This window comes from Teleopsis dalmanni, chromosome X, assembly GCF_002237135.1.
Source record: "Teleopsis dalmanni isolate 2A chromosome X, ASM223713v2, whole genome shotgun sequence".
Lineage (NCBI taxonomy): Eukaryota > Metazoa > Arthropoda > Insecta > Diptera > Diopsidae > Teleopsis > Teleopsis dalmanni.
The window spans coordinates 4,822,614-4,966,792 of record NC_051848.1 but is presented as its reverse complement, the minus strand read 5'-3'; the positions used below and the strand labels follow the sequence as shown (position 1 = coordinate 4,966,792).

At 30.4% G+C, this 144,179-nt stretch overlaps 1 protein-coding gene and 1 long non-coding RNA gene across 2 annotated transcripts; both read left to right on the top strand.

Moving 5' to 3' along the window:
- Window positions 1-22,763: 22,763 nt before the first annotated feature.
- Window positions 22,764-116,306, top strand: LOC119689016 (putative neural-cadherin 2). The gene is made up of 13 exons (XM_038103748.1): window positions 22,764-23,130; window positions 55,563-55,706; window positions 65,123-65,238; window positions 67,789-67,953; window positions 71,230-71,367; window positions 84,257-84,677; window positions 84,860-85,762; window positions 90,609-92,922; window positions 93,630-93,800; window positions 99,168-99,409; window positions 112,608-112,829; window positions 113,134-113,304; window positions 115,791-116,306. Exons 1-13 carry the CDS (start codon window positions 23,079-23,081, stop codon window positions 115,931-115,933), a joined length of 5,202 nt encoding a protein of 1,733 aa, XP_037959676.1. The 5' UTR covers window positions 22,764-23,078; the 3' UTR covers window positions 115,934-116,306.
- Window positions 116,307-142,134: 25,828 nt separating this feature from the next.
- LOC119662305 lies at window positions 142,135-143,544 on the top strand. The gene is made up of 3 exons (XR_005250753.1): window positions 142,135-142,182; window positions 142,924-143,143; window positions 143,211-143,544. It is a non-coding gene; the product is annotated as an uncharacterized LOC119662305 (long non-coding RNA).
- The last annotated feature ends 635 nt before the right edge of the window (window positions 143,545-144,179 follow it).

Sequence of the window (144,179 nt, the reverse complement as noted above, 5' to 3'; positions counted from 1 at the left end):
TTGAGAGACAGTCTGCAAAAACACATCATAGACAAAACGTTGAAATTGTTTGATTTTGCGGATTCTCACACTAATGCAGAATTCTACTCTCTTAAAAGAAATGCATTACGGTTGCATTCCATTAGAAAAATATATAACTGCATGCCAAACTATACTTATATGAAATCAGCTGAACAACTCATTACCATATATCAATAAAATACTTGTTAGTCATACAGTGGTTCACCCGAAAAATCACAGACGCTGTTGATTAAATATGATTTAGAATCTAACTTGAGTTTCATCGATCAAAGAAGAAGACGTCTTATATAGTTTTCTATATACTAATATGATTGCATTAAGGTAACAAAAAGCTCTGACACGACTTTCTGAATATTTAACCACATAGCGTACTTCTTTCTCAAAAAGATTCATTGCAACTCGAAAGTTAGCTAGAGAAAGATTTTGAGAGCTTCAAATTGCAATCAAGTTATATCGAATAGTTATAGGGAGACAAAAATTATGTAGGTAAAATGTTACTGGCTGCAGTTGGAACCAAGAATATGCTTGAAGAATAATAACGCTTTATACATATATTCATGTTTTGAAATTGTTGGAACCTTTCTTCTGACCTTTAAATTTCTTCTTAGGATTTGTGCTAATTTCACCAAGTATAAGAGTCAGAGTTGATTAATAACTTTCTGAAATTTATAAATAAAACCTGATTAAGAGATTTAAAGGGCAGTGATATACTTAGTGTGCTTGCTGCTCATATAATTTCTTTTTACTGAGAGTCTGAAATTTGTTCAAATAAAACTTTTCGGTAAGTCAATATCGAAGTAAATTTCTAGCTATCCGCCTGGCAACTACAGCCTGGTTTTCATTTCTAAATTATAATAAGATATTCTCCATAAATCGTAGAAATTTGCAATTTCTGTTTTTTGTACATTTTTAGCGTTAATAAGAAATAACATCCTTTCAATAAATATTCAATTTTAGTTATGTTACTTTCAGAAATAATTTCTTGATTTAAAAAAGACTCAAAATAATTTAATAATTGAAGTTAATTACATATTGAGAAATAATTGAATGAATCTTTCTTCTAACATTAACTGGATATATTCCAGAGTCAAAGAAAACGTTACCACATTCCATCATCGAAACCACTATATCTCAAACATGATTCTTTGAATTATTTACTCATGTAACAATGACTGCTTTAGTTTTACTTGTACTAAGTTTTTATATATAAATTTTTTTAACAGTATATTAAATTTAAAGCACCTGAAACAAAATGAATATCAGATTTTTAAGAGTATTGTGTTCAATTAAGTTTTACAAACTCTGCTATAATTCTACTATAAAAAAACAAAAAAAAAAAGAATTAAATATAAAGACGAGGATGACATTACAATTATATAAAAGTCTTAAATTAAAAATGAATTAACTACAAATTTAATATTCGTAACCAAGCATCTGCAAAATATCTTAACATTTCCTAAAGCAATTTTGGGCAAGAAAAATAATCATAAATTTATTTGTACATATCCCTTAATAACTAAAATATTGACCAAGCCATTAAAATTCTGTCAACTTCTAAAACAATCTTTCTATTCGCAGTAATAATAACGAACAATCTATAAAATCTGACAAATAGGCTTATAAATAAAATCAAACCTTCCCGTTACCAGAGAGAAGAGCAATAAATAAATTATAATCGCCAAAGTACAATAAAAAAACCGATAAAAAAAAACAAAAAAAAGGCTAAATAAGCAATCTTTTTTGGTTATTTTTATTGTTTTTTCTAATTCTTTTCATTCTCTTCTATTTGCCTTTTTTTCTTTTATTTTATTTTATTTTATTTATTTTTGGGTTTTTCTTTTTTTTCAAGGGTGGGAGTGATATCATAAAAATATTGAAAATCATTTATGACACTTTTAATCTCTTCAACATTGTCTCGGACCATTCGCACCATTTTCAAACTGTCAATTTTGACAGTTAACTTGGTAGATAAAATGTTCCACTGAACTGACGATGTATGCTGTAAACTTCCGTTACAAATACTGACGGCTTCCGTTTACAAAATGACAGCTAAAATAATGAAAATCAATTAATTCAATGCAATAAGAGAAGCAACTATAAAATTTTTCTTCAATCCAAATACAGGGTACTTCATTTTACAAATTATTCACTTCAGCAAGTGATTTCTTGAACTAAAAACTATTAATGAACTATTAAAACTATTAACTTTAAATTTAATTGCAATCTCGTTCTAAAGTATTTCTAAATCCTTCAAATGAGTTCAAATCAACTACAAACTCTACGATCTGGCAACAATTACATTAAATTAAGATCAATATTTTAGATCGCAATTGCTCTGCTTTTTATTGGAACTTCTATGAAAATAAATGAGAATTATATATCATATAATTGTAAAAATATTTATATACCAACGCGCTGCAATGCACTTTGATCGGAATAGGTACGGTGAAGGGAAAGTACCGGCGAAGGGAATGAAAGTTAAAGGAAACTGTTTGCGAAACAAAATCAATTGAGCTCATGTAAGTACAGGGTAAACGTAACAATACAGGGTGTGAAAGAGTTGAACATATAAAAAAACAATCAGCTCAAAAAAACTCTTAATCACGTTGGATGATGCAAAAATTTGTATGAGAAACAAAAAGAGTTTAACGAGTTTAGGATTAAAAACTCAATTTCCATAATAACAGCAATACAGGGTCTCGAAGTGTTGAAAACAGAAAAAACAATTAGGTCAAAAACCTATTGATGTCTCAAAAATGGTTCAACTTAGTTAAGTTGTGTGTAAAATGTTGGTATTTGATTTATTCTTTAATATAGTTTAGTACTTAATAAAATTAAAATTTATTCTGGTATTGTTTAATTAATTAAAAAAACCAAATTTTTGTTGTGATTATTTACCATTTTTCTCAATTTTATTTAAAACATTTCTCCCGCTGTATTTGATAATTTTCTCATCCTTTTGGATTTCGAAAGAAATTTATATAGTTTTATATATTTACAGTTTTTAAATGTTTTTATATGTTTTTTTAAATTTTTAATTTATTGTTTAATTAAATAAAATTTTACAATGAATAAAAAAATTTGTAATCGATTGAAAATTTAAATAAATTTTAAATTGTTAATAATAAAATATCTTTTAGATTTTGTACTACGTTTATTAAATTTTATTGGACGTTTTTGTATAATAAGTATATAAATAAATTTTTTTTAGTAGTACTATTTTAGCTTTTTTTACTTCATTTTAAATTTGTTGTATTAGATAGAAATTTATAACAATTATATTATATATATACAAGGTGAGATGAAAAAACTGCAACAAAGTAAAACGCCATAATTTTTTCATTTTTTTTAAATTTTATTGAATGAAAGCAAAAAATGTCGGAAATAACATCAAATTTGAGAATCGGTTTAGATTTGTTCGAATTGGCCACCTTTGGCACAAACTATGGCCTTCAAACGGCCAATGAAACCATCACACGCTGCCCGAAAGTGGCTCTGCGGTATTTTGTCCCATTCTCGGCGAAGCGCTTGCTTGAGATGATCGACACTTTGGTATTTTTTAGTGCCAACCTTGCTTTCCAAAATACCCCAGGCACAATAGTCCAACGGATTGGCATCCGGAGATTTTGGTGGCCATTGTGCGGTGGAAATGAAGCGAGGAACCTCATTTCTTAACCATTCTTGGATGGCGCGTGCTGAGTGCGATGGTGCTGAGTCCTGTTGGAATGTCCAAGGTCTGCGGCCGAAATGTTTGCGTGCCCAGGGCTTCAGAACTCCCTCCAAAATATTTTCGCGATAGATTTGCGCATTTAATTTGACACCACGGTCGATGAATACGAGCGGCGAGCGACCATCGGCTGTTATGGCGGCCCACACCATCACCATGGCCGGCTTTTGAGTTGTGATGGCCAACCGAAGTTGCAAATTTTCAGCTGACCTCTCTGGCAAGTAAACACGATCATTTTGTTTGTTTACAAACTGCTGGATAACGAATGGTTTCTCATCGGAGAAAACCAAATTCGGCAGTTCACCACTTTCGGCCAAGCGAAACAACTCTTTAGCTTTTTCGAGTCTAACTTTTTTTTGCGCATCAGTAAGATCTTGCACTTTTTGGAACTTGAATGGCTTTAGTCCAAGCTCATTTTTCAATATTTGCCGAATGGCATATTGCGATATGTTCAGCTCACGAGCCATTTTTCGTCCACTGCGACGCGGATTTCGTTCAATTCGCTTTTTCACTTTTCGAACCATTTCTGCCGATGTTGCTGTTTTTTTTCGTCCACTTCCTTGACGTCGGGCTACGCTACCAGTATCATGGTAACGAGCGATGGTACGAGACACAAAACATTTATTCACTTCTAAATGCTGGAGGGCTCTAACGATAGCCACTTGTGGTTTTCCAGCCAAATGCAAAGCAATCACACTATCACGCTTGAATTCCATCACAAATAACTTTTTTTTTGAAAAATTCCCACCAAAATGCTTTTGTGCGCTTGTAAACAATATAATGAGCTGTCACTAGAATAAATCTGACAGCTGTGGGACGAGCGGTTTAGAAATGACAGCAGTCTGAAGTTGGTTGCAGTTTTTTCATCTCACCTTGTAAAGCTTACAGCTACGGCATTTTAGCCATCTGCAGGTATATAATATAATATTTTCAGTTTCAATGTTTTTATACATTTTAATAATAATTTAATAATAATAATAATTTTAATAATAATTTTTACTTTACTGTTTAATAAAGAGGTTTTCGAACAGAAGTAAAACAACAACAAAAACTTATTTTTTAAATTATTTTAATTAATGGAATTTTTGGCTGACCATACAGCTCTTTCGAGTATTACCAAATACCCTTCATCAGTGGTCTTGGAAATAATTCTTATATTTAATTATTCGTAAATAATTATTTTTGAGACTACAGTTACAAAAATAATTGTACTTGCATAAATAAATAATTACATAAATTACTGTTTAATTAAATAAAAATTTATGAAAAATAAATAAATTTTTAATTTATTTAAAATTATATAAAGTTTAGGTTGCTAATAATTTTCTTTTAGATTTTGTACTGCGTTTATTGAATTTTTTTGAAATTTATATTTTCAGTTTAAATACCTTCTGCTCAAAAAGTACTCGGTTTTTCTAAATAAAACACACACAATTTATATTTTATTCCAAATTTATTTTATCTCCTTCAAAATATGCTCCTTCTGAAGCGATACACATATGCCAACGCGTAACTCAATCTTTCATACACTTTTCGTAGGCCCGTGCAGGTATGGCTTTTAGTTCCTTCAACGAATTCTCTTTTACCGATTCAATCGACTCAGAACGCATACCACAAAGGGGCAACTTGAGTTTCGGGAACAGGAAAAAGTCGCACAGATCCATATCTGGCGAAGCGATGACAGTGGTGCCGTGTTTGGTCAATAAATCGCGTACAACAAGAATTTTCCATAGTAAAAATCGCTAAATGTACTTGAGGTCGTCTCACATTAACAGCTGCTGTAAACAAACTAATTGACAAATGGCGCTCAAACTTTTTCCATATGTCAAGAAAAGGTGTACCAACATAACAAAAAAATTATTGGATTGAATTAACTACAAAGTCCGAATACTTTTTGAGCAGAAGGTATTTTTATGTATTTTGCTAAATTTTTAATATATTGTTTAAATAAATAAGAATTTGTAAGGAATAAATAAATTTTCAATTTATTCGCATTTGTTAATAATTTTTCTTTTTGTAGATCTTGTACTGGGTTTATTAAAATTTTTCTTTAACAGAAGTAAATATATTATACTGATATGTTTGTCAACTGTATGAGTGACTAATACAACAAATGACTCCTCAGACATGTTTCCATTCATTTTTCAATACTTTTCTCATCTTCCCAATCAAACCATTTGGCTGTCACTAAATTTCAAGTGTTGTCACACATTACTAAATTAAAGTAACACTTAACATTGAACCTTGTGATCATTTATAAAGCCAAAACATACGCAATATTAAATACACAAAAAAAAGGAAAATCTTGTAAACATAAAGATTGTCTAGGGGAAATTCATTGAACCCAAGCAATTGGTTTGTTGTTCTACATTTTCAATTATTAAATTTCAGGCAATTCATCAAAAGTTAGGCTATGGGACTGCCAAAAAGTCACAGCTGAAATTATCTGACTTTGATAGCGTCACAATATTATTTCAAAAGCAGCTTCGCCATCGCCATCGCCATCGCCAGAAACGGAAACGCAAAAAACTCCATCAGATACACGACTACAGGGAAGAAGCAGAGTGTGTAATACAATAAAAAACGATACCAATAAGCATATAAATAAATTAAACCCAAGAATGTGACAAAACCATAAAGTAGCAAATTAAGTTAGTAGGGTCCTTGCTCTTTCTGATTTATGTATGTGAATTTATTTGGGTTCATTTGAGTTTATTTGTGTGCTTCATATTGTATTATTTACATACAAATATACTCGCATATGAGTTTTGTTCATCACATATAATATCCACAGCAATATGGACATGTTTATAAATTGCATATGTAAAGAAATTTAAGTATAAATGATTGTAACTCACCTCTTACCGCTCCTTAAAATATGTATGTATGTATAGAATTTTCTAATATATTTCGTTGTCTACTTACTGGGTTTGTGTAATGGTACTATAGCTGCTGATGAAGTTCTTCTGGCTTCCATAAGAAATGATAGTGAATAGCTTACCCAAAACCGTATTGGCCAAGTTAATACAACTCATGTCATTATGCGTGAATGAATATGTTTGAATGTTTCTAGTGGTATACATTACTCTCTCTCTCTCTCTCTCTCGCTCTCTCTCTTTCTCTATTTCCCTCTCTCACTCCATGGGATTTTCACACAAAAGCACAAAGTGTCCGCTTATTTATGTGTTATTCGTAATTGGATACTTTCAACAAAATTGAACGCATAAGGGACTGCTGCTCACCTTAAAACATACCAACTACAACAGGAACGCGCTAGACCGAACAACATTCATTTCATTACATTTTAAGTACTAACAGTTTTATCATCGTCATTGCAATGTCAACAGCAGCAGCACTAGAACCAACATCCAACAGGACGCCAATACAACTTCCGAGTCACACAAGCGAAATCTGTACATGTCAACAATTTCTCAGTGTCATCCTCCACGTGTTTCGTCTTTACGGTTGGTACAGCAGTGGCTTTTGTGCTTTTGATGTATATTTGCGCTTTCAGTTTTGTGGATTTCACTACTGGTCTTCTAATTTCATTTGCAGTGTAAGTAATAAATGCGAGGGTAGTAATTAAAATTTTGTAATATGAATTTTTTAATCATATTTTGTGACGTATTATAATTATAATTATTTAGAGCGATGGCGCACTGCAAGCTATAGGACTTGTTATGCTAGTCTTGGGAAGTATGGTATCGTTAAAATGAGAGATATTGATAAACATAGCAATGTTCGTTTGTTTCATATCCCAAAATTTATACGATTAAACGTGATGTATCTACCGGATTCATTTCATGACAATTGGAGAGAACAAGCAGTTAATTTACGCGATAGTGTCACTATGGATTTCACAGAATCTGTAGGTGCCAATGTCCTTTAATCTCATTTTTAAAATGTGGTAGTTAAGTTAAAAAATATTGATCAAACTAACCACAATCCCACTTAGATTAATGAACCTGTCATGTTTGTCGTGGACTCAAATGTACCATTTGTACAGCCTTAAATATTTAAAGCACACCTTGTATCAGATTGGAAAATTAAAGAAGATTCGAATAAGAATATGAGCCATCCATATGCAGTTATAAGAAAATTACAGCTCTTAGCTTCATAGATTTGATAGTTAAATAGAGTTAATAAAAATTGTTATGCACTTTGCGGTTTGGAAACCAGTTTCTTCATTAAGCAGAGGGAACACAACATATCTCTGTGTTGCAATCCTAGGTCTTCGAATATAATAATACAATAGAGAGTACTTTCACGAATAAAGAATTTTTATTAAATGGGGTGGACTTGAGAAAGTCACAGTTTTATATGACACTGCAATCTGAGTTATTGTGCAAATATATTGAAGTGTTCATTGTTAGTTATCTGTGGTTTTTGCGAAATATACAATAGATATCAAAAGCTATCTTTTAATAACAATGTGAATGCCATGGTTGTGACATAAATATTTACAATCGTAGACATGTATTCCCCATTGTAATGACATTAAAATTATGAAGAGCAACCAAGCTTTATTAACAATTTTGTACACTTGGTAGACGAATTCTTCATTACTTAGAAGTTATTGTTATATGTCGCCTGATACCAACCATAAACTGTACTCAAACTTATCAATAGCCCAAATATACAGCAGAGCAACGCAGTAAATTCTTGTAGCAGTCGGTCTTGTGTTCTCTAAAAACGATATTCTTACACCCTGACGTGTGATTCATAGCGTTATAAGTAGTTGATTTAATTTAATATACCTCGTAATTGGCAATAGGTTGAGATGTATATATACAAAACGAAATGCATTACAGTTTAATATAAAAGAAATAGTAATATTTTATAAATTTCCTTTAATCAAATTTATATAATTTGATTTCATTCACAATTGATATATTTTATACTTTCCTCAACAAACCTTAGTAGTCGCCCCCGTTTGTTTTGTGGATCAATTGAAGACATCATTTTGAGTATTTCGTTTGAGTTCAATATTTTCTTTATTTTATTTTATTTTATTTTATTTTTGCCATGATTTCATTTATTTTCCATTTCATTTAAACGTTAAAAAGAAAAGAATTTCAAATGATTTATTTACGAGCCTTTGATTTATTTGATATCGAACTTCTCTGTTCAATTTTACTTTTATTGAGTCTTCCTTCGTTTCCCCCATTACTTTTCAACAGTTGTGTTACAGATCTCTTCACTGCTTATTTTTATCTAATTTCTTTAATTTTATTTGCTTTCTACGTGGCTTTTATTACGGCTTTGTATTATTTATAAAGCAGTTCATCTTACACACCTGAGTAACTTCCCTGCTCAAATATTCAAATTTAAATACATTTGGGACTTTCCGTTTCCTTCAGCTTTCCGCATTCAGCTCCTGTTCAGCTGTTGTGGAAGCAGAAGTTGGTGTTTGTGTTGAAAGTGTCATGAAAAGTTCATGAAATCCTATTTGAGATGACACTTAGTATTAAGTTCCAGCAATTCTGTTTAAATAATGTGGAATTTGATGAGGGTTTTCAGTGCTAATGAACTGTGTTGTTAGTTAATTATGATTTCACAAAGATTGATTGTTTTCATGAGATACTGGGAGATTAAAGAGACTCACAACACTTCTAAATAGACAAGTGCCATAAGATATTGTTTTGATTCGAAAAAATTCTAGTTCAGAAAGTTACAAAAGTAACTTTATCTATAATTTCTAAGAGGTATAATATGCCACAAACATTTTTATATACCTAAGCGCACCTTGGAGTGCGTTTAACGGTTTATAAAATAAATTAAAAAATACATTAGTTTTTGTTTCCTAGTAAACTTTTCATAAGTTTACAATTATGTGTATATTATGAAATCCATAATGAACGTGAAGTAAATTTCAAAATAAATTTAAGTACAAAAAATCTTATCCTATTTTAGAATCATGTTTAATTGGAAAGCTAAATATGTAAGGAATTTCATTTCAAGTTGTAAGAACTCAATTAAAGAAAAATAAATACAGTTTTAGTTGCTTAGTATTGTCCCTAATCATCCCCAAAATCTAAGCAACTGATAATATTAGAGATAAATTATAATTTCTTGGTATACCCATAAGGATTTTATGTTGTGCCCCACTACATCTCTACACAAAAGAGATGATTTCTTTTTTTATTCACTTTTATGTTTTTATAAATTTGTTTTTCTCAGAGTTATTTTTTAAATTTTTCCTTGATTCTTATTTTTCTATTTTTATTTTTGATATCTTATACAATTTCTATTTATTTTCATTTTTTTTTTTATTAATACTATTCAAACCGTGGTAACCGACGATGATAGCAACAATGATTGCAAATTTATTCACCATATTCACACCAAAACCTTGTATTGACAATGAAATTATTATTTATTTAGTAGCAATTTTTTTCCTTGCTTTATTTATGGATGTCAATGGAGTAGTTTCGTAGTTTTCAGAAGTACATTTCTCACTCTAACTGATGACTGTAGTACCGTTTAAGAATTTTTTCGTACATTATTTTCTTCAAAATTGTTGACTTTAGTTTTGCCAACGATGCCTGCCTGACTTCAACACATAAAATGATGCCACAAGTGCTTAAATAATAGCAAACTCTTCTTCTTTTTAGATACATCATATGTATCTTTTTATGGTATAGATACATCACACCACCTCACCATATCACATTTTTGACATTTAAACTCGTCGAAAGGAAATTAACAAGTCATTGTTATTACTTGAGACATAGACTCTCAGTATGACTGAGACAGCTCTATCAGTATTTCACGCAATACTGTTGATCTAATTAGTTTTTGCAAAAATTCTGTTTAATAAAAATTTCCAGAAATTAAATAAAAAATTATTCAAAATACCTTTTTTAAAAAAAATTAGCAAATATAGTGTTTTCAGATGCTTTTAAAAGTAATTGAGATTAACAATATAAGTTACATTAAGCTTTGAAGTTATTTTTAAAATTAAAAGTTAACAGTCACATTATCAAAAAGTTAACACTCTAAATATAATTTTTAAAAAATTATTTATAAATAAAAAAATAAAAATAAAATTACAAGATTATACTCCATCACTTTGATACTCTCCATATATAGCTACAATAGTACGTATATGTACACATTCGGTTATGACATATATATTCCAAGGCTCTGCTAGAATACCTTTAGACTTGTGAACAATTTTTGCCATTAACTATCTCCATCTTTGGATCAATGGTTTTCTGAATACTATCCATAAAAACAATAATCCAAATAGCAGAAATTTGCAATATGAAGATTTGTTCTAATAACACCTACTTTTAGGTAGGTTTTATTCACAAAAGAAGTTAGATAGAAGAAGAATAGAAACTTGCAAAATGACATAAAATTACGCTGAAATGAGTTTAATGTCAACTCACAAAATTTTTGGAGTAATTAAAAGACCCCTATAATCTGGGCATAACCGAAAAGGGTGGAGAGACGTATGGAATGATCGCACCTCTCTGTGATGTGACCGAAGTTTTATTCATATTGTAAAGTAGACCCATGAGGTTTGGGTCTCATGATGAAGGCATGAGGTTTTGTATCACAAGTACATATACTTTTTATAGCCTTGAGAAAAGAATCAGTGTTAATTACTTGAATTCAATAATTGTTTTGTTACTCGTCCCTTTATATTGAAAAAAGTGAATTTTCTTTATATGTGATCACCCTGGCCCACTTGCTGAGTTCGCACAAGTTCAATGTATGAAACTGTTTAATGTAGATGAACACAATGGGGTCACAATGGATATCAGAACCGACATGTTAGTCTAGAATATATATCTTTCAAGAATATGGACAACATAGAGGAATTCGTCTTTTAATGTTCATCATATATATTAACTGGATTCAAACTGTTGGATTGTGTTGATTAACAATGTTTATGTTTATGTTTAATGTTTAATGAAGTTAAAAATATTAATGTCAATAAGAAACTCTTCTAAAAAAGTCATTTCATATATCTTCTTTAATTTTCTTTCTTATTTCTGCTTTTAGGCTTTGGATTTGAATAAAAAAAGTAAAATTTATTGTTTAATGTAAATTTTTTTATGTTGAAAGTGTCGCGTCTTATGACAAAAATAAACTATTTAATAGTTAAAAGGGTTCGAATTGAAATGAAAAGACAACAACAAAAATTTTAGTTAATTTATTGAAATTTGTTTTTAGAAAGGCAAAGTTGATGCGACTTAAGTGCAGTTTATCACCAAGTATTTTTGTTATTATATTTAAGAGTGTTCTGCGATTGCTCAGAGGTATCAATGTGGAAACAGTTAATATAATTGAAGTAATTTAAAAACTATTAAAATTGATGATAAGAAATTTTTTTTAACCTAAATATAAGCCACTTAAAGTTATTTCAACATTGAAAAATACGAAGTCATAACAATTTCTTAGATTTTCATAAAAATTCTAAAATAAATAATGGTAAACATCTTTGAAATTTTCTATACTTCTATACTTAAATGAAGCACCACGTCAAACTCATGTGAAAGTTGAGGGAAAATCTCCAAAGTAATTGAATTTTCACGTTTGCCTGCAGTGTTGAGGAATATCGAGTTCAGCAGGATATGCTACATTACACTTGAATAAAAATCAAATAAAATAAATTGAATCCTGTTTGTTGTCTTCTGTTCTGCAATTTCAACAAGTAAAAGATTTTATTTGAGTTTGGCAGCTGAATAAATCTGAAAGTGTTCTTGCAATTGCTGTGGAAGACGGGAAGACGGGGAGAGTGGGAAGGTGGGAAGACGAGAAGACGGCAAGGCACAAAGGCGCACACAGTGTAGAAAGTGCAAGTAAGCGGAAGATAGCAGTTGTCCGCCTATATGCGATTACACAAAATGGCACAATTTCGGTTTATTTGCATAAAGTGTCTAAATATGAAAATGTACGCTGTTATCATAAGCTGAGCAAATATTTGAATGCAAGTGGCATGTAAACGAAGCACGAAGCACGGAGCACGGAGTACGGAGCACTGCCTCCATTCCTTCCACACTTCTTTAGCATTTGCATTTTGTGTAATTGTTGTAGCCACTCCATTTATTGCATCCTTTGTAGCCACTTCAGCCATTGCAACCATTGGTACTATTGTAGCCTTTGTTTGCGTTCTAGTAATATTTAGTTGCATTCGAATTCGTTACTGTATCTACGAATTGTGGAAGAACATTTATTTATGAACATATTTGTAATGCCATCATAAAATTTGTGAAGTAGGTCACTCGCTAAGGCTCATTTAAAATGCACACAAAACATTTTCTAATTTGTTGTGCTTTTGTTTTTGCTTTTATTTTTGTTTTTTTCTTTTCTTTCTTTTTTTTGCCATTTAAACATAAATTTTCCCCATTCTATTTCCTTTATCTACCGTAAAGTTGAACTTTTTTGCTTAACAATAACTTAAAGTTCTGCATGAAAAAGAAAAATGGTTGAAACAACAGAGCAACTGGCAACTGGCAACTGGAAACTGGTAACTAGCAACTGGCAACTGGCAACTGGCAACTTACTGCCCTTTTTCGAGCCTTGTGTACAAACTTTTTTTCTTGCCCTGCTCTCAAGTGACTATTTTCTATTGTTTTCCCGTTTTTAAAACATTTCCAAAAGCGTTCATTAATGTTGCCCAAGTTGCACTGAAAATTCACTTTCTGTAATTAGATGCGAAATGTTGCGAATCATGCTGGCTGTGGGAATTCGCATTGTTTCTAAATGAGTTCAGATTATGCAAACAATTTGCATCCATCTTTCTCTTTTCAAAATTTATACTTCTCTGAACATATGTGTCAAATATTGAATTTAGTGATATGGAATTTGTATTTATTTTAATGGTTATGCGTAATTTTTATTACTTCATGTACTCCCAACAAATATTACAGATAATTGCTTTTTTATTGTACGTAGTTTTGGTTTTGAGTGCGGAATAGTGCATTATACATTTTTCCATGATATTAAAATGTTGAGTGATTGCGGAGAGACTCTTAGGGACTCAATAAAACCTACATGTTTACCCCATTTCATTACTTTTCATTACTATATTACCTTTCTTAATACTTACTTCCTATTAGTAGTGTACTTTCTTCATATATTACCGTCCTATAAGGAGTCACATCGTTGCACTGTTATGCGCATCTATAGTACTTGTGCTTACCTCTTAAAGAATTATAAACAATATTCAAAATCTGTTATTTACTGTATTGTTATAGTTAGAACTACATTACTGGGGTAGTAAGGGCCATAAGATATAATTTCGTTGATTTAATTTTTAACTATATTACCTCACTTATCAGATTATTCCTTTAAGTAATTTAGAATAGAATATATTTTGTAACTATCGTTTTTTATGATACGTATAAAATCGTATCATATACTACTTGTATAAAATGTTGTGATTCCTAGAGATGACTACACAATGTTCGAAAGGTATTCAATAGGTTTCACTAGTATGTATGTTGATCCTTTTTTTCGAGTCAGCACAACTGGGCACTTTTACTCTTTGATAGCTGGGGGTACTACAGGGTCCCACCCATCTCATTGACTAATTTATGTATTCCTTATAAGCTATATAATTATTCAGTGATTGATCTAAGATCTGCATACCTCCCCGTGCGAAAAGTGATTACTCTAAGATTAGATAGTGGTAAGTAGGATAGCCTGTCAATTTTCGTATATAACTTCAGAGCTCTGTCCCTTATATATTTTTTGATCGAGTCTATTTTAAGGTCTCTTAGCATGTCGTTTGTGCGGATGTACCAAGGCACTTCAAAGTAACATACTTTGAAGGTATGATAGTAAGAGCCAAAAGGCACAATTTCTATTAAAACTGATTAATAAAAAATGAAAGTTATAGAATAATATCGCAGTTAACAATGAATAACTTAAAATAGCATTAAAATCAAGACAGTTACATATACTTGAAAATTTCTTTCTCATTTATACACTAGATAAATGTAGAAAACCTAACAAGTTTAAAACAAACACAAGTCTATAACAGCTTTAAATCTATTAAATTCTCAAAAGCGTCATTATCTCATGAGCTCGCCATCATTATATTACAAGAATAACACTTGCATACGAAGCCACAGAATAGATAACTCTATATGAAACTATATACAAACTTATACGTTTCAGGATCAAAGTATTTATTATCTTTAACTAATCTGGAGTAGGAGTAAATTATCGTCGAACATCTGTCAGATGTAGAATATTGTCAGCAGCTGATATTTAAGCTTTGCATTCAAGGAACTGAGTGCGTTCTGTTGTGGTTGGGTCGGTTAGTGGCACAAAAGTACCATTATAGTGCTCAATGCTCAGCTCCACTATTCATTTTCTATTCGAGTCTCTATTCTACTTCACTCTTATTAATTAGTTTAAAGGACTAAATTTTAAATTTAATTATCAACTGCGGAGGTTTATTGACATCCCTGTTGCGTATGTTCAAATTTTACCACATAAAAGTGTTGTAGTTTTTTATTTTGTTAACGCTGTGTTCATATGTTAACTCGTTTTGTCATTCAATATTCATCATTTCAATACGATGACTATTAGTATTACACTACTACCTTAGTATTGTTACTGGTTGTTCTTGTAAATGTTTTCTATTCGTAAGTCATACACAATGTACAACCGTATATGCGTGTATATATTCTCCTGCAGAGAGTCGTCCCTAGAACCTGCAAATGTAGGGAAACAGAACTTGTTGAAAATAAATTTAATTATCGAAAAAGTTTTTGTACTCGTCGTGCAAACATGCACATACCCACTCACTCATCGAGCACAGATAACAAAGCTGAAATTTTTCCTCTTCCGCATTTAATTAATTTTGCTTAAAATGTATACCCAAACTGCAACTTATAATGACAATGATTCGAAGTGAAACTGCTTCACTTGTAATTTGATAAACATTTATTAGCAATCAAGGGGAAATATATTGTTCAAAGCTGTTAAGTTATGTTGGCATCGGGAACACCAGAACAACAGAACAACAATACAACAAACAATGGGGAACAGAGAGCGGAGAGCGGAGAGGGGACATTTAACAAGGACGAAAGGATTTTTGCTACAATTGCATTAAACTGATTAAAATTGTGTTTAAGTTGTTGTTGAAGATTTTGTGTTTTCTGGTTACTAATCATTTAAAGTTTTCACCCCAATCCAAGCCAAACTCACAAAAACAATGTGTGAGATACTCGGTTGGGGTTAGGATGTTACTTTTCCAACTTTTAAATTAATTTGTGTAAATTCCATCACACAAATTCTAAATAACTAAATAACTTCGTTCTTAATTCATTTATTGCTTATGCATTATGAAAATTAATTATTATAAAAATAAAGTGTTAGGAATTTGAATTATTAAGACATTTCAGACTCGTTCTCAAAATTGAACTTTTTATTGACTTTGTCGGTTGCTTGAGGTTATTTAACCTGCACTGAATTCCTAGACTTATTAAAATTGAATTTTAATTAACGACTAAGCATAACAAAATTAATTTATTAATAATTGCAGTAAATGAAATTATTGGTGCATGCAATTTTTGGTATTTTAGTTATGCTATGTGCGCAACAAGGACTAAATAAGTGCAACGCACAGCAATAAAGTTCTTATCCTGCAACTTGAAATGTACTTCATGCACGTACCCACATATTTCTGACTTAGTAACTTAAATTATTCATAAATACAGGATGTTTCGTATTGTTGTGTTGTGACTTCAGGCATTGATACTATGTACGTACGTATGAAACGTACGTAATCGATTATAAGAGAAGGGTGTTTGTTCCATTCTGAATATTTATTAAAGGTGACACTTAGTAACAAAAAAAAAAGTACAGTGATTTTAATGATTGGTTTCTTAACAAGAAAAGCTAAATTTTTCTAAAGGATATGAGTAATAATAGTAAATTTTAAAAATCCTTTGTGAAAAAGTAATGGGATGCTTACTTTAAAAACGATTGCAGGAAAACTATGTACATTAGAAAGAAAACTCATAAATAGAAAATTAAATTAAACTAGTTATCAAATTAAAGGATATTTAATGAACTTACAACTGCAAAACAAATTAAAAACCTCTTCTGAGATATTAAGGATTTTTCCTTACCATGTCTTTTTTAACAGAGTTTTATTTGACATTCTCTATTTTCGTAAATACAGATTATGGCATCTTATTCTTCTATTTTTCTGTAGTAATAGAATTTTTTTAAATTTTTAGTTCAAGGTAACCCCGTCTATAGTTGTATACGAAACACCCTATATACACGTAACTAATATCAATTTTATTAGCAAACAGAATTAGTAGAAAAATTAGTTTGAGTATGAAAATAACGAGTATAAAAAGAAAAGAAACTTAATTAGGCCTTTGCAAGTAATCAAAGTGAAATGATTAAACTATTAAAGAACTTTTAAATTGTTTTTTTATGCAACTTAACTAATGCATTTAATTTTCACTGATTCCAATCAGTTAAAACGCATGCATCCTTTCGTCCTTGTAACGAATGCTACTGCAACCCACGAAAATGCAAAAATATCCACAACTTTGTGTATTTTAACTACAAAATGCTTTGAAGTTAAGTTAAGTTAACTTAAGTTTGTTTTCTACTAGTTTTAGGGTTAAAGTAGTTTATGCGCCGTTTTTAACAGTAAACAAATTTTCTGAAAATTATAAACTTTCAACAAAAACTACAACTGCGAAAGCAAAAGCAACGGCAACGGCAACAATAGTTCAGATACTTTACAGTTTACAGTTTACTTAAAGTTCATAATGAAAATTGTTCTTTATGTCGGCATTAAAATTGAAAAGTGAACAACAAACTAAACTGAACAAAACTGTTAGAAAAAAATCAATCTATAAACTTAAAAGTAAAAACGTAAAGGAAAATTTATTAAATCAGGGCTTAATGAGTGCGATTAAAAGGAAACTTAAAACATCTAAACATCGTTTTCAATAATAAATTTAACAGAGCGATTAAGTGTTGCTAAATTTGTTCTTTACGTGAAAAAAAAAATAATTCCAAAGATTTTCTTATTAACTTTATCGAGAGTTTAAATAGAAAAGTTAAGATGATCTCAATAGAATAATGAAAAAATACAAGAAATATATTTGCAGTTCATTTATGTTAAATAGGTATGTTTGACAATCACTGCAGCTTTAAAAAATCAAAGAAGTGACAGACGACATTAACTAATTGCTCAATGATATCCGAGAGAGAGAGAGAGAGAGAGTGATCTACTTATAAGCTTACGGAAATCAAAACAGAGCAAAAGCATTCAGTGTACATATGGATCAAGTTATCATTTAGACCTAGAGTTTATATACTATTCGCACAGGTTTCATTAACTGCTAATCTAGTTTAAGTTGTTGCAGTTATTGATGTATTTATGCTATAGTCTCAAATCAGTTCACGGATTACAAATTCTTTTCTCTTTGTGCTTATTCCAACAATTTTAGAATTCAATACTTATAAAGAGCTGTATGGTCAGTCAAAAATTCAATTAATTAAAAGAATATAAAAAATAGTTCACTATTTATAGTTCACTACTACAAAAAACCTCTATAGCAAATATACTAGTTTCTATTAAGTTAAATAGCCACTTCCGTCATAACAGACATTAAATTACAATTTATACCAAGACAGTTGTGACATTTTTAAATGTCATCTTACAACCTAGCACACTTTTATTCAACTATTTTGATTATAATGAGGTTCTTAGTTCGTGTTTTTTCAAAAATATATTAAAGATTAAGCTAAAAGTAATATTTTCAGATTATTAGAAAGCAAAGATGTGGAAATGTTGACTTGAAACTATTCCATATTAAGGCAATGGAATATTTAAGTTTGTCTCGTTGTAAGGCAAACAAAATCCAGATATATATGTATGGCGTGGAAATAGTATATCTTTAGCTACAAAAGCTTTTAAAACCACTGGAAGGATATTATCTTCCAGAGGCGGAAACCCTCTTTTAGTTTGAGAGTCTTATTTTGGGAGTCGAATTCACAGTCACAACTTATTATGAGTCATTAACACTGTGATCACTTGCAATACTGATTTAAGCCATCAATTTGGTTGATTTATTAAACTTCGCGTCAATTCGATTCTTAGTATTTGATAATCTGTTACAAAGCGTCGTATGAGGAATCAACCACAAAAGCACAGCCAATTATATAAATGAGTACCTACACTCAAAAAAATAATTTGGTTGATTTAATCAGATTTTAATTAAATCTCAGTTCAAAATGTTGTTACTTGACGCATTATGTTGGTTCAACCATACCATATGTTGGCTTACATATCTTCTTTACTACATGAGCTGTAGTAAAGAAGATATCAATGATCAGGTCAATTTAACTAGTATGTGTTCAAAGCATATTTATTTGAGTGTAAACAAGTAAGTACTTAGACTTCACCAAAAGTGTATATATATGCATCCATATATATTACTAAATCATTTAATTTTTTTTTTTTTTTGCCTTTTTCTAATTAAAAACCAAAATGTGTCTGTATTGAAGAAGAATAACAAAGTGGTTTCAGAGAACTGAAACAAATATACTACAATCACAATTACAGAGTTCCTCTGCAAGTGATTTATTCTGCAAGTCACTGATTTTCTTATTCCAAGCAATTGTCATATTTATAATTTTCAAGCATCATCGAACACATTTCAACTTGAAAATAAGTTGAATCAATAAGCAAATCGACTCGACAAACAAAATAATTCAATTTATTGTAATGTTTCTGCTTATTTTTGTAAATGTCTTGATAGTTACGTTATTGTATTGTTTGTTGTATTAATTTTTTGTTTTCTTTGTTGTTTTGGTTTTGCTTATATATATATTTGGAGAATATTTCAATACATTTCATAAATTTGCATTTACTTCCGCTCGTAAAATAACTTACATACAGCTCGACTTCGAGATCTCGCACAGGCAACCTCAATTATTTGGCAACAATATATGCTAATGGCCCAAACAAGCTTAACCAAGTGTAATGCCAAAAAATATATAGAAAAGAAAATTTATGAAATACACAAAGTACAAGTTGTATAAAATATAGATGTTGCCAAAATCAGGTCAAGTAAATTAACGTCAATTTGAAATTTATATCCTTACAAACTGAAGGAATTGCTTCGCAGTATAAAGTATTGAGTATTGAGTTCCACTTGTCGTTTTTGATATTTTTAAATATTTATTTAGTTCGCAAAATACCAAAAATTGGATAAAATTGAATGAATCTGAATAAATTGAAACATTTCAAAGAAAAACGTGGTGAAGTGCCTCGCATTATGTCTCGAGTTTATTCAAGTGTTTTGGGTGTACATTTGTGTGGTGGGATGTCGGAGTGAACAGTGACAAAACAATTACTTTAAATAAATTCTTAGTTGACATTATAGCTCAGCAGACCTCAATGCAAAAATATACAAATTTTAGCAATTATTTTAATTCGAAACTGTACCGGGAAACTACAACTGCTGTCGAGAAAACCTATTAAATTTTACTTAGATGAATAGGAAGGTGAAGTGAAGAAAGGTTGAGTGTTACTCAATTAGCTAAAGAGTGCCACTCATTTAGATAAAGAGCCTTTACAATACCACAATCTACGTAATTTTTGGTAAGAAGTTAGGTCTAATAACTTACCAGACAATTTGACGAACACAGATATTTGGTTGACTTCTACGTTGGCTATATTGTGAAGTAAGGAGATGGATGGGGTGGTCATATGCTTAACCTGGAATCTGGATAAAACAAAGCAATAATCAAAATCTACATAACTTTTGTTGATAAGGTTAGGTCTTATAACTTACCAGAGGCATTGACGAACACATATATTTGGTTGAATTCTTCATTGACGATATTGTGGAGTGAGGAGATGGTCATATGCTTAGGCTAGGATCTGGATAAACCAGAGCAATAATCAAAATCAACATAACTTTTGATGTAAACGTGCCAGTGTATCTCACTTCGACAGCACTGAATCACGATCTGCAAAAGTTTTGTTCGGGAAGCCCCAGCTTGGTTGTATGCCATCCTTCAATTCAGTGTATAGTGAGAACTAATATTAAAAGTATTTTAAATATTTCCACATTATTCTTCTATATTAAGCTAAAAATTCTGAATCAGGTGTATATATCAATTATCAGCAATTTTTATTTTTATTTATAATTATTTATATATATAATACTATTGTAAATTATATGTATAGTCAGAATCGTGTTATTTGCAGAATTCCATTTTGAAGATAAGTTTTATAATTCGCATTTAAGTTGAGTACTCTTTAAGTGTTCAATAAGGGACACTATGGTGTCACTTAAAACTCAATTATGTGACACTTAGTGTAAAATCGGCACTTAAGTGTACTTTGTAAAATTGAACATAAAAACAAAAATCAAATCTATTTTCATTTTTGGCACAATTTTTGTTTACTCTGTACATATGTCATTATTTTAATTGAAACTTCTTGAATTAATTGAAACCATATAAAATGTTTTGTGTCATTTTATTTATGGCAATAACAATTTATGTAATAAAATTTAAAATTATGAAAATTATTTTTAGATATATTAAATATTTCCATTAAAAAATAAACAATAAGAAAATATTGCAGTCTGTAAATAACAGCAGAACGTCAACATAAACAGCAAACAGTCTAAAGAAAAACAAAAACAAAAACAAAAATTGTGATAAATGCAAATAACTTTTTCCTAGAGAAATGAATTAACAATGTTTTTTCTAACAACTTCATATGCCAAACAATATCGACAAATGTGGTTAAATAAATACATGTACACGTGTTGTATACAAATACAATTAAATTAATGAACAGGTATTCAAAACAAAAACAAAGCAACTACATGTAACAAACAACAACGAGTAACAGCGAGCACTACAGTGAATATAAGGTCGTCTAAATATACAAAATGTAACATATAATAAAAACAACAAAAAACACAAGCCCATCTTATCAATTAAAAACCAAAACAAAGCAAATAAAATAGAACAAATGCTAGCGTTCACCACAGAAACGCTACTGCAATGCTGCTTACTACGCTACTGCTTAACATGCCATACTGCTATGTGTCATAAATAACACCAACTTTAAGTGGTAATTACATTGAAAAGAAAAAAAGAAAAAAAGGAAAAAAACAAAAACAATTAAATGAAATGATTTTGTAACAACAAAAACAAAGTAAGCTTAAAGCTGCTTTTGATTGTGTCCTACACAAACAAATCTATTGATTTGTTGTTGTGTTTGTGTGTGTGTTGTTGTGTTATGTGTGTATTAAAAGTGTTCAAGTGTTAGAAAAATAAACATTTTACTATGAAAATCTTGTATTGCATCGATTTGTGCTTAACTTGTACATTTAAACAACAACAACAACAACAAAAACTTATAGAATTTAATCTTACTAAGCCAAAGGATTTGAACTTACCAATACAACGGCACGAACAAAAACAAAAACAAAAACAACTACAACAACAACGAATAATTAATAATAAATTTGAAAATGAATGTAAATGCCAACGTCAACGACAATTTGAACAACAACAACAACAAAAACAAAAATTGCTACAACACAATATAAATTGTATAAACAATCAGTGGATTACAAATTTAACTTTAAATTTAACTCCAAACACAAATACAAAAACAAAAAGCATAAGAACAATAAGAAAAATAAAAAACTCATTATTCATTAAAAGCATTTACAAATTAAGTGCTTTTTTACATTTATTGCAATTGTTGTTGTTTTCCGTAATTTATTTACAAAGTACGTGTCGTCACAGTTTAGAAGAAACTGTTATATTTAGAAATTACAAGCATCCACAAAAGCAACAACAACAACAACAACAGCAACATCGTTTATTATTCTATAAACCAACTCAAAATAAACTACAAGTACTACATAATCAACAACAACAAATACAACATACTTTTTATAGTGCAAAATACTTATACATTAAAAGGAATTTAAACTTAAACAATTTTTGTTGTTGTGCTTTTAACAGCCACAGCCACAACAATAACAATAACAATAACAACAGCAATACTAAAAATAATTGTAAGCCAGAAACGTACAATAATAGCACGTATTTTACTTGCTATTGACTAGCAGAAATTTTAACTGCATTCCCTTATAATATTTGTGCTACTGTTGTAGTCGCTGCTGTTGCTTTTACTGTCACCGTCGCCATCAGCGTCGCTGTTACTGTTGCCAGTGCAGCTGCTGCTGCTACTACTACTACTACTACTACTTGTACTGCTATTGCTTATTTGTTAAGTTATAAGCAACAATTGAAGCAAATCTGTTTCCACCACACTGCTGTCAGCGTAGTTATGGTGGATCCATTAAAAATCTTTTGGGTTTTGACAAATAGCACCTATTTGGGTAAGTACAACAAACACTAAGTAAGCATTACTTACTTACTTACTTAATTGCAAATACTCGTAAATAATATATTAATAAAAATAATTATATATTTTCTCTTAACATTTTATGATTATTGGTATAATAAATATAAACTACCGTAAATAGAAAGATTATATTAATTTAAATAATTATTTTGGAATACAGTTTCACCTCTCATTTCATTATTAATAAACATAAATAAACTATATTATATGCCGAAATAAGCAATGCCGGAAGGAAGCCATAGCTAAATAAACCGAATCCAGTCATTTAACTTCATTACCAATTCTAATCGGGCAACACTAACTCCGCTCGTTAGAACATGATTTGAAGTTATTGCATGGAGCAGAGTCTGTTAAAGGAACATTACGATAGACAAACACTTACCTACCGCTCGTCTATCCTTTCTGCATTAATTTTAACATATTTATGTTAATGTCTTTAATGCTTTACGCATTACTAATGAGTACAAATACGCGTAGTACTAGTATTTTGATTTATGCATACGAAATTGAATTGCGAACTCAAGTGTATGTAATTCGATATTAAATATTTACCAAACTGAATTCAACTGAACTCAACTCTCAACAATTCGAGTAGTCGGGTAGTTGGTAGGTAATGTTCTCTAACATTCTCCAGCATTTTCCGGCATATTCCAACAATGAACAAACGTTTGCATAAACCACGCTTAATTTAGTTTTAATTAAAGTAATAATAATTGTGAGAAGTTAACAAATGTTTAATTATGTTTGCATATAACAAAATGCCAGTGAGAGGAATAATTAAAATTATACAACTTCAAGTAATTTTGAAATACAGTGAAACCTTTAATAAGCGAACACCAATGGGAACAGAAAGTCAGGCCATTTAAAAGCATGTACCTTCCATATATCGTAAAAATTGACTATAAGCAACATTGTACATTTAAGAGATAGCAAAATGGCAATGAAAACTATAATTAAGTAAAACAATATACAATTTTAAATTATTTTGAAATACAGTGAAAGCTTTAATAAACAGATGACTTACTTATTAACACAATTAAAATGAAATTTTCGGGGCTAATTGGTCAATAGTTAAAAAATAGATTATTTAAAAAATATTTATTTGTTTTTAAACGATTTTATTATAACCGATATTTCCACTATAATCTATTGTCATCATCAGGGTACTAACTGATTGACTTTATTTCACAATGATGCGGTTTCTCTTCGCCATTTTCTTTAAAATCTTTAAATTATTCATTATTTGCGAAGAGAACATCCAAGTTCCATTCATTCATTATTTTCTTTTTACAGTCCTGAAAATATTCATTAATTGCAGAAAAAACTTTTTAATTTTTTCAAGGTCTTCTTCAAGGTCTTCTAATCATTCATTAGTTACAAAGATAACCTCAAAGTTCAATTGATATATTTTCAAATCGATGCACTTTCTCTATATCTTCTTCATTAAAATCTTCAAAGAATTCATAAGTTTTAAAGATTACCATCAAGTTTGATTGATATTTTTCCACACCGAACTAGTTTTTTTATGTCTTCTTCTTTAAGGTCCTAAAAATTCCTAATTGCAGAGATTACCTTTAATTTCGAATGTGTAACCTTTAAACCGAATGTGTATGATCATGCAGCATAATGTGATTCGACGAATTTTACTATTGCATTAAAAATACTAAATAAATTTACAATCACTCTCAGAGTTTTTTCAAGTAGTAACTAATCTCTTTTATGAATTATTTGAGGAGAAAATAATCCATATATTTAAAGTAACTTTTAATTAATTTAATTTAAATATTGTATTCCCCAAAATCACTTTAATTTTTGTTTCAATACATTTTCAAAACTAAAAATTAATTGTTCCAGTTTCTTATCCCATATGATTTTCCTAAAATCTAATAAATTAATTGAGCGCTTTAAAGTCAACCTTCGGCTCCACAAATTTGATTAAGACACAAATATGTTAAACCAATTGATAGCATTTAATTTCTAAACTATTTTAGACCTCCTCAATTTTTGTCTAAATAATTAAACGGTTTAGGATCTGTTACACCCACAGGGAACCTCCTCTTGGTACTAGTCGGCTTAATTGAACGTTTAATTTGCTGACCCATTATTTGCATGTACAAGTAATTTATCTCCACATATGTTTATGGCCAGACCCAGACACGTACGAACTTCATCAATAACTCAGACCATATCATATTTCTATTTGCCAATTTCCCTACACTCAGCAAACACACACATGCATACACAAACACAAATACAAACACAAATCCAAACAGTAGCATGAATACAAATATAAGAAGAGTTATTAAAGGTTTTAAGGGATTTTCTGCTTAAGGATCACACACAAATTGTTAGTTTGTCTTACACAACTTTTATAATCTCATAAATTTACAATAACGCATAAGTTCGCTTGTAAGACGTTGTCTAATACTAAGACGGCAGCTCAATATTTGTGCTTAAATATTTGCCGGCTTTTATGTCTGCAGTGTCTTTAGTGTCTATGGCATCCATCGCATTCATCGTATCCATGGTGTCTGGGGTGTCTATGGTGCCTATGGTGTCTTTGGTGTTTATGAAAAGATTGATACACACATTCCGTATATAGGTATAGGCTGGTAAGTAGCACTTTCGGTATGCATGTAAGGTTGACTTCTATTTACATAAATCCATCATTTATTGTAAGCAAACAAGCTCTGTAGTTTATTTGTTTTGTTTGTGTTTACCGTAAATTTTGTTTATTTTAGTTATGGTATATAACGCGTAACATTGGCATTTCTAAATACAAAAATTCTTATTTATAACAAATATATTTAATAACATAAATTTTAATGAAAAGACTTCACATTCATGGCTTTGAAAATTAACGAAGATTTGTGGCATATATCATTCGCATCCTTCTAATGCGCATCCAACTACCAGATGATTTTTTACATTCACATAAAAAATAGCAAAACAGAACTTAAATTTCAAGAAACTAAAAGCTATATATGTATCTATACGGTTCTGTCCTTGTGAATGTGACATAACGTCTTTGTTATCAATTTAAATCGAACTCTTTATGGAAATAGACAACAATGACATTCATCGATTAAATCGCGTTATACTATTCTTCTCGAAGTCATGGCCGGCATGCTAGGGTGCCTTAAACCTTATGTTTCTAGTGAAATGTCTGTTCGGAAATATTGTTGTTTTCTAAGAGTGTGCCCATTTATATTTACGTATTTCATTTGTAGGCCGTGTGCAAGTTCGAGTAAATCAGTGACGACGCGTGCCCTATCTGGAAGGGTGTGCGGCCCTTCTACAATGTTATTTTTACATGTACCACTTAAATTAAAAAAGATAAATTGAAATATATAAGATGTTTTATTAATAATAACTATATTATATTAGGCAACAATATATTCCCAATACAATATTTAATAATTCATTAACAAAATAACATATTAAACAAATTAAATTAATAATTTATATATAAGTTTAATATTATATCAATATGGAATAAATACAACTTTTCACTTATGTCTTTTAACATCAAACCAACTTTTTTCAAACAAAAGAGTTTGTATTTAGAACCATACATGTTTATGCAGTGATCAAACAAAATCAAACCCACCTGCAACGTATAAATGTGCGGACAAGTACCCCGCACAGTAAGCGACAGAAATTCGTGGGTGCTACTGTTAAAAGGGGAGAGACGAAATGTGATAGAAATGTATGGTGAGATGAGCTGCAAACTTCAGCCGCTCATGTAACCACTTTGGCAAATCATCATGTTGGATTCGTATGCATGCAGTTGATATTCGAATAGAACAGAAAATTACTCACATACAATTCCCACTATATAAATCTCTATTTCTGATATTACGAACGGGAGCACACGTACATTATTTTGTTCATATGCAACGTATGTATGTGCGGACAACTTCTTTGCACACAAAGGGAAGAGACGAAATATAATAGAAATGTTCTGTGATTTGAGCTGCAAATATATGAGCACAACTAACAAGTATAGCAGCTAACAGAAGCAAATTGATTGAGTTTTCATAGACAATTATGTATATTTAATTGTTTTTGCTAAAACTTTAAAAATATATATATGGAAATGTAATAAATAATAATAATTGTTGATGTGAAGATACTTAATAAATTTATATACCTATGTTATATGACATTTTGCAAATTATGTTAGGGTGTTCACCGCACACCTCCGCACCTTAGAGCAGTCGTCACTGGAGTAAATTAAGGTAAAGTAAATTGAAATTTTCTAGGAATTTTTTGCACTGCACTTAAGTTAATATTTTTTTATTTATTTATTGCAATTATTTATTATTTTTGATTTAACGTTTCCAAAATTATTTAGTTATTTATTAAACATCTTGTAAAATTATTACAATGGTAACACCTAATTTACCAAATTTTTATCTAACTTACCCTACTCAAAATTCTGGTAAATACCAACATTCGCTGCCATACCGACATAATTTACTATTTCTTTTCACAAGTTTTACACAGTTTTTAATTAAAAATACTTCGTTGATGCTCTAATTATTATTTACTAAATGATTAAACAATATTAAATCGATTTTTAACCTTCCTTTTTAACTAAACTAAATTCTTGATATACACTAATATTTTCCATAGAAAGGTTTTTTTAGATAACTCTAGTTTGAGTTTCCGGGCATTCTAATACAGGAGGAAATGAGCATGCAGCTTGCTAGACTGGGCGCCTATTTTACCGATACCATAATTTCAATTTCTGCCCCTGTCAGCTACAGTCGGTAGTTGGTTTATGACCATTTTTTGCTACCAACAAGTAGTGAATGACTTGATACCATACACATCGGTATCAAGATTAATATATGTCTTTACAGCGCACTAGGCCATAGGACGGCGTGGAACTAGGCTCAGTCTACGCTGTATTGTCTTCCGTAACACGTGCCTACCTTGAAGAAAGGACATCATGAAGAAGGAACATCAAAATACCTTTTGTGTGTATGTCCGTGCTTCACTAGCACTAAGCTTAACTTTTTGGGGGCCTCCTTCTTTAACACACTTAACGATATTTCCAGCAATAGCGTTGACCAGACTCTCGCTTTTATAAATGCTTAAGGCCGGTTCTAGATTAATCTTCTTCTACCAATTTTTACGAGGATCTCTGGATTCAAAACAGCTTTCTTAACTAATTAGGGAGGATTCGTTCGTCCTTCCACTTCAACTAACTAACTACATTACTAGGATTGTTTGAGAAAATTGAAACATTTTTGAAAGTATCAAATATGGGGCATTATAATTTTCATACCCTTTTAAGTATAAGAAAGTATTTGATACTTACGGGTATTTATTACACTAAAGTATCTATTTCAGTTATTTGCATAAACCGTTTCTAAAATATTAAAACCTATAAGTTCTTTTAGTATAGTTTTGTATACTATCCAGTAAATATTTAAAATACACCTTCGATATGTTCTCGTTTTTCGGAGAAAGAAGTCATCCCCTGTACTTAACACACATTGGTGCGGTGTGGTATATATTATATGTAACCCAACTCGAGCGAGTAGATACATTCCGGCATAAATGTTTATTTATAATTAATTTTAATCAGTTTTTGTGTCTCAGTTACATTTATAAACAATATTATATATATTTTATAAATTTTTTTCCCGTTATATTTTAGTGCAGTAACAATATTATTATTTTTCGGGCCAAAGTGCACTGCTATAAATTTATGTGAAAGTCGAAAATTGTATTCTCATCTTGTTGGGTTCATAAAATTTACGTACAAATTAATTTTTTGCTGTGTAGTGAAATGAAATTTATTATCATTAAATATGCAAAAAGTTAATAGGTTTATGTGTGGATAGATTTTTAATGTCATACATAATTTGTTTTTATGCCACTGAAATGCCGAATATTTGCACAAATATTTATAAATTCCATTGAAAAAATTCTACATTTACGGATTCATTCAGAGTATTTTGAATAAATTAAATTGACACTAAAAACAAATTGTATTTGCACATTTGAAACACTTTTCGAATATTTTCACTAAATGGTATTTTATTTTTTTTTCTGGAATTAATTAAATTGCTTTTGTTTATCGTATTATCATAAATTAAATAATCAATCTCAATATGATTATTAAAACAATATGATTTCATATTTTGTGAGAAATCAATTATTTGATATTATGAACTATTATGTTTCATATAATATGTTTCCACTGCTTACTTAGTAAGTGTGACCTATAGCACATTCACATTGTGTCATTAAGGCGGTTTAGCTTATTAAAGTTACTAATGAGAATGGTTTATCATACACAAACTGCTTTTATATTAATGAGCTCATTATTAAAAAATCAGCTCATTTAAGGCGAGAAATATTGAATGCACCCCTTAAAAATAAATTTCCCAGAAGGAAAATTATCAAAATTTGAAATATGTATGATATGTTTCCCCCTTAAAAATATATTTCCCATTAGGAAAATTGCCAAAATTTAGCATATGTATCATATGTTTACTCTTAAAAATAAATTTCCCACAAAGGAAATTTGACATATGTGTCATATGTTTTAAATATAAAATTTAAACAAACAACAGTTGAGCTGTAAACAAAGGTACTGAGTAAGTAACTATTTAATAAAGTCGTTGTTTTTATTAATTGATTAATTATTAATTAATTGAATTGATATCTAAAATGTGCATAAATAAATTGAATATATCAATTATATATTTAGACGAAGTTTATTTAAACAAAGAGAAGTTCTCTAAGAACTTTCAAAAAACTTTCTGACACATAAAAGCTCTCCCACAAGCATTAAGTAACTTATGGCAATGGAAACGATAAAAACTTAAAGTGGTTTAAGTAACTTTCTAAGTAAGTAGTGGAAACATGGTATTATTTAGTTAATATATTCTCATATATATATAGAACAGAAAAAAAATTGTGTTAGTCATATATCAAATTGAAGAATTATTAATAAATATATAGAACTAATAAAAATTTTTAAATTTTTAACTACACAATACAAAATCTTTTCTTATATCTATTCATAGTATAATAATAATTAATTTAATTAAATTATAATTATATGATTTCTTATACTAAATTCAATTATATTAGTCATAAAGAATATTAACCTAATTTAATTATATTTCCATATATGGAAGCATAATCTCTTCCAAAACTCTCCTGCACAGCCTCAGTCACTTGTTTAATTTATTTGTTTTTATTTAAAATAAATTTATTGTTATTACTGCACTATTTGCGCTATTTCCAGCATGAGTTTTTACCGCCCTTAATGAATAACTGCCATGGGAGTATTTCAAACTAATGGCAGTGCCATCCGAAAATGGCGTTGACTGCGAGTCAAGCAGTGTTGCCATCACAACAGGAAATACTGGTAGCGCACTTCTTTGTTGACGTGAGCAAAATATTGATGCATCTTCGCTTTAGTTCCGCTTATTTTCGTAATCGACATTTGTTGTTGTTGTTGTTTTTTTATTAACCGTGCGTAACAATCTTCTTCTTGGTGTTGAAGAACACCGCAGTTGGAGTATCTGAGGTAAAACTTCAAGTTTCAGTACAAAAGTAAAGAATGTTTAAAATTCAGGACATCAAATTCAATAAATTCCTGCGTCTTCTTTTTCGCTTTGAATATTTTCAATTAACGTGTCTTGTTTTTTTTACTCATAAAGATAAATGGACTCGAATTTATTAATTAAAATTAAAAAGAATGTTAGCCAATACAGCTTTAAGTATCTGAAAAAGTTGAAGTGGCGTGAAATTTTGAAGTACTTGAACTTTTTTGAATTTCTCATTTATTCCCATATTTTTATTTAAATAAATTTAAATTTTACTTTTTGAGATGCAACCACTTCTCTGCCAGAATTTACACTTTTTTTGCACTTCTGCGTTGAATGTAGGACAGACACTTCCCTTCGGTTTCAATGTTTTCGCGGTTTTACATTGTTTGCGTTTGCTAAATTGTTTAAAATATTCACGAAGCTTGCGAGCTGCGATGAAAGAGGGTTCTGACAGTGGCTGCATTCAAGATACGTGTTTTCAACGAAACTTCCATAGTTCCATAAGAGCAAAAAAAAAAAAAAAATCTTTTATAAACTAAATGCTGGAAAGTATTACAGGGGCCAAATGCTCAATAAAACTTATCGCGTTTACACTATTACTAACCGACATCCGTGCATTATATACTAATATTGTGAACTTTTAAGAGATGCATGTATTCAGATAACGCCGATATCATACTTAACATACAAAATTGTATCAGTAAAGCACTTTGAATCTATTCTTTGCTGATATTCTAACTGAAGAGTCCTTTTTTCTTTTACCTCAAATGTGGTATAGTTATTAATGTTCTTAAATTTTTTATTTTAAAAGATAAATTTAGTAAACGGTCATATCAAAAACTTGATCCCTCATTTTGTAATACAACGACTAATATTTAATAATACTCCATGGAAAAAATTACGCTTGATTTACCAATCAAAAACGCCATATTTTTTACCATAGTCGAAACTATGCATGAGATGCTATTTACAAACACTATTTTTGTAATATATTCATTTTCAATATAAATCAATATAAAGGAATGTATTATATTGTTAAAAGAAGTTAGATATAGTTTAATATAAAATTCTGGTACATTAACAAGGTTTAAATGGCTAGCATAACAAATGGCGTTCATACCGCTGTAATAATTTCATGTTGAATAGTTATTTATGGAAATAGATATTGCTAAGTGAAGTGAGACAGATATACATTAATATAAACTTCTGACTTACTATATGAAATATATATCACTAATTATTCGAGCTGACTCCCATTAAACAGTGAAATACATATTCTTAGGAAATGAAAGTCAAAAATTACATCTTATAAGCTCAAATATAGCGTATGGAAAAATTTAAAATAAAATTTCATCAATAAGAACTTTTACAGTTCCGTTTTTACAGTTGATAAGCCATTATATTTTCTTAACATAAGTGACTTAGAGAAACTCAAATTATCACGCCATATATAGGTGTAAATAGAATTATAGTACATGAAGCTTATGATAACTTCAAATTTATATAGTAAATCATAAAGAGTTGTTTTGGAACAGAAGTGAACTACAACAACAAAAATTCATTTTATATTATTTTAATTTATTGAATTTTTGACTAAACATACAGATGATGATTACCTATCATTAGTGATGTTGGAAATAATTCATTTATTTAATTATTCGTAAATAATTTTTTGAGACTGCAAGTGCCAGGTATTGAACTCGTGCTCTGCTAAATTTGAAGCTCAGAGTCAACGCTCCTTAACCAACTGACCAAAAGTCGTACTTAACTTTTATATTCGCACTTTTTTCTAGAGTTTTGTTGATTTGCTATAAAAGTCTTAGTAACAAATTCACTTGCTGTGTTTAAATTAGAACGAAACCATAAACAAGCTGCAGAATAATTGAATTAATTAATTATATTTTTTATTTTTAATTGGTACCACATAATTTATTTATTTAAATCAATTAATTGCTACACACTGCAAAATTGTTTTTTTGATACAAAAAGTATTCGATTTAAATTAAATATAAATGAATTTTATTTTTCATACGAACAATAGTGTTGAAATTTAAAGAACAACAAATAACAATGTTTAAGTTAATTTGTATAGCTGTGGGTTATGCGTTTTTTTAATATCAATAATCAGTACTTTGGCTTTGTGTATTAACACAATAACCCACAGTTTAAATTGCAGAGGATTTATTTCCTAACACGTGCAGTGTGAAAATGCCATACAGATGATTACACAAATAGATGTAATCCCATGAACACTGACGGAAGATATGTGCCGAAATTCCGAAACTAGTGTATGGTCAGTTTCAGTGCAAACTTGATTAAAAACTCAATAAAATTTGTGAATTTGAAAATTTCTCAACTTTTCTATACAAAATAAATTTCTTGTCATAGGACAAAAATAATTTTTAATTATAAATTATTGAGTTAATTAACACTTTCTTGAACACATTATACAACACTTTAAAGTATATAAAAAAAAGTAATTGCAGCACCAATTTTCTTAAAATTAATAAAAGTTGAAAATTAAAAGTTATTCATAGCTTAATTTTTCTTCAAAAATCCGATTTGTTTTGATTACCTTCAGGAATTACCGACACGAGAGATTTATGAATTTTAAAGCAAGTAAAACCGTTTTAACGCCTTGCTCCATAAATATTTTTTTGAAAATTTTTCTTCTGTAATGTCATGGCTGCAATTTAGAGCGCTACGCCATACCATGTCCACACTGTCGTAGTCCACACTGTCGTAATAAAGCGCATTAAAATAAGATTTAAAGTGGTACACTTAAGGACCTTCCTAAAGGGGCACATAATTATTCCCTCAGCGAAGTGCACGGAACACAGAATGACACAAAATAAATATGAAAGAATATAAAAAATTTAACACGAAAATGATAAAATAGTCAACAAAAGTATAAAAAAATATACTTAAATTAAAAAAAAAAAAATAATTATGTATTAAAAGACATTGAAATACATAAAAATATTTATTAAGAGTTCACGTTTGAATGAAAGTTAATTTTTAGGGTCTGACAGCTGACAACCGTTAAATTTGTTTGTCATTTTAAGAATTGATGCGTTGGATTATCGGAAAATCGTTTTGAAAGTCTAGAAAATACAAAAAATTTAGATTCAGTTTTATTTTTCTGTATAGTTTCAATGCAATTCATCACATTTTGTTCAAAGATAATAAATTTTTGCAGTTCAACCCGAGCAACAATTTTACCAGGTTTGGTAAAAATCACAGATGCTGATTCCAAAAAAATCGATAAATATGATTTAGAAGAAATTTGTAGCGGAATTTATGAAATTTCCTTATGATGGTCAAAAAGGTATTCATCTGTACTTTAATTTTATGGAACACCATTTTATCTCCTGACCAAATAGAGAAGTTTTTCCCATTAAATATTGTTTAGACTGTTTAATCAAATAAATAAATATCGATAAAAAGTAGTGGAATACCACTTTCGTCCCAAAAGACTATGACAAACACGTTTTCGATCGGGTACACAGTCTTCATCTCGTTGTTGTTGTCAGTGAAATTGTAGTTGTGGCCCAATTTTATCGGCAAAGGATGATAAAAGTTGCATGACAAGATAAAAAAAGATTAGTTTAGGAGCTAAGTTGAAGCTGATGTACTATCAAAATTGAATGACATTTGGGTGATTGAAAACTGTTTCATAGCGTCTCTTAACCCATTGAGATATAGTTAAAAATCGAATGAATAACTTTTACATCCACAAAACTGTTTATTGTCATCGTAAAATTTGTTTCTCACAATACGTACAATATATATCGTGCTGAAAAATAAACTTTGGTGAATAATTAACAATTTAAAGGCGACTTTTAACTAAAAAAAGTCCATAAGAGTGCGGAAAGCTTTTCAGTAGCACAAAATTCGATAAATTATTTGCTTTTTATAAAAAATTAAGCACTGCTGAAGTTCTAAAAAACAGAACTGAAGATATGCTAAACCTTTTCAAATAAAAGCTTTTCATTCGGTTTTGATCTGCTAGCTAATAATTTTATATAAAAAAATATAAGTCAAATTTTTATATAAATGTATTGTTATAAAATAAAGCATTATTTAAATGACTTCCATCAGTCGTGTTACGGTAGATGATCCTCGTGACATAATATTCGTAGACACATTGCATTGAGATTTTTATTAAAATTCTATTTTAACATATAGCTTACACAATACGTATAAATGTGATTTATATATTAGTTATATATTAATATATATTAGTTATGTTAATTAAATAAGTATTAAATAATTAGTTATAACGTACAAGTCAAGTACGGCCTTAGGTCAGTTGGCTAATAAACGCTGATTCTGAGCTTCATTGGCGTCTCCTGCCAATGAGCGCAAGCGCAACCCATCTACGGATGGGTCGCGTATAGCAAAGCAACCAACTCAACTACCCAGAAGCTACAAGTTGCTCAACGTCACACTCTACGAAGACTCTTCAAAGTACCATGGTTCATTCGCACGAATGACATGCTAAGTGATCTCAAAATAGATCCGATCAAAAAATAATAAGGGACAAGACCCTGAAGTTATACGCGCTATAGATAACAAAGAGTAAAAATGCCCTGTTGCATTAACTCGGAAAAACATCAATATAAGAAGAAATATTCATGAATATTTAAATATAAGAAATAATTTCAGGATCACAGCCAAAAATTCAATTAATTGAAATAAAATAAATAAAATATTTGTTGTTGCAATTCACTACTTTTCGAAATCGCTATAACTATGCAATGTTAACGATTCGTCTGAAGAAGCAATGAACTAAATAATATTTAATATACAATTAAATTACTTTCTACATCACAGTAATTTCACATCTGTGTCTTAAAAATTTTTTTTAAAGAAAAGATATATATTTTGTTTTTCGTAATTTTTTTCTTGAATGACAGCAGATGTAGGTATTTTGTCTTCTATTATAAGAACTTATTTTAAAGCACTTTTCATGCAATGCACATATATAACTCGACGCTGACATTACATTCATTTGACTCGTATGAGATACAAGATACGTACAGAGTCTCTTGAGTGTATATATACAATATATGTGTTTTTGCTTATTACTTATAATACTTTCATTTCAGTGCTGTCTTTCCTGATAGCTTTATCCTTTCAGTACCGCATGTTTGGAAAATATTTTTTCGTGTGCTGCTCTCAGTATTTTTCAGCCACGGTTTTAATTGGTAACAAACATTAATTATTAGATACCTGGCACTACATTCCAACATATCTCTCGGATTTTTACTTATATTTTTTTCAAATTTTTTTCTTACTTATTCAGTCGTTTGTGTACTTGTGAAGGTAGTAAGATTAATTAACATTTTCACCGTAACGCGGCGGTTGGCGAAAAAAGTTGAATGTGCTTTGCCTCACAAACAAAAACGAAATATGCATTTCCTACGGAAAAATGAAACAAATATTTTTTTTATTTTTTAATTAAAAAAGGTGTTAATTAAAAATATTATTTTTTTGCGGTTTTGTACTCAAATAAAATTATTTTGTATATTTTATTTATGTTTTAATTTTTTGAAATCTTTTTGACACATGTCAGTTTCGCCTTAAGTCTTTTCGCACGCAACATTTGACCATTGCAGGTTTTTGCTCAAGACAGCCTTTCTCCAGTCCTAACTACTCAACTAAACCGTGTGCCATTTCAATTTGGAGTAAGAATCATGCTTCAGCAATTGCACCAAAAAAAAATGTAAAAAGCCCATGCCATGGAGTAAAATATTGTGGGAGACACAATTTCACATAAAAATGGAAAAAAATGCGATGGAAGAAAAAATTAAAATTGCAACCTAAATTCTAAAAAAAACGACATAACAAATAATTTTCGCGTCTTTTGTTTTGTTGCTCCTTTGTTGGTTTCACTTCCGTTTGTTACTGTCATTATTATCGCAACTCTTTCTCCATAATACTCTTTTCTTTTTTGAATATTTTTCAATTTTTTATCTATTTTTTCCTAACATCTTTCCAGCATATCTGAAATGCACTGAAGGAATTTGCTTCTACTTCTGTCACATTTTTCATCAGTACAAAGCATTAACTGAGTTCGGAATAAAAAAATATTTTAAAAATTTAAATAGCAAAAAAAAATAATTGTTGCATTATGACGACATGTATTGGATCTTGCAGTAGCTCTTCCAACAGAAGAGCCTTCCACTTAGATGTGGTATATGAGTTAGTGTATATGAGGCATCGACAATAATACATAGCAGAATCACTCCTACTCATATACCAGTGTAAGAAGTAAATAGCAAAAATAGCAAGACTTTCAACAAATCAACAGAAGATAATATATGATATCTCTAACAGTAAAATCCGAACTTATATTCATCTCTGCTATAGGTACACTGTGAAATTTAGAATTTAATAAAATTTAAAAATTGGTTTCTATATAAACAGAAAAATATTCAGATTTATTAACAGGTAGATAGCCAGATAAAACTCCAAATCGACAAAGAAATGTGAGCAGATGAAAAGGAATAGATCAAAAGGCAATCAAATAGGTAGACAACGGAATTGATGATGGACACATATACTAACAATTGTGTATTTGTTATACATGGGTTGCTTATATTAAGTGAATCCACTTACTTAAAAAAATAAGACATTAACAAAAAACATTTTTTGCTATTGGAGTAAAAAGTCATTTCATTTCATTCAAGAAGATTTGATAACATCACTTTCTAAAGATTATATTGCGCTCTATTGGGCAGCTTTAACTTAGATGGGTACCATCTAAGCTAGCTCGAGTTGCTTTTGTTAGCTCGAGTTGCCACCTTTAGCTCGAAGTGATGTATAGTGCCCAATGTTTTGGCATTTTCGAATATATTTACCAATAACTCAGCCGCAATGCCGGCTATTTCCTGACGGATGTTCGCATTAAGTTGACCTAGTGTTCTTGGCTTGTGTTGCATAAAATTTTCAACAACAATTCACGTCATAAAATGGATTACCATAGACTAATAATGCACCTGTTTGATATTTGCGATAATTATTCAACGCTGACATCTACAACCGCGATGTTTTCATTAGACTGACGCCTCGGATTAGCGACAGTGTCAGAAGATAAAAATCTTTCGTCAAATTATTTTATTATGTTTCTTGGATGCCGGACTTTTTACTTTTCAGAAGTTATTTTAAATGCTGACCTGAACAAATTCGATAAGTCATTCTTACTTTTCTTGTCAAAGTTAGAGAGCTGTCAGTTGAGTCCACTTAAATTAGCCAACCCTGTATATCGTTAAACGAGAATTAAAGAAACATGACTAATTTTAAGTTCTTAGCAGTAAAGTCTACTTAGGTTACTCTAAATTCTACATATTAATCCGTTATCCTTACTCTATTCTCTCCGTTAAGAAAACAGCCGTGAGTTGCAAAGGTGCATGACCCATATGCACCTTCGTTTACAAATCAGACACCTTTTTGACCTAATGATCTCCGATTTGGCTGAAATTTTTTTTTATGAGCTCCTTTCATGAAATAAGAAGATCCGTTTCTCAGAAAAAAATTTTGTAATTTTTTTTTTATGAGTTATGGACTTATATGAACCGTTAAATTTCATTAAAATTTCAGCTAACTCGGCGATAATGAGGCCATTCTATGCAAAATCTGTCCGGTTTGTAAAAGAATGACCTATATACAATCCTACACATAACATATGCAATAAATACAGTGACTATATCTCACATTTGTAATTTATTGATAATAACAAAGAGATAGATATTTAAAAATTTTCTATTACAATTTTCCATTGCTTGACAGCAAAAGTTTCACTGCTGAAAATTATTATTTTCTACAAAATTATTGTATAGTAATTTTCATTTTCCAAAATATACTTTTTATATATCGTGCATACAAAAGACTTCAACTAACATTCTTATTATAATATACAATAAATATATTTATTTGAAGTGAATATCTCATTTGTGTTCCCCTAACGCTGCTTACATTGCATTAGCCAGTCTTGCACTGGAAAAAGAAAAATGGTGCTAATAGTCGACGTCAACAGAAGCAAAACTTAACAATACAACATGTATTGTGACACATTAGGAACACATTAGGAAGATACTTTGTAATCGTTCTTTGACAATACCCTAAACTGGGTTGTACATAATAGCAGGGTTGAAGTTATTGTGTTCATTTTTTATTTTGTATCTACAAATCTCTTGATAACCACCGTCAATGCAAATAGTGTGGATATCACAACTGTTAATTTTGCACAAGATGGTACCAAGAGTCACAATGCACTCTAATATTTCTGAATATTTAGACGTACAAAAGGATGACAGCAATTGAGATTCAAGAATTTTTAACTAACCACCATTTCATTTTTTTTAGTATATTATTTAGATATTAATATCTTTATTAATAGATGTGTATGGAGCTGCCGCCTTTCTGATTTTTTTTAATTCACACAATAACTTTTTTCCAATCTAGTTTCTGTTGTCGTAAAATATCGTCCATTTTTCTAAGTTATTTGTATTCATTTTGGAGTACACATCTCTTGTAGAGTTGTAACATTTCTCGATATACAAATTCCTTAAGTTCAGTCAATACATTGAACTCATCACCTATTCAATCACTCCAAGCTTTACGATTTCTACTTAAAAAACAAAATCAGTATTATTTATTAAGACGTAACTATTATTGTTCTGCACCCATACCTGACCGCAAAGTGTTTCTATATATTCAGTGATTTAAAAAAATACTGGTATCCCTTTGTTGTGAGACATGGGTTTACTACAAATCTTGTTACTCCTAACATTACTTAAACATATGTCTAGTATGTGACCGTAAAAAAAATAGCTTTATCACTGTAGATATATATACAATCATTCTCTGGCTACTAATATTTTTTATTAAAAACAGCCGAAATTATGCTTAAGATGCTATTTAAAGACATTATTTTTGTAATTTAATCGACGCTATTCTTCAAAACTCTGTTGATGGAAAGCGAAGAGACATTTATTGGAATTTTACTGAACAATTTGGAGATCCGACTTCAGATGTGGCAGATGAAACACTCTGAATTTCAGTAAATCACTTTGAAATGCAAGCAAAACTTGATGAACTATGCTTTGAGTTGAGTAAGGTTAGTCTAAAAATCAACATCGTAAAAACGAGATCTATTAAAATTAACCCCAAAAACAACAATGATTTTAAGCTGCATGGCAAAGCAGGTCGATGATTTCAACTACCTCTGGTATGTAATATGATATCTACAGAGGATAGCGCAAGAAAAGCTATACTGACCAGAACTGGCAACGGGCGCATGCTCGCAGTTACGTCCAATATAGAACTCAGCTAACTCTTCATAAAAATGAGACCATTTACATCAAACTTCAATCTCAGATTTCTCTATGAGTAGGACCTGGTCCTTCACCTACTTTTACTTGTAAATGCAAAAATAAGTTTCGTACATCAGGTAATTCTTCGTGACATCCTCAAAGTCTTTCAAATGTCATCAGTAACTCCAATTTAGATGAAAAATGTAAACTCAAACCAATGATTATTTCCATAAAACTACGAAAATGACGGTGGCTAGGTTACACATTATGAAAGTACGCCTAGAAAATTTTTCGAAAAGCTCTTGTTTAGAACCTCCAAGGCAGCCGTAACAGGGGACGACCTAAAAACACATGAAGAAGAACATTGCAAAAATTCATCGAAAAGTCTGAAAATCTTATCTCAAAGGTTTCTGTAATGAAATGGGACTGCAAAATCAAAGAATTTTTTACGATCTGAGAAGAATTGGACGAGAAATATCGAAATCTGTTCAAACCAAACATTGAAAACTTGAAAATGCTGAAGTGAGTGACATTTTTATTAAATTTGTTTAATAATAGTTTTATACATAATTATTACTAAAATTTGTTAAATTTTTGTTGGAAAACTATTTATTAAATGTATATTATAATATTTTTATATAAAGTTGTCATTAAATGCATTATTTACAAAAGTTTATCAACAAAAGAAATGCCAAAAGTAATCTCCAATGTATAATGTAAACGGTGGAGATTAAAAATGCAGATTAACTTAATCTCGATCTTTTAAGCTCACAATGTAAACGTAGTATAACAGTAAAATACAGTGGAAACTCTGTTAAAAAATTCACTTCTTGTCAATCAATTTTTGTTCATTCAGAAAAAGTGTTGAACCAAAAGTGTTTAAGTTATTTTGAATATTTTGTATTGAAAAAATTTTCTTTTATGAATTGTACAATTGTCCTTGTCCTTTAGCAGAGTTTCCACTGTACTACTTGCTTGACGTGAGATTGTGAAATAAGAGGTTAGCTATTTTTGATTTCCTCAATCAACTAAATAACTAAATAAATAGACGATTGATACAATTGTACGTTGAAGATTTTTTTGTAACTGAAGGCGGAGCTGTTTGTTAAGAAGGAGTCTTTTAAAGGAGTCTTTACTCTTTAAAATAAAGAAATATTCGTAATAAATTATTTAGTTCATCTATTTGAATATTTAATTAGTGAGCAAATAATGCAAATATATTTTTTGAATTTTGTTAAAAGCTTTTAGTTGGTTCATTGCATTTTTTAACTTCAAGTCCTGCCTTTTGAAATGCAACAATTATTTGGATTTTCACCTTAGAGCTTTAAGGTGTGCACAAAGGCACAAGTCTGAATCGCAGAAAATCCTTGCCAAAGTTAAAACAAAAAACCTCTAAATTCGTTAACATCAACAATTTACTCTAGTCTATCTGCACTGTATCCTTCTGTTTGCTGCACTTCGTCATTTGTTTACATTAAAAAGAAAAGGACTATCGACGGGGAGATACTAGAGATACGGACTAACAAAGGGCAGTGCATAAGGAAGGCTTTTTGCCAGATTCTATCTTCTTTCCATGAAACTTCTGTTGTATTTTATTTTTGATTTTTTTTTGTTGGGATGGCAACTGTTTTTTCCCATTTTGAGATAGTTTATGCATTTTTTTTTCGCACTTGCAACTTGTTTCGTTTTTTATATATTATCCTTTGCCTTACTTTAGTATTTCTTCATTTTATTTATTTGTATCTTTTTTTTTTGTTTTTGTTACTTTGTCGAATTGTAATAGAAAACAGCCGGCATTGTTCTGACCCAATTCCTGGGGGCAAATTTACTTTATTGTTAAATTAACTTTAAGAAATTACTGTGAAAAAAGTGAAAACTAAAATTTCACTTTAAATTTTTATTACAGTTAAAAAAGCATTTAGATTTCACAATTAATCTGAATTAATTTTAATGGACGCGTAAATATATGCAAGCTATTAAAGAGCAAAAAATATGATTGAGATTAATTTTCAATTAAAAGTTGGTTTAAATATAAATCTTCATAAATTCAAAAATTATCAAAAATTTGTTTATTTAAAATCAATTTACCAATAAATTAATTTTATTATTTTTATCAAATTTTAAATGATTGTGCCACATTATATGAAGTAATTCCACTGATATTTCTCTATGCATTTTTTTGTTTTTTTTTTGTTTATCAATTTCATTAGGCACCTGGCTTTAGTTTATTGCATATTAATCACGCATCAAAATAAATTTTAACTGTTGATGTTTTTTTAAAAGTTTTTCATACATTTTTATAAATAATTTCCTAGAGATAATCACACCGAAAATGTTTTATGGCTTCAAAACGAGCAATTTTAAAATATTGGTAAATAAAAACTAAGCCCGCAAAAAACTCGAAAATGGGTAATATCGCAGTTCAGAGTTTATTCTGGCAATATATCAGCATTAGTAATTCCGCAAAAATATCTCAAAAAAATGTTTTCAATTAATGGTTCCTTAAAAAAATTGTTTGTATAATATTTGTTTTGCATTAAAAAAATATTTAAATGCGTAGAACGTTTAATTTTTTAACTATTTTTTTTTATTTATTCAAATATTAATCAAAACAATAAATAATAAATTTTTTTTAGTTAAAAAAAAACTTTAAAATGAGAAATCATGAGATACTACTTTGATATTTTGTTAATAATAATTATATAAATACATCGTAAACAAATTTGTTTAATAAATAAACAATTATAATTTTTTGCTTACCTATAAACTACGAAATACATATAACTTATAGTTAAAAAACTGTAGTCAACATAAAAACATAATTAATATGTAAATAATTTATATATATATTAAATTGCAGTTTTTAATTTGATTTAATATCACAATTTTAATATTTAAACCATGTGGTAGAAAGTGACTCCTGTCGACTCTGTCATGAGGAGTAGGAAACATCAGAACATGTTCTAAGCAACTGCCCAGCGGTGGCAAAACGTAGACTCGATTACCTTGTAAACGGGATCTTAGTCCCAAATCAAATAGGTAAAATTAAGCCCACAGTAATTACAAGATTTATAAATAGTCTAAAATTGGCCTAGTTGGGCCTTTAGGCGCACAATAGAACTTTTAGGTCAGGGTGCCTTAATAGCCTATTACTTAAAAAATAATAATATTCAAACCATGTGTTTTTAACACAACATAAATTAACGAATTAGTTTTAAGCCATAACTTAATTATTTATATTATGTTTTTTGATATTCCCAAAGATTTCATTTAATTATTAAGCTAGCAATTTGATTGATGTAGGGCCTTTTATGGTTAAGAATCGAACTGAAAGGTATCGAACTGAAATTTTCCAGTTCACCTTCCGGTTCAAAACAAAAAAAATCGGTTCGTTCGTTCCGACAAAAATATCGTTTTTTCCAGTTTTCGGTTCGATTCCGCTTTGATGCCCTGAAGAATACAACGAATTCCCTATAGAGTAAATAAACTACGTCAGTTAGATTTTTTTTTTAAAGCAAAGTTTAAATTAACAACAACTAGTCACTTTGACTAACCTCTTCTTAGCTTTTTATTTAATATTACAAGTAATGTTACTTATCTAAACTGACTATATAGATCTGAGTAAGTCCTCTCCTTGCTGATTGAAATGCCTCAACCTTTGGTTCTTTGGTTTGAAGCGACTTAAGCGTTTGTGTAAAATATCGCAAAGTAACGCCGGAATAGTGTTGTTTAAGAGTTGACTCAGTCTATGTATTGACAGCTTTCTGTGTTTCTTGCCTGACAGTAGGTATTTTAAGTTCAGGATGTAGGTCAACATTTCGCAGTGTTAACTTTTTCCCTGAGTACTATTGGTAACAATTTTGCATACTATTTCACACTGACCAATTCACCAGTACAAAAATTTGTGAATTAAAATTTGGTTATTGAAACGATAGATTATTAAAAAGTGTAATAACATCATTATATTACAGATTCATGGTTTACAAAATAGTCCAAGAATAGACGCAGTGTCATAAGCACCTAATAGATGGATATGATATATCTATTCAATATCTTAATACGATTTTGGTATACCATAAATTAAAATGCTAAATGAAATCCTTTAGATAATTTTAAATATTTTTAATAAATGAAAACTCATCATCTTCAAACTAAAACTCCGAATTAAAGAACTTAAATTCCTACAAAGCACCACTCTAAAAACTGTTTTACTTTTGATATAAGCTATAAGCAAATTCTTCTTCTGATTTGACACTACAGTCCAGTGTGAAACTTGGCCTCTCTGAGGGCTGCGTAGTGGTAAAACTTTTCCGCTGCAAGGTTGCTGACTTTGCAATCAACCTCTAACCCTAAGAGCCAGATCTCCTTATTTGCTAACCTAGAAATAGGATTGGTGTTAAGTAGTTAGAGAACTTCTGCTCAACTGTATGTTTTCAGGTTATACCTGTACTCGTTCGCCAGAGCCTCGTATGCGAAAAACAGGATGCGCAATGAGTACATGAGGTTGACAGTTGGAAAGCCTATGCTATAGTGGTAGTATGTATTAGCTTTATTTTACTTCCTTCTAAATTGTGGTATTGTATAGAAGCTTACAGTTATGACATTTAAGCCATCTGCCGGAATTTTAACAACTTATCTTAAAAATTTAATAAAAATTATTACTAATTAATTTAATTGTACAACAAATAAAACAAATGTTGAATTAAATTACTTTAACAAGTAATCTATGTTATAATATATATTCGCATCAATTCTCCATTGGGGCTTTTGCCCCTTACATCCCCAACCATAAGCAAATATTTTACGTAAAATTTATTTAAAAAATTAATTTTTAAAATTTAATAAAGTCTTCACAAAAAAAGTAATTAAGGTGTAAAATTTATTTATAATTCCGCACTGCATCAATTTAATTATTTCATTTAACTTGAATTATTACAAAACATTGTGTATATTACGTATTATAATGTTTTTAATAGCGGATATTGCCTAATAAGACAATACTTGCTATACACAACATTAATTAAAAAATTAATTAATAAATGAACGTGAATGCGTTTATTAACAATAATATCGCACTCGTATTTGCATAGTAAAATTTTGTGTAAATATACATACTTACTTACATAAATAAATGATTGCATACATGGATGTATTTATATATTAATAATATTTTATGTACATACAGATAGTGCAAATATAAAGAGTCCTTCTCTCTGAGTATATGGTATAACTAGAACTGATTAAATATTTTGTAATTGCAGTATTAAAAATCATTATGAAGTGTTATTTTGTTTTTATTTTATTGAGTAAATTAAATTATTAATAAATTAATTTTAAATTTAATTGTAAATCTGAAAAATTTAAACAATATGTTGTAACAATACACTATATTATATGTAGCTTTTACGAAATATACTTTAGGGTTTAACATAAAAATTAAAGATTTTTATAAGTCATATTTTCGGACCTATTCTGTGCACTTTATAAACTTGTCAAACATTGACACTTGTCAAAATTGACTGCTGTAAAGGTTTTGATATTCTGTGACATAAATAATTGTTTCCTTGTTAATTGTCAATACTACAAATGCTGTTGACAACTATAAAAATATGCTCTTTTTAAGCATTTTTTATTTTTTGCATGCATGACAAATATTCTTACCTAAAATATACGCTCTTTACAAGCATATTTTTTATTGTTATTTGACTCCATGAAAAATGCTTTTGGCAACTTAAAATATGTGCTCTTTACAAGCATTTTTTACGAACAGTTACGAATAATTACGAACAGTTTTCTATACAAAATACTTTACACCATAGTGTGGTAAAAAGCATTAGGTACTTGAGCTTTGAAATTTGTCAAGATGTGTCCAGAATACCAAAAAGCTTTCTGCTTTATAAAAATCAAAAATTTTATTATAGAATTTGACAAATCTGTCAAGTGCACAGAATAGGTCCGTTTATATATTCTGTGTAAATAGTATCCGGAAGCTACCATTTTCTTTCTCTGTACTGTGTTGCCATGTAAAAATTAATACATAGCACATAAAATTCAGTTAGTGAAGCAAATATTTCGAAGAAAGTATCTTTACCATACCCATACAGTGTGTAGATTGTACCTTGCAAAGACAGATCACCTTTGTTAAGGACACTTGTCCTTAATCAGGAACTCCGTGATTATAAAGGTTTTAGGAAAACTTCGTTCCATTGGTTTGCTTTAGCATTATTAATTATTAGAGCAAACACATCTTTAATTTTACTATACATTAACCTGATGTTTATTTCTGGTCGTATTTCCGATGTTTATTTCTTTTATATGATTTTGTACTGAACATATCGATATTTTACTCAAACTTCCAAAATATCTTCCAAATTAACTTCATAAAAAACTTATGCATTCTTTAGCTTAACATAATCAAAATGATTAACTCACTTATTGGTTTACATTTCTATCAGTGCAGTTAACTTATAAATTAAATCAAATATCAAATTAAATAAAAATACAGCAAAATTTTCTACTAATTAATTAACATACTCATTTCAATGAGATTTTATAATGAAATTACATTAAAAAATCCCAATTGTTTAAAAATGAAGTATTTCTCCATTGAATGCATTTCACTGCAATTGGCAAAAGTAATTAAGCATTCCACAGGTCATCAAACTTCTCATCCATCCAAAGTGCATCCATAAAAATTTTCTTACTTTAACCTACTTACTTATGTGAGGATAAGAGCTCTCTAACCAACAAGCCAAAGAAATGAAAGAAGCTTTTGTTTGTTCATATTATAAAAAAAAAGAAAATAATAATAATGTATTTGTTATTTTCTGAATATTTTTAATACAAAAGTGGCCTTACTGAAGTATTTATAGTGCAGATAAAAAAATATATATATATAAGTTTTTTATGTTTAGTTAAAAAAATGTTTTAAGTCAATGAATTGAATTAAATTAAATTAACAAGAATTTAGTTAAATTAATTTAATTTTTAAAGCCAAGAACATTCCAAAATGTATACAAAAATAATCATATATAAGAATTGCATTGATTGCTCTCGCATACTCGTCATACCCGTCTCGCATGCAAACAAAACTCAATCAGCTCCATCAAGAATTGTCAAAGATTGGACTTAAAATCGGTATTAGAAAAACTGAATAATAAAGCAAAAAATACCGAAAATTTGAAGTATATAATATCTGAGATCTGGCTCAGAACTATGGATTGAGCCAGGTCTTCTAAAACAAAAACCGTGACTTCTAAAACAAAAACCAAACTACAAACATTGTTTTCTGAAATATAGTTCGAATTTGGTAGCCCAAAACGACAACAAACATAGAGTTATGGAAGTTCAAAGGCCAAATAAATATAAACGATGAAAAGCCTCTTGAAGTATTGTGCCACAGCGGCAGAGCTGAAGTGACCTGAAAGAAAGCAATACTTCATGAAACTGACAAATTGTTCAACGAATTAAGACAAATAGCACAAAATAAAAACTATTAGAAAACTTTTGTTGAGTCCTTAAGGTTCTAATGGAGTATGGCATAATAATAATTAAGATTGCTCTCTTCCTCTCTCACTTTTCTCTCTTCTTTTTTCTCTCTCCCTATCTCTCACCCTCTTTCTCCCTATCTATCAACCTTTCTCTTCCTTTCTCTTTCTGTCTGCCTTTCTTCTTCTTTCTACCTTTCTCCTTCCGTCCTCCTTTCGCTCTTCCTTTCTTTTTCTCTTATTCTTTCTCCCCTTCTCTCTCTCTCTCTCTCTCTCTCTCTCGCTCTTCCCTCTTCCCCTTAACGGCCCTATTTAGACACATAGAACATCCAACTTATTTCAGTTGGACGATCTGTCTTTTAAAGACACATGGAAAAACGTTACCTCTTGATCGCTTTGGACTTTCTCTCTTCAATTACTTATATGAAGCGCCTTAACTGTTAGCAGTAAATATTCAAGTCAATTGCTTTTTTTCTTGACAATAGCTCCTAATACATGATATACATACATTCGCAACGTGCAGGTAGCATCGCCTTCTTTAAGGTTAAATCTGAACTTATACTCCAAAACTTTGTCAATAGAAAACACTAACATCATTCAACTCAAACCAATAGATTAGTAATATTATTAAAATAAAAAATAGAAGAGGATGTTTAAAATGGTTAGGAATTGATAATTAAATATAATCTACATTTATTTGGATAAAGTGAACGAATTTTTGTAAATCACAGCCAAAAAGAAGTTAATCAAATAAAAACTTTTTGATTCATTAAAATATATTTATACGTATATAAATTAAAATATGTATAGAAACTAAGGAAGTATGAATATTTCAATTCACATCATATTAAATATATATGGAGCTTTGTATCACCAGTCTATTTATTGCTCCTTAATAATGCTCTTACCGAAATATCTAATTCGGTGGAACTTCAAAGATTTTTATAGAATAATTATAACCCATGCTTTTTAGATCCTGAGAGTAAGAGCCTTTATGGTTCTTCCTATTTCCATACTTCAGTAGTAGAACAGCTAAAGTAAATTAAAGCCTACAATATAAATAACATTTATTTTTTTCTAACTTGTAAAGGCTAGATATAAGTGTAAATATAAATACAAATGTGTTTATATTTATATTCTAATTAATACACAAGCTTTTCATCAAACATGACATAAATTCATGACGGCATTGAATTTAATAGCTCGCATTCATTATTTGATTTGTTCACTTAATTGTAAATAATTAAAAATAATGTTGAATGTAATGAAATAATTAAATAAAACCATGAATAAATTAAATTAACACCAACTTAATTAAATTAGTGTTTAATTAATTATAAATTACTTAAATGCATTTGTACGCGAAAAGTACAATCCAAATTACACAATATTTACTACAAAATATTTTATTTCCAAGTTTGAAAGAATTAGTGAATTCTTCATTATTTATTTCAAATCACAAATAAAACTTTACAAAAATTTTATTATTATGACTTAAAAATAACAACATAAACAAAAACTAATAAACTTTTATATAGCAAGTATAAAAAATTCTTGTAGCGAGTGCTTATATTAAAACGGCATATATGCCCTTTCCATTGAAGGAAAAGACGTAATTCGTCATCATGTAAAAAGGACATTAATATTTTAACTATTAATGAATCCTCTACTGTTGTGTTCTTTTTTTAAAATATTGAAGTGTAATCAAAAAATGACGAACATTTCAAATTTTCTTAAGCCTTATTAATCTAACATTCTACCTCTTGTTGAGATAGAATTAAATGACAAATTTTAATTAATGATGACAACTTTAAGCATATATAATTGAATTTTTATACCTTAATATGCTGTATTGCCAACTAAAAAATTACAATTCATTCTCTGGAAACTTATTAGAATATTAATATTAACTTTAACTTATTAGAATATTGTCATGAAACGTATGCTAAGAGCGCCTAGATATATCCATGAAGACATACATAGGCACTTACACATTGTCTTAAAACAAATGCAATGTATATTCCGTAAAAAGATATGGGGTGCTTCAAACTATACTTTTATAAAATCATCGAAATAACTTCTTCTCATATTTGATAGAAACACCTGTCATAGCAACTCAGCCAAACGATCACAGGCTATTAGTTGAAAGTGCTTTAAACACTAACTCGCATTGCATCAATTAGAAAGGTAAAAAAGTTATTTAATAACTCGGGGTTGTGACAAAGTATCTTACCCAAATGGTTTATTAAACATTTCGCTGCAATTCCGATTTTAATAGAAATTTTTAGCCAAGCATTTTAATCTGATATAATTACTAACTTAACACACTAATGTTAGACTTGCTTATACGCTTAGCAAGTACAAGCAATGTATCGCAGCTGTTAGAGCTTTCTGGTCCGTATAGTATAAAGAACAACACAAAATCGTCAAAGTTCATTTGAAACAACTAGATAAACTATTTGAATAGCATAGAATATAATGAAATATAATATAATAGAATAGAATATAAAAGAATAGAGTAAAATCGTATAAAATAATGTACACTAAGATTAGTGTATAATATTCCACACTTAATTAATAATTACTAATAAAAAATGTTGCATATACGAATAACAGTTAACACAGTTAACTCGTATACTACTAGCAGGGCAACCAATACATAAAAAATGAATCAATTTAATTAAATCCAAATATGATTTTTGGGTTACGCTATTTTCTTTGAAATATTTTTGAAAACTGTCTTGAAAGTCACCCTTAAATTATAATTTTCTAATATATCTTTTTATAATACTGGTTTCTAACAAAACTATATTATCTGAAAATGTATGTCCGTACAATTATTCAAAAATTATCCGTACAATTAGTATCTTTTATGTCAATCAATACTTCATTTGAATAATTTTCTTTGAAATTAAAGTTTACTTCCAATAAACAACTTCCAATATTAAAATTTTCCTTTGTATTGAAAATATATAAAAAAACAATTCTTACATAAAAGTTAAATCATCTGTGAAGGAATTGCATGCTGTGGCCAATATATCGGGTCATAAATAAGCCAGTAAATCCTTTTCTGACAAATGTATCAACTTTTTTCTTGTATCTCTTATGGTCGTAAAAACGCTATGAAAACTGTAAGTACGCTTACGAGAAGGAACTGTGAGTTGAAGTTCATGGGAAGATAACAACAATGTTGGCCAAGTGAGTTTAGTCAATGAGCTTAAAGTTAGTAAGATTATCCAAAAGGGATAAAAACTTTGTTGCGCATATAAACTCAGATTGATTAAACTTCTTAGCAATTTATGTTGCTAAGGGTGAAGCCAATTAGTGAAGTTCAGAAAATAATTAAAAATTTTTATTGTATTTTTGTGAGAAAATTTATTAAAAGGACTTCAATACTGATTGATGCTGTAAAATTAAGATAAACTGTTTTAAATTTCACAAAATTATTTAAATAATTAAATCGATATATTATTATTTATTTTTCAATAAAATATTGTGTTAGCAGTTATAATCTCTATTTCGTGTGAATATTAAAATTTATTATTTATTATTATCAACAAGTAAATATTCAATTCAATCAGAACACAAACAAAGCCAACAGAGGAACTGTGCTATTTTGAATATCGCCTATGGGACAATCCATTCCCAGATGATGTCATAAAATATTATTTATACATACACTCTAAGCTTTTAGCTGAATTAAAAGATAAATTCTTATTAACGACGTACATGTATTTCAGATATGAATAATTTCCACAATATACTTGTCAATAAAAACAAATCGAAATTAGTGTAGAATACGAGTTCAAAATTTAATGTGACTTGAAGTTTATTACAATATATTATTTTAAATAATTTATAATTTTTTTAGAATATTATATGTTTAATATATTAATTTCTATTAGTTAATGAAAAAAATTTTTTAAAGTTTTTATTTTGAGTTTTTTGTGCTACACACAGTCTGTCCAATATCCGATGGAAAGAGTATATTCCTCTAAAATTAACAAAAGCTGCTGCTATCTATATCAGATATTTTCGCTATAATGAATTAATTGATTCGCATATGTATATATTGGGTTCTATGATCCTAACTGATGCCTCTACAATATGTCTACAAGATCTGTTGTCCTTTATTATTAATACCTTATTAGTATTACCAGAGGAAACACTGTTTCGTATAAGATCTCTTGGACTGTCTTGGAATGTAATACAACTCTAAATAAAATACAATCAATTTAAAATTATCACCCTTCATACATTAAGACTGAAAAGTTTTCGGAAATTCTCATTTAAAATTCGCGCGCTGTATATTTTTCGATATTTTAAGTTTATGTAGTTTGGCAGCACTGTCCTTAATTACTATGCCATGGTTGGAAGGCGTAGACGTTGGTTGGAAGTGGGAAAAATCGACTCATTCTCTGCCATACACGAAATTTCGTTCGAAACACAAAATTTCCAATCGACGTGAACTTTAGATAAATAGACAACATATAACATTTCAAAGCGATTAACTAAAGTAGACGTTGGTTGGAAGTGGGAAAAATCGACTCATTCTCTGCCATAACACAGTTCCAATCGACGTGAACTTTAGATAAATAGACAACATATAACATTTCAAAGCGATTAACTAAAATGAGTACAAAGAGTGCACATATCAAACCATACTTACGACATCAAATAATTCAGGCTTACAGTCTAATATAAGCACGGTACGCACCTTTTAACAATTACTCTCGTACCGGAGGAATAGAAAACATACAGAAAAATATTACTCTTTTATTTTGTCATGACGTAACACTCGTTGGAAAGCATGAACTTCCTCTGCGATCTTCCTACTTCAAGTGTCTACCGGATGTGACTAGTATGAACATTGGAAACGTTGCCGCTTTTATCGAAATGATAAATAGATTTACTGATTTAAAGTTGAGATGCTTTGAAACAGTTAACATTTCCCACAATTGCATGACAATTGACCCATGTTTTAGAAGTTAATCAGACGTGACTTTTTGCGAGATGGTCTGCCACTGCTATATGCCGTCTATCTTCAAGAACAATACTACCAAAGAGTAATAGTAACCTAAAAAAATTTCAGTACCTTGAAATGTTCTACCCATATGTATTAATTAAGCATGTCGTCATCACAAGCACGAATTAATACTAGCGATACCGAAACTGTTATGAAAACCTCTGAAAAAAAAAGAATAGATTAAGTAAGTAAAATATTGAATAAAACTCAAATGGCATTCTCGTACTTTTAAGTTGGAAAATAAATTGAAAACCAGAAAATTAAACTTTCTACTAAAATCCATTTCCGCTAAGAATATTTGAGCAACATTTCAAGTCTGAACATTTGAGCAGTTAACAAACTGCAAACTTACATGTAAAAGTCAAAAAAAAAAAAAATATATAATGAAACTTTCAACAGATAAAAATAAAAATCATATAGAAATAGAAAAATAGAAAAAGTTCTGGAATAGTATCTTTATTTGCCGCACATATATGGCCATCAAATTCATTGTTATTTGACCTCCAGCAGATAAAATTTTATTAATGCAATTCCTGGCCAACACCAAATGGAAAAGGAAATTAAAAACAAATCAGGATTTTATATGCAGCAACGGTGCATTAAAAGTTTTTTCTGGCATATCCTTTTAGCAAAACTAGAATTTTTATAAATACAAACTTCATTTCCCTTGCCAAAATTCGTCGATGTGAGCCAAATATGTGTGTTCACTTCTGAAAAGCTCAATCAAAATAATTGAAAATTTATTGAAAATTAAAAAAATAAAATAATAAATTACTTAAACCTACATTATGTGGTGGGATTATTGATTCAAAGACATTAAAAACAACCATAACCAACTCATTGACATTACTTTTATGCCATTAATCCAACTTTTCTTAATTGTGTTCAGTATTATAATCCATATTCTTGAACAGAATATCTAATGACGTGTATATTGGCATGGTTATGGATAATTTAGCAGCAATCAAAGCATTATTATTTTAAAACTACTTATCGATACTTTATGTACTTGTAAGTGTCATCGAATCAACGAAACGAAATCGAAATAGCGGAGCTATTCCAATACTGCCGCAGATATACCTACATGCAAAAACCAATCCATGTAATTCTGCGTACCAGAACTATGCAATAGAATTAGTTAGTTAATATTTAAGACTCTAATTGAATATTGAACAGTGAAGACGGAACACCGTTACCCATTCTATGTATCCACTTGGATCTCATGCGGCCTTGTAACTATAAGGACGCACATTTCCTCAGCACATATAATAACACATATAAACTAGCTTTTTCATCTCAACAAGATAATAATATAGCGAATACAGCTTCACTCTCTGGTAAAGGATAAGACATTTTGTCAGAATGTACATCTAATCTATACCTCAGAACCTATAAAATAATGCCGAAATCGGAGTTCTCGTTGCAATCAGTAATTCGATACTTTTGTACTCGAATTATGTTGGCATGGGAACACCAGCAAGATATCGCGGTCGCATTATATTTCAACTTGAAATCTTAATTCTACCTATAGTGACGTTTTTAAGAGAAAAATTTTATTATTTTTATTGCACATATTAATATTCAAAAAGAGGTTGTCTGTTTGATTTAAGAGTGGACTCAATCCAGTGGCTAAATTTGCGGTTTGTAATCGTTTTTTTGCCATTGGTTTGATTGACTGCTTGAAAAGCCAACACAATTTGGTCTATTCCGAAGTGTTCAAAGATCTCTAAAGTGCATTATTACGGGCTTCAGTTCAAAATCGAGGAAGAGCAACGGTTTGATTGCCTTCTTGAAAAGCCAACACTATGTGATCTATTCCGAAGTGTTCAAAGATCTCTAAAGTTCAATATTAAGAAAGAGCAGTTTGTCTTAAATAGTTGTTTTCTGCTCCCAAAGAGCACAGCATGTCCAAAGAAAAAGAAAAAAAGTCTCTTTTAGTCTATCTAATTGCAATGTTTTAAATAATTATTATGCGGGGTCACTCTCTAACAGTTCACAAGATAACAAATACTGATTTCAATTAATAAGGATCTCTTCTTCTCTTGTTTAGGATGAACAATATTTTTTTGAGACTGTACTTAAACCATTGAGTCCTATTCACATGTCATGAGGTCAACCAATTTTTGTCCATATTCCAATATAGTGGAATTCTGGATGGAAATAAAAAAAAACATTGCACCGTACGGATAAAGAAATTAAGTTCCTTTGACTATATTCTACTTAGTAGCTTTGTAAGCTTAAAAACTAATTAAAATTAACAAAATTAGTTTTCGTGAACTTTAATTACTGTAAGAAGTTAAAGATTTTTTAATCTTGAAACCTAAATAAATTAATTTTTAAAAGCTTTTACTTCTCTCTAATAATACCATAAAATAAATAATAAGTTGCAATTTTTCATATTTCAAAAATGTTTATTCGTTTTGAACTGACTCTGTGCGAAATAAAACATTAATAATATCCTAAAATCACTTACTTTTTGACCACTCAGCAATTAAGCAGATGTACCAAGAGAAGTGTCAACTTCATTAAAATATATCAAACTGAGATGTAATAAATTTTTTCTTCTATTCAGTTCAGTCACATCTCTCTAGCACAGAAACTTCATCTAATAAATTGATGTACCATTAAAAACTCTTATAATTGCCTTATCGTCCTGCATTTAAGTTTAATCTTTCTCGCGCAAATATCAAATTGCTTGTCTAGAAAATTTTATGAAGTCATTATGACCCCACACATTAGTCAGCTTCGCCTTCGCCATTTGACACGTCCCTCCACGAAAGCCAACTTTAATTGCATCCTCGCACTTGCCGTCATAATTTCATAAGTATTTATACATTTTCTTCCAGTTACTTGAATAATTTCGTATAAATTTAGTAGATGATTTCTTCGGTGTGGCAAAAACTCATATCCATAAATTTCCTTTAATTACTCGTTCTCGTATTTAATGTGACGTTCACAAATAATTTTCCATGGTTTATCTTTTCTATTTGCAGTTACAAAATTTGTACGCATTGGTATTGCCGATAAAAACGATTCACCACCATTTTTCGATAGATTCCTATACGAGACTGAGATAGATGAAAATGCTGATTTGCAGACAACAGTACTCACTGTCAATGCCAAGGATCACAATGAGTGTAAGTGTTTATAATTTTTCCTACTATAGAAATATATAGATATATAAATATTATCATGCCAGTGGACTGTATTGATTGACTTACATATTTATTATATATATTGAATAATTTTTTTTTCGTTGTGTATAATTGTCAATAAAATTTTACTATTCGAAAACAATGAATAAAACTATCAAGTTAGATATGACATGAATTGCCGTAAAGGAAAAAAAATTTTTATCATTAAATATATAAAATATTGGATTATAGAAATTAATCTTGGCTTAAATACGCTATTTTACTCCTATGAATTTTTTGAAAGTTATATCAACATTGTATTATCTCCATAAGAAACTTATATGTTGCTAATTATATTATATCTTCGAATACCGTTATTTACTTAGATAGTTTACCCGAATAATCCGTTTTCTGACTTCGACGCAGCTCTCTTGCACTATAGCTCTAAACGTCATCTTCAATCTAGGCCAACAAGTACAATAAGTGTTTCCTTAACGCATACACTAGACTCAGACCCAGACCCACTCTTCTCCAATATATTCCATAAAAAAGTTGGAAGCTATAGCATGATTTTTTATTCTTATTTTTTTATTCTTTTCGCAGCACAGCTTTGTCTTCTATTTTTGTTCTCTCAAATTTAGAAAATCATTTTAAATATACTACGCACATCTTTAAGAATTATTTTACTGCCGATTCTTAATAGGGTAGACCTATGATCTTATTTTCTTATGCGAGTGTGCTCAGGTTACTCTCGACTGCATAAGTGGTTTTTGTTTGAAACTACATTTTCACAGTCAAAGAATAGTAGTTTGTATTGTTTATACTCTTACTTTAAGATATATCGGCAATCTCTGGGGAGATAGCCCCTTTAAGGCTACTGGCCCATTGTGTTACCGTATGGTGAAAAAACTCATGGTTTAAAGCTTCGCCTAGAGTTTTTGGCGAAGCTTAGAACGCTGTGTAGTAAGAAGTTCTGTATTTGATCAAGATCTTCAGGGAAGAATTTTTAGGGGCCTCTTAAAGTGTTGAGTCACCGCCGTGCATATGCTGGGAAAAGTTAGAGTAGATGAGATAAACGCTCATCGTCTTTCCCACAGCTGCGACAGATATAGTTGGAGATCAATTCTGTATGGCCTGATTTCATAGTCTGCATAGTTTCATGGTTCCATAGATGCTCGCTATGAAGCATCTCAATGAGAGTATTGGATTTTCTTTTAGTGAATAATGCCCGAATTACAACATGTATATAAGAACATATTGTTGAGGCTTTCCATCTTTTATTAAAAAGTTTATCACAAAAAGAACACAGTACTAATTTGCAGGATGTTAACGATATGCCCAGATTACTTACCCTTTCTGGCTACCTCTTACCTCTAGTCTTAATCATATAGATAATTTTTTGAAATCAAGCCATCAATAACCATAATTGCAAAGAATAATTATCATAAATCCATATAGCAACAAATAGGAAAAGCAATTTCAAAAGTTCGTTATTATGGCATAAAACCTTTTTTTAACATTTTTATGAATAATAATACACATTAACCCATAATATTGAAAAGTATAATTACTTTGCAATAATAGCCTAGGCACACGCATATGTGTCATTCGGTTCAGTTCAGTGGCAACAAAAAGTAAAATACTGCATTTAAGAAAATGTGTAGCTATTAAAAATAATATTTATTTTATCTATTTAATGTGAAAATATTGAAAGTGTAAAAAATATTATTTTCCTTGCACCTCAACAACAGCATTGATATTATAAACACTTCAGTAATATTTTATCACAAAATATATATCACATAAATATGAAAAATCCTTCGACAAAGGCAGCTGATGTCTGCTAAATATTTTAAGCACATATGACGCATTTGTTTGTGATTTACGAGCCCGAAGATAAAATTAACAAACCAATAAAAGAGTTTATCATATTACACACAGATACAAATACGATATGTATAGCCGATATCTGTGTATCCGTGTATCTGTGTGCGTGCTTTATATCGTAACTTTTGTTTTCCATTACAGAAGGAAATTCAAAACATATTAAAATATTTAATAAAAATTCTTCTGTACTCGAGTTGAAATAGACAAAAAGACCTTAGACGCCTTAGAGTCTGTTTACAATTACAAATCGAAAATATACTTTGGCTTCCAACTACAAAGTCAAACATTTGCCTAAACAAAGAACAACAGTAAAGTATATTTAATTTCGAGAAAAGAAAATTTATATAGATAAATGTACATATATATTGAGAAACGAAAAAAAAACAAAGCATTTTATGCTAAAATTGTATAACATTTGGAATTTATGAGCGAAAAATTATTTATGGTAGCGAGAGTACAAAGATTCGCAATATAAATAAAAAGCAGGCGAATTATAATAAAAAAATTAAAGCAAATATTAAACACCAAAAATTGAGATAGATCCTTTCGTCCTGAAAGGATACAGTGGACGGCAGTGGACTTGTTTAATTGTGGAAAAATTGAGCCGGAAGCTTTTAATAGAAATATCGTGTCAAGGCTATTATGGGATGATATGTAAACTCTAATGAATTTCTAATCGTGATATTCTTGATTTGGTAGTTGTAAATAAGAGCAGAAATAAATAATAAATATCCATTAAAGACAATAACAAAAATTATTTTATTTGAAAATTAATAAAACTTTGTTACTTAAAATTTGAATTTTACGAAGTAACAATATGCTTTCAGTCATCGATTGACTTGCTTTATAACTTAGGCGAAAGACGACAGTGATGGAAGCTTCTTTTAAGGGATTTATATTCAAAATTATTGCTTTAATAACATTTAACATATTTTTTTAATGTTATGCTAAACAATGATTGACACTTCAACTTTAAGTGATAATTTGTTAGGTAAAACTCCACAAATATCTAACGAGCTTAAGACTCCAAAGGGATGATTTAAAATTTCGTCGACATTCATAAAACTGCAAATTGATTTATAGGCAACAGATCGGCCTTCGATTTCATGTTACTTAACATGGCAATTCTCAAAGCAACAATTTTTACCAATATACGTATACCTATAACCTGTCAGATGTTTTAGAGTGCATTCGGTGTATTAAATTTGTTGTTTAATGACAACATCAAATATTAACACTTAATAAAAATTTTATAGTCCATATTCGAAAGGTTTTAAAGATCTTAAAATATTAAAAATTTTTTTATATATCTAAACAGCATCTTAAATGTGCACATTTTTTACTGAAATGGAATCACAGTCAAGGGGTTCCTTTGATTCTTTGACTGTGAAAGAATCACATTTCCCTTTCCGTAGAAATTCGGTAGTATAAATATTGTACAGAAAAAGACTCAGACGCAAGAAGAAATTCGATCAAAATTGCTTTTTTTATAAAGATAGCCACTTTATAACATCTATATAAAACAACTTTTTAGTCTATATTCCGCCTCTTCATACAAATATTACGTGATATATAGGCAGTTTGTTAATATAGTGACTTTTTGAACTTTCCGAATTTTCGTAATTTTAGGTGCACCACTGCTTCTGTCAGATACCATCTGTAAATAGATGACTTGAAAATTTTATACAACTCCTTGACTGACTCTTAATACTGACTCTATATTCTATATTTATCGCCTTTTGATAGAGATTATATGTTGTATTAAATACACTGGCTTAGAAGTTGGTGCCAATTAAAAATAATTAAATTTATATATGAGTTCGACAATGTTAATTATATTAACTGTAGTAATCATTTGAAGACCAACAAAAATCCATATTATCTGGATAAATATTTTACTTATTATCTTCTCTTCGCCAGCGAAGTAGTTATTTCTTTTATGATTAACTTAGAAGCACTGTTACCATTTCAGAATTACCATTTCATTTCAGAATATAGCTCGTTTTGCAATCGCTGAACATATTACATCTTTGGAAATGTATTACAAAAGTGATGATTGAGATATGAATAAGACTTACAAATACTACATATATGACAGTATTTGAATTTTTGTATATTTAATATAAAATTAATTTAAATATTATTTAATATATAATTACTTTATAAATTATTTAACATAGTATATAATTGCCCAGAGCCCAGAATACCATTGGGCTACAACACAACTGCAGCATATGTCGATAAGTGGATAACTGCACTTCATCTTAACAGATGCAAATAGATAGGCACTTGTAGACAGACTAAACTCATGTTTCTGAAATCGTTGCTCAGGGAAGCGATAACAGTGCTCAGTTATTCGTAGAGCAGCATAAGCTGGCTGACCTCATTGATTACTGGACATGAAAACTACAAGTATCACCTCAAAAAAATAACTCTTGTTGAGGAAGACAGACTATACAGACCATGTCTAAAAGAAAAGCAGACAGCGGTGCGTATATTGTGCCAATGTCCAGCACTGGCAAGCGGGAAGATGACTGGCTCGGGACACCATTGAGTTGGTGATGACTTGGCAGGCCAACTCAAGCTAAATAAACTGCTTGCAATCACAAGAGATGTAGTTTCGCGAACGAAAACCACTTTAGCTTTAACTTAATAAAGATTAATAACGACATCCAAGAATTCGAAGAACGAAAATGGATACAATTCGTTTCGTGGTCTACTTCGATTAATCATTCATTTCAGTGGGGTCACTTGTTGTACAGTGCGCTGTCCCAACGTCCCACATTTAATATAAAGTATATATATAATTTATATATATGTTAATTTAATATGCAATTAATACACGTGTTTTATATATAATTTATTTTAAGAACTACAAAAAAATTATAATTATTCACTCCAAGTAAGCTCAATAAAATTATATCCTAAAAATATTTGAGGAGACACTACAACAGTAACTAATTGCATTTTGCATTTAAATAATTTAGAAAAGATTTTTTCATTATAATTTGTATTAAAAATAGAAAAAATATGTTTTAATTATGTATAGCCTAATTCAAAATTAAAAAATGAAAAATTGGTTAAGAATATCTAAAATTACCTTTCTCATACACTCGTATAGTAAGCAGTAACAAAAACTTTGAGCAAAGGTCGGTACACAAAAGGTGCTGTTGATTTGATACCTCAACAAAATTAATAGCATTAAACACGTGAAAAGGATATGCCATACATATCCTTGCAGCTGAAGAAACCTTTTTCACGTATCATCACACAAACAATGCCACATAATGCTCTACTACTTTTGAGCACCCAAAGTCCTTCTGGCATTTTTACTCCGCCGAAAGATTTATATTCACGTAGAATAAAATATATAAATAAACTAACAGACACACAATAAAAATTATATTCCAGTCTGCAACGGCACTGAAATACTTCAAAAATTTGAAAACATCTCAAATGTATATTTCAAATATTATATAGCAATTGATGACATACAGCCATCTATAGTCCAGAATTCACAACTCTGGCTTCAATGCTGCAAATACCAATATGGAAGGTATTGTATGGATAATCGCGTAAATGTAGAAATATTATCGGAAAGGCTTATTCCTTTGCAGCTTCATGAAGATATTTAATGAATTGAATTTCACAGTTTGTAGGGCAGCTTGGAAGTAAAAACCTTAGTTATGTGGAAGTACTCGTATGTAGGTGTTGGCACGCAGGTCTGTTAACGTTGTTAATAAATATAATGGCTGTTAACTGAAAATTTATCCGCACTTAATAAATTAAACTCTCACATATAAATGTCATATTTTTGAGGTCATACTAGCATAAATTTTTTTTCCTCAATAGCATTATTTTCTACTTCAATTCTGCATTAAATATTTATCCCTCTTGCTTTAACTACATATTTTCATAACAGAGGATGAGAACAAAATTCTGTGATACTCAAATTATAATTGCAAAACTTCATATCCACAACAATGTGAACAATTTTAACGTGAAGCAGATACAGGGTCAGTGTAAACAGCGTGTTTCCAAAAAATATTGTTTAAATAATTTATTAAAGACAATCTGTGACTAAAAAGTAAGGAAAAGTGTTCATTTTTCAAAAACGAATTTACGGAATAAATTTTTTGATGTTTATTCAAAAAACACTGCACTGCTTATAACCACTTTTCAAACCTTTCAATAACCTTAGCACTGAGAACGGAAAGCTGATCTATAGCCAGATAATCAGACCAGCACTACTCTACGAGTGTGTCGCGTATAGCAAAGCTGCCAACTCTACTATCCAGAAGCTGCAAGTTGCTCAAAGACAGGCTTTTCGAAGATTAAAGCTTTTGAGGAAGACATAAATTATCAGTGAGAATGGTGGGACTCCGCAGAAATCCCCCAGCTAGGAAAGAGTAAAAATGCCCAGATGCACTAACTCAGAAAAGGCTCAACATAAGACATAAGATACGATATACACTAATAGTAGTCTTCCCTTAATGTATTGAACTTTTATAAAATCATATATTTTATGATACAGGTTTCGCCTTGCAACCTCTAAAGTGACTCCCAAAGCATTAATACCCAGAATTGGCAAATAAATAGTTATTCATGTCAGATCACAAGACTTTTTTACTCCTATTTAAATAAAATTCGTAGCAGTCAGCTGCTTCAACTAAAGTAAAATTAACTCAGTACTATAGTATTGGTGCTGATAAGCCATTGTATATTATGAACTTTTTGTCCAACCTCTAACGACTTCTGATGGGATTATACCCCAGCAGTTGAGGAAAAAACTAAAACTGTAGTTCACCTTATGTGTCATTCCTCATCATTGCCTAAGAGAAGATTAAAACTATTTAGAACTCTTTTTCTAAATGACCTGAAAGAGCTGGTATTCTTCAAAATTAAGAACATGTCTACGTTTATAGACTCATTAGGTTGATCTCTTCTGCGTGAATAGGAAATGGAGCAAAAAAATTCTATTTATGCACAAGATATTTGAAATATATACCTTTCAGTTGGTTCTTTAAGTCTAGACGACAAAATTTGCGTTTTATTTGGAACACAAAGTTGTCATTCTAACATGATCTAACCTAATATATGTTGAACTCCCCTATAAAATAGACCCCTTTCCTAGGATACGGTTACGACACCTTTGTTTTCGGTTTAAAAGACGTATAGTCGCTTTTAATTAAATATTTAATAATAATAATTAATATCAATAATTAAAATATGAATAGGTTTTAATGAAATTTCATGATGAACAGTAGGTCCAAGGGAAAACAGGCTTTTCAATTATTTGTGACCCCAGAAATTTGATGACCTTACTTTTTGCAACTGAGAAAATAAAAGCTAATAAGAACTCAACAATTGGAGTAATAATTTCTTTTGAGAACGCAGCAGAAAAATTTCCTTTATAATTATGCTACAGTTTAACATGCAACCAATACACAAAAAATATTTTGAGACAATTTCTTTGCTTTGTCGAACATTTGCCATTATAATGAAGTTAATTTATTTGCTTTATACAGAGAATGAATTGCGGCCCTATAGTCCTTCTAGGAGTAAAACGATTTAATATATATATGTATATAGAGAATTAATATTATAAAATAAATACTTAATATTACAATGAACATTGTGTGTACTGCAAAAAGAATCCTTTGCACCTCGTAATTCTTCATATATATTCGATATAAGTGTTTTATTTTATTTTATTTTATTTTATTCTTTTCTCTTAACAACTTTTGTATGTAAAATTTCTTTTTTAAGTGGAATTTATTTTACTAAGATTTCAACAAAGAACCTTGTAAGTCGTCAGCACAATAATCAAGTTAACAATGCTTTTTGCTGTGTGTTACACTTCGAAATGCTCCGATTCCCAAAGTAAATGAATTATTTATTTTTTGTTAAATTTTGCTGAAGCTTAGTTTACGAGCGGAGCGTATCGGAAACGGATTTGTCACGTAATTCAAAAGTTCAATGCAGCAACAATTTGTAGCAATTTGGTAAAAGGATTACTTTCCCATTTCGATACGCTGACTAATTCCAGCTTTGCTGACAATATGTTTAATTTGAAACTTATTCTCAGAGCAACGTTTGATTTACGGAGATTTAAAATTAATTTTAAATTAATTTTAAATAAGTTTTAATAAAGGAAACGTAAGCTTTACTTAATTAGACTTAATTGTTCAATTAGAAAAATCGACATTTTAAACCATTTTCGTAACATTTCTTTGATATGTCCCACCGATGGACATTTCGACTTTTTCTCGCTTTTGTTAACAAAATATATATTGAACATCAGAAAATCTTATTTTTTATTTTCTCTGGCTTTGTGTAACTCCCGATGTTATATTAATATTATGAAAGAATCTAAAAAGTAATTCAATGGACAACACATTTGCTCTATGTTATATTAACCTTCAAACTATGAATGTCCCTTGTAACAACCCCATCAGACTAAAAACTACGGACGGCTGAGCTGAAACTAGATGTGGTGTCAGCCGAATTTTGACCACGAATTTTGATTATTCAACTTTATCCTTATACTTTGAAAGCTACTTTTAGTTAATATTTCTTCGCAGAAATGGATTGGATAAGCAAAAACTTTTTAACAAAACACGATGTAACAATTTTCACTGCTGGCTTAACAGTGAACTGTGGAATAAGGACCAACAATTATAAACCCATTTAGTGTTAAAATTTTCATAAATAAAGTAACATATCGCCAACAACAGGAATAGATGCTCTGTAGCCAATTTAACTGGCAGTCAAGTGATAATTAGAGATGTTCAATTCCCAACCATAAAAGCAACGTTACTTGAAAAATCCAGCGCAGAAATTGACTTGCTATACCGACTAACCAATATTACTTCTATCTGGGTTAGTAACATAGAGCATAGTAACATTAAGGGTTATGGAACAGTAAATATTTTGACTCAACATTATGCTTGACTAGGATGTAATCCTAGACGTATCGAACTATGTTCCTCTGAATCCAGTTAAGAATAGCATTTAAGTCAAGTTTTCTTCAGCTAACCATAAAAAGCGCATTCCCATTGATCAGATTTGACTAGTTGTAGTAGCAGAAAATAATCGGTATTTTTAAACGTTATTTTTTCTTTCAGAGCAGCAAAAAAATACTCGCAACTTACGAAAGAAAACATGTCAAGCAACAACAATGCTCTTAAAATCTTCAGAGTTAGGTTTTCCTTGCAAAAATTTTAACGCCTTAAGTTTTTAATTAAATTTAATTTAATATTTACATCAATAACATACTATATTTTATTATATTATCGTATCAAGTAATGCATTACTATTTTCTTACTTTAAACTATTAATTGGTTAAAAACTGATTGAAATATAAAAATTAAACAAATAATTTATGGAAAATATTATTATAAAAAATTTTTATTGGAATAGTTAACTTAAAAAAAATTATTAAATATTACATTCATCCTCAAAAATAAAATAAGATGTTATCTTTTTCTTATGTATATATAAAAATTATTTATTATCTTATATATTTTTAGCCTCGAATATTCGATACCAGATCACAGGCGGTAACATAGGCAATGCCTTTGGTGTGCAAAATAATACCGGAGCAATATATGTAGCAAATCCCTTAGATTACGAGACAAGACCTAGGGTAAGTGTGTTAATAAAAATTTGAAATCTTTGATTAATATGATTTAATAAAACATTTGACAAATTCAAATGTGTTTAATTTTGCAAGAAATAATCTAATTGAATAAAATTTAAGTACTTGAACTTATCATTCAGATTAGATGAATTTCTAATTATAAGGCAGCAATCAAGGCTCCAAAATCACATAAAGTGGTATCAAACTTGATTATTGAGTTTCTTGATAAGCTAAACAATAATGGACAAAAATATTAGTTAATAATATATGGCATCTTCAAACTGGTAGAATAGAATAGAATAGAAATAAACAGAGTACCGTCTCTTAACGGAGCGCAACATTGCGACCATGATTGATCTTTTGTGTTGCTACAGACCCTAACTGAACAGAAGATATTCTGCTCTTCGAATAAAACCCAAAATGTTAGCCGTTAAAGACCTCCTAATATCAGAAAGTATTTCTCGACCCAGTGACCTGTTCCTGGCCCAGATCAAAGCTGGACAGTTTCATCCAGAGAATGTGACTGAAAGTCTCGTCTGCTTTTAAGCAGAGTCGACAATCTATCTCTTCGGGCAGATCCAATTTGTTAAGATAGTAACGTAATCCGTGGTGATCCGTTAAATATCTCGCCAGCAGCCTCAACTCTGTTCTACTGAGAAAGGATACCTTAGCGTCAATATAGGGCCAAGCTTGCTCTTTAGCCTAACGTCAAACTAAGGTCATCAAATACGAATCCTATATATGATAAATTTTGTGGTCAGAGACAAAAAAAAAAGTTATTCAATGTCTGTACAAATGTTTGAGTGATTTATTATGCCGTGGAATAACATTAGCATGACTTTAACAGTACTGCGTTCCTAGATTAAATTCTTTACATAAGAAAGAATATATAAATCATGCAACAAATAATGCCTCTCCATACAGAATAGTAATGAAATTGATCAATTAAAGATAAAAATAAAAATATAATATAATTAATTAATTCAATCGCTCCTCAGCTCGTTTATAATTACGTTCTAATATAAACACATCAAGTAAAACTGTTAATAAAAACTTTCATAGCAAAAGTAACAAAACTCCAGAAAAATATGCGAATATACAAGTCAAGTACGACTTTGAGTCATTTGGTTAAGGAGCGCTGACTCTGTGCTTCAAATTTGGCAGGACACGAGTACGATTCCTGGTACATGCATTCCCAAAAAATTATTTACGAATTATTTAATATAAGAACTATTTCCAAGACCACTGATAAAACAGTTATATAGTCAGCCAAAAATTCAATTAATTAAAATAATATGAAAATGAATTTTTGTTGTTGTAGTTTACTACTTTTCGAAAAAACCTCTATTTTTATTATATAAATATAACTCAATACTTGATATAATTTTCAGTAATGAACTATATAACTATATAAATAACTAAACGACTATATAAATAATATGATAACTTAATTACTATGATTAAATTTACTTTGATCATAAAAATGATATGAGAATATAGTACTAGACTTACTAATAAAATATAAGAAAATAAATATAGTAAGAAAAGCTTAACCATCCCTAGCATTTAAATGCGTTTCCGTTAAACTTGAATTTTCGTTTATGTCTCAATATCTTCTAATTTGAATTTATGCATATTTACGCGTACTGTTGAACCGGCAATACAATCTGAACAATTATGTTTTTGATAGGAAGTTACAACGCAGCTCTGTTCTGGTAGAAACTGCAGCCTAAACATGCTTCGGCGCTGTTGTTAACATCGACGCAACAGCGGGCGTACATGCTGAGTTTACATAAAGGACGAAATAAAAACAAAATGATAATATAGTTTAATAAAAATAAAGCTCGAAGGAATGACAATTTATTGCTGTGTTGAAATATATTTCCAACAACAAACAAACTATAAACTGAAACTGCAAAATAAATTTGTTAATATTTACTTCCAAAGTACATAACAATAGGAAGAGTATGGAATTACATGCAGGCAATATGAAGGCAAACAATTGTTGCAAAGTAAATTTCACTTTGTTTGCAGAAAAATGTAAAAATGTTAAAATCTGAAAATGTGAAAATATGAAAATGTTCTCTACTGAGAAATGTTTGCTTTTAATTATTCACATTTGAAGTTTATGCAATATTACGCAGAGTAGATAAAATCGAGATTATTTCCAGGCAACTTTGTGATCCAAAAATATTGCTGCGGATTAGTTTTACTGCAATTTAGCTTCATATGCCATATATTCGTGTATGGCATTTGCATGAAACAATAATGCCAGATATGCATTCGCGCAACAATTATCGTACATAGATAAGTGGAAGTAGTGTATTTACTTATTTTTAGTTAGTATGCAATGCACTAGTTAAAAGAATTTGTCGAATTTAAGTTGACTATAGACACACAAACTAAAGTCATTAGAGTTCAAACAATTTTAAGCTGCTTGTTGAGTTTGTAAATAAAAACGTTTCGCTATTAAAACGTGAAAAAATTTTTTAAATATTTCAGGTCTCTTCTATTTTGCAAGATACATATATTTATTATATATGTCTTTATTTACAGTATGAGCTCCGCCTAGAAGCCTCTCGTAATCGCAAATCAAACTACACCACCGTCGTCATAAATGTGCGGGATGTCAACGATAATCCACCGGTTTTTGATCGTCAAACATATCGCACTCAAATTACAGAAGAAGACGATCGCAATCTGCCGAAACGTGTACTACAGGTAATTTTAGAACAATTATGATATATATTTAGGAAACACTGAAATTTATGTACCTATATTTTATTTAGTATTTAAATTTTGTTATTAATTTCTTAAACTTTTTTAAAGAAGAACTGCTTATTTACCATTCTTACTATTCTTGTGAAGCACACATAAGTAAATACTAATTATTCTTTTATAGCATTTGTTAGATTTTTAAAATTTTTCTAAGCAAGCAGTCCTTATCCACTATCCATTCTTGTGAAATACATATTAGCAAACACAAATTTCTAACTTCTTTTCTTAAAAAGTCATAATTTGTCTTAAAGACACGAAAGTACAACCTGACAATTTGTAGCCCACAACAGTGAAAAAACAACAGCCAAAGCCGAGCTTAAGTCTGTGTGCTGAATTTCTATACAAATTTTTATCTTCAAACCAAAATTTAATCTAAATCTGCAAAATAGAAACATTTTAACATTTATTAGATTTTTTTATCCTTTTTCTTTATATGAACTCGTTGTCCACTATCCATTGTTATCCTTGTTAAGTAGATAACAGTAAAACCTAATCATCCTTTTTAGCATTTGTCAGATAAAACTCATTATCTAAATCAACTTTTAAGTACAATATATTAAGAGCAAGCTCTTAATTTATTATAGAAAAAATATTTTATTCCAAGGAATTAAAAAATAATAACATATAATTTTAAATGAAATCTAGCTGGAGTTACGACACTTTTCGATTTCGAACTGCTCATCTTTTGAAGCTTTATCTTTCCGAGAAGCTATTTCGCATCGAAATCAATAAGTTTGTACAATGTGCTAACATAAAAATTCTAAAAGAATTTCTAGGACTGCAGTCATAACCTAACTCTACTCCTACTCCCCTCTCATATTCCTTTCATATTTACCAGTAATTTTCATGACCAGTAATGTCATGACCAATATATTAGTTTCTAAGTAAAATTTGATGAATCCAATTCATTAAATATAAAAATTTTAAATTCTTAATTTGATAAAAAGAATGATTTTTAATTAACGATTAGTATTAGTAATACTCTTCTCTTCGCGGAGCATAGGACCTTTAGTATAAATAGTCACATCAATATACATTTTCGTTCGTTTAAACTATTTATAAAATCTTTATTAAATTGCCTTTAAAATGAAAATACTTTATTTGTCAATTAGGAATAATAGAAATATCAATTGATGTTAATCTAAAATGCAAATTCTAAAAACTCCAAACATCCGTATCATCTAAGAAAGAATTTTAAAACTTTTAAAATTAGTTATGGTTTTTTTTATTATCTTAGATATTGTTATTATTGTGATTATATGTAATATGGGATATGGCACTTACAATCGTAGAGCTTATTTTGCCTCGTCTGTCTCCGTTTAGAGCATGTCTCTAAGCCATAGGTAGTATAGATGTGGATTGTACATGTGTGCCTAACTCTTCATTCTCTGCACAGAATCTATAGTTGACGTTCGTAAATATGCCCATTCTGGTAAAGTGGTATTTCAATGCTCTGTTTAGACTCTTGTGATGATTTTAAGTATTTCTTTTGATAAGTCCATACAATATTGGTGTCTCGTATTGTTATAAACACTAACAAGTGATTTAGATTGTGTTAATACTGGCTAATCATCTTATTAATTCTTTATTGTTCTGGTTCCACAGAAAGGTACCACTCCCACCATCTGCGTAACTGCCCATTTCCTGACTAGTTTATCTGCAGAATCATTTTCACGTACGCTAGTATGTCTCCGCATTTAGAGAATCTTTCATTTCTTTATTGGTATAGTTTTTTTTTGGATAAGCTCATATACCATATAAAATTTCAGCCCAATCTAGGGTGATTAAATCAATATTCGCAGCATTCGTGCCGTTTATAATAGACTGACCTATATGCTTTCACTCTTTAGAGTCTTTAAAGTCTACCCTCAAAGGGTCACAACAACTACTATTACAGTTACTCTATAATTGCCACTGAAAGTTTCCTTGAGTTCTATTTTTGGATTATTCTGTTTCGAAACTTGCCGCTCAAAGGATTACAACAATTACTATTGCAATTACTCTATAACTGCCACTAAATGTTCCCTTGGGTTCTATTTATGGTTTATTCTGTTTCGAAACTTTCCTTCTATATTTTCAACTCAACAATCACTTTTTTGCCACCGTAACACTGAGCATCAAACATTTGAAAGTTTTTATTAAAGAATTTCTTTATACGAATTATTTATATTGATAAATTGTTTACTGTTTTATTTTAACATTTCTTTCAAAAAGTAATTCGAATTATTGAAAAAGTATTTATTTGAACAACATTGAAGTCCTGCTCGTACCATTCCCCACACCACGCCGCCGACAATACGCTGCTGCTGGCATTGTTAGTTTATACAGCGGCGGATTTCCATGTAACAATGCAGAATGCTATAAAGTTTCAAGTAACCCAATTGATATCTTTACCTCTGCCATTGTAATTTTATTCGAAAAATGCGAAAATAAAAATAAATAAAAATATACGTAATCAAATAAAAATAATACAGTAAAACAATAAAACAATAATAAATAAAATTCAAATAAAAATAAAAATAAAAATAAATTAAAGAACACAAATAAAAATTGCTTTCAATTTACACAGTAAAACAATTTAAGCGGAAATGCAAAGCTTACAATCCTTCGGTTTATTTTGAAAAATTAAAAAAAAATTAAATGAAATAATACGAAATAAAATAAAATAATATAAAATAAAATAAATGCAAACCCTTAAAACGAAATATGCGGTTGGATTTTATATATAATTTTGGTATCATTAAAAATTCTGCAAAAATTCACACAAACCCAAACGAGAAGAAAAGTCAACAATTAAATAAAATTGTAACAAATTGCATATTATTTTTTATACTGCATACCTTTAAAGAAATTAATAAAATATTTTTAATATTTAATTTTAATTATGAAATTCTTAATAATAATTTATGTCGCTTTTGCGTGTAATTATGAGAGTACTTATACATATTCTGGGGCGTTTAAAATGGTTTATAATATCCCGTAGCCTTAATATCTCATATTTTGTTGTTATTTCTGTTATTTCTGTTATTTCTGTTACTGTTTTCACTTTGTTTTAATCTTTGAAAAATAAATCTCAAGCATTCTTTATTATTATGCACTTGGTTTTACTATAATGCATATAGTCCCGGCAGGCATGCATCCAGTCAGCCACAATGCATAATATTTTTTAATGTGAACATTTTTGATTCATTTGCCTTTGTGTGTGCTTTGTACTTACAGGTTACGGCCACCGATGGCGATGTACATAGACCAATGAATATTGTATATTTCCTCACCGGACAAGGTATTGACCCAGATAATCCAGCAAACAGTAAATTTGATATAAACCGCACCACTGGAGATATTTTTGTGTTGAAGGTAAGTACGGTATTTTTGGTTTACATGCTTATGTGCTTATGGTAAGCATTTATCTGATTTATTCCAATATATTGAAATATATCTTGTGGTGTTGAAAGTCAATGAGTACATACAACCCATACAACCATTTTGCATTTATACGAAAAAGAGCAAAACTTTTTTACTTAAATTAATACGTCTAACCACAATTAATCTTAATAAAAATGCAATTATTCATATTATTTGCTTTTATACTGTGACTAATGTAGGTAAAAAAAGCTAAAAACTGTCATTGAAGTTGTTAAAAAAAATATTTAAAATATAATTTAGAAAATTTCAAAACAAATATGCTTACGATCTTCAGTGGATATTACGACCTAGAAATGAAAGTGTCTAAAACAAAGATCAGGACTACAGCACTGCAGACAGACAAAAGTTGCAGACTATGGGGATCATTTCTGACATGTACAATCCAAAAACTATGTATAAACAATTAAGCCAATAGATGTTTTTAAAGACTACTGATGACACATACTCCACAGTAGTGAAATATTGTATACCTAACAGGACCAAAATTTATGTCATACTAATACTAATCATACTCATTATGTTATGCCAATTATAGCTATACCTTATACCTATATACCTATAAATTAGAGTAGTTATTATATGTGAGTAAGTCAGAGCATCAACATAGGTATTGGTAGGGCTAAGTAGAGTTTTTATATATATTTTTGTAGTTATAGTTTCTCCGTTGCTGTTTTTCAGTGGCTATCGATCATATATGGCCTTGTAACTATTATTTGGTTATGAGGGCATGACAGTGATAAATCTCCAGTTTGGTGTGGGGTTTGAGCACAAGCTCAAACAGCTAGAGCTAGAGGTTTGAGCACAAGAAATAAATATAAGGTCAACCACAGCATTGATAAAACATTAAAATTTTAAGTAGAAGATAGATAAAATTTTAGATAAAAATCAAATTTTTAAATATCGAAATTCTCTTTTCTATTCACAGACAGATTTTTTTTGTCATAATACAAAAAAATATTAATTAGGCAGTAATTCAAATGACAATTTCAATTTCTTAGACTTCCTTACAACTTATATTAAACGAAATTCTGAAGAAACTACATGTCGCATTGCTTGACAACTACAAAACCTACAAAATTATTTCTATATTTCTATATAAAGTTAGAACTAACAGTAAAAATCTTTACTTAGTCAATACTTTGGAGAGTCAAGTAACTTTATCCCGTAGCAAACACATGAACTATCAAATATGACAAACAGATCATATAAATCTTTTAACAGTGAATGTATCGAATAATGTTATAAATTGCATACGTAGGGCCAATATCTCTGTGCTTAAGTGGGATCGTGCACAGCGACCTAAAACATCTATTGTGCCACTTAATCGGATAAGAGTTTTTCTCCAAGTTCGATTTCTTTAATGAAAGACAGTATAGAGCCTATCTTTTCTACACTTGGATCCTTATGATCCATGAAATACCCTCCTAGGTGTTTCTTCCGCTTGTGCATCAGTGCCGGACACTTCCCATGCACATGGTTTGCAGTTTCTCTCTCTTCTCTATAGTATCTGCAGTCTGAGTTGAATTGAACTCCTAACTTCGATTGGAAATTATTCAATATACAGTGACCGGTCAATAATCCCGCAATAATTTAGTACTAAATATAAAAATCATCATTAAAAAAACAAACTCCAATGGATAACTGATCCAGTAAGATTACTTATTTAAATTATTAAGAACCTTGACACAACCGATTGAAAAAGTATTATATACCCAGTATTAACGTCGCCATTCATGGGTAACTAGAGAGTACTTGAATGAAAAACAATGTATATCAAAGTAAACTATACTGTATAGCTGACTTTATGCGATCACTTAGTTAGACGATCAGGGACCTTGAGGTTATTGGTTGTACAACGTGAAGTAGGGGAAAAACACGCAAAGTATCTCAAAATTGCATTTGAAGTTAAATCTTGTTCAAATGGAGCTTAAACTTCCACGCAATGTCTAATGGTGCTAATGGAATGAATAATAATATTAATTTTTACTAATTGCTGAATTCTTTCTCATTTCTAAAAAAGTCATTAATACTTCAGCTTTAAATGGGTCATAAACGAAGAATTTTTAGAGCGAGTCAAAGATTTGATTATTATCGAAGTACTTCGCAATCTTATTGAACAACATATTATTTATATACAAACAAAAAGTAATTTATTAACAGATGGAGAAAAATTATTTTTATATTAACATAGTCCATATAAATTTTTCTTGAATGGAACATATGACGTTAAATATTTTTCTTTAATTTAATTTTCACTTTTTTTCAACTGTAATTGAAAATAAACAATAAATACTGCAAAAGGCCGATTAATAAATATTCGCAATGCAGCCAAAATCGGCCACTATGGAAGTCAGCTCTGATTCCTGACAAGGACAAAGGAAAACTACACCGAACTGAAGCAATATGACGGCAACAACAATTATGAAATGAACAATGGTTGCACTTGTAGTTGCAGAAATATCGTCCCTGTTTTAACGCTTGATAGATAGCAGATGTACTGGAAAATGTACGAAAAAAATACACATAAATTAAAATAAAACACAAATATTTATTGAACCAATATATGAGTGAACAATATCGCAGTTATACGGATATTTCACCATTAAAATTATAAAATAGACAGAACGTCATGTCCTTTTTTTAAAGGATTCCACGAAGTGAGCGGATGCTTTTTAAAATTTTTTATCGTAGTATTTTTTATGAGTATTTATAGGAGCGGTTTTCAGTAACAAAATAAATTCGTTTGTGCTTTTTTTTTTTTTGCTTCTGATGATATTCAGTTTATTACAAAATGTACCTGCAACTCCATATTACATGACCTGACCGATGATAAATAAAAAATAAATAAATTATACAAATTAAAGGCACTGGATACAATGGTACAAACAAAAGTGAAAAAAATCTTATTCTGAAAGGCAAATTAGAAAATATGCTGCCACAAACATCCATTAACTGCATTCCGTCTGTTACTGTAAGGTCACACAATCATGCACGGACTTTACACCGTCTGTTATTACAAAGTCAGAGCTCTAATTCTTCATGATATGCGAATACCGGAATATTCAACTTCCTTGACAGTTTTCAGCAAGGATTTTTTTAATGACATCAAATTATTTATATTTCGGGAACATTATTTTCTTGATCGTGGATGGTGATTTCAATCCATGTTTGGTACTATCAGTAAGCAGAAAATCTGGTATATGTGGCGAATACTATTAAAACCTGTATTAAAACCTTGTAAGAGTTGAACATTAGTGGCGGTTATATTGGAGCACTTACTATCGTATATAAGTTGGTATTGAATAATCCTTTTTTAAACCGACGCAAGGAGTTCAGCGATCTCCATATATAATTTGGGACTTCAATGGTTTTATTTTTAGTCTAAGAAAAATTAGTAAGAAATTCGCATTAATTGACTATATCACTACGTTAACATTGTGCGATAAAGTGAACGAGATTAATCTGTATTTTGAATCTCCATTGTTTACATTATATATTGGAGATTAATTTTGGGGTTTTTCTTGTCATGTTTTGTTTCGTATGTTTGATAAATTTCTGTAAATATAATATAATATAAATTTAATAAATAGTTTTGTGACAATAATTTAACAAATTTTAGTTATAATTATATACGAAACTGTTATTAAAAAAATTTAATAAAAACTTAACTCATTTCGGCATTTTTAAATTGTAAATACTTATTTTGAATAGATTTTGTTATTTCTCTTCAATCTACGTTATTAAGATATTTGCAGAGTTGCACAGAAAAATAATCACCATTTCTAAGGAGATTAAAATTTAGTCTCCACCAAAAGAAAATTAACTTTTGCATGGGAAATGTGAGCTTAAAGAACGAGATTATTACTTTAATCTGCTTTTAATCTCACAATGTAAACGCCGTATAAGTCACCTTTGACTATTAAGTCAACTATCCGTTAAATATTGCCACTATTTAAAGAAACCTTTCTATATAACAAAGCCTATGATATCTTTGGTGCTTGAGATTGCCTTGAGATTGCCTAGTTCCGGTTTTACTAATATATTTTACCCGCTCATCAGCAGCAAAAAGCTCAACATAAAGAATAGAGTTAGCATATTTAAGCAAATTATTAAACCAGGACTACTATATGGCAGTATAGCGTTTTGCCAAGCGCCAAGCTCAACTTTAAAAATTCTTCAAAGAGGGCAAAATATTGCCTTAAGAAAACTGGTCAACGCCCCATGGTATGTAAGAGGAGCTGATATCCACAGAGATCTGAGAGTGGATTCAGTTGAAAAATACATTAAAGATCGTGCTCTGAAACTATTCAATACAATTGACAGTCACAATAATCCAACTCTCAGTATCCTAAAAATACAGCGAAATTTGATAAACACAGGCAGATACAAAGATATCAGATCCATCATATTATAAAGCCCCGTAAAGCCCCGTATTTAGTGTGACTTAAAATTGTTCACAGATAAAATAGAGTAAAGGTGCTGATTCACCAACTCAGACATCTGAATATCAATTATTAATATATTTTGTTGTGAAGAAAAATAAGAAGTTATTTTTTTAACATAATTTACTACAACAATTACATTTAATAAAAAATTATTTTAAATCTTTTTTATCGGATATTGCATCTTGCAAAGAGTTTCCCACTAAACTAAAATAGACCTAAATTCAAAAATAGACCTAAATAGATGAGACTTGTGATTAAAATATTACTTAGGTCTTATATTAGGTGAGATACTAAATATTATTTAACCGCACCGGTTATCTTATAGTTCCAAAATATTTTAAGTTGGCAATAGTTCAATCATAATTTAAGGAATATCTGTTTCCCAAAAAGTTGATTATTCAAAAGTGAATATTTCTATATATTCTCTTAAAAACGAAGTTTAGTAGTAATAGTTACATATTCTCGGTGGCCAACTTGCACCATTAAGACAATTAATCATATATCGAGAAAATCCAAAACAGGATATATTGACCCATATATATTTTTTTGTACATGCAAATCTTCAATTTCACGCTAAAAAAAATATATTAATAATGATATAAATAATCATGTGACTGTAGCTGTAGTTATTAGCATTTACGGTTTTTAATAATCAAGCCTTAATCGTGTACGAGCTTATAACATCTTTGGATTAAATACCTCATCATACAGAGAATTTTTTGGGTGCAAAAGTCTTTCGACTTATAGCTTGTGACTTATCACTGACTGTCGTACTACCTCAGAAACAATAATGAATTTTTGTTAACATATTAACCAAGCGGAATGTGATTCTCATCACTGAATAAAACTCGTTACGAGAATCCGTCGCTGTTTTTAATGAGTTTTCACAATTTTAAGACATTCAGCAGTTATCCAAAAATCCATAATATAAAGTCGTAAGCTTTATGTTAAATATACAATATCTAGTATAACAGTTTCGTTTAATATATAATACCAAAATAGCGCAGTGAAATCAGGATCAATGCATGAAGAACCCTTAACTTTATCATAAGTGGGTATATGTTGAAAATTCATACCGGAATAAAAGCTAAAAGTACTAATAGGGTCTGCTATGCTTAATTATCATATAAGCTAATTCACTTAACATACCCTACATTTAAGCTTCGTTTAATGGAATGTTTCGTGTAAAATTGAAAAAAAATTTCTTTTATCGCTAACTATCTAAAATCTATCACTTATTGAAAGCCACGTATGTATGGAGTTGTGCGTATGATTATTGAAATAATAAAACAGCGTTATTTGATTTATAGTTTCCTTGCAGAAAAATGCACATAAGTTACATGATTAGAAACAATTAAAAATGTTGCATCCCACTTAGATTATCCAGAAAATGCTTTAGTATAGCCGCATCTCATAGTGGGCAACAATATTTCGTGAGCAGCCACGTCAAGAGTCACAATTATGTACGACAGGAAACTATCACTGCAGGCAAAGCATAAACTGTAGTACGAATATTTTGTTGTTTTAGAATTTATTGCAGAGCTTAACCGCTTGCATTTGCACTCATCCACTTACCTCCGCGCTATCAAGCAACGAAAACTGATACCATCAAATACAGTTGGGCAGTTGTTATGTGTTGATGCTGCGGATTCACTTGTAATATGTATGTTGACTGTATGACAATGCAAGGCAACCTATAGTGGCAATGCCAGGAGCTGAGAGGCTTCGATGTAACATGAGCTTTCAGCGGGCAACGGAATCGTGCAAAACTGTTAAGTGCAAACAACCAGATATAAATACAACACACTCGCACAACAACGCTGACAACATTGACAACAGACAACAGGCAACTTTCTGCAATTTCATAGTAAACGAGCTCACTTGCATATGCCGTTTAACATTTAACATTCACCATCTTCCATCTTCCACTTTCCATTTGCCATTTGCCATTTGCCATTTACAATTTCCCATATACCATTTGCCATTCGTTGCAGTTTCCCCATTTGGTTATTGGAGGTGAAAGGGGCTCTAATTATTCGAATAATGGAATTTGCAAAGATTTTCCTTAATGTTCCATGTTATGTTAATATGCTTGGGGCTGCCGACAATATTCCAAATATTTTACGTTAAGTTCCTTTAATACTATTTTCTTGCAAATGTTTTCTATTTAGGGTGAACGAATGCATAATAATATCTGCAATTTGTTAGGGTTGGAATTTAAGTTATAATGATGTACATTAGTGAATTCATTAAAACCACATATTAGAGTAAAAGATATAAAAGTATTCATACACATTTTGCTTTTCAGTGCAAGTAGTAATGGAAAAACTTTCAGAATGTTATAGGTATTATACCTATATATACACAAATTCTAGCTCAACTACGGTAATCAATTTCAAAAAAATTAAAAATTTCTTACTTAACATAGTTTTTATATACTCCTCTATACAGGGTCTTTCATTTCAAATATTTGGAAATAATTTAGAAAGCGATTGCTTGATCCACGGAACAAATAAATTGCATACGAAGAAATGACTTATTTTGAAAATTTACTGAGACAGGCTACTTAGATCTGTACTTCCAGTTAAAAATTCTCAATATCTAAAAAGATAATTTTAACAAGCTTTACTAGTGTTGACTATTATATAGTCAATTAAAATACATCCTCATACTTTAATAAATTAAAATATAATTTGTCAAAGTTTGGTTCACTAATGACGTATAAGCAAAAAAAGTAATAAAAGTAGTATATAGATCACCTTAAAGCATGACCACCAAAATACATTGGGTTATAGCAGATGACTACCAAAGTACAATATGTGATAATAAAATATGTGATTTTTTTGGTGAAAACACATTTGGAAGATAATCAAGTACTGGCATAAAACGAATAATTCAAAAACTTATCAACTTTCAGAATGATGTTTTCCACAAAATTGTTAGAAAATCACAAAAAATAATCAATTTGAAACTAACATACGTATTAGCATTCGAATTAAAATAAAATTAATAGTCTTAAAAGCGCAGAAATTAAGATTTTAAGCTGAATTCCTTTAAAGATACTTAAGGTTTCTTTAAAGTAACTCTTTAAGCATCTCTTTCAAAACCCATTATCTCAATAAATATAAGACATATATCTTGCCTTCGTACATGTAGGATTTTTTTATATTTCAAAGCAAGATAACGCGTCCCAAAGTAGAAGTACCTACAAACAAAGCACTCTATGAATGTACAGACACAATTTTAACATATTTACCATATTGTATAAATAAAAATTTTTTTCCGCTATAGATAGTTATAAAACATTAGTTACTTACTTACTTACTTAATTACTTACTTACTAACTTACTTACTTACATACATTCACATACTTACATATTAACTTACTCACTTACTAACTTACTTACTTACTCACTTACTTATTTACTTACTTACTTTTTTACTTACTTACTTACTTTCTTACTTACTTTCTTACTTACTTACTTACTTACTTACTTGCTTACTTACTTGCTTACTTACTTGCTTACTTACTTACTTACTTACTTACTTATTTACTTACTTACTTACTTACTTACTTACTTACTTACTTACTTACTTACTTACTAACTTATTACTAACTTTCTTACTTACTTACTTAGTTACTTACTTACTAACTTCCTTACTTACTTACTTAGTTACTTACTTACTTACTGTTTTACTTACTTACTTGCTTACCTACTTACTTACTTACTCATTCACTTACTTACTTACTCATTCACTTACTTACTTACTTACTTATTTACTTACTTACTTACTTACTTACTGACTTACTTACTTACCTTCTTACTTACTTACTTACTTTCTTACTTACTTACTTACTTACTTACTTACTTACTTACTTACTTACTTACTTACTTACTTACTTACTTACTTACTTACTTGCTTACATACTTACTTACGTACTTACTTACTTACTTATTTACTTTCTTACTTACTTACACACATACATACACACACATACTTTCATACTTACTTACATACTTACTTACTTACTTACTGACTTATTTATTTACTGAGTATTTTTTATTGTGAATGTGTACCAAATTAAGGCGCCCAAAATGTACCAACTGTGCGTCTTGAAGTAGAGCTTATAATAAATAGAATTTTTGTTGAAATTCCATCATTTAGAAAAGAACAGATAGGAAGGAACAGGAAATAGTTTTCCTGAGTTGCTGGTAAAATTTTATAAAAAGAAATTTTTATATTTTTTTCCAATTTATGCATTTTTTTTTTATTTTGAAATGAATTTAATGAAAACATCGCATACGATATAATCATATTAAATTATTCTTAAGTGTAATTTAATAAATATCTTGCAAGTTAAAAGCGCAGTACTCTCACTTAATATGTGCAGAATTAAGTACACTCAAGATTTTTTGAAATGTTTTACTTCTTGACTTGAATGAAGTTTCGAATCCATTTGCCAGATGCACACTGGAATGCATTCAGTGGTTTATTCAAACACATGCACTTACATGTAAATGTAGATACTTGTGAGCTTTTAAGTAGAGGAAACATAATTTAATTAATTTTATTAAACTCATTCTGCAAAATTCAAAATACAAAAAGCAAAACACTTTAATGCTAGCACTGAGTACACAATAAACTCTTAAATTTCCTCTGAAGGATATACGTAATGGCAATGCAATATAGTCGTATGTAAGATCGCATATAGTCGTATGCAAATTAGTTGCTTTGAAGCTAAATTTAATAGTGCTTCTAACATGAAATGCTCTCGATTTGTGCACAATATTTATGCAGATTAGCGGGGAGTAACAGAACTCAAAACTCAAACTCAAAAAAAAAAAGTGTTTCCAAAACTAGCAAACACTAAAATCTGAAACAAAACCAAAAAATTGGAATAGATTTTTTGAATCAAAAATTAAAGAAAAAGTTATGACTTGGGCACACCCACTTATATGGGCTTATTATTTGCTACAGTTTGTCTGTGTAATGTCACAAGTGCAACTGAAATCCTGGACTTGCAGTAGCAAAACATGCAGCAGAGTCACTCATAACTTTAGCATGACAGCATTTGCAACATTTTCCACATTTTCAACATTTTCGACAAGCAACAGCAACAGCATTAACAGCGTTAACAACAACACTGTTCATTGACATACATGTCGGTATCTCGGTATCTAAAGGCATTTGCATAGCCACCAGTTTGTGGTTGCAACTCCACTTAGTTTCCGCATTGCCATATTATGGATACGCACTTTAACATAGTTGGAGCACAACTATGTACTAAACTTCAAACATCAGGAATTTACATGTATGCATAATCGTCAGTAGTCGCAGTTGTAACTACAGTGCCGAACATAACATCAGTGATATACTATAACATATCCGAAAACTGGAAAACAAAAACTAGTAAGGAATATGATAAATCTTCCACAATAACTTTAATGTAGCAAACGAGTGTATTGCAGATGCATATCATATAATTTTTGCACAAAGAAAGCTTCAATTTCAGAAGTATACGAATATTCACACTACATAAAAACTTTCCGAAGCTAAGAATATTTCCAAATTTTTGAGTATGAAATTTGATAAACAAGTGCATAAATCATCAGCGATTTGCTAGATTTATGGTCAGTTGAACTGAAAGTAGAAAAAGTTTTGACATATAAATGTTTTTGAAGTGTTTTTATTAAGCAAGAACTTTTACTGGCTCTCAAACTGCATTTACAAAAAAACTACTTAAATTTAAATTGATTTCAATATTCAAAGATATCACAAAGATATTTTATTTATTTTTTGCTCCACAAGGAGTTTGTATCAGTCAAAACCAGATAAATACAAATAAATCTCAATTTTAATAACTCTTTCTTAGATCCATTACCGCTTCAGATCTTTGTCCATAGCGTATACGTTCATCTCTTCTTTTCCCTCTAGAAACTATGCCAGTATTTACAAATTAGACTATTCGATTTTATATAGATTGTCTTATTCTATAAATGGAATAAGAAATCTTGACTTGAATTATGACTTCATATAATTTTTTTAATGCATTGAAAATGTTACACTGCATATTAATGAAACTCTAAAATGAAATCCATATCCATTGCTAAGTGAAACTCTTCATTTTTTTTCATAAGCCCTCTATGCTTAAATGAGTATACGTATATTGATGTAAGAATAAACAAAGATCAAAACACCAGCTAACAGAGTCGAAACAAGTAAAACAACAACAACAGTGGGAAAAAGTGATACCTAACAGCACCAAAAATGCATAAAAGTTGCAACTTACGGTAGCCAAAATAAGCAAAATACACAAAATTAATTTCACAGTAGCACAACAAGCAAAAGTGCTGACTTACACCATCAATACAGCTGTAATAATTCTCAGAAATTTTAGCAAACAGCACTAAAATCAAAAGAGACAAATCAAAAAAACAAATAATTTCACAAAAACAGCACCACAAACTGTCTAAACCCTACTAAAAACTAAAAAATGCTAGTTAACAGCAACAAAGACAAAACAAAGAAAGACAAAATGAACAAATATTCCGCTATGCCCAAAAATTTCTAAAGAAAACCTTGTACTAGCGAAGTACTGCAACCATCGTGGGTATTTTACGGTGACAACTGACCTCAACCAAACAGATAACACTCAGTCCTCTAAATGGAAAGTTGAATGTATTTTTCATTGAGTTTTTTTTATGGTGTCAAGTAGGGTATGTTTTCTACTTCAAAGATATTTGACATATAAGATAATTGAGAGAAGATAATGAAGTAATTAACGCTGATTTTAAGCTTCACATTTGACAGGGCATGAGTTTAACCCTTGGTAAAAGTAATATTTTCCTCTTATGATAGGGATTTGGCACACTACTGAATACAGCTGTATGGTCAGCCAAAAATTTAATTAATTAATTAATAATAAAATTGTGTGGTTCTAATTCATTATTGTTTGAAATACCTCTGTTTTAAAACAATAGCTTCTGTAAAGCAGCACGGTTTCTTTGGTCATAATCGATTTTAAAACCAAATTTAAGATCTAAAATAATTTATATTAAATCGCAATAATCGAAATCCCTTAAGTTTGTGACATTTATGGAATCAAGAAAATAAATTTATGACATCCATATAATGTTTTTTTTTTCATGGATGTCAAAATTCCTCACACTTAGAGTTAGGATGTCATAAAGCTTAGAGTTAGAGTTAGAGAAAAGTGATAAAAATATATATACTGCTTGACAACAAAATTTTGAAAAATTTCATATTGGCTTAATTAATTTTATCAACGATTTAGTATCAGCTATGATAAAATAGCTTTATTCAATAGAAAAGAGCTGACACCGTTCGAACGATATCTTATGAATTATCATAATCTTCGCTACATCTCAACAAACTGAGTCTATCTGAGGACAGAAAGCATCTATAGACATATACTCTGTCACTACTCAACTTTGAATTGAATAAAAAAAATAATACTAAGTGGAAGTTCATAGCTTCAACTACATAATATAAGGAAGATTTCATTTTCGGGATACTATAAACCGAACACGATTCATTTCACAAACTACCTTGGTTACTATTTATCTATAGTTTTCCTAAGTAAAATAGCGTAATCTAGTAAGGCAGTCGAATTATTTGATTATCTTTAAATATTTAAACATTCAAATTTAATATTTTTTTTCCAAAACTAGAAAATCTTATAACAGAAGACTGGGTTTTTCATTGAGTTATTTACATCATCCCATACCTTGGTATATAACACATAACATCGATCATGCCTCAAATTGATTGTATTCTACGATCTAAAAGACATCTCCAAGACTTACAGTTTTTAGTAAGGAAAGATGCTTTATTATATAAAATATATATTGAATAGGTAATTCAAGCGATTATTGTCTTTTACTGAATTTAACTGATATAACTGATTTGATTATTTAAAAAATTTGATTAACTCCACACTCCATTTGCATAGATTAATAATAAAAGTTAATTTATCCAGTATACTCGTATGTACAATATGTATGGCTGTGTATGATTATATAAAATTTTATAGTTTATAATTATTGTAACTAAATTTTTGAAAAATAAAGAAAAATATGACTCTTATACAACCGATTAACTAAAAAGGACTTACAAATACTTCACTGCGGAAATAATCCTTTCGATAGAATCACTACAAAAAACATCAAATGCACTCGCTTTACAGTGACGCAATTGAAACAATTTATTAAATTTACTGACTCTTCCGTATACGTACTTGAATTCCTTTCAGCAACAGTTGCAACTCTTAAATTGATTTCTGTTATCTTTTTTTTTGTTTGTGTGATGACTACAGCATCTCATGTATGTTTTGTGTTTTCAATCTTTTGCAGCCACTCGACAGAGATCAACCCAATGGGCGACCACAATGGCGTTTCACAGTTTTTGCACAAGACGAAGGTGGTGAAGGACTTGTCGGCTATGCCGATATACAAGTAAATCTGAAGGACATAAACGACAATGCACCACAATTTCCGCAGGGAATTTACTTTGGTAATATTACCGAAAATGGCACAGCCGGCATGCCGGTAATGACAATGTCTGCCATTGATTATGATGATCCGAACGAAAGCACAAATGCCAAACTCATATATTCCATTGAGAAAAATGTCATTGAGGAAGAGACGGGTGCGGCCATATTCGAAATTGAATCCGATACTGGCGTAATTAAAACAGCTGTTTGTTGCTTGGATCGCGAACGTACGCCAGATTATTCCATACAAGTAGTGGCCATGGATGGCGGTGGCTTGAAAGGTAAGCATTACCAAACACTTGACTTACAGCACAGTTATTAAGTAATGGATTAAATTGTCTTTTATTGTTGTGTCACTGATAAGTAATCCGAAATAAGCGTGCGTGCATATATGAAAACCACTTAAGCTCTTGAGACGATTAATTTCTGTTTTAAAATTTTGAATTTACTTAATATTTCACAGGTACTGGCACTGCTTCCATACGAGTTAAAGACTTAAATGACATGCCACCACAATTCACAAAAGATGAATGGTTCACCGAAGTCGACGAAACTAATGGTACTGTCATTTCGGAACAACCGATATTAACAGTAACCGTACAGGATGAAGATGAAACGAATACATTTCAGTACAAAGTCGTACCGAATAGTGGTTTCGGTGCTGATAAATTCACTATGGTACGAAATAGTGATGGTACGGGTTCTTTGAAAATTGTACAACCGCTCGATTATGAGGATCCTATGCAAAGCAGCGGTTTTCGTTTTCGCATACAAGTGAATGATATGGGCGAAGATAACGACAATGACAAGTATCATGTCGCTTATTCGTGGGTTGTAGTTAAATTACGGGATATCAATGATAATGTGCCGCATTTTGAACGTGATCACATTGAAGTGGCTGTCTATGAGGACACCAAAGTAGGCACAGTACTAGAGCAATTTCGTGCTACCGATGCTGATCAGGGTGGACATAGTAAGGTCAGCTATAAAATTGTTCGTGCTTCAAATAAGAAACGTCAATTTGCTATAAGTCCTAAAGGTGCTGTTAGTATACAACGACCTTTAGATCGTGAAACGATGAGTAAACATTTTGTACAGATATTAGCTATTGATGATGGTTCAATACCACGCACAGCTACGGCTACTTTGACAGTTGTTGTCAAGGATGTAAATGATAATGCACCGGTGTTTCTTAAAGATTATCGTCCTGTGCTGCCAGAAAATGTATCACCACGTAAGATTATTGAAATTGCTGCACAGGATGCTGATGATCGGGCTCGTGGCAATGGTGGACCTTTCAGTTTTCGTATGGATCCACTAGCTAGTGATATTATACGAGCTAGTTTCAAAGTAGAACAGGACAGACGTAAGTAATTCGTTGTTTTTTTTAACTATTTTTTGTATACATTACAAATGTATATTATATAGAAATAAATATATTTTGGTTAAGGCAGTTAAGATATTAAATTAGTATACATTAAGACCGAAAAGCTTTCGGAAATTCTCATTTAAAATTCGCGCGCTGTATATTTTCCGATATTTTAAGTTTATGTAGTTTGGCAGCACTGTCCTTAATTACTATGCCAAAAATGAGCGCGATCTGTCAGACAGTTCGTTTACGGCAGCTGTTGAAACCAGTTCACCTCAGTAGGGCGTTGCGAAAAAAACAATGGAAAAAAATATTGAACAAAGAGTTTGCATCAAATTTTGTGTTTCGAACGAAATTTCGTGTGCAGAATCGTTGCGAATGCTACAAAAGGCTTATGGGGAATCAGTTTTATCGAAAACTCAAGTTTATGAGTGGTACAAAGCCTTCCAGGACGGTCGTACGACCGTCGAAGACATTTCGCAACGCACTACTGAGGTGAACTGGTTTCAACAGCTGCCGTAAACGAACTGTCTGACAGATCGAGCTCATTTTTGGCATAGTAATTAAGGACAGTGCTGCCAAACTACATAAACTTAAAATATCGAAAAATATACAGCGCGCGAATTTTAAATGAGAATTTCCGAAAACTTTTCAGTCTTAATGTAGATGCTTAATCTGTAAATGGTTTATTCATGGAATGGAAATTAACAGAACCATTGCGACTAAAATAAATCTCTTATAATTAATGAATTATATCTATATAATACTAATATTGTTATAGACGCAATTCATTCTGTTAGAAAACATTTTTGTACCTTGAAAAAGGCGAATTAAAATATAATTCTTTAATTTATCGTTAAAAAAAATCTGCATTAAAATTCAATAGATCTGATCAATACATCCTTTTACAATAATTAAAATATTAGCAATTAATTATTCGTTAGTACAAGAAGTAGTAAAATTCCTAGCAATTATGTACTTTAATCGGTTTAAATTAATGTAAAAACTAAAGAAAATAATAGTTATAACGAAGGCTATTGAGAGTGCTTAAAGAGATTAAAAGTCATTGTGGATTGTGCTCCACTATTAGGTTTTGTCATGTGTCCTTAAATATTCGAAGGACTCAACTGTGCACTTCAATTTTGCAACTTTCTTCACAATAAGCTGTTGCTGCACTTAGTTGTGACACCGCAAATTGGTTGCCTTCCACAAATACAACATGGGAACTAACATCTCACATGTTCATCAATTTATCTAACAAATCTTGTGTAAAATTTCAAATTAAAATTTATGCATTGAATACGAAATTGTCCTTTGTAATCAAAGTGCCAACATTTTCATGTCAAAATCTCAAAACTTTATTCGGCAAACCAAGTCAAAATCACAACTTCAGTCTTAACTCAGACAGACAACTCGAATGTACGTACCTTCAAAAGAATTTCACTTGACTGTTTGTACTCATGTTAAAGATACAATTGTCTCTATGCGTATGTGTAAATAAGTATCTGAACTTATTCTTACAAATTTCAAGTTGTCCTATTGCTTCACATAGATACTAAATTTACACGCACTTTAATTGGTTCGATGTACATGCGTATTGTCACCATAAACTGGATTGAAAAGTCCTTAAGCCTGACTTGCATTTTATATCATTAATTGGTTTTTCAATCATTTCGGATATTAGGTAAATTTAATATGTAATAAATAATTGTAAATCCCTTAAAATATATAAATTTTACTGCATATGTAATGCGATTTGACTTTTGTTGAGGACGTCATAAAATAAAGACAGAATTTTAATACTCAATAAGCATTAGGAGTTTAAACCAAATCCTAAGGTTTGAAAAATATAATAAAATGTTATTATTAATTTATTACAGAGAATATTTCAATAAATGTTTTAAAAAAAAATTATGTTGTACTTCGGTTATATCCTTCAGGAGTTATCGTTTTTTTATAAGAAACCAGCTCTTAACAGCTTTTAAGCTAAGACAGCATTTTGGGTTGGAAGAAAAACTATTTCTATCTATAAACTACAGATTTATGAACCCATATCTTAAAGGATATAGATCTACTTTCCAATCTCTAATTTTAGATTTTGGAAAAACAACTTTTATACATAGAATCAGGAGCTGTGAGGCAGATAGAAGCAACGCATTACATCTGACTTAACTTTGATTGGACATACGATTAGTTCATTTATTAGAATATCTTAATCAACTAAAAGTTCTCACCTTGTAAAAAACTGCATTATTCATAAATTAATTTTAAACTCTTTACGATTTATGGAAGATCACAAGTCAACGAAGTACCATTAGCCAATAAAAGTATCACTAACGTAGTGCCATTCATCTCATCGGCACAGATAGAATAACACTGGAAATTACGGGTTTTATCGAGTTTTCCCGTCTAAATCCATAATGTTCTGTTATGTCAATAAAATTATCAACAATAAAACAGATTCACCTCGGGAAGGGTGTGATAAAGTACCACACACCATAGGCCGATGTTTTGCGCATGACCATACCCTGTTCATTGAGAACACGAACCCATTCTACGTTTTTGTCGTTATAACTTCATAAAATACTGCCATATTTATAAAAGGTAAGCTCTTCTATAGCTCTGAAGTAACGAATGCCCCCATTAATTTACACTTTTAATACTGAGGTTTTTAAGCAATACAGTTTTATTCTGGTTTTCTTTTCTTACATCTCTTAAGGAAGATCTTACAATATTACAATATTATTATTAAAGGGCAAAAAGCACTACAATCTTAATAAATCGATTTAAATACTATATATATTTTTTTTATTTTTTTTGTTTTTTTTTGTTATTGTGGTGAGGATATGGAATGCTTTATCCATCGTTAGATTCACCGATGTAGGGATGGTATCCCCTACTTCCTAATATTAATATATAGCATGCGAACTAAAACACCCCCTCTTCGGTGAAACTTATATCCGACCCGCTTTCGCGTTACTTTGCCATGCTCTTTGATTTTCAGTCTGCCTCCAGACCTTCACTTTTTCAACATATATTCTTGGTGTCTGCACTATTTATTAGCCTAGTTTCTGAATCTCCTTTCTAGGTCTACTTTCTTTGCTTTGAGGACTTGAATCATATAAGAATCCAAATATCTCATGCGGTATATGTACTTACAAAAGTATTCATGTCCGGTCAACATCTGAGTGCGATAGTAATTTATGTCTCCCGATTTCCGTGTGAGCTAAATTATTATATTTGGTGTCAGTCTAGCTGTCCATCGTCATCTAGCTGTCCAGTACTGTTATTCCAAGTTTGTTGTCACATTTCGATGGTTTGCTCCCGATCTCCTCTTACCATTTGTTAAGTATAGTAGCCAATATTATGCATATTTGTGTTTATATTTTTTTTAATTTTAAATTTAAAACAAGTTCCATTTATTAATATTCATTACATCATTAATATTTTAAAAAAATATCAGTGTATATATTTTTTTTATAATATTTCATCATTTATTGTTTGCTCCAATAAAAGTACTTCAGAAACTCAGATCTGTAGCCAAAGCATTTAAATAAAATCTTAAAAGAAATTTACTTTAGGACAGAAGATTTCTGCTTTAAACACAACCCATTGGATTTATGATTTTCTTTTCATTTATTACTCGGCAAGGAAATATGATTTTATATTTTATTTCGTTTTTGCTCCTCGGGCTGTCCTTATTGAAACATTTCGCATCCTTTTTTCCATGCCAATCATCCGCTTGCAACTATTCATACTAAATTAATTTTGAAATGTCATTTGAAAATTTTAATTAACTTTTTCTTTCTTTCGGTTTGCAATTCATTGAATTTCTTTCATTTTCATTTTCAGTGTCCAATGTTTAAAATTCAGGTCTGCGTTTATTATTATTCAAAGTTTTCATAAGTTCTAACCAAATTGACAGTTTTAACCGATAAAAAATCCTTAAGGTTATAATTTTTGGGAAAAATTTCAATTACATTTGATAATTTTTTCTTTTCGTTTTGGATAATTTTTTTCATTTTGGACAATTTTAGAATTATAAAACATTTAACAAAAAATGCCCAATCACGGAATGAACCGTTTTTTAGGCATAGCCCAAGTTCCAAGTTAACGAATATCCTTATTCAGCCAAAAGGCGAAAGAAATACAATTAAGGACGGAAAACTTTTAACACTTAAGGAGACGTGCCTGAAATGTAAGTATGACCCAGTTAGTTGTGATAGGAATTTCCTTTACTGCTTCCGTCGCCTTCGCAGATACTCGTGTGTATTCGCATAAGAAGAAATGCAAAAATCTGTCGCCATTTTTATTTTCACCGCTCGGAAATGACTGTTGCTGCGGATAATTCGCATAATTTAATCAATTACAATGCAAACACTTTACTCAAATCTGCTGCCTTAGCTTACAATTCATTTCATTCCCTGCCATTTCCATTATATATTTTTGTGCTAATTTTTTCTTCTTCTTTTCTTTCTTTTCCTTTCATTGTGATGAACAATATTAAACGGAAAAATAAACAACATTCTCATCCGACATGAAACAAATAAAATAAAACAAACGCCATAAAAATCTACTTCAATACGTTGGCCAATCAACAAAATTAACTGAACGCCGTACTGTACTTGGCTTTCGCTGCTGGTTTTTGCTGGTCTTTGCTGGTCTTTGCTGGTCTTTGTTTGGCACGGCTCAAATCGGTGGTACTTAACTTGTCTGGGGCTTGTTGCGGGTCAACTAATATCCAACTAACTCCATTCATTTCCATTCATTTAACTGTGCTGCGCTGTCATCATTACTGTTTTTCATTACTGCGACCGCTGCTATTGTGTCGACGGTTGTGCAGGAGGTGACAATGGTAACGGCATAGCCATCATTTCATCATTGCGTCCCTTCGACCGTGAAAAGCAAAAAGCATACCTTATACCAATCGAAATTAAGGACAATGGCACGCCACCCATGACCGGCACTAGCACGTTAACCGTCATCATTGGTGATGTGAACGATAATAAAATGCTGCCGGGCAGCAAGGACATAATCGTCTACAATTACCAAGGACAATCGCACGATACGCAAATTGGACGAGTGTACGTGCACGACTTAGATGATTGGGATGTGCCGGATAAGAAGTACTATTGGGAGGCACAAGAACATCAGCGTTTCAAGCTGGATACAGAGACTGGTTTGTTGACGATGCGTGCGGGTACCAGACGTGGTCGCTATCAATTACGCTTCAAAGTTTACGATCGTGAGCACGGTCAGGTTGATATACCAGCGAATATAACAGTTGTAGTGCGTGATATAACCCAAGAAGCTGTTCAGCAAGCCGGCTCGATGCGCCTAGCCGGCATTAGTGATGACGATTTCATACGGGTTTGGAATTACGTACAACACACAACGCAGCGTTCGAAGTTAGAACGATTCCGTGAAAAGTTAGCAGAACTATTGTACACAGATCGTGAAAATGTGGATGTTTTTAGTGTGCAACTCAAGTCTGAGCACCCACTCTACACAGATGTGCATTTCTCGGCACGCTCAACGAATCAGCAACCATATTTCAAAGCGGTACGATTGAATGGCATTGTGCTGATGCATCGTGAAGAAATTGAAAAGGATGTGGGTCTCAACATAACGATGGTGGGCATTGATGAGTGTTTGTACGAGCAAAGACGTTGCGAAGGTTCTTGCTCAAATCGCGTTGAAATAAATAAGGTTCCTTACACAGTTAATGCAAACAAAACGGCGTTAGTGGGTGTGCGTTTAGATATAAATGCGGAGTGCATATGCAGAGCACGAAATTTCAGCAAGGATCACACCTGTCGGCAACATTATTGTTTCAATGGTGGTCGCTGCGTTGAAGCGCGAAGTGGTCCAAAATGTGTAGCTTGCCCTGTTGGCTATAATGGACCGCGTTGCCAACAATCGACGCGTAGTTTTCGCGGTAATGGTTGGGCCTGGTATCCACCATTACAACTGTGTGATGAGTCACACCTAAGTCTTGAATTCATAACACGCGAACCTGATGGTTTGGTGCTGTACAATGGACCAATTGTGCCACCGAAGTCTGGGGAAATGCTACTGACTGATTTCATTGCCATTGAACTTGAGCAAGGCTACCCGCGTATGTTAATCGATTTCGGTTCGGGTACTTTAGAACTACGTGTTAAGACTAAAAAAACACTTGATGATGGAGTCTGGCATCGCTTAGACATTTTTTGGGACACTGAAAATGTTCGCATGGTTGTGGATTTCTGCCGCACAGCAGAGGTATATGAAATGGAAGACGGTTCAGCACCGGAATTCGATGACAATTCGTGTCAAGCACGCGGGCAAATACCACCGTTTAGAGAAACACTCAATCTTAATGTGCCACTGCAATTGGGTGGTCTATATCGCCAGCATTTCGATCAATCACTTTACCATTGGCAATATGCATTTACATCCAAGGGATTTGATGGTTGCATACGCAATGTCCATCACAATTCACAACATTACGATCTCGCTTTCCCTGCACTCTCACGCAACAGCTACCCCTCTTGCCCACAAACTGACGAAGTGTGTTTGAAAACCGAACACACTGCACGCTGCTGGGAGCAAGGAAATTGCGTTGCGAGTCTAGTACAAGCGAAATGTCTTTGTCAACCCGGTTGGACAGGACCAACATGTAATATACCCACCATACCAACTACTTTTAAGCCACAAAGCTATGTAAAATACGCGCTAAGCTTCGAACCAGACCGCTTTAGTACACAACTGCAACTGCGTTTTCGTACCCGCGAGCTGCAGGGCGAACTATTCCGAGTCAGTGATCAGCACCAACGAGAATATGCCATACTTGAACTTAAGCAAGGGCAGCTGCAATTTCGTTACAATTTAAATTCATTAAGAGCGGAGGAGCAACAATTAACATTGAGCGCCATCCCTGTCAATGATGGCCAATGGCATGTGGTGCGTGTGAACCGTTTCGGCTCAGCAGCGATACTTGAACTGGACGGTGGTGAGGGACGGCGTTATAATGAAACATTTAATTACGTTGGCCATCAGTGGTTGTCTATCGATAAACAGGAGGGCGTTTATGCTGGCGGCAAAGCCGAATACACTGGCGTTAAAACTTTTGAAGTGCAGGCGGATTTTCAAAAGAGCTGCCTCGATGATATCAGGTAAGCATCACTAGGAATAAGTACACTGCAATAATTGAATAAAAATGTGTAGCATTTTAAATCATAAATGAAAGCAAAAACAAAAACAAGTTAAGTATCAAATCATATTAATATGAGTTTAAAAAATTGTAAAAATTGAAGGAATATTCGTGTTCTAACCTAAAAGCACAATTGGTCAAAATTCACTTTTTTTACATGACACCAAAGTACATAAATATGTGAACATATATAGTAGGTGTAGGTGGATGCATATAGCATAACGTGGGGCACGTAAAGTTTATTGGAGTGTAGTGTGGTCAAGTTGTGTCTCTGTTGAAGGTGCGGCATGGGAACAAATAACACATATATTTGCAACGCTCGGTTGAGCTCCAACATGCTATAAATTGCGTTAATGTTCAAAACAATGCCTTGCCAACGCTATGATAATAACCACCATCAGCACCATTGGCAACATGACCACCTCTACACACTACATTTCGAAACCTTGTTGCTCCTTCGCTACTGTTGACTGCATCCTGCCTGCGGCACCAATTGCATTTTCTTAGTTGTTTGTTGTTTTTTTTGCATTTAATTTAATTAAGCATTTTTATTTTCAATTTTTATTTTTATTTCAATTCAAATCATTTTTTTAATTCTTTTTATTTTCTAATCACACATTTTCTTGCTTACAATCTTTGCTAATACATTTTAATCTAATTTTTTGGCAGACTCGATGGCAAGCATTTACCCTTACCACCCTCCATGAATGGCACGCAGTGGGGTCAGGCGACAATGGCGCGCAACTTGGAACGTAATTGTCCATCGAATCGTCCATGTTCGAATGTTATCTGCCCGGATCCGTTCGATTGCGTTGATTTGTGGAACGAGTATGAATGCACGTAAGTACAATGAATTCTTACACTACTTGCACTAATTCCATTGCTTAGCACTGATTTATTTCCGACCAAATTTCGATGATTAATGCATTCAAGTAGAACGAATGAATTGAAAGCGGAGATATTTTCATTACGATTTTTTTCAGTTTTTAAAATAAACTTTGCTGTAAAATCACTTAAAACTTAAAAATTTTAACAACGGTCAATTATATTACAATTCATATAGTGCATAATATAGAATGCCGCACCCATTCGGAGTTTGCCTTCGTGGTACGCTCATTTTCATGGCCTCTAAATTTAAGTCTTCATTTCTCTACTTGATTTATAAGTGTCATCAGATGGCGTGTAGCTTTGTCAGAGCACTTTTTCATATGCGAAATACAAGTTTAATTTAAGTAATAAACCTTTATGGTGTTCTATCTTCGCAAATGCTACTGCCGCATCCAAAAGATTTGAAAACATCTCTTTTTCTACTCCAGTGGTTACAAAATTTTTATTGATACTCTGTGGACCTGATCCGGCATAGAGTATTAACTTTAAAATCAGAAGTAATAAGAAGAAGATAATTATTTATGATGGACTCAATGATGGATTTCAGACAGGAAAACAAAAGATTTTCTCTGTAATAACTATATAATATGTAATTGCAAGAGTTTCGACTTTGTGAATATGTTATATACCTAAATATATTTTTTGTGATTTTGGAACCATAATCAACTTAATACAAGTATAAGCTCCACTCACAATACAATATTTTTTTTTAATTTTAGTAGTCATATTATAGATCTCTTTTTGCGTTTTGAGGGAATTTGATGGGCTTCGTATGTATAGAAAGTGTCTATATAAGTAAATTAAGAGTAAGCTATATGTATTCGCAAGTTGTCAAATAGCTCTCATATAATATGTTTACTTGACACTGAATCTCAGGTTAGGTTAGGTTAGGTTAGGTTAGGTTAGGTTAGGTTAGGTTAGGTTAGGTTAGGTTAGGTTAGGTTAGGTTAGGTAAGGTTAGGTTAGGTGAGGTTAGGTAAGGTTAGGTTAGGTGAGGTTAGGTTAGGTTACATTGAAGTGACAACCTTATGCACTAAAATTACGATCTAAGCAAATGAATCCCAATTTTTGTTTTTCAAATAAAACTACCACACTTAAAGTAATCTAGTTGATAGGGAAAGATATGCTTTCTACATTATAGTTTCTATTTCTATTGAATTTCCATACTGAATCTGTCTATGCTGATGTTATGAGAAAATTAATTTCTTTCATTTGTATGACAAATTATTGATTAGAATATGACAATTACCACCATAATTTTCATCTTTTTTCCCAAAAATGGTAAATAAAATATTTACAAATTATTATCAAAAACTGTAGAGACTATTTAACCACAATAATTTCTCCATTGAAAATTGCAGAAAATTTATTTAGTAAAACAAACTTTAGAACAAGTGAACAAAAAATTTATCAACTAATCGATTCCATTCCATTCTGTATTGTGTAATTCCTATGTAAATGAAGTTCATTTATGTGCAGTTTGATGCTATTCCCAGCAAACTCCACAATTTTATTGTCACTCGAACATTAAGCAAATTTAGATATATTCACAGTCACCAATAGTTTGCTGCTCCATCATGGCTGCTGTAGCAGTCTTGTGTCCTTGCAACGAGGAATATGTCGCATATGCTGATTATGCGTTTCTATGCAATTCTATGCATTTCGTATGATGATGATCCTGTGCGCTGATTCAAATATATAAACAATCAAACCAAATTGCGAATAAATAAGCAAACAGAATAACGAACCAACTAACAAACATACAAACAAAGATGATAATAGAAAAAAAAATACCAGATGAGTCGAAATCATATGGATGGACGGACAAGCCATAGGACAGACAGATACTATAGCTTAAGTAATTTCAACGTGTGAAATTTGAATCATGCGGTAAATATTTTCCACATCATTAGATTTAAGTTGCATGCAAAGTGCAAGAAGTGCGAATAGTTCAATATAGTTCAGTGCAGTTAAATGCATTGTGCGTTCCAATTCCATCGAAGTAGGAAATTTACAATTCATATTGCATTAGGATGTGAATGAGAATTTGGGTGAAGGTATTTGGGTGCAACGAATTGAAGTATTCATACCGCTCTATCCTGAGCTGCTTCCAACATATCCCTGCTGATATGAGAAAAAAAGACATTTGAGATTTTACGAAGAGTTGAAATGTCCTCATTCAGCCCCTATGCTTCACGATGTGTAATCAACAGCTTCAGTCGTTGAGGTTGATTAAAATATTTTATGAACTGTAGTATTGAAAAATTTTATAAGGTATGTGCATTAATGATAAAAGTTAATGTGAAGAAATTATGTTTTATTTTTAGCATATTCTGATATGCAAGTGAAAGAATTTAACTGTGAATAATTAATTTTTTATATTTTTTTTATTGCTAAATAATGAGTTCAAAAATATTCAATTTAATATATTTAAATGGCTCATAACATTATCGTTACATATGAATGGCACATATATAAGACATTAAATGCGATAAAATTTCAAACGACCATGTCACAGCATGTATCTTTTAGCTTTTGAATGTTAATATTTATTAAAATTATCAACTCTTATATATATTTCTAATATACATTTGTCATAAAAAAACGTTAGTAGTTTAGGTGGACAGTGTTTTAATACTCCTCAATTAGCTAAAAAATCGTTCTGATCCCACATACCTCATAATTTTGGTGAGTGTGTCAAAAACGCTCATTCACCAGAGCACATCGACAAACTTCAGTATTAAACGTAGATGTTCAAACTAGATCTAAATAAGTCTGATTAGTGACACAACAGATATTCCGATGTGTCTTCTTCAATGTACGCTGAATATGATGAACACGGGCTTAGAAAATGCCCAATCTGTTTTTAGTGTTTTAAATAATTATGAGAAGTGAATACACTCTTGAGTGAACACTCATTATCAGTGCACTTATGTTCATTCGAAATAATTGTTTGGACAAGAGGGATTTACTTATTCTGCCAAATAGTGATAATAAAAAAGTTCAGATTAGAGAAAAATTTTCTAAAATAGAACACTGTTTTGAAAATTTCTTCTTCATTCAAATTAAAGTTTTTTTCCATAGTACAATATCTCAAGGTTTGTAAGCAAGTAACAGTCAGTACAGTTTGAAGTTCAGAATATATTTAAGTATGTTTATTAATAATATAAAATAAAAATTTTAAAATAATAATTTTTTATAAAGAAGTTTTTCGAAAAGTAGTGAACTACAACCACAAAAACCCATTTTATATTATTTTAATTAATTGAATTCCTGGCTGACCATGCAGCTGTTTCGAGTATTGCCAAATACCCATAATCAGTGGTCTTGACAATAATTCTTGTATTTAATTATTCGTTACTAACTTTTAAGACTTTTAAGGCTACAAGTATGAGGAATTGAACTCGTGTTCTGCCAAATTTGAAGCTCAGAGTCAGCGCATCTTAACTTTGACCTTATTTTTTTTAAAATAAAATTTTAATATTTTTAAAAACAATTTTTTTTTTAATTAAATTTAAAACCAATATTTTATACTAATTCGAGTTTGAAATATAAACCTTTCTTCATTGTGATATTTAATATAACATATAATAGTTCATAATCGTTTTCATCAGATTTTATCCTCTTTCATCTTGGATTTGTTTTCATTCGTGCTGATTTTATGCCAACCGGCAACTTAAAAACAATTATTTTAGTTCTTGTACTATGAACACTTTATTGAATTATAATTGAATTGTTATTTTCAGGACTTGCCCTGCTTTAAATGTATAATCTCAGTTTTTAATTATCGTTTCACATTTCCAATTAAATTTATCTCTCTCTCTCCATTAAAAGCCATCTACATACAACCCACAAAAAACCAAAATATATAAAATTTTTTTCAATTTAAAACTACTACTGCATTTTTCCAACAACAAAAAGTCTATAAAAACTTACTACAATTTAATGCATAATATACATTTATGTATGTATGTATGTACGTATGTATGAACGTGTATATGTATGCGTATATGTAAATGTGTAGAGCAGTAAAGGTCCTGTCAGTAAAGTTTGACAGTTAATATAATGTCAGTAAATCTGATTTTTAACGTATCATTATAAAAAGTTTATAAAAACACGTAAAGACGTTAATTGGATTCAACCATTTACAAATACTTTAGCCGAAATACGCGTATATGCATATAAAATATTTACGTGGTCCTGTGAGGAAGTGCTGGACATTTTAAAATGGCTGCAGATTTCAGTGTCGTACATGTGCAATAAACGCCTTTTTACTGCTCGCTGAGTAAACTCGGTACATCAAACCACATTTAAATTTTCTTCACATATTGCACCGGACACTGAACACACTCGTTCGTTGGCAGTGAGTGTGTTTTAAGTCGAAAATGGCATCCTTTGACTTTAAGTCAGTTGGATGTTCGCAAATAAAAAAATCCTTTTCCGTTTCTTCATTTTATGATTACAGCAGAGCTTCCCACTGTTTCGTACGTTTCATTAAATGGCATTTACCGTTTATATTGTTTTTCCGCTTAAGTAAAATAATAAATTGCAATATGTACACACATACCTACTATACATACTATATGCGACTACCGACTCTTTTATGTAGAATTGCGAGAATCGCGTTCATTGCATATATATGTACCATCCATTATGGTTTTACACTGACTCAGGCTTGACTTAATACTTCTTTCTTAATTTTTTTTTTTTGTTTTTTTTTTTTTTTTGTTTTACTTGCTGCTGACTGGGCGCTTTACACTTCATTAAATTTGATTTAATTTTCTGCTACTGTCCGCTTTGCCTTTTTCCACTGTCACTTCCAGATTTTTTCTGTCTCTTTCAGTTCCGGCCATTTTCTGTTCCTTAAGCACTTTTCAACATAATTTTTTTTTTTAATTTTATAAACTGCAAATAATACCACAAATTCTCACAATGAGTTGGCAACGCTAACTGCTGCTTTCTTTTGATTTCGATACTGCAAACACGCAGCAGGACATGACACTAAAAACCAAAAAGAAAACTTTCAAGAACTTAAATTGATTCCTGCAATTTCAACTATCTCAGTTACTCAGTTAAGGACTTCTTACTTGCTAAACTTCTCATTTATTTTTAGAACGTTTTCACAAATATTTAATAGTCGAATATTTGCTACTTTGTGCCATTCTGAGATTTGGCAAAGCAACGCCATACGTCATTGTGATATATTGTCGAAACATATATAAACTAATTTTTAAATTAATCTAATTAAACTTTTTTTTCCATTTTGTTTAATTAACTTAATTTAATCACTTCAATTCATTTTCAATGTTTTCCTTTTAGTTGCAGTGAAGGACGCGTTATGTCTGCAGATACCAAAGGCTGCGTTGATCGTAACGAATGTCTTGACCTGCCCTGCTTGAATGGTGCTACATGCATAAATCTGGAACCACGTCTACGTTACCGCTGCATATGCCCCGAGGGATATTGGGGTGAAAACTGTGAGCTAGTACAAGAGGGTCAACGCCTGAAGCTTAGTATGGGTGCTTTGGGTGCCATTTTTGTCTGTTTGATTATAATATTGAGTAAGTAAATCTTTTTTCTTGAGTTTTTTAAAACCAAGTTGCACACCATAAGTGTAATATTTGAATAGATCAAAAAGCGATTAATATATGTTAAACAATTAAATGATTCATCGAAACGAAAGACTAAAATATTTCGACTGTATATAAACTATATAATTGCAAACTTTTTAATATTTTAAGATTAATATTTTTAATATTTATTTTTACAAAGCATCATTTTGTTAATTTTTGTAGCCCTGAATATAGTGTGCCTTAAGAAAGTCTTAATAAATTAATTACTTTCATAAATGAGGCTTTCTGCAATATGATCAATAATGCATTTTCGATATTGACATAATAGTAAAAATGCCTTTTCGATATTGACAATGACATATAACACTTTGATGCCCTGCTGCTCTATAAATACTTAAAATCGACCACTCATCATGAAATACATGTACGGTATTAAGAGCCAAGGCAACTGTATAGCAGATGAACTAGCAAGATATGGTACGACCGCACAAATTCTTCTCGAAACAGAAAGTGTGGGTATAACACTTGCTTCCTGTTGGCATCTAATTATGGACACACCAGATGTTTGAAGGAAAATGTTCAACAGTGACCAACTGCATAAGAACTAATGATTTTTAGCCAGAAATTAGTAAGAAAAAATCAGGAGAATTAATCAACCTATCCCGAACAAATTTATCCAAGATAGTGGGAATTCTCCTTGCACTGGGGACATTCTCCTTGCACTGGAGGATGATGAAGAGGAATCACCAATACACCTTCTGTTACAGTGTCTTGCTTTCGCGAGACATAAAGAGAGCTAGATTCTGTTTCCATAGCTCGTGTCAATAACATTGTGGCCAATCCATATGGATATAGTGACAGGTGTCAACTTCTTAAGGGTATCACAAAGGACCTCATAGTCTAAGTAAGTTTTCGAACGGCAACCTAACCGAACCGAACCTAGGAGCCTTTTGAGATCCTTTTGGAGCCTATTAATCTAAATTAATTAAATATGATTCTTAAGAATAATTTTTATTAACGCTAATGCATTTTCCTTGTGTCACACACAATCTTTCTAACAGAATAGTATAAAAGGTGGTTTCATTATTTTGAAAATTTATTCTCATTTATTTGAAATAGACTCCTACCGAGTCAACACAATGCTGCAAACGTTACATATCAAAACTTTTTTTTATACTCACCAGCCTGAGTTGGATTTGATACGTCGTATAAATAATATCGAATATCGAATAATATCGAAACAGTGTTCTATCATCTTAAGTTCTAATTTGGAATATAGCAAAAAGTTGCTCGAAAATAAATCATTTAAATACATTAGATGTTCTATTAGTATGACATTTTTTTTTAATCAAGAACTTATGTAGTGTTACAGCTTTGTGGTCTAGTGCTTCATTGTGCAACAAAAACTACCTTTCTGACCCTCAGTATTCAGATGAAATTATTGCCCACAATTGTTTAGAACTCTTAGATAATATTCTATATTCAGTCTGACTTTCTAAAAGATAATCATTGACCTTCTAGAAGGTAGTCATTTGTTCTTATATGTTGCATATTTTTAAACACGCTCGGCGTACGTTCTCGATTGGCTTGTGATCATGGCCACGTCCATGAAACTCAAAACCTTCACGGACTATGTATTACCTATGCTTAAAATAGCGCTCTATACAGTGTAAGATGTCATAAAGCAAAATGTGGTATGACAGTTTAAATTTATGGACATTTGAAATTCTCATCATATACTTTAACACCTGTGTTTTTTAAATTAAGAAAGAAACGATTCTAAATGTTTTCATCCTTCATAACTCAAGTAGCCTATGAAAATTTATTAAGCATGTAAATATATTTTCTAAACATAAATTTTTTATTTGATCATTTTTCTGAAGTGAACAGAATATAATATATCTAAATTATTAAGAGTGAAATGGAACTAAATTAATAGTCGAAATGTCAGTATACCAATTTACGAATGTTGTAAAAAAAGCTCCGTTGGCGAGTACCATATTTCTGATGGATATAGTCTTGGATCTGGTTGTTTATGTGTTGTTTGTTCAATTAATTCTGGCAATTGTTAATGTTATTCTTGAGGCAATAGCAGTAAGTTCAGCATTATAATTACTCTTAAATTAAAATTAAATTAATTGAAAATTTAAGCACATAAATCAAGTAGAGGAGGCACAACAGCAAGCTGGTCATGGTAATATTGGCGGCGCCAATCCACCTGCTAACAATCCCGCTCAAAATATTCACAACTAAAATAAGGCTGTCGTTTCTTTTCTGACAAGTTCCTGGTATTTGCGATTTGGTGTTTGGTTTCATGATTGCTATGAAAACATTATCCAAAATCCTCTAAATTAATGTGTTTTTCTGATGTGGTGAATATTTTTAATTTTCTCTTGCTTAGCCCATTGCACAAGATTAAAAGAATTGCAATGAACATGACTATGTATTTTTTTTAAATAAACATAGTGCATATTAGATACCAATCATATTGGTAAACTTCTCTTTTTTAATTTAGATAGTACTAATATTAGTGGATGTAACATATTATATATACTGTAAACACTAGTTCGATATTACTTTTGAGATAAAAAAAAAAATTTCAAAACATTACATTGTTAATCGCAATATCGTCTCCAATAAACCCAACTATTATGAGTTCTCTTGATTCTTTAAGGAGTGTACGATCGCTTAGATCATTCCCTATGAAGTAAAATTTAATTGAATGTAAGTAAAGACTATTCTTCAACATCTATTTATTTTAATTTCTTGATCATCGTAATAGATTGGCTATTCTCTAATCGGTTTACAGCTACTGGAGAAAGTAGACAGTAAGTCAGAGAAGAAAGAGAAAACATTACTCATATTTTTTTTCCTGTCCATCTTTTTATCACTTACCAAGAAGTTCTCTTAATCCAACTTAAAGTTTTGATAAATAAGGTAACGGACCATCTGAAAGGAAATCGGAGGTACATATGTATTGTGTTTATTATTTTCATTAAGATATGTGAAATGTAGGGAGGTACAACTACAGTAAGGGTTTGCCAAACGTCTATCAATCAATCAATCAGTATTTCTCTGTCCAAGACTACAGTCAACTCACTCCGATGATCAGGAGATCGTTTCTTAGCAAAGTTGATTGGCAAAGGCAGATTTATTTATTTATTGCAAAATCTTCAGTTGCTGTGTAATTGCTATGTAGAGTACTTAAACATTGTATAATGCTTGTAGAGATTTTACCTTATTAATGCTGTTAACGTTATGACAATTTTCAAAGAATTCTCATTGTGTTCTGACAAGTTATGTTAAGATCAATTTATGTTAAATAAGTTATGTTAAAAGTTATGTTAAGAAAGTTATGCTAAGAAAGTTGTGTTAATTAAATTAACTTAAAAAAGTTATGATTATGTTCAGAATTCTAGATTAAGGAAGTTATGTTAAGTAGAATACTTGTGTTATAATGGGACTAAAAATTCTAATAAAATTGCATAAAAGCAGAACAAAATTTGAATAAAAGTATCAACCTGATCAGTTACCAACAGATCTGTTACTCTCCATAAACCTCCCCAGCTCCTGTCCCTCCACCTGGACGACATTGCCCGCTCTCCCCCTGTAATCTCGCTTTACAACCGTCTTTATAGTAATCCCCTTCTACGTAAGTACCCATAAAAAGCCCCTCAAATCCTTAAGTTGCTTCAACTTAAGTAATAATACGCCCCTCCTGTTGTAGTAATCCGATCTTCATGGCTTAGATATATTTACTTTGTAAATGTTAAGCCTTACAAAAAGTTTTCCATTGCCAACGTTGAAACTGGAATGGGATTCCTAGACCTGGACCTTCACGGTAGTTTTAGTAGTTTTCTACTTCCAACGTTAAAACTGGAATGGGATTCCTAGACCTAGACCTTCACGGTCCCTAGCTTGGAATCTATTCTCTATTCATCCTAAGTGGTAGTATAAGTGGCTTCAAGTCTCACACTGTGGTTTTCGAATAAAACGTATCAGTTGAAATCAATCTACAGACTTTAACTGACAGCAAAATTTTGCTCCTAACAAAAGCACAGAAATTGCTAGAAGCAGAATATCTTGCTCCTAAGCAAGAATTCTTGTTCTTTTCTTGATATTCTGCTATTTGATATTTAGCGGAAATCATAGGTAAACATTTTAGTGACGTTAAACTTTTGGGGAGTTTATTTTCCTATATTGTAATTATTATTATTATTTAATATCAACTCTATGTCTACGTAAAATATTCAAATATGTCTACGTATTTCTTCTCCTGGCACTTTATTGAAGTGCTATAAGAGCATTCACAATGGAATTACTTCTGAAGATTTAAGTGAACTTCGTTTCATGTTGGACGTGTTAGCGTCGATATGTGTCTCAATAAAAGGCTGGGATATTAAAAAAAAATTACTATATCTCAGCAGTATTACTCTATCCGGCATCAATATTTAAAAAAAATTTTTAAGGTAAGCATATCAATACTTAAGCAGTAATCTTGTACGAGCAGATACGAGTGTACGAGTGTACGAGTATGTTTGGACGCGGGCCTCAGAATGTTTTTAAGCTGGTGTGTATTTTTTAAAAATATCGTTCATATGTACAACTAAGTCGCAACACTTTAGGCCATTTGTACTTTTTGAGGCTGTTGGCTGTTGGCTGACGGCTGAAGCACTTTCACTTAAGCGGCTTAAGGCTGCCTTCGTTTTATGGTTTTAAATGCGAAAATAAATTTTTGTATTTTTATGCCATAAAACAGCTGCTACCAACCAACCAACCAAGCTTATTTTTTAGTGTATTTCTCTTAATTTATTTACTTTTCAGAATTTTTTACGCGCATTTTTTAAAAGCATTTTAATTACTCGTACTCGCCTATCCTTTTTTCCGCACAAGCGTGTAAATGTTTGTACGAGGAAAATGCGCTGGCATTTAAAGGATTAAATGCGATGTGTGTGGCGGGATTCTAATTACGCATACAAATGCAAACAAATTAAGTAAGTGTAAGTGTGAAATTGTAACATTAATACATATTTGCATTCAAATTTTGCGTATTGATCTTAATTTTAATTTGGAAGTAATTAAATATTTGCAAATGAAACATTTCGACACGAAATTACTTAACAATACTCTTTGTGGTTAATTAAGTTCGAATTTTTAACACAACGAACTGACAGTGTTTAATGTGTTTATTGTTGGAAAAGTCTGCCCTTTTTTTCGACAATCCGAAATTGTGCGTTAAATACGCTTAACTTTCATTTTCTGAGGTTCAAATACCCCAGAAAATGTTAGAGAAGAAACGATTGCCGGCTAATTACATTTTGGGTAAACTTATTCGTAATTATGGTCTTTGGCTATTGTGTCTCTTCTATGTTCCTATTGTTAGCATTCCTCTTTCTAATTATTTAACATTAACTTAGAAATCAGTTTCATGTGCTGCCCTCATAAATAAAATCCTGTGGCAACGACATTAACTAAAAGGCCTGCGAACATTTTTGATGCGCTTTGTCAAGTTTTATTAAGTGAAAATTAAGCTTTAAATTAAAATAAACGCCCCGAGGGGACCAAACAATCAAGAAGTACAAATTCAACTAAATAAACGAATACACTTTGTAGGGAAAAAATGTGTCATGAGCAAAAAATGTCAGAATGCAAAAGGCATAATCGTGCAACATAAATTAGTTGCTACTGTTATTGTTGCTGCTGTTATTGTTCCTTTTGTTCCTGTTGTTTTTTGCTTTTGTTATCGCATTTCATTTCCTCTACACGCGCTGAACTGTAATTTAACAAATTTCCTTGAAAAACAAATAATTGTGCATAACTCAAATGTTAAGGAACTGTCAGGCCATCTAACGGACAGACAAACAGACAGACAAACAGACAGACAGACAGGCGGTGAGCATCTACAGAAGCAAAAGAAAAAAAAAATTAACTCAAAAATATTTATAAAAATATACTATAATATGACCCCTACAATAACAAACTCCTATATTGCTTAGCTATGAAGAAACAAGTTCTATTTCCCCCCAATTGCAGAAATTCGTAGAAATTATTTTCTTTTTTTTTTTTGACATGAAAGTAACAAAAAGAAAGCAAAAAAAAAAAAGACAAGAGTACAAAAGTATAAAAATAAAAATATAATACACAAATTTTGTTAATAATAAAAATAGAAGCACAAAACGCCATTTACTCTTAATGAAGGTAATTAAATGTTTAAAAAAATGGCAGCCCACAAATGAAATAGTCAGGAAATAAAATAGAAAGGAATCAAATTACTTTTGATAAAAACATAAAGCACATTAAATACAAACACACACACACACACAGTCACAAATAAGCAAAGTTAAGCTTCCGGTTTCAAACGAAATATCCTACAAACAAACAATACAAAGCACACTTCATTAGTAGCGCAGGATAGCAGAATAACAGAATAAAGCATACAGCACACACACACACACACACACACACACACAAGCACACTCTTTCAGATTTATAATAAATTATTACAGTCAATGGAGAGAAAAAAAGTAGAGATTACTCATACGCACCGAGGTCCCAACTAACACGCAATTATAAACACAATAACACATAACGCAAAGGATATTTTGAGTTGCATAAAAGTGATAATATCTGAAATATACAATTATCAAAGGACTATTTTTATAATTTCTATATAATAAGTTCAACTAATCTAATTGCCTTTGTGTTGTACTGTGTGCTGTACTAGATAAGCTTACTTTCACATTAGCTTTGTATCGACGTTGATGGTATAAGTGCCATTAACTATTTGAACGTAACTATTTCAGCATTTTAAAGTCCTTAGCAACTCTGAAAATTAAATTTTTCACAAAATAAAACCGTGAAGGATTTTTTTTATCTGATTAAATCTGATTAAAAAAATTATTATCTACGAAAATGTATGTATAATTAAAAATTTGTTATTTTTTAATATAGATTTTATATAGATATTATAAATATATTAAGAGCCCGTTAACATATTTAAGTTGTGAACACTTACTAATGAAATGGTGGTTTAGTTGCAGATAGATGATCTTATCTTACGTCCAACGCTGTAAAACCATTTGATAGCTATGCTGTGAAAGTTTTAACCTGTAAAATCGTCACTTTATAAATATTTTAACGTATTTTCTTAGTAATCAAAACAATTTGGTCGAAAATATTCAAAGTCTTAACTCGATACATATACTGAGCTTGTAGTCAATATCCAGGTATTAAAATTTCTCGTGCATTTACAACTAATCCAACCTTTTACTCCAAAGCTTTAAGAAATCTTAAAGTTAAGTTTTAAATACTCTTACTCTTAATAATCTGCATTCAAGGAGAACTAATATTTCCATTAAGCAACACATATAAATAATATTTTTTTCTAATGTCTAACTTTTAGAGTGCGTTCAGTATGACGGCATAAGTTCCGAACTTGTACAGAAACTCAAGTTTCAAAAGAGATCACTGCAAGGAAAAATTCATAACACTAAATTATTATGTGTGCAGTAGTGCATCACTTCTGATTTCTTCAATAAAAACAAATATTTTCTCAATACACTGAAAAAAAACTTTTTTACATCAAAATTATAAAAAATTCTTATACGTATATGTTTGTTTAAGTGTACTAAAAAATGAAGCGACTTGAAGACTTATTCATGTGTGGTTTTAATTCAATGAAGAAATATAATATAAAGCACATATGTATCTAGAATGAAATTACGCAGATAGATATCTCGTATGAGACTCAAAAAAGCATTAATAACACATGTAATAATTAATTTAAAATTGAGGTTTAGTTATTGAAATACATTCTATCATTGAGAAAAATTGTGTAGCGGTCTACCATTATATTATAATGACATTTCATTATACCATTATAATGATATTAATATATTATTATTATTAATATCATTTCCTTAGTGTATTTACAATGGATTTATATTAATATTAATATATACAGAAGTAAAAACAATAAATTCTCACAGACACAAACACGACTCTTAATCAAGCTTAAGGTTCCAAAGATATTTTTTTAATAAATTCCCAGAATGCATAGTTTCACGCCCACATATGCATTGATGCTACCATCTAGAATGGAAGATAACCACTTTTATATTTTAAATATATACCAAATTACGCTTTACTACATCTTCTCCTAAAATACTACTCCAGAAAGAAATGATATCGCTAATATCATAACATGTTAATATGGTTAATATGTAGAAATTTCGAAAACACGTAATACATAATAGGTACAATAAACTCCCCAAGAATACTTAGTACGTATTCTTACTCAATTTTTTCTAGAAATCTACATACAATATACAGTCGCATACAACTCTGCAAAAAATATATGGATCTAATCTAATAGAAATGGATGGATGTTGATAGCATTCATCAATATCAAATGATTCCTTCAAATGATGACTGCCTAAAGAAACTGTGGAAGTAACTCTAACATACAACATTTTTGGGAGGCTGTTTTATTTTAATAATTATTTTAATAATGTTTCAAAATGAACACTCACTAAAACGTATATAACTCTATACATATTGAATTAAATATAGTTGAAAATTTTTTCAAGTTTATGAAAAGTTATATATTCCATGAAGGAACTGATAAAAAATTTAAAAAATTATGTTTCCTTGTCGAGTTTCTTCAATTTTTTGAAGTAAGTGAATTTTTAAAAATATTATAAATTAATATTGAAATATTTCATATATTTCTTATATTCATATATTTTTTAAAAAAATTGTTTTGTTTTGGTCTACGATATTGTATTCATTAAACCTTTATTACATCTTAACTACAAGATATTTCATTTTTCACAGTTCAATCAAAGGAGTCGTTAGAATATCTTCTTTTTTTTTTGGAAATAATCAATTTACAATTTCTGTAAACTCTCAAAGAATTTTTAAACACAGTAGTTTTTAATTTTTCCCTAGTATTTTTGTATAGATTTTGTATGACAAGTAACACTTATTACTGCTAGTTTTTTTATTTAATTAATTATGTAAGTTCGTACTCATGTTGAGTCTTTTTCGAGTTAGCGCATCTGGCTACTTTTACTCTTTGATAGTTTAAGGGTTTCTGCAGGGTCTCATCCTTCTCACCGACTAATTTATGTATTCCTTAATAACTTTGTGATTATTCGATGACTGACTTAAGATCTGCGCACCGCCCCGTGCGACTAGAGATTATTTTGAGTTCAAATATTGAGTTCACCATTATTATCATCGGAACTAGAACCAATGTTTATTCTTGGTCTGCTTCAACAAGTTTCTCATCTGAACTTAATTTCAAGTAAATGTCATCCAGTTGGTCGTCTGCATTCTCCTAGTAGTCTTAGTATTTTCCTAATATTCTTCTAGACCGGTGCATAGTGTGAGAATGGTCTAAGTAATAATCCGCATAAAATCAGTAATGAAGATATTGTATGTGATGGACTCTCACAAAAACTGAATGACCTACTTACCAGTTGGTTGCAGCGTAATTTTACTTCCCTTCATTAGCATTTTTCTCAATTATAAATACCACATGTTTTTATCAGCATTTATTGAGCTTTACTTATATGACAATATCTGATATTGATATATCTCCAACACAGCGTTTTTTTACAAATGGGACCAACAAATGTCCGTAAAATTTTTCTCTCGAAAGTAGTTATTAATGGACAAGGTCAGAGCTTTGAAGTTATATGCGAAAATTAATAGGTTATCCTACCACTATCTAATCTTAAAGTAATCACTCTCCGCACGGGGAGATACGCAGATCTTAGATCAATCACTGAATAATCATGAAGCTTATACGCAATACATAAATTAGTCAATGAGTTGGGTGGGACGCTGTAGTATCCCCAGCTATCAAAGAGTAAAAGTGCCCAGTTGCGCTGACTCGAAAAAAGGACCAACATATACATATACATATATGCATTTGACTCTTGCATTTACTCTATCTTCTTATTTGTTTGATCAAACGCAAGCTAGTGTTTCAATAGATGATCCACTGTTATAAGAGCTCAGTTGATGTCTGATAATAAGAAGATTTTATAGAAGTATGATTCGAGAATACTGCTAGATTCACTCTCCTCTACAGCAATAGCTTGGTCGCTTTGATAACCTAAGCAAGATTCACAGAACCTTGTTGAGCTGCAGTAAGTACATCCTCTCACTATTTAGTAACACTTTTTGCTTGCCATGCTGTCAATACAATTAGTTTATTTTTATTGCTTTCAAGAATGATAAATCCAGTACTCTTTTTGCTGTGTATATAAAGAATAATGCTTTGTTTTCTGAACTCTTTCTTACTTAGAACTATATTTCCTGTTATTCATCTTCATATTGTTTTTGTGAGTAAAGTTTGTAAAACTTTGCACGCGACTGCAAACTTCAATGAAAAAACTCCGAAATGCACCTGTGCTCAATATTTGGCATCATCGAATGCAACCATGAATTGAAGTTTCTTAATTTTATTTTTAAAAGTGTACTAGGACTTATGGTTATTGCTCTTATTGGATTCTTTTTTTTTTATTTATTTATTATTTGAGGTAAATTTAAGAATTCAAAATGAGCAAATGGGAAAGCTGTGCAGCAACCTTAAATTACCCAAAAAATATATATATATATGAGAAAAGAAAAAATTAATAAGAATGTTAGTAGGAAAAAATAACATTTAAAAAAAATAAAATATATTAAAAAATTCTTGAGCAGCTAAGAAAAGACGTCATTTCCATTTGGTTAAACTATTATAATTTCAATGACAATAAAAAAATAAGGAAAGACCTGCGCTAACATAGTAGGACCCTTCGGAAACGGCTACCACAATACCATAAATAGAGAAAAAATGGAAAATCTAAAATAAAATACTAAACTTAAATGTTTATTTAAGTTATATTTTTCAAGTTGTGTTTTATTTCTGGTTGAGTAGTTAAAAAGTTTTTAATAAGTTTTATGCGCGTTTTTATAGTCATTACCAGCAAACAAGCAAATTACAGGACACATTGAGTTGGCATTCGACTTACTTAGCCCTCGGGTATTTAGCAATTTAGCTGTGGGCTCCGAGAGACTTTAACCTTTTTATAAATAAGTTTTATCTTCGCTTTACTTCTTTAATTAAAACTTAATAACTTCTTGTACTTTGAATTGGTGTTTTTGCAATAAAACCCTGTAGTCTGCATTTATGCACATAACTATTGACAAAAACAAGGCAAATACTCGAAATGACCTAAAGCAGGCTTATGCGGCTACTTTCTAAGACTTTTTACAAACTAAACTACAAAACATTTAGCTGTAAATATAACATAAATGCTACATTTAGATATTTCATTATTAGAATCAAATTCTGTATGTAAGAATTTGTTAATTTTGAAGGCAACAGAGCTTCATAGTCTTTCCACACAACTAGATTTGATGTCTATATATCGAAACTTACTTGCGTTAAAGAATTTCAGTTCCTGAAGATCTATATTTGGGAATGTGCGCTAAGCTTTTTATTACTAGTTAAAATACATATACAATTTTTTTTGATATAGCCACCTACTTGCCAGTGATTCGTAACCATAACTGTGGAATTTGGCACAGCCCCGATTCTGGCTTAGCCCCAAAGGATTTTTAGTCCCAATAAATTTCAATTTGAAATCTTTTTGTCCATTATGATTTTTGATTTATATTCTGCTACTTTTAGAATATTTTAAAGTCATTCAACAAACTCAACCTTTGTGACAAAATAAAAGTAGAAGTGACGTACCAAATATATAGCGCCAATTTATCTTAACATTTTTCTAGTATTATAAGTATACAACTTATATATTGGAACAGTGGCGAAGCTAGACCAACTCTGCACGTCGGAGACATCAGAATTGCCAGGCCCCCTTTATAACCCAGTTGTAAAAGTAAATAAGTAACTTTCACTAATATGACAAAGCATGATTGAAAGTTATATTGCTAATCAAATTAAAATAAACAAAAATTAAAATAAATGAATTTTCCTGCTATTAGCCTCACTCAATTTTTTTTTAAATTATATCATAATTTGCGCCAGCTGCTATTTTTGCTTCAGTTTATAGAATTTCCAATGGAAATAGTCTCTCTTGGATCATCATATTTTTATAGTACGTTTTAATCTACTTTAACTTTGTTTCTTTCTTTCCGTCAAAACTGTACTGACTGGAACTGTGAACATGAATCTGATTACTATATAAACATTCGTGAATACTTCGAATATGGTTAATGCCATTATCAAACCAAATTGTTCAATAAATTTATTATGTGCTTAGAATCCACAATCGGTCAGTTTTTGCGAGGACCCTGCGGGCGCCGACATCGCTGACGCCTAACGACGCCACTGTATTGAATTGTGTCACCACACACTTTCTCTCCAAATTCGAATCAACGGCAATATGCTTATGAGCTAATTTGATTTAGAGAAATGTTATTATGGCATGATCAACTCCAATAAACATAAGCAGTAGAAGAATTTAAAAGAATAAATTAAAAATTAAATTAAACTTAATTAAATTAAATTCTTATTTCATAAAAATTATGTTGAAAATCAAAAAATCACTTAATTAATTATTTCTGTAACACTTTTTATGCTAAATTAACAACCATGAACGTGTGCGAGTTCGAGTAAATTGATGGTAAATTGAAAAAATAGTAAATTATTTTGTTGGTATTTACCAGAATTTCGAGTAGGGTAAATTAGATAAAAATTTAGTAAATTAGGTGTTACCATTGTGAAAATTTTATAAGATGTTAAATAAATTCGAAAATTTTCAACCAAAAATAATAAATAAGTGCAATAAATAAATAAATAATAACATAAATAACATATCAAAAAATTCAATTCACTTTACCTCAATTTCCTCGAACTCGCACACGGCCTATACAAATGACTATAGTTCTGGAACCAAAATTATTTAACTAATTAGATATTTGAAATGCAATTTTATGAGGAATAAGACAGAAAGTCACTCATGAATTTCATGGTTACTCATATGTATACATATTTTTAGTTGTAAATAAAAAAATATATTAGTGACAAAAGTTTTGTAGTTTTTATAAAACTACATACTTTTATTTAAAACTATACTCTGGAAGTGCTGAAAAATTAAAATAATCAAATTTGGTTGAATTTTCTACTTTAAAATTGTCTATTTTAACCGAGCTCATTTTGTCTTTCCAGTTCTTGCGCTAATTTTTGTGATATACAATCGCAAACGTAAGACAACAAAGAAGAAACGTGCTGGCCCTGAAAAGGATGTACGCGAAACTGTCATAAGCTATGATGATGAAGGTGGCGGCGAGGATGATATGACAGCTTTCGACATAACACCACTGCAAATTCCTATCAGCGCTGCAGGCACCATACCACCTGACATCGCTGCATGCAAGATGCCAATAATATGTGAGTACACAGTCAAAAAACTCCGTGCTTGGGGTTTGGAATATGGTACCGAATACCCCATGTCCTCATGAAGTCTTTCTATAATAATTTTTCATAATAGAACAACAAAATCGAAAAAAAAAAATATGTTATCACGTATTATATTGCCGGATTTGAAACAAAATTTTAATTTTTCTTCTGAATATATGTTATTATTTTCTAGATATTTTTTTAGACTGCATTCGACTGATATTACTTAAATCATTTTATATTTGCTTATTTTGTTATTTAAATATTATTTTTTTGTTTGAATTTTTTTTTTCAGATCCTGTTATGACTCTACTACCCGGACAAGAATTGAATGTTGAATTCTTAATGGAGGAACGCAAGAAACGTTTCGATAAGGATCCAAATGCACCGCCATTCGATGACTTGCGAAATTTCACATTTGAAGGAAGTGGCAGCATTGCTGAATCTTTAAGTTCATTGGCATCGGGTAAATTTATTTTCTTTTGTGATTTTATTTTGTTTTTTATGGAATCTTCTAAAAATCAACTTAGAACTAACAATAAATTATCGTTGCTAATTGCTGTATTAGAAGAGAAAAAATATGTAGTTAATTGTCCTTCGACAAAGCTTCGTTCAATTTCGTTTCCATGTCGGGCATTCTTCATGAATAGCCGGCTTCCAGTGCTTTGGATAAGATTGAGTTTGATTTTGAACTTTTGTATGTTGCTCTCAATTTTATCTGTGATTGTATTAATTCGAAGATCTCTATGAATACTCGCGTTTTTTATATACCAGAGGCCACCGACTATTTGTCTGAGGATTTTTAATTAAGGTCTTTGGAGTTTTTCAATGTTTGATGGATAAACAGAGCTCCAGAGTTCAATTCCGTAGGTCTATATGGGATTTAACATTGTATTGTAAAGTTGCACTTTATGGGTAACATTCAGATTAGAATTTCTGTTTATCAGCCAGTTTAGTTTTTGTTGCTTGAGTTTTAATTAGGTTTCTATATGATTTTCCAAGTAAACCTTCGTTCGAGGTGCATTCCTAAGTATTTTGTGTCATTGCATTGGGGTATTACTTTCCCAATGCAATGGGATCTAAATAATTTTATATGAAACTCCGATTTTTATACTCCCTTTAGCTTTCTCTAATTTAACTGCGGAAAGGTTTTTTAAAAACTTAGATTTGTGTTGCGAACAAAATCACTCTATAAATAATTTAAGTTAGAGTAAGTCACTTAATAAAATCACTTAGTTTTTTTAAAACTTGCTATAAATAGGATTCTTTAAAAGTTTTTGTAATATTCTTTAGAGACTTTTTTGAAAATCGATTAAAATGTCTTCTCAACAAAGAAAATTTAATTTGCAAACCATTTGTTTGTAAATAACGAAGTATCAGATAGAACTAAGTCTAGTAAATGCGGTGGACACAATAGCATTTCATTAAGGAAATTGGCCAGATTTACTGGTTCAATTACTGTGGTTGTCTCGGTGAAAGAAAATTATTTTTTCGCTTTGTTTCTCTTAATACGTATATCACCATATAAGTCGTCTAATGGAGTCACATATTTTAGCTTCTTTTGATACATATATCACTATTTAAATGGTCCAATGGGTTCAGGGTACCGGCTCAAGCCGTATAATACTTATAACGTATATAAAAATATAAGTATATGTAACTGAAAGATAAAAACAAATATGAACTTCATAACTAAAATAATGAAGGACCAATATCTTTATTAAAGCTCAAACCACAATTCTTTTTCTCGAGTGCAGTATTTCATTTATAGATGAAATTAACAACCGGTACAGAAGCTTTTTTAGATTATATTGAAATTTTAACAGAAGACTGCACTCGAGCCTCTCAGGTCTTTTTGGCTTCAGTTACAATTCAGTGATATTTGGATACATGTAACATATATGAAGTCACATTCACATATAATGACAAATGATCATAGACTGTCGAACCTCTACAATTCTGCACGAGCATACCGAAAAGTTTGGGATAATGCTACGAGAGAGCTGGTTATTCCACACACACACATTTTTATAAATTTTAGTTAAATAATTAATTATTAATTTTTTTTTAATTTTTATGTATTTAATATTATATAAAAAAACGTTTATACACAAACACACAAACAATATCTTAGTTGACAATCGAAAGGCAGAACTTTCATATGATCTTTTGAAAGACGGATCTTTGAAACGATCTTTTGCAAAACTTTAAGTGTGGTGAACTAAAAAAGGAATTGCCCTGTTACTCTAAATATTACTGAAACACTTTTCATGATTTTTTTATCATTACTAGCACTGGCTATCAAACTATCAAACTGGCTCTGATTTAAACTATATCGAATGCCAGTACTTATTCTCCGTATTTACGTTTATAAATCATTTCAATAGAATATGCTTGAAGGAGTTTAGATTATTCTGTGTAAAGAGGTTTTGAAGAGGTTTTAAACCCTGATTTAAAGTCTATTGACTGCATGTAATTATTTTCACTATTTGCCTTTTATAAAATAAATCAACGTAAAAAGATTTTGAGCAGGGCATTGAACCGGAACCGAGCCAAAAATCGAAAAATAACCGGTATTTTTGCGGGAACGAAAATCGGATCCGAACCGATATATTTTCTTTGTCTTGTACCGAAACGAAAACCGAAACAGAAAAAATTCCGGTTCGATGCGCTGGTTTGGATATAAAGTCTCTTGGATGTAGGTAATTATTTTCAGTGTTCTTGATGAAATCTCATAATATCTATGAAAAGAGGTTTTGTAGTATTGTTTGCATTGCGACACTTGTGGATTTGTGCACTTTGCGGTGCAACACTTCTGGATTGGATGCATTGAATTTTTTTAGTTTTCTTTTTTTTTTCAATGTATTTATTTAACATATTTACTTTATTGTCTTAAGAGTTCCAAATACTTTGTCTATTTATTGTGACTTACTTTTTGTGTTTCTTGTGCAGGCACCGATGACGAGAATCAAGACTTCAACTACTTGGAAGGATGGGGGCCGCGTTTTACCGCTTTGGCTGCTATGTACGTGCAGGATAAAGGAAAATCGCAGGAAAAAACCGCCAACGATGAGGATGAAAATGTCGTTTTATAAAAGTAGGCTAAAGTGTAACGTACGCGTGTATTGAGCCAGGCACCAAAAACGTTCGCAGTTGAAAACACAAAATCTACAAAATCCACAAAAACTTGAAAATACAAAAAATATAAATAATGAATTGCAGAAGTAATAAAGAAAGTTGCAAGTAAATGCAATGTAAAAACAATATTAAACAAAAACAATATTAAAAAAAAAATTTATGAAAAAAAAACAGAAAACAGAAAACAGAAAACATAAAAGGAAATTATATTTAAATGTAATGCAAGGAAAATTGTACTCAACCTAAAATGATGCAACTATGCCGACATGAAAGTTTCATTTTTCTTTTAATTTTCTAAAGATTTATTGTATAAGCTAAATTTAAAAATTTATATATAAAAAGTTTATATATGTAAGAGATAACAAAAATAAAAACAAATATATAATATATAATATATAAGAAAAAATTAAAAATGTAAAAGTACAACAAAGTTGTACGAGTTTATAAGTCTGTCAGGGCAATTAAGGCCATAATAATAAAATGTCGGCCAAAAGGCGGCAACAGCAGAGTAAACATAAGATAAGGAATAAGGAATTCCGTGTTTTTCAACAAAAATGGCGGCGCGGCGTTACAAAAACATGCGAAAGTAAAGTTTAAAGGACACTGACCAAGCAAAATTCATAAACACATGGCGACTTTTTTCTCCATTTTCTCCATTTTCATCATTTTCTTCATTTTGTTTTTCATTACATTATTTTCTTAATTTAATGTATTTTGTAACTTATTTTAATGCATTTTAATGCATTCTTACTATTTGACATTTCGATTTTTTTTGTTTTGTTAAGTAAATAAGTAACTTTTTTTGGCAAATGCGTTGGATTTGACGTTAATGCAAAACAGATATTGCAGAGAACTCCCTGCAGTATAAAAGAAAAAGATACAAAAGCCTAAAAGCTGCATAAGTCATAATTACACGCAAAACTGTAAAGTATTCTTGTATATAGTAAGTAAAAGAATAATAATTAATATTGAAAAAAAAACATAGAAAACATAGAAAACAGAAAATGAAAACTTCTTAAGTATTACTAAACAATATATATGTACTTTCAAATATTATATAAATGTTTAACATTTAATAAAATACAAAATAAATAAATAGTTAAATAATAGTGAAAATAAATATATATAAATAAATATTTAAAAGAGCAAACAAGAACAAAACTATTAGCATAATTTAAATGAATTTAACTAAACTTAAACTTAAATGAAAATTAATCTTAACTTAATTGAATGTGTAATGAAATAAAATCCCAACAGCGAAACGAACTTCATAAACTTCTGCATTTACTAGAATGACTTCAACTTGGGATTATATGAAATCGAAGAAAACGAAAACCCATACTTTGAAGCAAGCAAAAAACAGAACAATTGAAAATCAAGTAAGGAACATAGTTAATGGATTGTTAGTTAGAAATAAGGATATTAATTTTTTAAAATATATATTAAACTAATTTTAAACAATAATTATTAAAAAAAAAAACAAAAAAAAAATATAAAAAAAACAGAAATCGTAGTGTTGTTTTATTTATGAAATTAAATATAATACGATTAGTACGAAAAATCTGGTAAAATACTCGTGTTAGATATTCTTCAAGTCTACTCAGAATAAAACACTCAATTAACTTTTAAAAATTTATTTTGAAGTATTAAAATTTTATATATTCTCTAAGGGCAATGTTACGCAGACAGTTATATAACAAATGGAGAGCTGACACCTCTTTCTAACAAGGACCAATACGCCAGTCAACTCACAATTTCATATTGGAACTCTTTTATTTTTACTCTTTAATTATGCCAAAATTGAAAAGAGTTTAGGAGACTTCGAATAGAAATGAAAAGCCAACAACAAAAATTTTAGTTAATTTATTGATGTACGTATGGCTGACAATGCAACGCTATTTCGAATATTGCTTCAAAAGAGCGTTTTATGCTCAGTCAAGCTTCAATAAATTAACTAAACTTTTTGTTGTTGTCTTTTCATTTGTATTCGAATCCTCCTCCTTGAAAGAAAATACACTTAGCTAAAGAAAATAATGATCAAAAAACAGGCTAATAATTCAACTCTGCATGCTCTGAAACTATTAACATAAGGAAAGTTGAGGGTAAAAATAATACTATTCTTTTATAAGTAAATGATTAGAACTAAACTATTTGTGATAATGTGTTTTATAGCAAGGGTACATTATCCACCAATAGAAAATTTCAAACTTATTAGCATATTGATTTTAGACGTATATTAAAAGCTCTATGCTATATCAGAAATCAAGATATACATATTAAGTCAAAGACAGAGCGCTTATATTATTTAATACTGTAAATACTCGCACTATTTCAGAACTGTACTCTCTTAAAACAAATGATATTTATAATCCATTAGAAAACTATGCAGCTTTTTTTTAGCAGAATTTACTGCATCGTTTAAATACTGTAAAGAAATAAAGTGATCAATTTTAAGATTAATTATAGACTTACTTAATTACCAACACAACCATGTGTTATAATTCTAATTGTGTTCAACATCTACCGTCAGTCGCCCTATGTCTAGCGCGCTAATAGTCAAAAATATCAAACTGCAATAGGTAAGTGTATAGGTAACTATATAGTTTTCTACTCTAACGGGGGACTGTCATTTTCACAATATTCCCCTGATTTTACAGATCTGAATATTTTTTAGCTGAAAACTCCTTTTATACTCCACAAGACATATACTAACCATTTAAACTACAAAATCTTAATTCGATTGATGGAGGTCATACAGCTTGTCTTGCAATCGAAAACTATATTTACCATTAAATTGAATTGGACCAACGATTTTATATGGAATTTTTTCCCAGAAAACGGCCTTGTGTTCTTTGTTTATATATCTGCGTCATTTTGTAGAACAGGTACAATGAGCGACTCGATTCGTAAAAACAATTTTCATTTATTGGAGAGGACTTAATTTTTCAATTGATTACAAATCATATATACCATATTGCCTAAAATGATAATTTGCCTCATCTCAAAGTTCTTCACAATTTTAACGGAATAATCGATGATGACCCGATCGATTATTAGTTTGTTTTGTCTTTCTTATCACAGTTCACCATATAAAGATGATACCACTGCAATTGATTATGTATATCAGGGCTGTCCATAGCACGGCTAATGTTTGTGCGGCCCGCGATATGTTTTTAATCTACTACAATCACGCAAATTTGCCTTCGGTGTACTGGTAAAATTTAAATTGATAAACTAATAAAACTAAATTTAACATTAAAACCGTATTCTTGTTTCGGTCGAAAACAACTATGAACGTTTGTATTTGAGACCGCAGACTCCCAATGTACACAGTGATTTGTATTGGCCCGCGATTGCCCTGAAATAATATTTCGCCAGTGGCAGCCGGTAGACAGAAATTTAACTCGGGAGAGACTTACAGATAATTTCTTGGATTTTAACAATAATTTTTATCTTATAAAATGTATATGTGAAGAAATGTAATCCTTCGATACATTACGGGACAGCTTCGGCCCGTCAAGTCTTCCCTGCGTTTTACGTGACTGCTGAACGGAACTGCCTAGTATATGCGGACTTTGATGAGTTTGAAGCTGATATAAAATAATTAGAATATATAACTACAAAATAAAGGATATTTACCTATATTCTTATTCAACAGTTCCTCCTTCGATACATTACGGGACAGCTTCGGCCCGTCAAGTCTTCCCTGCGTTTTACGTGACTGCTGAACGGAACTGCCTAGTATATGCGGACTTTGATGACTCTGAAGCTGATATAAAATAATAAGAATATATAAGTAAAAAATTGAAGACTGAGAACGGCTATGGCAATATCATATTATCGGTTCTGCCACTGCTAGTGAAAATTGATGCCATTACTGTGAGTGTGGTAAAATAGCCATGATTTTAGTTTGCAATCCAATTGGTGTCACATTTAATTGTAATTAAAATTCTGCATTGCCGCTGTCATGCTCTGCTTGTGATGTTTGATTTTAAACATTCAAGTATGTGGGATTAGATATCATGGCAGTGGCACAGCCACTGTGTAGCCAATTCCGAATTATATTTTTGTATTCAATTAAAGACAATCGCAGCCATATTGTGTTGGGTGTGCGATGTGTGTTTCTTATTAAAAACAGATAAATTTCCTTACTTATAATAAATTTTCAAAAATGCATATTTCAACAATGATAAATTCAGGAAGTGCACCGCATATCCTGCTGTTGTTTTTGTGTCGCGTTTTGTTGTTCCCTGAAATTGTTTCGTTTTTGTGTGAATTTTATTACATGTGACATTCCGCACATAAAACTCTGCGAAAATGGGTTTTATTGGTTTTACATTGTTTTGGGCTTAGCCGGGCTTGGATTGCCTTTTCTGCCGCTGTCATAATTCACCAAAGGAAAAATGAAATACTGGCGTCAGATGTACGCACGTCTGTCCATCTGCCTATGCTCCAGTCGGTCCCTGTATTCATATTTATTTATTTTAAAATGATAGTAAATTGTGCAGTTTTACCATAAAAAGCTTTTTTTGTTATTTATTAGTTTTACATTGAAATAATGAAATAAGGCAGAAGTTGTTATTATTTTCGAATTCCATATTAAAAATAATTTAAATAAAATATAAAATAATTCAATTTTTGGTAAGGAGGATATATGTTCACAATTCTATCGAAATAAGGAATTGAACTTTTATAAATATGAATGAAGGAACACACAATATTGTGAAATTTATTTTTTTATATTTTAAGATAAAAAAATTTCTTGAAAAACTTTATGTTTTTCAAAAATTAACTATAAGAGTTCCACAGTCCAATTAGAAACTCAATTAGGTACCGAACCTTGTTGCATACTTACTTGCTAAGTTGACCATAACAAATTGTTTTCGAACTTTGATCTGAAGGAACACACCACTTCCAACAACGCAGCTGCTGGGGCGACTTTCTCCGTTACTCTTTTAACTTGATCACTTCTTGGGATACACAATCTTCCATTATGCCTATGACCATAACAAATTGTTTTCGAACACACCACTTCCAACACCGCAGCTGCTGGGGCGACTTTCTCCGTTACTCCCTTAACTTGATCACTTCTTGGGATACACAATCTTCCATTATGTCTATGATCATAACAAATTGTTTTCGAGCTTTGATCTGACGGAACACACCACTTCCAATCCGCAGCTGCTGGGGCGACTTTCTCCGTTACTCCTTTAACTTGATCACTTCTTGGAATACACATCTTCCATTATGTCTATGATCATAACAAATTGTTTTCGAGCTTTGATCTGACGGAACACACTACTTCCAACAACGCAGCTGCTGGGGCGACTTTCTCCGTTACTTCTTTAACCTGATTACTTCTTGGGATACACAATCTTCCATTATGTCTATGATCATAACAAATTGTTTTCGAGCTTTGATCTGACGGAACACACTACTTCCAACAACGCAGCTGCTGGGGCGACTTTCTCCGTTACTTCTTTAACTTGATTACTTCTTGGGATACACAATCTTCCATTATGCCTATGACCATAACAAATTGTTTTCGAACACACCACTTCCAACACCGCAGCTGCTGGGGCGACTTTCTCCGTTACTCCCTTAACTTGATCACTTCTTGGGATACACAATCTTCCATTATGTCTATGATGATAACAAATTGTTTTCGAGCTTTGATCTGACGGAACACACTACTTCCAACCCGCAGCTGCTGGGGCGACTTTCTCCGTTACTTCTTTAACTTGATTACTTCTTGGGATACACAATCTTCCATTATGTCTATTTATTATTACTACTGTTTTAAGTAACTTTTCTGAAGATTTTTTTCTAAATTAAAAACTATTTGATAACTAAAATTTTATTAATTTGATAAAAAATTGATTTAAATAAATTTTTTTGAGATGGAATTTTTTTTGGTTGAACATTTGTTTGAGTGCACTTTTCTTTGACTACCTTTACCTTTCAATAAATCAAAAATATTTTATACAATGCTATACTCAAAGCTTAATTCAATTTAAGTTTTAGTTTAGTTAATTAAGTCTAAATTTCATTAATAATATATTCGCTGGACAATTCACTTAACTGTCTGTAATGTGATCCTTCCACATATGCAAAATTTTAAAGTATACTCATTTTTCAAATAAAATCAAAATATAGTTAACTCTTATAAGCATTTCTTTAACTACGAGTATTTCCTATAAAATCAATTTTTTGTGTCCATGTGGGAGATACATAGATAATTAAAATTGGGCTCATGGCAAAAGATTTTGTGAAAAAATAGAAATAAATACTATGTATAAAATAAATTCCCCTAAGAAAACTCAAAGATTAAATTAAAATAATAAGAAATTTTTTATTGGACGTTTTCATATTAAAAAAAAAAAATTATAAAACAAATATATATAAATATACGAGGGCGGTTTGATAATTCAGTGAATTTTTAAAATTTTCCGCGCAGTTACTCCAAATACAACAGTGCTGCCATCAGCTGTAATCTACCAGTGGGCAACTTTCTGATTTTGAGCAAGCTACGTCGTTCAGTTGGTGTTTAATAGCCGTTCAAAGCAGACATCCTCGTGAATTTTTATGAAAATGAAAAAAGTGAATTTCATGTGCTGATTAAGCATTACGATCCAAAATCCACGAATTGGGATACGAACTGCAACCCCATCCAGCATATTCTCCAGATATAGCCTCCTGCGATTTTTTTCTGTTTCCAAACTTTCCAAACCTAAAGAAATGGCTGGGCGGTAAGAGATTTGAGTCGAATGAATAAGTCATTACCGAAACAAACGTGTATTTTGAGAGCTCTGAGAATACCTATTATTTGAAGGGAATAAGAAAATTAGAAAAACGCTGGACTAAACGCTCGAGCTAAAAGGTGATTATGTACAAGAATAAAATGTTTATTTGCCGAAAAAAATCTGACTTGTCAAACCGCCCTCGTATAAACGAAAATTAAAAAAAATAAAACTAACGGAAGAAGAATTTTAAACAAAAAAAATATTCTGCTACATCTTTAATCGAATTTGGCACGTTTTACTTCGTTGACTAACATACCCAAAGGGCAAGGAGCAAATTTTCCTGCTTACATTATTTCCAGATACAGATATGCACCAGGGGGAAACTAAGGCTAACCGTCCATACGGAAACTGTTGAACTTTATTTTGCTTTCTTTTTTACTTTCCTTTTTTTGTCGTTCTTAATTTCACTGCGCGGTTTTTGACACATCCTTGGACGTGGCCAAGGTTTTTCCACAAATACAAAAGATCCTTTTCTGAGTATTTATGCTCTTGTAAGGCTCATTAAATAGCTGCAAATTGTCAACACTGGAACTAATTCCAAATATTTTTATTTATTCTGTACTGTACATACCATATACTGTACATAGACATACATACATACTTATTTATGCGTTCAAATATGTTTTTGTTGTTGTTGTGTGAGATACAACATAATTCTCTTAAAGAAAAAATATTTAAGTATGATAAATTATTATTTTTAGTATGAAGAACTTGTGTAATTGCTCTGAGGACAAGTGTCAAAATGGCTTAAATTTGGGTTGACTTCGGTAAATCAAATTCTAAAACTGGCAAACTTTTCTTTTCTTTTTGATTAATTTTTTTAAAAAGAACAACTTAATAGTCATTTAAATGATTTCTTAATCTTAGATGAAGGATTTATTAGTATACATTTAGTTTTTATTTAGTATAATTTATAATTTTTTTATTTTTCTGATAAAATCAGTGCATAATTGTAGATGATAGAAGGTTTTAAGTATACTTAACATCAGAAAAATATTCTTCTCTTATAAAGTTTATTTTTAATTTCATACATGGGTGGTTTCATAGAAGTTATTAGAAAAACTTCTAATATAGAGTGTGCTCTTAACGTTTCTGATATCACAATTAATAAAATAATAATTTTTTTGATCATATGATGAGTTGTAGATCTGTTCTCGTGTCTTAATTAGTTAGTTGAAGTGAAAAGTGAAGAGAGGAACGAATCCTCCTTAGTTAACTAAAAAAGCAGCTAACAGAATCGATAACTCCACGTAATAATGGGTAGAAAAAGGTCGAAGAAGGTTGAAGAAGAAGGTTGACTCTGATTTATGATTGAACTACCTCCAGATGGTTTTTTGTTTGCGGCTGTGTTAAGTGAAGAAAAGTCATTTAGGAATTGATTTTATATACGAGTATGTATTGTTACTTACATTATTAAATTTTTTTCTTAATATTCTCATGTAGATAAAATTCACCAAGAATTTCCAATCCCTGGGTAGGATTGGACATTTTTACAAACATGACATCATAGAACCCTGAATAAGTACTACGAATTGAAGTAAGTATCACAGTTTAACATCAGGAATCGAATTAAGACCGAAACTTGACATTTTTGTTGAAATCTTAAACAACTTTAAAAATATATAAGTCACTGACTCAAATCGGGTTTTGAGCTCCTTTCAAAATCTAATTCTGGAAACTACTTCTACAAACGTCGAATAATTGCTTATTACATTTTGTTTTAATTCAATTTTTATATGACAATTCAAAAGAAGGGAGATATTAAGAAAAATAATATTTCTCAACTAATAGGAAAATGTGCTTCACTTTGCTTTCTAGGAACCCTCAAACTTGCCCTGGGCACACCGCCAATACGTTTTGGCACCAGTTTAACTGTAGACTTCTAACTTCATGAAAATATTGGTTTGGAATCTTGACATTAATATTTTTTACAGAAATGACATTCAATTCTTATTACGATAAATTACATAAAATAGAAAATGCTAAATATCACTAAACTCTTTTAAAAAAGGCAAAAAAAACGCATTAGAAATTTTATATTTGACTTTACATTTTATTGGATATCTTGTAAATTCAACATTCCTACAATTGTTTAGCAGAAAGCATTTCATCGATTAAGGGGTCCCTCCCTACTGCGATTACATCATATCCAGCCTGAAGAGAACGAAAAATTTTGTTAATATGGAGCACACCTTTTTGGTCAATGTACAAACCTTAACAAATTCTCTTATGACACGATATATAAGATACAAAATAAATGCCAGCAGTATGACAAGAAGCAAATTCATCCACATGCAATCCATCTCTTAAAAATTGCTTCCACTTCACCAAGGCACTTTTCAGCAACGAATCTAAGAGCATCCAACTCCCACCAACGTTCAAGACAGAATAACAAATTCTGATAATTGGGCTTGACTTTCAATTCTTCAATTGTGCTGCCACTATTCTGAAAAAAACTTCAAGAAATATTGTCGATGCCACACTATTTCTAAAACAATTTGTAGGACTAAAGCAAGATATATTTTGGTTTAAGGAAATAATTGCAATATATTGAAATTAATTAAATATTGTTATGTTGCTTTCGTATAATTTATAATGTATATAAAATTAATTATGTTAAATCGCTGTCTTATTCCATAATTTGCTTATTGTGACAAATAAGACCAAAACAAAAAATAGTCAGGTATGGTCTAAATAATTTCAATGTAAAATAACCGAAACTCCTTTCGATTCGACTCCTGGCTAGAAATTAACAAATGATTTGATCTTTTTGTAATTTGTAAATTTATCGCAATAATCAAAAAATATTCAAGAATTTACCACAAAAAAGTTCAAAAAGATTAGTCTACCTTCATAACATATCAATACGTCTAAACATTTCCCCACCTTACGGAAGGTCATGAAGGTAATTATGATACCGACCCATATTATACGTAACAAAATATCCAAGTTGTTTGAGAAATAAATAAATTTTGGAATCAAAAGAATCAGAAGAGTTAATATTATCGCAACAATTTGGCTTTTGTGACAATCATTCTACATTGGAACAGGTGCATAGGTTAACAACAAAAATAGAAAAATCTCTAGAGGAAAAAGACGTACGAGTATTTAACCCAAGTGGAAACTCTGCCTTGCACAGAAAATTAGTGATCTCTTAGACGCATATGTAACCTCGAGGTACAGTCGCGTCAAACAGGGCAATTAATTTTCAAATTCAGAAGAATAAAAGCAGGGGTACCGTAAGAAAGTATTCTGGCACCAATTTTATAACTATTCTATGCAAGAGACTTACCGTTGACAACGAACAACATGATAGCCACATTTGGAGACGACACTACAGAGAACCTTCCTAATGCCATCGACTGACTGTATGCCATCAATGGACAAAAATATGGAGAATAAAACTAAATAGTTAATTAGTTAATGTAAATTTTACTAATCGAAAAATCAACTATATGCCAATAACCCTGTTGGAGGAAAGAGCCCCGCTTGCTAACTCAACCAAAAAACATCTTGGTATTATCGTCGATGCAAAATTGCGTAGGAAAGAAGACATTAAGATAAAATTAACTGAATTAAACTTGAAGCTTATAAGCATGAATTGGTTGATTGGATGGAAGTCATCATTGTCTATATAAACAAACCTTGAAATAAATATGTTTGTATGGAGAGCAGTTATGGGGTTGTGGCAGCGATACCAGTATCAATATCATACAACGCTTTCAAAACAAAGTGCCAAGAGGTATTGTCAAGGCTCTCTGGTATGAAAGAAATGCTGATATTCATTGTGCAAATAGAATACATCGAGGATCGTTTGATTTTATCAGCAGTAAACTTCGAAATATAGACCGAGTAACAAAAAATGTACAATGCGCCTGTCCAATGCAATGCACCGTCACTATGCATCTGCAATAAATAAATTTCACCCAATAATATATTGCACGAATAAACAAAAATAAAAAATTATATATCAATTTTATATTCATTTAAAGATTTTATAAAATACTTATTTTCTCAAGACGTTTGTTCACAACTCAACTTTTTTTGTTTTCATTTTAGACGTAAAATATATGACAAATATTTCAAAGTTTATTTTTAAAGTTTGCTTTCGATATTTTTCGCACGAAATGAGTTGATTTATTCATGATGAGCAACATTTATATGAAAGCTCTTTGACGGGTAAATTATCCTCATTAGCGGCCTTAATGAGCTAAACTGCCTAAATGAGACAGTGTGAATGTGCTATTAACGAAGAGAGTAAACTATAGCAGAGTCTAAAGGAGACGAAAGAACATATCAGTTAAAATAAGTCTATAAATTTAATATCAATATTCACGTTTTACTACCTCTTCATTGAAATAATTGTGTTATTTTTGATGTTTGATATAAAAGTTAGTGTTGAAGATAACCACAACGTTGAAAAATTTATATTTTATAAGCAAAGAAATTCAAAGAATTCCATATATTATGTTGTCAATACACTATATATTATTTTTATTTTATTCATATTATTAAAATCATTAATAATAATTAAAATTGTAAACTTATTTAATATTTTTTGCAAATTAATCATTTTCTACAAAATATTTGTAACATTTTATTATCAAAAGTGACATATCGTGCAACCTAATCGTGCAACCCTAATGACCAAGTCACCGTGATTATCAAGTCACCGTGACTGTGTACGTATTTGATTTTACAATGACTGACTATAATCTGTGACTATAATCATGACATACCCCATAGCACGCCCCTTAGTCATTTCTGACCCTCTGAACATTTATTTGATTATTTGTCCTAATAAAGAAGTAGCCGTCATAGTCACTGAATTTAAGCGAAATCATCGTTGCTTTATGTTCGAAATTAATTTCAATTTATTTATTATCACATCGGTTCATAATAATTAAAATCTAATAATTAAAATCTAATAATAAAAATCTAACAAATTTTACAATGAATTTGAAATTGGAATTTAAAACCGCAAATCGACATAAACCTTTTAGTCCAATTAATTGAACTACAAAATAATTGATAGGTATTTAGATGATTCTATGAAGTTAAATAAAAGATTTAGAGATATTGAAGTAAAATATTTATATTAATTATTTAATTAATCTAAGAGAATTACTACTCTCTGTTTAAAATAACAAAAGAAATTTGGAAGAAATTATATGCAATCCAAATTTTTCAGCTAATTGCTAAAAACTTCATAATTATCTCTATCACTCTACTAATCATATTCTATAGTTTGATTTTAATATAATTTTTTAGGATATAAATTAAAATATTATGAATATAAGTAAACTTCTTGTCAATATATTTTTAACCAATAAATATGTTTTCTCAATTATATATTAAATACTTGATTATGACTTCTAACTACATATATCACTTCGAATCTTATGGGTACAATTGGTTGGTTTCAGTAGCTGAGCATCCGACACAGCACCGTTTCACATTATAAAAGATTAATGACCGCCTAAAAATGCTTACCTATAAAATTAACCTTTCCTACTTAGTTAATCTAATTTAACAGTTGTTTTGGTCCTATGTCGTGTTCCCACTCTAGCTTAATCCATTCAGGTGATCGTACATTACCACAGTCTCATTTATATTAATGACTATAACGTTTACATAACGTTTAATGAGCTCATTTATGCAGCTGATAGTGCTTTCATAAACTTTACTTAATAATATATATCACAAGAAAATTAAATATATAATTGATATATTGAACCATTTATATACATTTTATAACATATATCAATTACATATTGAATTAATAAAAATAACTGTTGTACGTTCACATTTTAGATATAAAATCAAATTTTGGTTATTTCCCTTGTAGGAAGTTTAGTTTTAAAAGTTGCATTAAACATTTTATGCCTTAAATCAGTTGATTTATTTATAATGAGCTCATATATATGAAAGATTTTTGTAAATAAGACAGCAGAAACACGGTATTACCGACAAGCAGTCCCATGGACTGCCAAACATATAAGAGTTAAAAACCTATTTCTTTTTATTAGCAAATGCGAAGTTATTTCTGCTTCATCCACGATTGCGCTACTTCTACAATTAGTGTTAAGCGGAATACACAATATTTGAACGTGGGTTCTTACACAAAAAAAAGCAATTGTATTAGTAGTATTGATCCAGTCTCTACTGATGTTTTTATACGATTACTATATAAACCCAGATGTTAAACATGGTATAAATTACTATCACCTATTAGATACCTATCACCTATTAGATACCTATCACCTATTACTTCTACAATTAGTGTTAAGCGGAATACACAATATTTGAGCGTGGGTTCTTACACAAAAAAAAACAACCGGCATAAAAGGTATTTTCGAAAATACTCCTAAACCTGCCTAAAATCCTACCACAACAAGGCCCAATGACAAAACGACAACAAACAACTCTCAGGAATAGAGGAATACCACCACCAATAAGAGAACACATTTGTTAGTTCTTGCCGTTATTAGATATATACATGATACATTATTTTTTATTGTTTATATGCATAAATTGATTTGTTTAAAATATTGAAGTATATTTACACAGAAAATGATAAACTGATCAATATGATAAATTGATCAATAATAATATATTAATAATAAAATATTAATATTTACATTTTTATACATATTTATCATCACATGTTTATTAATAACTATCTCAAAATTAATTCACTTAAACTATGTATTTTGAGCAACATATATAAATAAAGTAAGTAGTTATGGTGATTAATAAATTATAAATAAATATTATTAAGCCTGTATTTGGGCAAATTTGTAATGTAAGGTCGTATAACAATTTATGCCTTAGTCGATTTCACTTTCTCTGCCATCCATAGGCAGTGCTTACCAAGTAATATAAGCAGAATAAAGTCCAGCAATTCAATTCGATGAAGTCTGCAGGCCCCAATAAACCAACTCGGTAAATTAACGTCAAGTAAACTGAAATTTCCTAGGGATTTTTTGCACTGCACTTATGTTAAAAGCTTTCAAGTTTATTTATTTTTTATTATACATCTTATAAAATGTTCCCAATGGTAATACCTAATTTACCTAATTTACCCTACTCGACATTCTGGCAAATACCAACATTCGCTGCCATACGGACATAATTTACTATTTTCCTCAATTTACCATCAATTACTCGAACTCGCACACGGTCAATTACATACAATTATTTTATTTTAGCTAATACTAATATAACATACATACATAGAACTGTTATTACACTTGATTAAAAAAAAATTGAAATTGGTTTCATTTGCTTCAAATGTTCCTAAAATAAGATCAAAAAATATTCATATTCTTCCAAATAAAAGTACATATGTTTATAAATATACATTTATACAAATACATATATATATGTAGGTCAGTCAACTTCCAAACAAGTAGGGATGCCAAGCATTAATTGCAAAAACAAATAATTACACCAAAAACTAATTTGACTCTTTTCTTGATTCTTTTTTTGTCCTTCATTCATTAATAGCAAAATTTTTAGAAAGAAGAAGCATAAGCGTGGCCGATCTAGCAGCAGCGCAGAAAGAAGGAATATCTTTACTCCGCCCTCTCGTGCCATTTGTTGAAAATTTAATAATTGAGTCATTGTGACTCTATAATATTTTTACTCAATGCTTCAGGTTTAATTCAGTTCATTTTATCTTAATGACTTCTTTCCAACGCAATTTCGCGTCGAAGATAATACCAAGATGTTTTTTGGTTGAGTTAGCAAACGGGGCTCTTTCCTCCAACAGGGTTATTGGCATATAGTTGATTTTTCGATTAGTAAAATTTACATTAACTAATTTACTATTTAGTTTTATTCTCCATATTTTTGTCCATTGATGGCATACAGTCAGTCGATGGCATTAGGAAGGTTCTCTGTAGTGTCGTCTCCAAATGTGGCTATCATGTTGTTCGTTGTCAACGGTAAGTCTCTTGCATAGAATAATTATAAAATTGGTGCCAAAATACTTTCTTACGGTACCCCTGCTTTTATTCTTCTGAATTTGAAAATTAATTGCGCTGTTTGACGCGACTGTACTCGAGGTTACATATGCGTCTAAGAGATCACTAATTTTCTGTGCGAGACAGAGTTTCCACTTGGGTTAAATACTCGTACGTCTTTTTCCTCTAGAGATTTTTCTATTTTTGTTGTTAATCTATGCACCTGTTCCAATGTAGAATGACTGTCACAAAAGCCAAATTGATGCGATAATATTAACTCTTCTGATTCTTTGGATTCCAAAATTTATTTATTTCTCAAACAACTTCGATATTTTGATACGTATAATATGGGTCGGGGTCATAATTACTTTCATGACCTTCCGTAAGGTGGGGAAATGTTTAGACGTATTGATATGTTATGAAGGTAGACTAATCTTTTTAAACTTATTTGTGGTTAATTCTTGAATTTTTTTTTGATTATTGCGATAAATTTACAAATTACAAAAAGATCAAATCATTTGTTAATTTCTAGCCAAGAGTCGAATCGAAAGGAGTTTCGGTTATTTTACATTGAAATTATTTAGACCATACCTGACTATTTTTTGTTTTGGTCTTATTTGTCACAATAAGCAAATTATGGAATAAGACAGCGATTTAACATAATTAATTTTATATACTTTACAAATTATACGAAAGCATCACAACGATATTTAATTAATTTCAATATATTGCAATTATTTTCTGAAACCAAAATATGTCTTGCTTTAGTCCTACAAATTGCTTTAGAAATAGTGTGGCATCGACAATATTTCTTGCAGTTTTTTTCAGAATAGTGGCAGCACAATTGATGAGTTGAAGAGAGAATTCGTTATTCTGTCTTGAACGTTGGCAGGAGTTGGATGCTCTTGGGCTCGTTGCTGAAAAGTGCCTTGGTGAAGTAAAAGCAATTTTGTGAGAAATGGACGATTGTATCTTTATGGATGTGCTTTTTGTCATACTACTGACATTCCTTTTGTACTTTATATATTGTGTTGTACGCGAATGGCTTGAGGTTTGTATTCCAAACAGAAAATTGTGGTCTATTTTATCAAAATTTTCCGTTTTTTCTAGGCCAATTACGATGTTGAATTATTGGATCTCTCGGCTGATCATGTGATTAATGCTACATTATTGTAAAAATGCATATCATTAAAATAATAATGTGTATTGTAATACAATATAATATGTAATAAGACATAATCACAAAACTACAAAATGTGATTTTTTTTATGTTTTTTTAGAAGAAATTAGTAAGAATTAGCATTTTCTAGTCATTGTAATTTATAATGCTCTTTTTCACACAAATGTGAGACATATATATTTATGCTTATGCTTATTTTGTCTCCCTCACACGAGTATAGTTTAAAGGTTTGCTGTTTCGTGAAATTACTTCTGACATCAGCAGCAGTTGGTAATGTTATATTCCAACGCCAGTTGCTGAAATGCGTATTGCACTTATGTTCATACACTGTAAAAAATAATTCAATTAGTTTAGATTGTTTTTCAGCAGTGACAAGAACTGATGACATTTTGTTAACACATTATTAAATATTAGAAATAAAAGCTTAACTACTATTGATTTCAAAATTGTTTTGAACGAATGAATATAGAATATAGATCCGTAACCTGTCTGAACTACACAAAATAAAAGCCATTTATAGAATTTGTGTTGGACGTGCTTTGTGTCAAAGCTTAACAGATTACATTGTGAAGCTTAAAGCACATCAGCGTATTTTCTGGTGATAGCTAAAATCAATGGAAACGGTAATGACTTTCTTGTATCTTTACCTAGCAAAGACCACCTCGTTCGTCTTTGCTTTAGTGACAACAGTTTATGTCCAGTTTGTTTTAAAAACGATGACTCCAGAGAATATTTTCTAAACGTTTATACTGTACTTTCAAGACTCAGGTTAAAATTTGCGCGAATCTGTTAGAAAATTTCTGTTAAACTTTCTTCACTTCCTAGAAGAAGTCAGTCGAATATGCTTGTAAAGCACCGGAATGAGATTCACAGTGCATGCACGGTATAAATACTGTTGTCTCTTAAAATTGATTTTTCTGGATTAAAGTCCCAAACTATGGCTTTACATGGGTTTTCAGTACAGAAAAAAAAAACAACTTGAAATAATATTTTCTTGAAATTATATTTCTAAGCAAAATAAAATAATCAATGAACTTCACCAGTTCTTTTCAAACTGTAACAACTACTAAAGTCACACAAACTGTTTGTCTTTCTTACTAAGAAATGCCATATTACAAAACTATTCGAAATATTCAGCACTTACCCAACCAATACATCATAAACTGTTTGTTATTTTTTGAACCAAAACATAGAAATATAATTTTTATCGTTTCTACGTTTTTGATTTTGAGCAATGTAACAAATTTATTTCAAATAATTATAATTAGAATTTAATAAAATTTAGTTACTAATTCTATTTTATATGAATAAATTAAATTCAGTAAATAATTCTATTTTATATAATTTGAATAATAAAATTTTATTAATTATTCTATTTCATTTGATTTGATTAAATAATATTAGAAACAAAATATATAAAACATAATTAATTATTAAACAATGCAGTGTTTATTTATATACTTCATGACATCATTGCTACTATACGGCATAGTACTGTCTTTACTACCGAGCTTATTAATAGCATTTACACTAACAACAACTATGGTGCGCTATTACCGGCACTTAATCAGCATACAATAGGCAAAACTCATATATTGAATGCTTCATTTACCCTGGCATACAAAAACATTTAGTAGTGTGCTGTAATAAAGAAGAGTAGAAAAAGTATTTATCCCTACAGTCAGTACCGAATGGTCTTCGTTCAGTACTTCGTCTTTGGCTCCCTTCTTACGCGTGAATTTGAAGCTATGGTTCTGGCTGAGCAAAATTACTTATGTACGTTACGATATTGGTTTGATTGGTGATTATGATTTGATTTGATTTGATTATGATTTGATTAATTAGTTCGATAGTTTTATGTTTGCACAGACATGGTTTTCCCATTGCGTACACCTTTTCAGAATTCATGATTTTCTTAACAGAGCCAAACTACATGTCTTTATGTTTCTATGTTTTTAATGCATTCATTGATAGATAACATATACAATATACGCACTTTGATTTTCATCTTCATGAAATGTAAAAAGGTTTGTGCGAAGAATACGTAAATGTAGAAAAATGCAGATATCAAATGCACCTCTGCGCTGTTCAAATGAAATGCTGCAAAGACCGTAATATTACGGTCTCTTTTCTGTTAGCAAAACCAAAAATATAGAATTCATGCTTTTTTTTAACAGAGGCAAATTACATATCTTTACATTTCTATGTTTTTGCCAAAACTGTAACGAAGAACATTGGTTTATGTACAAAATATGCTAAATGCAAATTTTGGAAGAATAGAATCGAATCACAGACAAATAATATACAGATTGCGAATGCAGAACAAAAAAATGGACCCCTTTGATTTCATGGTAGCCAGCTCGAGTAGCCAGCTAAAAACACAATCAGCTTTGAATTGTAGAACACTTAAGACAAACGAAAGCTGTGTATAACACAATGATCTTAAGTGTTCGAAACACATGAAAGAGATGTTGAATGTGCGTATGAGAAGGTGTGTGATATAGTATAGAAATTGTTGCTATATTTTCTCTGCATATTGCTAGTTTGGGTGCTTGTGTGATTTATATGTTGACAATTTTCTGTTTTGCGAACTTATGCTTCCATAGTTTTGCTGCATCAAGACGAAAGGGCAATCAGTGAAGTGCAAATTTTTGTTTCTATATTTACAAAATTTGGTTTCTTTTGGGTTAAGAGGAAATAGAGAGGAAAGGGCGTTGAATAGTAGTTAAACACGAAGAAGCGTTGTTTAGTTTTAAATGGACACACAAACACACAAATTCAAAGAAATAGTCTTTGCTTTTTGTATACATTTTTTCTAAAATATATGATTGACTTTGTGTGCATGCAATGCACAACCTTTTCCAAATTATTATAAATTTGATTTTTGATGAAATTTTATACTAGTCTCATATATTTTGATATGAGTTTTGCCTATTATGAGATGAGTAAACACCGGCAGTAGCCGAACCATAGTTGTTGTTAGTGCAATTGGTATTAATATTTATGGCAGTGAAGACAGTACTATGTCCTATACTAGCCATGATATCATGAAGTATGTGAATAAACACCATGTTGTTAAATATCTATTTATGTTTTATATTTTAATATACAATAATTAAATTACACGTTCAAGTTTCTTCTTATTATTATTAAATAATTCATATAAAAAAAATTGTTAAATGAAATTTAATTTAATTTTTATTATTATCAATTAAATAATCACATGAAAAAAGTTATTACCAAATTTAATTTAATCATATAAAATAAGATTGATCATGTAAAATTATGGTAAGTATTTAAAATTAGTAACTAAAAATTTATGCACGCAACTTAATAATAACTATTTGTGTCTTCTTTAACTTTTACACTTTATAATCAACTTATTATTTTATATGATTAAATTAAATTTCATAATAAATTTTTTTCATGTGATTTATTTAATTGATAATAATAAGAAATTAAATTAAATTTCATTAACAATTTTTTTTATATGAATTATTTAAATAATAATAAGAAGAACTTGAACGTGTATTTAATTATTTGTATATTAAAATATAAAACATAAATAGATATTTAACAACATGGTGTTTATTCACATACTTCATGATATCATGGCTAGTATAGGACATAGTACTGTCTTCACTGCCATAAATATTAATACCAATTGCACTAACAACAACTATGGTTCGGCTACTGCCGGTGTTTACTCATCTCATAATAGGCAAAACTCATATCAAAATATATGAGACTAGTATAAAATTTCATCAAAAATCAAATTTATAATAATTTGGAAAAGGTTGTGCATTGCATGCACACAAAGTCAATCATATATTTTAGAAAAAATGTATACAAAAAGCAAAGACTATTTCTTTGAATTTGTGTGTTTGTGTGTCCATTTAAAACTAAACAACGCTTCTTCGTGTTTAACTACTATTCAACGCCCTTTCCTCTCTATTTCCTCTTAACCCAAAAGAAACCAAATTTTGTAAATATAGAAACAAAAATTTGCACTTCACTGATTGCCCTTTCGTCTTGATGCAACAAAACTATGGAAGCATAAGTTCGCAAAACAGAAAATTGTCAACATATAAATCACACAAGCACCCAAACTAGCAATATGCAGAGAAAATATAGCAACAATTTCTATACTATATCACACACCTTCTCATACGCACATTCAACATCTCTTTCATGTGTTTCGAACACTTAAGATCATTGTGTTATACACAGCTTTCGTTTGTCTTAAGTGTTCTACAATTCAAAGCTGATTGTGTTTTTAGCTGGCTACTCGAGCTGGCTACCATGAAATCAAAGGGGTCCATTTTTTTGTTTTGCATTCGCAATCTGTATATTATTTGTCTGTGATCGAATGTACAATGGCTACCAAACAATAATACAAAATTGTAGAATGTTTTTTGAATGTTCGTTGCATCGAAAAGACCGTATTGTTTATTATACGGTCATTTTTATGGAAATCTGATAAAAATATCATGTTGCGAAGAAACACACAATATATACATGTTTCGACATTATAATTCACATTAACTTTACTTAGTCAAATAATAAAACCATGAAAACTAAGTATAATTCTTGAAATGATTAAATATAATATAAATTTGTCCGATAATAGAAATTAATTTGTTACTGTAGAAGTATTAACCGCTTATACTATATGTCACATTTCACAAAATTGATGCTAGAAAAATTGCAATAAAAGAAATAAATAAAATAATTATTGCTATTGCTATTAATAATAGAATTATCTAACATAAGCTATTATTTTATAGATTTTATCAGTGGAAGTCATATATACTTTTTATATTATTTAGATAAACTGTAGAGTTATTTATCTTCTCATCAATAAATTGAAATGTAACGGAATCAAAAATGAGCTTCAAATCCAAAATGATGATTTTTGGAAAGATGATTATTTAAATGACGAATTAAGCATATTAATAAAAAAGTTGTTCTAATTAAGACGTACATACTATGGAATCCTGTTACTATAAAAAATGTTGATCCATAAACAGAGTCCGCAATTATGAAGAGTGCTTCAATATATTTAAAAGCTCATAAAATAGTAAAATAGATAACTAATAAGATAGTAAAAAAATAATTCTTGGGATGTTGGTGAGTGGTTATTTTCTATTAATCTGTGGTGAGCTCATGTAACGATAACTCATGAAGCTAATAAAATAGCGGTATTTAGATGAGCAAATATGTGTTATGTATGTTTAATTCAACCATAGCTTTGGCTCAGTTGGATAGTGAACAGTAACTCTAAGCTCCGAAATTGGCAGGGTACGTGTTCCAACCTTGTTACTTTTAGTCTCAAAAAATTATTTACGAATAATTAAATACAAAAAATAATTTCAAGTCTACTGATGATGAATATTTTTCAATATTTAAAATTAAATAAAAAATTTGTTGTTACAATTCACTACTCTACGAAAGCTCTATATTAAATAACTTAATAATACTTGTCAGTTATGTTTAAAAATTCGATCTTTCATTTATTTAACATAATTTAAAAGAGATAGCCATTAAAGTAATCAATAAAGTAATCTGTCCACTTAAAATCCAATACATTCTTAAACTGCAGTCAGTATTCATAGTTATAAAATACTTTTACTCAACCACTAATGTGTTTCTCATCTCTACATAATGTTCGCTAAAGTATCTGTCAATATTTATATTATTTGCATGACAGATTCTCGTTTTACCAACACTTTTCATCTCAACAACAATTTGGTTAACACACATAATCCATTACACAATTAACCACTTCGATGACATAAAAAATATGAGTGCAATTATTAATATTAAATTAAGCATTCAATTTTCACTTCATGTATGCATACATATATATATATATATATTCATTTGTCCACACTGTGAAAAGATATATGCATTCACACACGTATATACAATCATGTACTAACCACAATTCCGATATAGGTCTGTAGACGTTGTGGAGTGTTTGTACGTTCGTTCGGTTATGCGTTATGCGTTGCGCTGTCTGTCTGCAGTTGCATATGAAATTTTGAAAAGCAAGCCGCGTTAGGCCAAGGTAGCGCCTACTATATAATCAACCGCTAATTAATTTCAATCAGCAGAACCTTTCAGTTCAGTTAACGAGTTACCTACAAGCCCGCTTAGCTACAGAGCCGTTGAGTCGGTCCGCTCGCAATATTTATGTACAAAGCCTGCGAATTGTGCAGTTGACACATGGGCAACTGTGCTTGGGTGCAGGTGTGGTGTGGGGCCAACAACTTTGGTGGCTTCCTGACCACAGATTAAACGTTTCACAAAACACTTGTTTACATCAAATTTATTTTATTATATCGATTTTTTTTATTTTTTTTTATTTTTTTCAATTTTTTTCTTTTTGTTCTGCTCTGTTCACACCTCTGCGCACATTGTGGTACTAAATTTAATCAAATTTATGAAAAAATGCGAAACGTGCCTGTTTTATCTGACTACAGGACAAAGCCAATCAAAGCCAAACTTTAAATCATTCTCAACATTTTTAAAGAATTTATTATATAGCTAATCGTTTAAGACAGCTTTGAGCTACAATTTAGAACAGGTCAACACGGACAGATAGGTGGACTCATTTGAGAAACTCAACGTTTTAAATCTAAAAATAATAAATCGATAATAAATAAAAACAATATTAAATGGAGCTCAATAATCAAGTGTTGTGTTGCAATAAATTGCTAGAGAAGAGATATGTGATCTAATAGAAATGGTTAATGATATTTGGGGGTTTTCGGGTTAGGCTAAGACCCCCATGCACTGCGACCAGTTTGATCTATTATGCACGATCTAACAGAAAACTACAACCATGAAAGTATTTAATCAAATTATTAAAGCTTATTAAATATTATTCAGCACAGATATCGTTTAGAAAACAGATGATACTACACCGCAATGTATAACGTTATTTGGAAAGTTATTTTGTTTATTTTTTCAAGGAAACATTGTTGTTAAGTAGACATATTTTCCTTTTTTTTTTTGGAGGCTGGTAGAAAGCATTGATAGTCACGGTGCAAGTCTTTAACCCACTGAAACCACTTCAAAGGAATATAGTGAGAAACTTTCCATCACTGACCCATCACTGGAGCGCAGTAATTCCAATAATTATAGGAGAGAGTTGAGATAAAGATGCTTAGTGCTTAGAAGTCCAGCTTTAGCCAGACATAGCCAGCAAACATGAAAGATGTTTTCTTCTAGTGAATACATGTAACATATACCATATTTGAATTATATATTTTCAACTTGAAGCCAGTCTGATAACATTTTTGTAATATGCGTTGATATGTGACCTGCTTATTTGAAGAAAATTTTTATCGTATATGAAATTTTGTTGAAATCGAAATTAATAATAACCTGAAGGCGTCAGATCGAAAGTATATGTTGGGTGTTGGTAAGCTTTGTATGGAAACTCACATTATATTGCTGAAACACTACATCTTTTCAATTTATTTACTCTTAAAGTTAATTATTCAATTTACGCAGTTGATGAAAGTACACTTTAGAGTTAATCGGTGTATTGTACCATGAAAATTCAAACAAAATATCACTATCTCCAGATCCCACCTTTTAATAAAATCGAAATTTCTACTTCTTGAAGACTATAACTTAAAACTTCTTTAATATTTCTCTTTCTGCACAATCTTCAGGCGAAAGACAATAAAGTCTCTTTTCAAAAGTACAGCCAAAAATTCCTCTAAATAGTGATACAAGCAGTGGACTCCTCACTTTCTAACTATCTTGAATATACCAATAACTACTCTTGCAGAGGCAACATCAACACGATCAAGGTAGCATCAAAATAATTAAAGCCCTCAATAACACTCAATAACTCATACAAATTCTAGTACGTATTATTACTCGTGTCTTAACAGGCCGTGTTTAACAACACTAAGGAACAAAGACGACTTCATCATTCAACAAAAATTGTTCTAATATAAGAAAGAATTCTTGAATAAATGAATAATTCCGTACATACCTTACATGTTTTAAAACTACAGCTCTATTTCTGATGATATAGCCCATCTCTTCAATTATGAGCGCATACAAATCTGAGTACAATTGATATGTGCCTGAGTTTCATCGAATTAACAATTTTTGATGCATTAAGTTTCTTACAAATTCCCGTAAAGAAATTCTCTATTATTAATATAATCGATTGGAAGTGCCCTCTAACTGCTTCTCGTTGCTGATTCACTAAAACTAAGAAGTTGGGGAACCAGTGCTTGTACTCGTGTCTTACTTAACTTCCAAACATAGTACCATATATAGCTCATTTGATCAAATTTTAACGACAGTGTTGCTTTGATTTTAAGCTCAGTGATCAGCTTTATGACCTTTGAACGTTACTTGTCTGTCTCTGACTTGCGCCGATACTAACATAACATTTTTTTCATCACCTTTTTACCACACTTGTATAAATATCCGTGGTAATTTGTTTGTTCTCTTTATCTTTTCTCTAAGCCTTATTGTATCTCAACGCTCTTTAAAGCTGCAGTTACCGCACTCGCTGCACTTCCTTCAAATTTTCGCCCTGTAAAGAAACATTTTGACTGCTGCGGTTAAAGAAAGTTCAAGTGCAAAGATACATAATTCATCCTCATCATTTTTATCTTCATCGTCGTCATCCATTCATCCATTCTGTGCTCAGCCGTTACTGCCTTTTGAACCGAATGGGCGTCACCTGTTAAATACGTTTATCACGTGCTGCTATTATCTTTCCATGTTTTCAACCATTAATATTATTAACGAACAGCCTACTTGAAGTGCAAACCGAGTCCAAAATTGTTTATACACATTAAATACATCAAGAACAAATTTGTTTTTTTTTGTTGTTTAAAAAAAAAAAAACAGAAAGGAATTTTGATTTAAAAAAAAATAAATCGTCTGAAGACCAAGAAATCAATATGCTTAACACAGAATCATAACGCTTAGGTATCTTGTAAATTGTGTTAATTTTTTTTAAATTCATACCAGAAATATAACAATTTATTTAGCATATATTAAATAACTCTGAGGTTCAAGAAAACAGACAATGACAAGGTGGAAGAATTCATAGGAATTATTTAAGTTGAATTTAGACGTGAATAAAAAGTAACAATCAGAAGAACTTAAACAATTAGTAATTAAGTAATCATTCAAGCAATTAAGTAATCAATTCAGTGATTTAGTACTAAGTAAATAATTAATTTATATAATAAATGCAGTAGCAGATATAATATAATGCAGTAGCAGATATAATATAATGCAGTAGCAGATATAACCCGGGCATGGGTTATACTCCTTAAGGTAGAAAAATATATGTTTTGTATATACTATCCTAATAATACATTCACACTGTCTCATTCAGGCACTTGCTCATTTATATTAATGTGTAATAATGAACTCATTTATACAGTTGATAGAACTTTTATAAACTACACTTACACTTATAATACATCACACAAGAAAATTAAATACATAATTGATATATTAAATAATTTAAATACATTTTACATATCAATTACACATTCAATTAATAAAAACACAGTTTACATTTTACATATAAAACATATGGCACATACTTCAATGCTTGGTAATTTCCCTTGTGGGAAATTTATTTTTAAGGGTTACATACGACATGAGCTGATTTATTAATAATGAACTAATTTATTTGAAAGATTTTTGTATAGTAAATCATTTTTATTAGTGGCTATAATTAACAAAACCGCCTAAATAAGACAGATGAATGTATTATAATCAGCACAAATTCTAACATTTATCACTGACCAACACTATTTCGTAACGAGACAGAAGAAAGCTCCTCACCGTGATCAAATTTAAAATGAAAACTTTCTCCTCATCCTCTCATTTTTGAAATTTTAATTTATATTGACCACAGCAACAAATTCTGGTTTCTTTTTATTTTGTATATTTCTTACGTTATACTGTTTCCACTGGTCTCATTTAGGCAGTTTAGTTCATTAAGACCATTAATTAGTATAATTTGCCATACAAAAAGGTTTCATAAATCATTGTAAAATCATTGTTATAAAAAATGAACTCATTTTAGATGAAAAATTTCGAATACAACCCTTGAAAATTTGAGAGAAATTTCCCACAAGGGAAATTACCAAAATTTGAAATATTTGACGTATATTTTATACGTACTTTATTCTACTATATAAAAGTATATATAAAAGTAGAAGAAAAGTTGAGCTGTAAGCAAACGTACTGAGAAGGTAGCTTTTTTTTTAAAATATTTGTTTTTATTGATTGAATATATAATTTATATTTAAGATATCAAGTTTTTTTATGTAATATATTATTAATTGAAATTTATTTCAAATGTATAGCAACGACAATACGAAAACCCACAGGGAAAATAGTATTAGAAGTACCTACTATTATTTATTAAAACTTTTTGTTATAAATTAAATATGCTATTGATAATTACAAATTATCAATATATAGTATATTCTTATACTATAACAATATACTATTCTTATACTATAAGAACATACTATTTTTATAGTATATATAGTATAGATATATAGTATAGATATATAGTATATTCTTTTAGTATACTAGAATATACTATAGTATATTCTTTTAAATTTCCGCTACTATTTCAGCTACTATAGATTTTGTCTTTGACCATTTATCACAAACTATTCTTTTTCTTCCATTGCCTTACAGATTTCTAGTCGAGCGTAAGCCAAACAATTTTTTAGGGTGACTTGTGGTATCTAACGTTTTTATATTGCATGCCATTGCCTCGAGACAAATTTTAGAATGGGCTCTATTGCATATAATGTTATCACCCTATTAATAAGAATGATAATAAAATACTGAATTATAATAAATCTTCATAAATCTTGAATTTTTGTAAATTTAAAAAATGATCCCAGTAGGCATTGGAAAAAATTCAAACATTTTCTTACAGAAAATAATTAAAAAAATTTTTTTTTTGCTACTTACAGCTTATTTGGAATTGATCTTGAACTATTTTCAATTCTGTGAAATATTGTAGTTCCTAAAAAAAAGCTAAATTACTCAGAATTTTGAAGGAGTATAACCGTCGTCATGGACATTAAAGTAGAATTGATCAAAGAAGCGGAGTTTGGAAAGCATGTGTTACTGATATTATTGCTTATTGTAACGATATTTGTGATTCATTTAACGGTTTATTTTTTTACCGCTGTAAGTATGAATCAAGTTCGAAAATATTTATTTGATTAATAGATTAATAAGAAAGAACTTGTTACAGAGGTTCCACAACAATGCAAACGCTATACTATTATATGAGCACGGAATCGTCGAACACTTTCGAGTACCAATCAATAATAATACGTTCATGATGCTGCTGCAAAATCTTCGTGTTGGGCAACGACTTTTCATCCGAAACAGGCGTGAAAATCAGCATATGGGATAATACGAAGACCAATATCTTACCAAATAACCACAATTTTCGAATAAACAACTTCTCAAGTAATATGAATAAGCAAGTGCGTTGCAGTGCTCTATACTTGCTCTATACGTTGTCTATTAAAGGGAAGAAACCTTTATATAAAAAAAACTGTTAACATTTTCTATCGATAACTTTCGCCTATCGATAACTTTTATTGTTTATTAATAAACTATTTTAATTGTTCTGTTTTAATCGAGGTTTGACAAAAATGTATAAGCGATAAAAATGAAATAGAATAATTAAGGCATTACTAAAGAGAGAGTTAAGATCCCTGAATAAATTTAGTTAACCACTTAAGCCTATTTCATGTACTTGTAACTATAAAACTGATTTCCTCACAACTAATAAAATAAGTTAACACTCTTGTTCTGTATTTATGAACGTCCAAGCTTGGTTCCTGGTTTCCCACTTTCAAATAGATCACCATTTACTAATAAAATTAAAAATAAACGATCGGATGTTCAAAAGAAAATACATCTATAACCTCACAAGTATTTCTCATGTAAGAAATTTCTTGAAAAAAATAAGAAAGCAAAACAATATCATATGTGGTTAGATGTGATATCAGTAATATGTAAAAAGTCAGCTAAATAATTCGTAATTCACCTTGACGTTGGCTAGTTTCAATAAAGATACATCTACGCACTTATTCTTCTCTTCTCTTCTTCCAAATAATACTTTTTCATCCCACTTCCAATCACATCCTTACCCATGATTTCTGCTATATAGATATGAGCTAATTATATATATAATTACGTCAAACATTAA

Coding starts and splice junctions, on each gene's coding strand:
- LOC119689016 (XM_038103748.1), top strand. CDS start 23,079: ATGGTGGATCCATTAAAAATCTTTTGGGTTTTGACAAATAGCACCTAT. Junction 71,368..84,256: donor GAGATATTTTTGTGTTGAAG/GTAAGTACGGTA, acceptor AATCTTTTGCAG/CCACTCGACAGAGATCAACC. Junction 84,678..84,859: donor GGATGGCGGTGGCTTGAAAG/GTAAGCATTACC, acceptor AATATTTCACAG/GTACTGGCACTGCTTCCATA.